At 43.0% G+C, this 136,508-nt stretch overlaps 2 protein-coding genes and 1 pseudogene across 4 annotated transcripts; 2 read left to right on the top strand and 1 right to left on the bottom strand.

Annotated features, from left to right (window-relative positions):
* The first annotated feature begins 20,075 nt into the window (after window positions 1-20,075).
* Window positions 20,076-54,359, top strand: LOC147451227 (RNA polymerase II transcription mediator). Of its 2 annotated transcripts, XM_086520189.1 has the most exons (9): window positions 20,076-20,241; window positions 49,419-49,614; window positions 49,699-49,812; window positions 50,279-50,364; window positions 50,442-50,883; window positions 50,981-51,562; window positions 53,161-53,469; window positions 53,549-53,635; window positions 53,978-54,115. In XM_086520189.1, the coding sequence occupies exons 1-8, from the start codon at window positions 20,156-20,158 to the stop codon at window positions 53,597-53,599; spliced, it is 1,866 nt and encodes a 621-aa protein (XP_086376315.1). In that variant the 5' UTR covers window positions 20,076-20,155; the 3' UTR covers window positions 53,600-53,635; window positions 53,978-54,115. The 2 variants fall into 2 exon arrangements, with proteins under 2 accessions (XP_086376315.1, XP_086376314.1); XM_086520188.1 differs by lacking the exon at window positions 53,549-53,635 and having other exon boundaries at window positions 20,078-20,241; window positions 53,978-54,359.
* Window positions 40,161-49,412, top strand: LOC147451228 (NAD(P)H-quinone oxidoreductase subunit M, chloroplastic pseudogene; annotated as a pseudogene).
* Window positions 54,360-62,124: 7,765 nt separating the features above from the next.
* LOC147451229 (IAA-amino acid hydrolase ILR1-like 3) lies at window positions 62,125-101,850 on the bottom strand. Of its 2 annotated transcripts, XM_086520190.1 has the most exons (5): window positions 101,352-101,850; window positions 66,528-66,653; window positions 64,293-64,607; window positions 63,053-63,181; window positions 62,125-62,749 (listed from the first exon to the last, which is right to left on the bottom strand). In XM_086520190.1, the coding sequence occupies exons 1-5, from the start codon at window positions 101,718-101,720 to the stop codon at window positions 62,360-62,362; spliced, it is 1,329 nt and encodes a 442-aa protein (XP_086376316.1). In that variant the 5' UTR covers window positions 101,721-101,850; the 3' UTR covers window positions 62,125-62,359. The 2 variants fall into 2 exon arrangements, with proteins under 2 accessions (XP_086376316.1, XP_086376317.1); XM_086520191.1 differs by lacking the exon at window positions 66,528-66,653 and having other exon boundaries at window positions 101,352-101,841.
* Between the last annotated feature and the right edge of the window lie 34,658 nt (window positions 101,851-136,508).

A 136,508-nucleotide genomic window follows, 5' to 3' on the forward strand; every position in this document is an offset into this window, starting at 1 on the left:
TGAGATAAGATAGCCTGAGAGTGATGAGCATATATGTAAAGTGTGAGCTTTGTCCTAAGGTGTGAGTCAAGGAGAGGAGAGTGGATTTATCCCACATACTGTGGAGCAAGGCTGTAGAGCTACTTAAAGCTCATCTCTTGAATCAATAAACAACAACTCATTTTGCACTACATGCGTGTCTATGGTGAGCTTGTGCTAAGCTAAATCAATACTCAAGATTGTGTTTATGAGTCCAAGCTAATCCTATCTTGGAACCTAATTCACTTGATTGATAACCTTGCTTACACACACTCACACACTTGCACCATGTTTCTCTTTCATCCACCATAGCTAGCACGATCCATTCCTAACATTTGGTATCAAAGCCATGGTGTGCTAGCTAGGATTGTTGTTATGCATTTGTGTGTTAGTACAATTAGCATTCATTGATCATCATTAGATAGATTCATTAGGTTTACTCTTTTATTGCATAATGCATGCCTAATTAGTATTCCATTGGCTAGCATGAGCATGTTCTTGAGCTAAAGACTCTTGAGCCACTACTCACTAGCCAATTGGAAGCCTAACTAGCATTAGATTGCATTTAATTTCCATCAAGAACTTGCATTTTTCATTCAACGGCTGCTCCTCATTTTGGCAAAATTGGCATTCACCATTGGTATGTGTGCGTAGCCCCATTCATATGCTTTCCGTCAAGCCCACCCATGCCAAAATCGCATTTAATTTGCCTATCCTAAAGCTTGCTTGATTTTGGTCTCATACACATCCTCAATCTCTGGAATTTTCTGCAGACTAAAGCCACCGGGGCATTGTGTGTGTGTGTGTGTGTGTGTGTGCCTAAGAGAGCATTCAATGCTCATCAACTTTTTCCCACACCATCACCCTCCTTGTGAGCCCACGTGGTGGGAACAGCCTACTTTTGGCAAAGTCAAACCCACAAGGGGCCACACACACTAAGGCGCCCAAGGCGGACTTCAACTAGGCGCTCAATCGCATTGCAATCTTTTTTCGGGTCCGAACAGAGCCCGACCGACAGCCCGCGCCTGCCCAATTGTCCGATCGGCCAACGGACGTCCGCTTGCCCGACTGCTCGGAGCCCGCCCGGGCTGATTCCCACCGTCCGGTCATGTGCCTACACACTCAAGCCTTTTGTATAAAGACTTTGGGTCCGCCCCTGTTGGGCCCCCCTTCCCACGATGCTGCCTCAAAGGCCTTAGCTTAACTTGCCCACTGGCTTTAGCCCCATATCCCGCGGCCCCAAAAGCTCAAAGCCTTAAGCCCACTTAAAAACCCCATCCCCGCGCTGCTCCCAACCTCAAATACTCCAAGGCAAAGCACACAAAAGCCTTCAAAGCCTCTAAGCACCCCAAGAGGCCCAAAGCTCCCAAGCTCAAGTCACTTTAACCCCTCAAGCCTCAAAGTTTTTTGCAAAGCTTCTACACCGGCATTCAAAGGCGGCCTCAAGCAGCTTTTAAAAGGGAGTTTCAAAGACATCCAAAGCCAACTTCGAAGGTTCATTTCAGCCATCAAAGAAGAACTCAAAGGTGTATGTGAAGGGTGACTTCACCTCGAGTGACGAGGTACTTCACATTGAGAGAATTTTTTATTAAAGTGACATTAAAATTGCAATCTTGCAACCAAGCACAAAATTTTGCAAATAGATTTTTCTATCATCAATTGTGCACCGTGTAAAGAGGCAGACACTGGCTAGAAGAGTCTCCTAAGCTAAGACCCCTCTGTTGGCACAAATGGGGGACAAGGGAATAGAGAAATTCAATGGGGAGGGATTTCACACTTGGCAAACGAAGTCAAGAGGCTATCTTATGAAAAAATCTTTGTGGTCTGTCATTAGCACTGCCTTAGAGCAACAAGTCAAACCCGATGGAGTGCACACTAGGGCATCTACACTCATAGCAAGTGCACATAATTTGGCCAAAGACGAACAAGCATTGGGAATTATCATCACTTCCTTGCATTATAATTATGTGCATTTCATACATGAATGTAAGCATGCACATGAAGCCTGGCATGTCCTAGAAAGTGATTTTGGAGCTAGAGCCAAAAGAAGCAAAGTTAGTCTTAAAAGACAGCTTTACAAAGTGACTATGATTGAAGGGGAGGATATTGCTAGCCTAGTGAACAGGCTTAAGAGCATTGTCACACAACTCACTTACATCCAAGTTGAAGTACCAGAAGATGACAAAGTGGCTATACTTTTAAGTGCACTTCCACCTTCTTATGACCACTTAGTCACAATTCTTGAAGAAAAAGAACCAGCACCACCATTCCAAGATGTCATCAACTCAGTCCAAGCAAAAGAAAGAAAGCAAAGAGGTTCACTCACCTCATTAGGAGGAGTTTTTATTGCAACATCTTCAAGAGGAAGATATTCACCATCAACATCAACAAACGGAAGAAAGTGTTATGAATGTGGAAGAATGGGACACGTAGCGAAAGATTGCTACACAAACAAACCTTGCAACAAATGTGGTCGGAAGGGACACCCTCCTTCTTGGTGCTACTCAAGTAGAGGTAGTAGCAGTGGAGAAAGCAGCAGCAGTAGAAGCAACAGCAGAAGCAACGAAGGCAAGAGACCTGACAGAGGATCGGCTCACATAGTAGAAGACAAAAAGGACGAAGACGAAGGCAGCGTTTGGGAAGACCCATTTTGAAGATGCAGACTCTCTACTTGTAGGGGAGGACTTTTTCCTGTGTGGATACCCGCTTATCATCCTGTGTGGACATCACCATCCTTTGTGGATTTTTCTTGTGTGGATTTTACCATCATGTGTGGATATCACCATCCTTTGTGGACTTTATTTTCCTGTGTGGATATCACCATCCTATGTGGGTTTTGTTAGCCTATGTGGATCGTGCATCTTCAGTATCTTGTCTTAGTCCAAACCTCAAGGGGAGGATTGTAAAGTGTGAGCTTTGTCCTAAGGTGTGAGTCAAGGAGAGGAGAGTGGATTTATCCCACATACTGTGGAGCAAGGCTGTAGAGCTACTTAAAGCTCATCTCTTGAATCAATAAACAACAACTCATTTTGCACTACATGCTTGTCTATGGTGAGCTTGTGATAAGCTAAGTCAATACTCAAGATTGTGTTTATGAGTCCAAGCTAATCCTATCTTGGAACCTAATTCACTTGAGTGATAGCCTTGCTTACACACACTCACAAACTTGCACCATGTTTCTCTTTCATCCACCATAGCTAGCACGATCCATTCCTAACAATATACACAAAGCACAGGGGAAAAAGGGCTATTGAGGGGGGAAAGTGCCTCAATTGTCCTAAGTGTGTTCACACACATCACTACCATATATAGCTAGTTCATAGAGTACAAGGAAGTGTCATGACCTATGGACATGATTAGTCCACAAAGGGAAGCAAGCCTAACGATTTGCAAAAAGCTCTGAAACTACGAGGCAATGCCTTTGTGAACATATGCACAAGGTTTTCATGTGTCGACGCATAAGCCAAGATGATCTCTCCAACTCAGATTCTCTCCCTGACTTAGTGATAATGCACCTCAATGTGATTTTGCGTGAGCATGAAAGATTGGGTTCCTCTCATAACTGCCAATGCGCTCTAATTGTTGGTGTAGACGAGAGTGTCAGACAATCAGCCATAAGGTGGCTGAGCTACACGCATTAGACTATAGCTATGAAAGCTACCATGTACTCAACCTCACAATTAGAGGTGGCCACAGTAGGTGGCTTCTTGCTCAACCATGATCTGCATAAACTTTCAAGCATGAAACAAAAACCACTCAGGGACACTCATGTGTCATAACAACCATCCCAATTAAAGTCAAATAAATCATGTAGACCTAGTGCTCCTTGGGATAAAACAACTCAAGATGTATAATGCCACTCAAGTAGCAAAAGATCCTCTTAACTGCATGTAAATGATTAGACCGTGGACTATGCATAAATATGCTTACTTGTGAGATTGCAAATTGAATATTTGACCTTGTAATGCATACATAAATGAGGCAACCAGCAAGTGTCTCTAGTAAAGGGTAACATATCAAAATTTCCAGCATCATGCAAACTTAACTTCAAACCTATTTCCATAGGAGCGGCAATAGGTTTGCAACCATCAAGTTCTGGCATTCAAATCAACCTTACAAGGTGTGTATGCATTCTCACAACCCTAACTCCAATATTGTGGTTCCATACTTTTGTAGTGGAGAATGTGCTTTAGGTATATTAGTAGTAGCATTTGATGTTGTTACAACAATAAGGTTATTGATTTTTTTATAGACACATATCCATGTGGGGGGGGGACGACGTGTTGAGTTACACAACAACATAGATTGTCCTGACTTTAATGTAATACTAATTTTTCATTGTACATAGATTGTTCTGACTTTAATCTAATAATAATTTTTCATTGTACATGTGATATAATACATTATATTTGTGTATCCTTTTCATATGTTGTTACTCCATTCTTTGCTCCAGATTCTTCTTGTTTGTTGAATTTTTATTCTTTATTGGAGTTCGGATTGGTTTTTTAGTGATTAAAGGAAGCATCGAATGTTATCGGCATAATGACACCATTCTAGGAAAATGGAAAGAGTTAAAGGAAAACTATATAGGTGTGAAGCTATAAAGAGTACAATGTGGTCAATTTGAATAGAAACTCAAACCTAAGATTGATTTGAGAGGGGATATCTCCATCATTAAGTAGAAGTAGATCACGATACATCATGAATATATCAAACCAAAGAAGATCAACGAAGGTTGTTACAATGTTTTTTTTTTTCACTCATGTACCAAGATGGAGGTTTGACATCATAGTTTTTTGTTGTGATAGCCTTGATAAGGTCAATTGTATTCAAATCATTTGTCCCTTCATGAGATCACTTTTAGCGGTTATTTTTATGCGAAGAAGAATCCCATAAAGTATATCCCATCTCACATCTTCTCCATAGCCAAGGAAGAGATAGTTTTGCAACCTTGGTTTCGATACTTGAAGCTCCTTCGGCACACACACAAAGGCTTCACAATCAAAAAGTCTAAAGTGATCATATGAAGGTTTTAGGTCCATTCTAGAATACCACCATCTAGTACCTCTATTGGTAACATACTACAATTTTCATAGCAACCCAAAAACCATATGAGAACTTACCATGAGATAACATACTACAAGTGGTGTAATTCATTTTCTCAACAACTCTATTTGGGAAGGTGCGTCAAGAGAAACAAGCTCCTTCTCAATGGAATTGGTATCACAAAAACGTTGAAAGTTGTTGGACAAACCCCCCACCATTATCGGTCCCTTTAGCACATTAGGATTAATAAGAAACTCTATCTGGGAAAGGTTTGCAAGGAGCACTAAGCTCTCTCTTAATGGCATCACAAAAAAATTGGAAGTTGGTGGAGACAAATTATCCACCATTATTAGTCCTTAAGCACTTAAGCTTCTTAGTTCATTGATTTTGAATGTACAAAATCCATGCATGACAAATGCAAAATGCATCACCATTATGCTTTAATGGATGTGTTTAAACCTTATGAACTACATCATCGATGAGGAAAATAAAGTCAACAACACAACCTAGTGATTTAGTAAGCATTGGCCCACTCACATTTGAATGCACTAGGTATAATTTCTCAAGATTCTTCTTCCTCGACAAACTTGTACAAGTTGACATAGTGCGTTCACCACACAATGCTTCACAAACTTCCTCACACAGGGCACATAACCCAAATGAGATAGAGTTTTCATTTCATTTTGACTCAAAAGAAGTAGAAAAACTATGCCCAAAAACATGACTTCAAACTATAAAAAGTTCTTTTGGAAAAAGAGTTCCTTACTTATCTCTTATAGTGAAGACCAAAGGTCCCTGTAAGGACATGGGTCCTATGGGCAAGGCCACCGGCACGGTCAGACAATGTGTACGCTAGGGGGAGGCTATAAGATAGCATGGTTGGGTGGAGACTAGCACATGCATTACCACCGCCCTTTCACTGGTATCCGAGCTATTTTTGGGAGGAGGCTAAAAGCGGCTTGCATGTGCGTGCGACGCCCTGCTTCTCTCCCACGTTCCGCAGACAGCGACGCCCCCGCTGTGCAACAAAAAGAAGATAGACACAGTTTTCTGTCCACAACGCACGACAGCTCCATCTACGTCCTCCATAGCGCACGACTAAGGTATCAAGGCAAACTCGACAAGCAACTCGACGGCATCGAGGCTCCAAGGCATCCATTGGCACCATTGGTTGCGCGCGTAGAAAGGCCCGCTTAACCCTTGCATGAAGGAGGATTGAACCCACCCCATGAGGGTAAGAGGCAAACACTTTACCATCAAGCTATTGGCCCTGGTTGTGAATAACAAGGAAAGATAACCTACTTGTGTTGAAAGGAAAACTAGAAGGAAAGGGAAAGCTTCAAACTTCAAGGAAGTAGCTTTACCCTTCCTTTTTACTTCTTTGAGGAAGGCAAGTTTTCCTCCAAAAAATCTTTTTTCCTCAAGGAGGTAGCTTCAAAGTGAAGAAAAGACGAGTTTTTGTGAAGAATCATCAAAGGTGTTCTTACAAGGAACGACAAGTAAAGCGCTCAAATTCTTGCAAGGCGAGGTTCGCATGCAACGCAAATCGTGGAGCATACAAAACACAAAAACTTCAAATTCTCAAGGTACAAGTTGTCATTTCTTTTTCTCTTTTTGCATTAGTGTGTGTTTACCATGGCCAGTGAGGATATCCCACCTACACACACGTTTGATTTTGAGCACGTAGATCTAAATCAGGGCACCACGGGTGCTGTCAACACTAATATGCATGATGATGATGATCTATCAGATCATGGGCTTGTAGGTATGGCCCGGGGCGGTCACTTATCAAAAGCTTCCTATATCACGTGCGTTCAAGAGGTTATTAATAATACCTCAATATACATACTATATTTACACTACGTGCCTATTTAAAAAACCTCCATCCCCCTCTGTATGTATACATTTTGATACATTTTGATCTTTTAATAATCATCTCCGGTTAACTCACGTGATAGCATACACATTCTAAAAAGTGACCGCCCCGGGAGGTATGGCTTCTTTCAAGACTTTGGAACATCGCCAAAGCATACTTGAAAGCAACCTCTCTGCACTCAATGCAAATGTTACCAATCTTATAGAGTTACTTGTGAAATTTATGAATTCACAGACAACTCCAGGAGCCACAAGTGGCACGGTTCAAGGGAACCAAGCTCGTATGTCTCAAGGAGTTCAAGAGACAAGTGCTGCCGAAGATGCAGAAGGTAGCAATGCATTACTTAAGACTATCACCATTCCTGAGTTTCACGGGGAAGAGCGTGATCGCAACAAGGATGCGGTCAATACGTTCTTACACAAATGGAATGATATTCATAGATTCAGACACACTCCGGATATAATGACGGCTGTGGAAACAAGTCTATCTCTTAAAGGCAAGGCCTATAAGTGGTGGATGACATTTCCAATAGATGCTCGTCCTCCGTCTTGGACTACGTTTCAAGCTTCTTTATCCAAAGAGTTTTTGGACTCCAATGAAGGAAATAAGAATTGGTTAGCATGGGATGCATGCCGCATGTATGGCCTCTCTCTCACACAGTACCTTTCAAAGTATCGGGAAATCATTGGAAGAAGCCATTAGTCATGCACAAAGATATGATGATGACCAAGAGAGAAAAGGAAATGTTCCCTACTCTAAGAATACTTTTGCTAAGAGCAATGTGGCTAAGAACCAATGGCGAGGTAGATCTCCCACACGTTCCAAGAGGAATAAGAGACAATCTATCTCTCCACGCCCACAAGAGGCTAAGAAGCCTAAGCAATCACGAGATACTCCGCGTGGGTCTCTCAGCATTGCTGATTTTGAGCGTGCAAAGAAACACAATTTGTGTTTTAGATGTCTTTCAGACCAACATAACAAGAAAGATTGTCCTCTTTTTCAAGGCAAAGAAAAGGCCATGCACACGGTGCAACGCCTCACATTAGATTCATCTCCTAAATAGTGTGTTGTAGAGGTTCTTCATATGGAAGAAAAACACAAGTGTTGTGTGCTTGCTTCAATGTGGCAGCCCACCTTTGGCCCCAATGATTTGATTCGCATACATGGCACTATTAATGACAATGTGTTTTTATTTTAGTGGATGATGGTGCAACTCATAACTTCTTGAACTATAAGCTAGTCAAGAAATTGAAGCTTACACTGACTCCCTGCTCTCACAAGTATGTGGTGGAGCAAATGTCTGTGGTGGTAGGCTACTGTGCATACCCACGCTAGAGCCTGCATGTAAATCTCGCAGACAACTCTGTATGGTCTAGAAAGCTCCACGAAGCGTCATGCTGGTGTTAGTCATTGTACGACTGACTATCCCTGCTGCAAATGCTCCCACTGTAGCTGCTAGATCAGGCCTCAATAGTAGTAAGTCGGACATGAGACACCCGAAGGCTAACAAAATCTGCACAAACGTGGATGTACTCGCCTCCCCTATGCTATTTGCAATCACTACATCATCAAGACTACCCATCACGTATGGATGTGTCGCTGCCGACACTGGGAAACCTACGTCCCTATCACCCATAGGCAAAACTGTGTGTCTTGGCACCAACTCATAGCCTCTAGCATGAGCATATCAAAGAAATCCATATTTGTCAGCTCTGTTCGTGCTCTAGGAAGCACACATGCTCTACCTCTGCCTGCACAAAGTCTGAAAACACCTACTGTGTCTCACTAGAGCACTGACACTCTATCTGTGTCTCTACAAAGTCTATTAGCATGTCCTACACAGCTAAATGCTTTGTCTCCTCAGCATGATGGTGATCACTGGTGAAAGAGACACGTCTCATCTCTTGCTCAAAGCATGCCAATAACAAAACCAAGACTATGCCGTCTCGAACCTCAAACACATGCATAGGATATACCAGGACGATGTGGGCTCCTATGGCAATCACTAGTGAATCGCAATGCATCTAGAAAGACTGCTCTCTAAGCAGTATCTGAAAACCAAAAGCTTCCAACTGTCCCACTGAGATCAAGCTCTACCTCAATTGAGGAACATAACGCACATGCCGTAGCGTGTATGATGCACCACCGGGCAAAGGCAAACAAACGTCTCTTGCACCCTCTATGTTAAACACCAAACCATCGACCAAGTGCACACAACCAAGTCTCCCACTAGAAAATGTGATAAACCTCTGACGACATGGTGTGACATGGAAAGCATCATTGCTATCTACTAGTAACCACTGTGGAGAAAGTGTGCTAACCATAGACAACCTGCAAGAGGTACACTCGAGGCAGGCATGACATCATCATCACTAGCATATACTGCCACTAGAACTGTCTCTCTAACTTGTGTCAAAGCCGTATCTGCACTACGCATACATCTTTGTTGTTGTCTCATACGTCTGAAAAAATGGCGTCTAATGTGCCCTGTGTGACCACAATGCCAACAACGCAAGTATCGGCAAGAACAAGACCGCCGTCTCTCAAAGTCATCATAATGAACTATACACTATCACACATATCTGCAACCGTAAGTGAATGGCTAAGGACCAAATTATGGCACATAATCTGGGAAAAATCTAGCAAAATCTCCCCTATAAACTGAGGCAAAACCTCAAGTACAATTTCAACCATAAACCATGCCAAACTGGCAACAAAGTGGGAGGTAACTCAACCACTATGTAGTCATGAAAACCATGATCAATCGCATCAAAACTGATGCTCACATATGCATAAAACCAACTCCACAATCTGCAAACTCTGCAAGCATAAACTAGGACAAAGTGCTCAACCGAACGTAAAGCGCATAACCATGTATGCAAGTAGAGAGCAAACTATCCCAGAGAAACTGCCTGCAAACATCTGTAAAAATCTGTGTGAGTGCCTGACCGTAGCCACATAAGCATACGCTAATCCTCACTCCTGTGCAAGTGGGTACAAGAACACCAAACTGTGTCCAAACTGACAAAAACTTGTGAAAGTCTGTCAAAGTGAGAGTAAACACTCGATCACTACCAAAGTGGGAGTCTATCTTGACCACTAAAACATTAGAGAGCAAACTGCGAATACGTGCAAACCATGGCAAGAAATCTTGGGAAAAATATGGCAGAGTTTCCCTTGGAAACTGAGCAAAAACTCAAAATAGTCTCACCAAATACACATAAAGATAGACACTCAGTGTCTCAGTAGAAAAATGGCATACATAGCAACTGCCAAAACCCTGGCAAAACAGCTCACTCCTGATCGAGTGGCTCTATGGACGTATACCTGTCCAAAAGCACCTATAAACCTATGAACCATAAGCATACATAGCATGAAACTGCACAAGACCGTGCAAAAACTGCTCTCTAGTGCTCCACACAAGCTGCATTGCAACCTGTGAGCAAAATCACTGAAAATTGGCAACTACTACCTCATTGATTGGTAAACACGTCAACCGGAAAACCTGCCAAGAGCTGTCGTGCTTGAGGGAGAAATGCGTTATGGAATGGTCTGTCAAAGTTGTATCTATCGGTATGTGCCGTCGAAGCCAAAACTGGAGATGACCATGGAAGTTGAAAAGCTGGGGATGGCCGTCGAAGCCGTCTTTCACCGCTGGGTGAAAGTTCCAATGCAATGGCCGCCTGCGCTCGAAGTCGAGAATACGCTCGATGTCGGCTTCCGTCTCTAGGCGAAAGCACGCTAGTAGTCGAATAGCCGCAAATTGGTGTCAAAAGCGACGCATTAAGCTGAACTGTCAATGCTCCAGGCCGTAGAGGAGGAACGCCGAGCCGTTAAGAAAAAATGTCAAAATCGGTGCCAAAATCCGAAGTCGAGAAGAGGGAGAAAAATTAAAAAAAAAACGAGGAAGTCGGGTGGTGTTCGGGCTAACTCGCCGAAACCGCGATCGTGTCGCTTTATCTCCACTTGCTCGCTCTCTCTCTCTCTCTCTCACACACACACACACACACACACACACACACACAGCTGGCTAGATCTCTAGCTCACTCTCTCGCTTGCAATCTCTCTCTCATAGCTCTTGATCTCTTTCACCCGCTCTCACTCTCTCTCTCAGCTAGCTCTCAAAGCCGTAGTGAAGAGTCTATCTCTCACAATTCAGCGAAGACGCGGGGGTTCTGGGGAGTTAGGGTGTGGTAGGAGAGGGGTGTCAAGGGCTCCCATGGGACGAGCCCTTGCACACACAATGGTGTGTAGTAAAGAGTTTTTATTTTAAAAAAAGCTTTCACTTTGAAAAATTGAAGCCTGTTTGTTGAATCTGTCGACTGCACCCTCTGCCAAAGGCTGACGAGCGCTTGACTGGGGTGTGTGTGTGCTCCTTGCAAGCTCCCGGTGTTGCCCGACCACAGGTCTACTTGATCTTCCCCCAAACGGTAGCGCGCGTGTGTGCACGCGTGTGTGTGTGTGTGTGTTTGTTTAAGAATGATGATCTAACAATAGTTTGAATTCTCAAACTATTGAACCACACAATGGGACTAGAAACCAAACAAAATGTGTATAATAGCCAAGAACCATGTCTACATTAGATAAGAAGTAGTCTTTAAACTTGACAGAGATAAGACAACATTTGATATACAGACTAGCTATTGATATATAAAGTGTTATTCGTCAATATATGAAATTATCAAAGAAGCATATACAAGGGCTATCAATCAGTTATCCAAATAGCTGGACACTGGGTGATCATATGTTATTGTTGCAGTTGTCGTTGTAATCCCAAGGAGGAAACCTCTTACCTGTCACCATCCAAGAAACACACAAGTTCATCAGTCCTTGGCATTAATTAGGAAGATAGGTGTCAACGACCTCCTTCCCTTGTTATCGGTGTCAAAAATTACAACAAAAACTAACAACATAGCATAGATCGAGTATCGTATGAATCATTGTGTCCATATTTTCTACTATGTTTCCATCATTGTTTTTTTTAGAAAAAATTGGACATCATCTCCTTTGTAATTTGGATCAATTTTCAAAAAAACCACTCCATTTCCATCTCATCTGAGACCCTCACATGAGGATTAAGGCTCTTAAATTACCAATAAAAAATGATTGCAAAAGCCAAATATTCAAGCTTTTCATTCCCATCGATGTATACTTACCTTCATAATGAAGTAGTTCCTGCACAAGCTCAAATGTTGAGAGTAGTTTGATCTTACATCTATTAGATAAGGATGATTTCAAAAATACAAAATTTCAAAGTGATTTCCCATAACGGACTCACTTATCTTCATAATGAGCGAGTTCCCGTACAAGCTCATGATGTAGAGAATAGTTTAACCTTGTAAATATCAGATAACTTCACAACCCACTTTTCAATTTTGAGTCCCACCAGCGTATACTTACCTTTATAATAAGTTAGAATAAGAAGGAGAATAATGCCATCAAAGCAAGAGACAAGCTAGTATTTTTAAGCTATGATTTTTCCAGACAATATTGAAGATCCCAGATCCAAGTTTCAAATTCTGCCAAGATCTTCTTAACTCTATGTTACGAAGTGTCCATGTACTCTAAAGTCCCTATAAGGTAGATTTGATCGAACTGTAAACAACTATCTTTGAGAGTAAAAGCCAGTATAACATCATTTATCTCAATATGTAGGCCAAGAGAAAGCTACACCACAAATCATCTATTATCAACTAAAGTCAACAAAGAGTCATTCTATATGAACTCCAGGACATCCTGGCAATACCAACGACACCCAACAGGGGACCAATGAACAAGATATGTCTGAGATGCAGGGGATCAGTGAACAAGATATGCTCGAGATGCAGGGGTCCAGTGAACAAGGTATGTCCGAGATCAGATCCCTCTATACATCACCCATATTAAGATAACCAAAAGAGCATTGAGTAGGTGTTGATGCACCTACCTGTATGCATATTCGTCTTCCAAATTTATGAGAGGCATGGTGCCATATATAGCTGGAGCCATCAATTCTCCTTTGCTGTTGCAAATCATTTGCGTCGATTCCAAGAAGATATGTTCATCATAGATAGGGTCGTGAGCAGTTTGCATGTACTTGTGTGTGTGTGTGTGTGTGTGTGTGTGTGTGTGTGTGTGTGTGAGAGAGAGAGAGAGAGAGAGAGAGAGAGAGAGGTAACTATCTATGAGCTACCTCCTGCTCATGACCAATCATGAGGGTGGAGGCTACTGCAACAGTAGGAGGATGAGGCAAGTCCATGCAAGCATGCATGTGTGTGTGATAGAGAAAGAGAGAGACTGCCTCATGTATAATCAAGGCTTGGTGTAGGTCACCCCCATGTGTGTGCGTATGTGTTTTTGCTGGTGAGTCAAAAGCAAGATTCAAAACCCTACGCGATTAGATAAAGCAATAAGGTCCCAACATGCAAGACAAGACAGATAACAAGTGTGCACGATATTCATGAGACTGTGATGCCGTGATCAGCTAAGCTAAAAGGGAGGGGAATAATCGGTAGTAGGACGGGTGGGTGAGCAAAAAAAACTTTGCCACTTCATGAGAGCTTGGAACATGTAAGCAGTTATGATCACTAGCAGGAGGCTTTTTAATGAGTGTGAAAGCACAAAATTGGCTATCATGTGCCCAATGAAGGCTTGATTTTATCACAACCACCAACATTAATGTTGTGAATTGAGTAATTAAAAACATGATGATACTTCGATTCGAAAGCTACCAAACCACCAAAAATGGGTCCCTTAAATGTGTGGTCAGGATAACCATGGGAACATATGTATACGAGACACCATGCCCTTGCTCTTGGTACTGGAAGAATCACAAAGGTACAACAATATCTAGGTGAGATCGGGGTATGAAGTTGCGAAAGAGAGTAAAACAATTCACTATGTCTGAGATAATGGGCCACCAGTACATATCCCTGTATATGTGTGTGTGTGTGTGTGTGGAAACACCACCACCAATTATCTACTTGCTGCCCAAACATGTTGCTTGCCCGAATTCCCCCCAATTCAAGCTCGAAATTGCCGATCTCTGCCGCTCCTCCGAGCACTTGCCCAATTTTGCCCTTCACAGTCAAGCTTTGCGCGGTTCCCTTTGCTTGGCCTCGCTTGCCCGCACACTGCCCAACTTCCTTTTTTGCAATTGAAATTTACCCCGTCCTTGATGGATTCAATTCCTTCTCGAATCAAGCCAAAAATGCCTGGCTAGATTGCTTGCTTGCACTGCTCACGGCTCTCCCTTAATGCCTCCAAGCTTGACTTCCTTGCCTTGCTTTCCAGTGTGCTACTGGCTTCCACTCGATTCTGAGTGTGTGTGTGTGTAACCACACACAATTCCCAAGATTTGTTTCCCGTAGAACTTCCAGCTCCAAAATCCCCTTCACGCACGAGAGGGGCTGCGTACACCGAGAAACCGGGAAACAGTCCGATCTCCGTTGAGTGCTCCGATCTTTGTCGGATATGCTGCCACAGCCAAGCTTAAGTGCGATCTCAGAGCTCCGATCTCCGCCAAGGCCGGCAAGATCCGATGCTTCCGAGTCTGTCATCGGGAAGCGATCGCGCGTGCGTCGTTCACCGTCGTAGATCTAATACCACTTGTGAGTGCACGGATGCATGCGTGCGTGCGCGGTGTGATGCATGCGGGGAAGGGGAGAAGCACAAGCCGATGTGGGAGGAGAAACCTTTGGAAGTGATGAGGAGGAGATCCTTATTCTCATATGTAATGAAGAATAAGGGTATGTACACACGTGGGCGGGCGGGGCCGGACAGTGGACGTCCGGGCGGGCAAAAGGCGAAGCGCCTTTACCCCAATAGTTGTTGGCATAGCCTGCAGGAATTGATATAGGCGTGCTGCGTATGAAATGTTGTACACATTTTTTAGGCTTTTTAAAGCTATTTTAAGATTCTCTTTGTAATAAAAATAGCGTAATAAAAATAGGGCTTGCGTAAAAAAGGCTTTATCAAAGGCAACAATGCAAAGAGATTTGTGCAGAGACGATAATGAGTAGCAGTGCAAGCCTCAAGGTTTATTGCTGCACTTCAATACAATTGAGAGAGAGAGAGAGAGAGAGAGAGAGAGAGAGAGAGAGAGAGAGAGAGAGAGAGAGAGAGAGAGAGAGAGAGAGAGAGAGAGCGCTAGATTTTATGATCGTCCTTGCATGTCAAATATGACCTATGGGACCAAAGTTACATGTGATGTAATATGTGTATGGCCGATGAGTGACTCTCGATGCTCCAAAATTGTGGTGATGAGAGTCGAAATGGAGAGCCCACACTGTGGGGCTGGGAGAGGAAAGTGTGTAGGTCTAAGAAATGGCTGAAAATGTGAGAGAAGCAAGTTCGAATGTGACCAAAAGCTGATCACTCTAGTAGTGTGTGGTACTCAGACTCTCGAACTTGCATAGAGCATAATGTGCACAGTCGATTGGAATCTTCTCCATTGCCCCAACGCCCTGTCTCGCATCGAAGGAAATGGGAGCTAAGCCCAACGCCTGCAATAGTACATATCGCCGATAAGGGGATAGGCTCAAGCATGTAAGTGTGAGTATGGTTTCCTCTTTCAGCGAAGAACATGGTTTTGTAGTTGGGGCAATATGGGTGGTGTAATGTATGAAGCATGACCCACCGGATTTCTCCCAAGCCGTAATACATTGGCGTTGTAGAAAAGCTTCATTCACTTGGGAGTCAATTGAAGCATCATGTAGCAAGTGTAATGCATCCCATCTTCCAAACCACTTCTTTATGTCTTGCATCCATCCCGTGCTCAAGATCTTGCTTTTATGCGTTTGATTTTTTTTGCTTGCTTCCCATGCAATTGTAGGAAGTCGATGTGAGGGGTTTTGACGGATCTTTATCATGTACTCCACAACCCTTTCCATGCCCATAACCTCAATTGGAAGAGATCCCGACTCAAGAAGTAGGAACATATATGGTGTTTGTGTCTTAACTTGGAGAAAGTTTTGTAAGAAAACGCTTTTGGACATTCTCAAACTCTTTCCGAGTAGACTTTCAGATGCTCCAGCCCCACACTTCAACTCCATAAAGAAGAACCGGTGTCACCAATACATCAAAAAGATACTTCTTGAGAACCCAACACTTGATGTTTCCCGTATTACACATGTTCTCAAATGCATAATATGCTCTCTTTCCCGCTTCCAAAAGACGCATAGCACATTCATGCCACTTGCGATTGGACGGAACCTCAAGGCCAAGGTACTTAAAGCTCTCAACTTTAAGTGTCTCATTGTTGTACACAATGCATGGCTTCTCCTTATGGTTGGTTTTCACAAGCATAACCTTTGTTTTGGATTCATTCACAATCAGCCCACTATGCAAGCAAAAGTTCTCAAGGACAACCATAAGCTTTTGTGCATCTTCTAAAGTGTGTGCTGGAAGCACTACATCATCCGCATACAACAAAAGCATGATTACTGCATTGCAAATAGGGATCTCTTCAATGCCTTCTTCTTGCATAAAGTCAAGTACCACTTGTTTAATTGATCGATGCATAGACCAAAGAGAGTTGGTGACAACGGACATCCTTGTTTAACCCCAATAGTGCTTACAATTTTTTTTGAAATTTCTCTATCCATGCACAATTGACAAATCACCTTCTCATAGATTCGAGAAACCGCAAGCATAAACTCACTTGGCACTTGTAGTTCTTTCATCCTTCTCCACAAATTGTTACGTGGAATCATATCAAAGGCTTTCTTAAAGTCCACAAAACAACAATTCAATCTCTTGCCTTTCAACCGACTTTCCTCCATGAGAACACGAAGAGTGACAAGATGACCAATGGTTCTATGGCATCGACAAAAACCCGCTTGTACTTTTGCACGCTTTTCACTTTCTTCAGCCCAATCACTCAATTTCATCTCCATTATGCACCCAAACAACTTTGCCATAAGAGACCCAATCATTAACGTCCGGTAGTTGTTTACATTCTTTACATTCCCTCGTTTATGCAAAGGCTTAACCCAATAGTACTCCAAGCTTAAGGCATACCATGTTGAAGTGCAAGGTTGAACATATCACACATCCACTCATGGATAAAATATCATGTCCATTTGGTCATCTCCGGCTTGACACCTTGAAGATCTCTAGCTTTGCGCGAGTGGCCAACTTTTCAAGCCCACCACATACATCCTCAATAGTAAAAAAAGAAGGCATACATGGGAGTGAACCATAAAATGGCATTTTTCAGCATTTGCTTGCTCATATAATTGCCTACAATGTGTGTACATATCCACAAGACTCAAGTTACCAAAATTCTCAACCCGCTAGCCCCTCAAGTTTCTCCAAAATCTTCCACATGCATGTGCCTTTTCTTGGACTTGAAAAACTTGTTGCTTTACTTCCCATCTTCTTCTCTTCTTTTGAATCAGTTCATTGTACGTATGCAAATGACTTTGATAGTTGTCTTTTTCCATAGTTGCATCAAGCTTTATCAAGGACTTCCGAGCATTTTGACATTCTTTATCAAACCACCTTTTGCGTGATCTATCTTTCTTGATACCATGGAGATGCTTTATGGCAAATCATTCTTCGGTACAAGAACAAACAACTTTCTTGAAAGCTTCCCATTTAGTTTCCAATGGTGCGTCATATTGAAGCTTTGTCATCCATAACTTTTTCTCAACTATTTCAATGTACATTGGTGCCCGTTTGAAATCCATACATAGTGATAATTTCTCTTTCCTTTGGCTGAGATTATCATGCTTAGTTGCTTCTCCACTTGAAAGGTCAATACATAGGGTCCAATGGTCAGATTCCGAGGTCCATTGGCCAAACATAAAACTCTTTATGCGATACATGATGGCTTTGGAGAGTAGCATATAGTCAATCACACTCTCCCCATTATGTTTCCTACATGTAAATCCATTTGTTCCACTCCACAAAGATACAACATTGGCAATGAGCATACCCGTGCTATTACACATGTGTAAAAGTAACTTTCCATAGTGATCCGGCTCTTTCTCATCCATTGACGTACGATCATACAAGTGAACTTCCTCCAACTCCCTTGAAATGTATGGCATATCAAATTGTTGAGTATCATGTTGCAAGGTTTTTGTGTGAGCATTTATATCCCCAAATACAATAACATCACCTTCACCTTTGAAATAATTAATGTCCTCTTCTAAATAAAAAAATGGTTGATTTCTATCCATGCAAGCGTAAAATGGGGAATCATGATGAGGAATGTAGCAATCGGCTACAAAAATGGGTGCTCTTTTTAGTGTCATAATTTTTAGCCATACATAACATTTGTACTTGTCGTCTTTCACAATTGATACAAAATCTTCCAATCCTTTTTTAACCATACATGCTACCCCTCCTTGCCCTCTTCGTTGCTTGAGATTCTTTGACCACATCAATGAATGTACATTGTAATCCTCCAAGCCGTTAATCCTTTGTGTATCATGCTCCCAAGTTTCAACAAGAAGTACAACATCGACTGTGCTTGTTAGTTCATCAATGCCAACCCCCGCATTCCATGTGTATCCATTACAATCCCAAAAGCATATTTTTAATTTTAACTTAGTCTCATAGGTCACACATCCGTATTTGCTCAAGGGACTTGCCTCCTCCTTGGGCACATTTTCTTCATAAGAGATCTCCTTGTTTTTCCATTCTTTTCCTCATATGCCTTGCGACGCGTATTTTGTTGCTTAATAGTGCGATCTTCACATATAAAACATTTTGTATCTCTCAAATAGATCCAACTATTATCAAGGATAATCTTTCGTTTGGTCTCATCCGGCATGGTGCATACAATTGGCTGTTCTCCGGAGCGAGGAGCTCCTTGCTTCCCCACTCTATGTGCTCCATAGACCATAACTCCGGACATGCGAGAGAGAGAGAGAGAGAGAGAGAGAGAGAGAGAGAGAGAGAGAGAGAGAGAGAGAGGTGTCATGTCATTCTTATCTTTAAGCATCGAGAAATTCATCATGGCTCTGTAAGTGTGTACTGTGAATTAGGGCCATTGAGAGGAAGTGACACCATCTCGTTATTGCTCTCAAGAACCATGGAATTCAGCCGACTCTCAGGAGTACCCACATCATTTGCAATAAATTCAACAAATTTAATATGAAAGCTTGTAAAATTGGCTATGTATTTCACATTCTCTGATAGGTTATGTACATTTCTGATTGCATGATCTAGTCGCACCAGCTTGTAGGAAACAAGAGGGGAGTTTCCCTTCTCGTACTTGGGTAAGAAAGGACAATCAAACTCATTGAAGAAGCTCACATACGTGAGTACTACATCACCACATAGCTTGACACAATAGCCCAAGACTTGCATCAAAGAGGATGCATCCTCAACCAATGCAATCCCCAAGACTTGCATCAGAGGATGCATCCTCAACACATGTAGGTATTGCTCCATTTTTGACATTGATTCTAAAGGTTTCTTGAGCGTCCTCAGCAACCACACCTACATTGCGCACACTTGGAAGGAGCAATAGGCATCCTCATTGTTCTAACCAACGTAGGAGGTAGATAATGTTTGAGGTTGGAGCACTCGGACACACCTTGTTGATCTTCCACTCATGTAGATTGCATAACTCTCGTTGTGGATGCTTGGGGTCGCGCAACGTTTTGGATGCAAAGCATGAACTTGTAAAGGAGGGAGGATTGCTCTTGTATGTGTGATCTTGAATGTTTTCCATTGATGGTTGCGATTAGAGGTTGTCAATCCTATTCTTGCATTCTTTGTTCCATAATGGTCGTGCGTGGGTCATCTCGCATGGTTGTGACAAATGGAGTTTGAAGAACATGTACAGTGTTTGGTAGAATTTGTCAATCCTACTCTTGTATACTTTGTTAGCAGTGCGTGTTTGCAGGCAATGATATAGATGTGGTGCCAATGAATTCTTGTACACATTTTTTAGGCTTTCTTATAGACTTTTTAAGGCTATTTTTTAGGCTTCGTAATATAAATAACTTATCTTTCTCTCTCTCTCTCTCTCTCTCATCTATGCTACCATTCAAAGCCGTCTCTCTCTCTCTCTCTCTCTCTCTCACTCACACACACACACACACACACACACACACACACACATTGACGGCCTACTACACTCACTATATGTGACTATTGCCTAGTAGGCCGACACTGTCATAAGATTTCGTATGCTTGTTATGAACGCATAGTCCGGCCGGCCCAAAACAAAATTGAGCACTTTCGTCTGTTGCAGTTTTGCAGCAGAGTCAGTCGAGGATGGTGGCCGCTTCTCTCAGCTTGGACCTTCTTCCCTTAAAGCGCGTCTTGGCCATAGAAGAAGCTGGTCTCGAGCACTTGCCTCCGTACGCTGTCTTCAACTCTTGTCTGTTAAAACGCGCGCGCGCACGCACACACACACAGACAGACAGACAGAGAGAGAGAGAGAGAGAGAGAGAGAGAGAGAGAGAGAGAGATTTTAGTTAAATTGGAAGTTCATGTAGAGGAATTGAGATTCCGCGTAATGACCATGATTCGATGCCAAGTTAGTTATTGAATGTCAGATAAAAACATGGAACATGGACAAGACACCTTGAGTCTTTAGAAGCCTAAAATTAACCCACTTTAGCCTCACATGCGTGTTGGATTTGGACCTCATCTCATCAAGTCCAATTGTTGGGATTGGGCTTCTACTGGTCGGATGAGGATAATTGGCCATGCTAATTTTAATCAGATTGTAGGATATATTAGAGCTAGAGAGAGTACACTAATATGAGGAGAGATGACTTGGATTGTAGAATATTAGGATGCCGTCCGATATGTAGCTCTCTTGCCCTCTTTGCAGCCTGTATGACTCTCATCATGCACAAAGTGCTCTAGAGAGAGTATAATGATATCAAGAGAGTTGAGTTAGATAGTAGAGTATTAGGATGCCGTTGCGGTTTGTAGCTCTCGCCCTCTTTGCAGCCTGTACAACTCTCAGCATGCACAACAGTTTGTGCTCTATTTGCATCCGTGTGAGTCATCATATAGGAAAATAAACTCTTCAAGTAGAGTACGTAGTATCACTCTCTTCCCTGTAAATGTAGTCCTTTCTATCTCACTAGCAAACGGCAATATGAGTGCTCTCTTCTTGGTCATATCCTTCATGGCTCTCCAAGCTTTGCAAATGGGGGTCCTCTTCCCAACAGGAGAGGGATCTTGCAAAAACGAGAGAGAGAGAGAGAGAGAGAGAGAGAGAGAGAGAGGAAAAACGTTAAGAGAGAGAGAGAGGACCAAAAACTGGTTGCCGACCTCTCCAAAGACCCCACAATCTGGAAAGAAATACAAACCTAGTCCATAAGGGGAACCAGTGGCACAGGTTATCCAAGAAAATTACCCTAGACTTGGGGCCACCAAGAGGCACACTAAGTGACATCATTAGCAAAACAATGGTGGAAACAGGCCGAAAATGTGAAAAATACCTTACATAGGCTGGGACAACCACAAAACCGCCCTTACTCCCTATGATTAGCCCCTTGGAGATACTGGGGCACTAGCTGCTTTGCCAGGGCCAGCCAAAGAGGTGACAAACTCTAACAACAATATTGTGAGAGTGTGCGTGTGCGGAAGCGTGAGAGGGGAGAGAAGAAGAAGAGAGTTTTAACGCCGTAGGAAACTATCCCAAGAGACCCGAGAGAGAGAGAGAGAGAGAGAGAGAGAGAGAGAGAGAGAGAGAGAGACCACCAAAACGCTGATGTGTTGAAGAGGGTGCGATCAACCCCCCATGACTACCATGAGTAGAAGACTCAGAAGTGGGTACCCCCCTCGCCCCATAAATAGGGGCCCAAGGGGAGGTAGGGCAATGCCAGATAAAATCCCCCACGACCCAACAAGGAAAAGAAATATATATGAGGGTGCTCAGACAAGGTGGGCGGCTGGCCCCAAACTCAGGCGGGCGGACCAGGTACAACCTAGACTGTAAGTGGCCAGCCCGGAGACATACTAGCCGTACAAGTATGCCCTAGATCTATGTGAAGCAGCAGAGTGGTGTAAGTCAACACCCCCTCTCAGCACCCGATGCTGAACAAACTGCGTGAAGCCGAAGATGTGAGGCAAATGATGAAGATGTTTGCTGCGATGTCCACTGAAGGACAATACTCCGGTGAACTCCGCGAGTGTAGCAGCAGTCTGGGGTGTCCTGACCGCCAAGAGATCTCCATGGTAAAGTGCAGTCACGAGCAGTGTAGCAAACTGCAGTACTCCGTCGATACAGGGTGAATATATTGCGTGAAGGTCCCGAATTGAGTGTGGAAACAACTCCTTGTCGTAAAACAAGTGCTGCAAGTGTCCTGTCCAATAGCATCTGTGGTGTCTGTAGTCAAACCGTATGGAGAAAATGGGGAAGCCAAGGAACCGTCATGAGAATGATCGGAAGCCTGTCAATGCATGAACCTGTAACCCAGTGTGGCCAGATGGTTTGGATTATCGCCGTCTTACTAGAACAAGGTATTGCAGAATTCCGTCACTTTGCTAGAGGACACCTACAAGTTCGCCAAGAACTATGACAACACCTTGGCGGCTTCTAGAGGTAGCCCGACAGATGGTAGACTCCTCACCGTGGTCCCTCCACGTCAAAATACAATGTAACAAACTGCTGACGTGTCAAAGCCTAAAGAATGGAGCCAACTTACAGATGTGGCCGAGGGACCTAAACCCTAAGAAGAACAAGTAACAGAAGAAGTCCTACCAACTTATGGGGACCCCGCACGATGGGGCCCCAAGTGACATAATGGAAGAAAATAAAGCAGGATTCGGACACACACAAAAACTGATGACGTGGCAGATTTCCGAAAATTGCGCTGGCATGATGACGTGGCAGGCTGTACAGATTTCGAAAAATTGCGCTGGCTGATGACGTGGCAGGCTGCACAGATTTCGAAAAATTGCGCTATCAGCTTTTGGCATTGCTTTTTGGACCAGAAGCTTTTGAGTTTTAAAGGCTTTTTACTGTAATTGCTTTTCAGGCCAAGGGCCTTTAAATATGAGTCTAGGGCTCCTTCTCTGGCATGCTTCTTGGAGAAGGTGCAGAGTCTGGAGTATCGGCTTGACTGTGTTGATGCAATATAAAGAAATACCGAAAGGGGCGCCAAGGTTTGGGGCCAATACTCTTTGGGGTGGAATTCCGCCACTCCGTGTCGCGTGTCGTCTCTCTTTCAGTTCAGTTATTATTGAAGTGCTAAAAGTATGTTATTTTCTATTGGCACGTGGTGCCCGTCTTGTGACAGTGGTAACAAAGCATCAGGGGTGTGCTTTTTTGAAAGCATATCCGTCCTACATAAGAGCAGACAGAGCTATTGGAATTTTATTTGAGGTATCTTCGCCCTCCAACCCGGACTTATCAGCCACTCCCACCCTTACTTCATCGCGCATCGGGCGCGCCCCCGTCTTACCGCAATGTCTTACAGGGCATAAGCCAATTAAGAACCCAATACTTGGAATTCATGGATTCAACAGAATATTTGCAGTTCGTGCTCAACGAACTCCACGACATTCTTTCGTGGCATCCTCAGCAAAATCTTCCGATGCTGCAAAGTTTTCAACAATTTTTGAACTACATGTTACCCCCTCTGATGCCTCAGGTGGTACCTCCTCCTCCGGCACTAGAAAGTACAAGAGCTTCCAACCAGCAACCTTCTCAGCCGTCTGTTCCAATCGGGGGAGTCTTCAGGAATATGGTGCAGCCATCTGACCCTGATCCAGTGCAACCGCCTTTGCCACCCCAGTGCCCCCACCTCCACCACCACCGCCACCAGGCTACAATGGCTGGAGCCCATATGGATACCCTTATTATCCATACCCGGGATATGCGCCTAACCAACCCAAAGATTTCAAAGATGGTGGCACGACAGTCAAATTTTTCACTTTTTCCGGGGTGAAAGATCGCAAGAAAGCATTGCAGTTCCTACAGCAATTCGACAACATCTATGCTTTGGGGAACTATACGGAAGAATCCAAGATTTCTCGAGCAACGAGATTTCTCAAAGATAATGCTATGCAATGGTGGAGTTCAATCGCGACACAACAACATGCTCCAAGGACTTGGCAAGCTTTTAAGATAGTTTTTGAACGTAGTTACATGACTTCGATGTTTGAAGTCCGGATTTTGGCAGAGTGGGGCAACTTGAAAATGCTTGCCACCGAAACCATGGACGAATATAACCAAAGGTTTCTCGACGTGTACCTTCCGGTGTCCTTTTTTAGATCTGTTCCCTTGGAGGCCCAGTGCGAGCGATACACCATTGGACTACCATCACCATTGCAGGAATATTGTCTATCCAAGCAAGTCTCTACCATGCAAGAACTTATGGACCATGCCGCGGTCGGCTACAAACTGATGAAGGGAAAGCTAGAGTTTACCACAGAAGAATCTCCGGCCACTAACCACAACTCTCGGCAACAACGAACAAATTCTCGAGTCTCGTGAAAGTAAACCACAAAGGCCTCGTTTGACACCTCAACAATGAGACACCTTACTACAAGAAGGCCGATGTTTTGGATGCTTTCAAACAGGACATAACTATTTTGGTTGTCCCCAACGCACTATTAGACCTGCGGAGCCGACTCCCGCGTCGACGGTCGACAGAAACCTAGAACCATCTCCAGCCAAACGAGCTAAACCGGCCATTGGATTAGTACCTGACATCTATGGCATATGCCTTGAAAGTACAAATGAATTGTGTCGAGCATATGGCAAAGTCAACAGTTTGAAAGACCTAATTTTCTTTGACCCAGGAGCTACAGAGAACTTCATCCATCCACAATTCTTGAAGCAGATGGACTTTTATTATGATACAGAGGGTGGAGAAATTGAAGCTAAGCTAGCCACAGGGCAAACTCAAAAAGTGGTACCACTCATTGGTGCTCTTCCAGTGACTATCCAAGATATCATGGAAACGCCGATTTCCACATTATGAAGTTGGGGCAATTGTGACGTTCTATTAGGCATGCCTTGGCATGACAAGAACGATGCGACTCTCCAAGTTCGGAACTGAACCATCACCGTGATGCAGAAGGGCAAGCCAGTCGTCCTCAAATTTCGGTTGTCCGAACAAAACCCTGAATGAACTCTCTAGTTGTTCTATAGTTAGATACTTTTGAACTTTGTTTGAGAAAGTATTGTTTGAAGCTTTGTTTGAAATGGATGATATCTGTTTTGAACCTGTCTTGGTGCCGATTTGAATTGTTTGACTTTGGTTTTAATACTGGTTTCAATGATTGGTGATTTTACTCCCGGGTGGAGTAGTGAGAAAAGATGTTTGAGAATGCTTGTTCATACTCATGGCCCGGACCCTTGTGGTTATTTGCGGGGGGAGTATTGAATGATTGAAAAGTGTTGTTTTTACTCATGGCCCGGACCCTTGTGGTTATTTACAAGGGAGTATTAAGAAGTCTGAGCAGTGGTTACTCTCAGCACCTCCAAACGACGCAAGCTGCGGTTTGGGGGGCGTTTGGTTGTAAAAGGCCTCTATATCTCATGGCCTAGACCTTTGAAGGTTATTTGCAGGAGGAATGCTGAGGGAGTCGTTGAACAGCTCATGGCCCGGACCTGGATGGTTATTTGCGGGGGGTGTTCATCGGAGGCTTTATGTTTCTATGTCTTGTAACCTGCATATGTGAGCATTTGTGTTGCATTGTGATGTGCCAATTACTGAATATTCCTAATTGGATGAGATTGCCTGGGTGTGTAATTTTTTAGTGCATCAAGACACCCGTGGAAGATCAGTACGGTCTGGGTGTGATGGCTAATTTTACTACGCCGTAATATTAAGAGTTTTGATCTGGACGAAAGGAGAAGCTAACTCCTTGATCAAAACAGCCGAAAGGAGAAGCTAACTCCCTTGATCAAAACAGCCGAAAGGAGAAGCTAACACCCTGATCAAAAGAGCAGAAAGGAGAAGCTAACTCCTTAATAAAAAGAGCAAATTGATTGTCCCTCGGAATGTTCCTCGGATATTTTTGAGCTAACTCGAGTTGTTTTGCAGATATTCTGTAATCGCGGACGATTACTCTCTTTCAAGAGGGGAGATGTAACAAACTGTTGACGTGTTAAAGCCTAAAGAATGGAGCCAACTTACAGATGTGGCCGAGGGGCTAAACCCTAAGAAGAACAAGTACAGAAGAAGTTCTACCAACTTATGGGGACCCCGTTCGATGGGGCCCCAAGTGACATAAAGGAAGAGCAGGATCCGGACACACGCAAAAACTGATGATGTGGCAGATTTCCGAAAATTGCGCTGGCATGATGACGTGGTAGGCTGTACGGATTTCCGCGTTTTGCGTTGGCTGATGACGTGGCAGGCTGTACGGATTTCCGTAAATTACACTGGCAGATTTTGGCATTGCTTTTTGGACCAGAAGCTTTTGAGTTTTAAAGGCTTTTTATTGTAACTGCTTTTCGGGCCAAGGGCCTTTAAATATGAGGCTAGGGCTCATTCTCTGGCATGCTTCCTGGAGAAGGTGCAGAGTGTGGAGTATCGGCTTGTACTGTGTTGATGCAATATAAAGAAATACCGAAAGGGAGTATCGGCTTGTACTGTGTTGATGCAATATAAAGAAATACCGAAAGGGGCGCCAAGGTTTGGGGCCAATACTCTTTGGGGTGGAATTCCGCCACTCCGTGTCGCGTGTCGTCTCTCTCTTTCAGTTCAATTGTTATTGAAGTGCTAAAAGTCTGTTCAGTTTGTTCTTTTCTATTGGCACGTGGTGCCCGTCTTGTGACATACAAGCGTTCAAACGCTTCTGCAACGCGAGTCAGTCATCGAACCTTCCGTAGAAGAAACCGAAGCATGACGGCAAATCCAAGGCAACTCGCATGGAGGATCAAAAGAAGAACCGATGTTTCCACTGCCACCAGGCACTTCCGCGGCGACAAGGCGTGTCCAAAGCAAAAGAGGAAGCCGTCTACCTACTCATCGGCGACTACTCGGTAAACGTCGTCGATAATCCAGGTACTTTGTCTTTTATTGATCTAGAGATTTTTCATGTTAATGCACGTAGCTGCCCCGGTTGTCGCCTTAATAAGGCTGTATTTGGCCGGCACGATCTTCTCTGCGTTAAAGGAGAGATCAATGGCCATGCGGTTATGGTCTTATTGATAACGACTCTACTCATAATTTTATTTCTTCTCGTGTGGTACAAGCACTTAAGCTCGACAAGTCATCCGCAGACCATCCGTATGTGGTCCGTCGTGTGAAACGTCGGAGCGATCAATGGACTGAGGTTTTGCCGCGACTCAACCTCCGAATCCAGCGTTACCACGAAGTCTTGGACTTCCGTATCATGGGCCTTGAGCATGTAAATTATGCATCGCATACAGTTTTGTTTGAACTTGATAGTGTGTACCATGTGGTCAAGGGAGCTCTTTCTTCCTCGGCCGTCGATTATGATGTAAATCTGCTTTCAACCCGGCAAGGGACTAACACGAAGCCATGAGTGATCCAAGGGTTTGATCAAAATCATTATAGCATCAAAACCAGAATTTAGTAATCTCAATCGTCACCAAGACAAGTTCAAAACAGAGGAGTTTTATTTTAAACAAATTTCAAAGAATATTGTCAAATAAAATTACAAAGCAAAATTATAATCATCCTGGGTTCATCTGAGTCAGTCGAACTTTAAGGAAGACTGGCTTGTCCTTCTGAAGTAAAGTGATGGTACGGTTCTGGATCTCGATTGTAGCATCGTTCTTGTCGTGCCAAGCCATGCCCAAAAGAGTGTCGTAGTTGTCTAATTTCATGATGTTAAAGTCTGTCTTGCCATGGTACCCTTGGATGGTGACTGAAAGAGCATCAATGAGTGGTACGACCTTTTGAGTTTGCCCTGTGGTTAGCTCAGCTTGAAGTTCTCCAACAAACTGACCATACTCAAAAGTCCATCCATTTCAGGAATTTTGGATGGATGAATTTTGGCTCCTGGGTCGAGGTCTTGCCGGTTGAGTCGACTTGTCGTGAGAATCCTAAGAATTTGTGTGTTGTGGTCGGGGATTCTGGGTATTCTTCTTTTGATCTTCAAATTCCAATCTTCCTTTCATAAGCTTGTAACTGGCCGCAACATGGTCCATAAGCTCTTGCATAGTGGCAACTTGTTTAGACAAATAGTACCATGGGTCTGTACCTTGCACTTTCCTTTTAAGGGTGAATCTGGGCCTATCCTGGATTCATCTAGGTATATATATAAATAGTACTTTTGTAATAGTGATGGCAGTCCAATGGTAGAGCGTTCGAACTGGTTGTCACGTGCGCACTGCACTTGCGCCACGTGGACAAGCTTCTACTACCGTCTAGCGTAGGACCTAGCCTAACACCTTTGTGAGCCTCTAGCATGACGTGCATGCCCAAGCCGGTCATAGGTGCATACCCTCTCTTGCATAGTACATTCAGTTCAGCATGTAGGCATGTGAGCGTGTGAACCACCTCTAGCATGGCACTTAATTAATAAGGGATTGTTCGGCTTCTAAAGCAAATCGTGGGGCTGAATTAATACCTGCTTGCCCCAGCTTGTAGCGCATACCTAAGGAGCCCCTTGGCGCTAGAGAAGAGGCAGAGGAAGCTGGAGAAGAAGTCAAATACCCGCAGGACGGCAGCATCTCCAGCGTTCTCTCTCAAGCATCCCCAACGTGTTTGGGACGCAGCCATCAACGTATTTGGGACTCAGTCATCAGCGTTTTTGGACTCAGCCATCAGCGTTTTCAGTCCCTAGGACCAGCGTTTTTAGAACTCAGCCCTAGCCTCGTCGTGGGCACAATTCAATCTCAGTATTTTCAGATTTTAGCCATCGTCTACTTCAGCGTTTTCAGTTTTCAGCCATCGTCTTTCCTGGCGATAGCAGATCAGCCCATAGCCTCGTCACAGTCGCAGTATCAAGCATCTACGCAGTACCCCTTAGCACCTCAGGAGTACCCAACATCAGTAGCATCAAGTACCTAGTAGCATCTCAACATTTAACATCATTGTAACAACATTTGTGCAAGTAACAAAGAAAGTACTTGCTTTGGCAACAGAGCAAGCGGGCCCTTGAGGGTGGTTGGGACCCGACATGCCATGTCGTCTCTCTTCTCTCTCCTTCATTGTGTCCAGTTCAGTTTCGCTTTTCTACTGAAGTAAAGTAACCTTGTGTTTGTGGGGAGTACTAGATCCGAGCTAAATCCTTAAACACTTCTGTTGCACCTGGCATTGGTATCAGAGCTCTGCGCGTGCTTCGGCTTCACGAACTGTCACCAGCGTGTGACTACTATCTATCCTTTTTGTTGATTTCTTTCTTATTATCTATTTACTTTCACTTTTTGGAAACACCCCTCGGGAAATCTAACTGCCCTGCATTGCATAGCTAGTGTGGAACTGTCCAGAGGGAGTCCAGGCCTGAGGGCAAGAGAGCACTAAGGTTGGACAAAGACTATGGTTAGCCAAAGTGGGGTCATTGACTAGCCAAAGTGGAATCCTTTGCTACAGAGGCTACATTTCAGTTCTGGATGTGGCCGCAGTGTACAAAGAGGGTCAGATGACCTAGAAAGATACAATGGCAGCATCTCCTAAAATTTAGGGAATTGCTATTTTGGGACCTGAAAATGTGTTGACGTCATTACCTCCGGAATGACAAAGGGAACATGTTCTTACTTTGCCGTGAAGTCAACTGGGCAGCCGGGTGGGAGATTTTTAGGCGGCAACCCTGAAACGGGAAAATGCTTGTAAATGTGCCAAGTGGCACCTTCTGGTGCACTTGCCTCATGCAACAAGAGTTGGCGCTGAATTTAGGAGGGGGAGGGCCTCATTTTCAGTTTTGTCACAGGTTAAGAGCTATGGAGTGCTTGCTTTCCCTCTTATGCACAGTGCGGTGCCAGGAGTGATGCACTGCACGCTACGCACTGCCCTCTCTCCCCCCTATGGCAGTATGTTATGCCCCACTAGTGGGCTTTTCATTTGACCAATGTACAGTTGTGTGGGTTCATGCGCGATTGCCGAGGCAAGAGCCTCTTGCACAGGTACTGGATTAGCTAGCGGCTAATCCCCCGCAGGTACAGGTGAATTCGGAGAGGTTTCACGCCAGAAATCTCGTCCGATTCAAAGGGCAAGCAGCCCTACAGGTGCGGGAGCTCGAGGACTTGCTAAGGATACGACCGGCACGCGAAACGGAGCCCGAAACAGTAAATTACAGCCTGCTGTGTATTTTTGCAGGTTTAGGGTTTTGGCCCTAAACGGACCCTAATACCCCCAGGAGATTCGGGGACGCAAGGGGACCGCTATACAGGTGATCTGGCGCATTTTCAGGGCTGAAAACAGAGAATTCAGCGTGCTGCAGATTCTCGCCAGGTTTTGCAAAGTGCCCGTATGCGTCGGGAAAGTCATTTAATGCGTGGGAATACTGACCGTGAAGGGTTCTAGTACAGTTATGTTGCCGAAATCAGGCCAGAACAGTCAAAATTCAGCCAAGGTTGTGCGGGGCAGCTTGGAAAGAACCACAGCGTTTATTCCCTCTTTTAAACAATAAAGAAATACCGAAAGGGGCGCCTAAGTTAGGGGTCAATTTGGTGTCGGTCTTCTCATACAGGTGCATTCTAGCATCTGTATCCCATTCCCCTCTCTTGTGTCACTATAGCGTAGGTATAATAGACGACTAATAATGGGTGAAAGCTAAATCAAGGTTTCAAGTAAAGTCTACCGCCCTTTTTGGATTGAATAGGCCGGTTTCATGGTTCCATCGACAGGACTAAATCACTTTTTCCCATAGAAGTGAGCCTTGGTCAGTTTAGGCTTGAAGACACAGGGGATCATAGACCAGACACAGGAAATTGCAATTATGGCTGACAGACCAGATGATGTGACTGAAGAGGTTTCCTCTTCACAAGGTCAACAGACACATGAAGTGGGTGAGTCCTCAAGACCACCACAGACAGATGATGATATATTCAGGACCCAGTTGGCTATTGCTGTGGCTATGTTCACACAAGTAATGCAGAACCCGAGGTTTTTAGCCTTTCTGCAACCTCCTGTTCCATCTCAGTAAGTTGGGTCGCTGGATCATATTCAAAAGCCTGTTAAGGCTCGAGCACAGGTGATTCATACTGCACAGTCAATGGAAACACCTGTACACTTGACGGAGAACATGCAGTCTCCACAACCTGTGCCTAAGGTGCAAGAACAGGTGGCTGAAATGTCAGTATTTCAAGCTGTACCAGTTCATCCCGCCACCTTTCAACAGCCTATAGCTGGTTCTAATGGGCAGGGAAGCAACCTACAGGCTATGCAACAGGTCTTCCCACCACCTTCAGTACACCCTGGCTATTTTGGAGGTGGATCGGTATTCCAGAGCATGGCTGGTCATGCACCTGGAAATCAGTTTTACACGCCAGGAACAGTGTTTGGGGGTGCTCAAACGATGATGCCTAACCCCATGTATGGTGTCACGGGCATGCTACCAGGGTTTCAGAGCACTCAGGGTCAATTTAGGATGCCACATGCAAATTTTGGTATGGCTGGAATTACAAATCAGCAGCCAAATATGGCGTTTCTAGGTCAACTTAATAGCGGCCAAGGAACACAGATGAACCCTAATAGTGTTCCCATGTTTGAGTCACTTCCATATGACAATTTAACGCCGCTGGAGAGGCCAACTCCGTACAAAGAAGGTGGCAAAGGCGTGTCATTCACGACCTTTACAGGGTTTGATGACAGGAAGAAGGCTCTCTCATTCCTCCGGCAGTTTGACAAGGCCTATGCAGGGGGAAACTTTACAGAGGCTTCAAAGGTCCGCAAGGCAACCACTTTCTTGACAGGGAATGCGGGACAATGGTGGACAACTTTATTGCTTCAAGGGCAAGCTCCGTCCACATGGATTTACTTCAAGCAGATTTTTGCAGCAGCATGGTTATCTGATGACTTTGAAGCAGATGTCATGACAGAATGGCACCAGCTTAATGCTGCTACTTGCAAGAATCTGGATGACTACAATCGGAAGTTTTGGAAAGCTCTACTTCCAGTAACTTCCTATAGGTTTGTGCCATTGACAGAACAGATTGAAAAATACTGTTGTGGCCTACCCAAAGGATTGAGAAAGTATTGCACGAAGACCAAAGTCACTACTTTGACGCAGCTCATCGAGGTAGCAAACACTGGCAATGGTTTGCTCAAGGGAGAAGATTGTGAATTCAATACTGGCGTCAAGGAAGGATCAGCCAAGAAAAATTCAGCGAAGAAGTATGTTTCCAAGGAGGTTCCTGTGGGGGAGCAGGAGAGAGAGCCCACTTGCTACTCTATGCAATGAGAGTGAAGCAGAAGAGGAGAGTGGCGCAGAAGAAGCACACGCAGAGGAAAAACGTGAGAGAGAGAGAGCTCGTTGAAATTTGGGAAAAGTCACGATTGTCACATTTTGGGCTTGACCTTTGAGTATATGAGTAAGTGACTAGGGGGCCATTCACACTTGGGCCCCCTCACTTATAAGTCTTTTAACTTATAAGTTAATAAGTACAAGGCATTTAGGCCTTTATTCCCTAACAACCTCCCACCTAAAGGCAATGTACCTTGGGAGATCAAAGAATCAGCTAACTATGATACATCAGCTGATCAGGCACTTACTCATCCAACACCCATCATCTGACGGCAATATGCAAACCGCTCTGCTAGAAGACTCTTGGTCAAAAGATCTGCAGGATTGTCATCTGTGTGCACCTTGACAAGTGTAATGCTCTTGTCATCAAGCACACTCCTGATAAAATGATACTTCACCTCTATGTGCTTTGTCTTGGCATGAAAAACAGGATTCCTTGCAAGCATAATAGCACTCTGACTATCACAGTGTAGCACAGGAACCGGTGACTTAATGCCAAGCTCTTCTACCAAACGCATGAGCCACAAAGCTTCTTTGCATGCCTCAGTGGCAGCCACATACTCAGCCTCAGTGGTAGACAAAGCAACACATTTTTGCAGTCTAGAAATCCAAGAAACTGCACCTCCTGTGAATGTAAACACATATCCAGAGGTAGACTTTCTGCAATCTGGATGTCCAGCAAAATCTGCATCTGTAAAGCCATGCACAGATGTCTCACTCTTCCCAAAACAAATGCACAAGTCTTTAGTGCCTTTCAAGTATCTCAAGATACACTTCACTGCTTCCCAATGCTTTTTGCCAGGGTTGCTCATGTACCTGCTTACCACTCCCACCGCAAATGCAATGTCCGGACGTGTAGCAACCATAGCATACATTAAACTGCCAACGGCTGATGCATAAGGAACCTTGGCCATTTCAGCCCGCATATCATCTGTGTTTGGGCAGTCATGTGCAGTCAGTTTTACATATGGAGGCAGCGGAGTACCAAGTGCCTTTCCCCCATCCATATGAAAACGATGTAGCACCTTATTAACATAATCTCGTTGAGATAGATACAGACGCCTGTTGGGTCTATCTCGAGAGATACGCATGCCCAAAATATGATTAGCATCACCAAGATCCTTCATGTCAAAGCGATTCTTTAAGCTTTGCTGTAATGCATCCAACTCCGTGACATTTTTACCCGCAATAAGCATGTCATCAACATACAAAATCAGCAATAGAAGAGATCCATCACTTGCCGTTTTGATATACAAACAGTGATCAGAATTACTTCTTTTGTATCCTTGAGACCTCATGAATGTATCAAACTTGTGATACCATGCACGGGGAGACTGTTTCAAACCATACAAGCTCTTCAAGAGTCTACATACTTTCTTCTCTTGCCCCTTTGACACAAAACCTTCTGGCTGCATCATATAGATTATCTCAAGCAAATCGCCATGCAAAAACGCTGTTTTGACATCCATTTGCTTTAACTCCATATCTTCAGAAGCAACCAGGCCTAAAACAAGACGTAATGTGGCAAGCTTTACAACAGGAGAAAAAATCTCATCAAAATCAACACCATGCTTTTGCTTGTATCCTTTAGCAACCAAACGTGCCTTGTACTTAGAAGAAGCATCAGATGTGACCTTGGTCTTGTAAACCCATTTACATGGCAGAGCCTTATGCCCTTTAGGCAAATCAACCAAGTCCCATGTATGGTTTTTCTCCAAAGACTGCATTTCCGAAACCATTGCTTTGAACCATTTCTTACTGTCTTCCCGTTGCATAGCCTCTTTATAGCAAGACGGCTCACCACAATCAGTAAGCATGACATAGTCCAAAGACGGTTCATATCTATCGGGGGGCCTTGTCACCCGAGTAGACCTACGCACCCAATGATCCATAACAGGTGGATTTTCAGCCTGTAAACCATCAAAAACAGCAGGCTGTTCAGCCGGTTGCATCGCAACAACGGGCGGTCTAGGAGCATCAACCTGTTCCCCTACCTGTGGTGCATCAATGGCAACTTGTTGGGGTTGATTTTCAGCAGCTAATGGCTGATTTTCAGCACCATTTTCAGCATGTAAAGGCTGCTGAACATTGGGCCTTCTTGGCTGTCCATATGTAACATCTTCACGAAAAACAACCCGGCGCACTTCCTCGACCTTTGTGGGCTGTTTGTGCATGCAATTCTCATTGAAGATGACATCATTGCTGCGTATGATTTTCCGTAATGCGGGATCCCATAATCTATACCCCATTTCACCATCCTCACCATATCCTAGGAAAATGCATTTATGAGACTTTGGTTCTAGTTTGGTGCGCAGTTCACTCCGGATGTGAACATAGGCCTCACAACCAAACACTCTTAAATGTGCATATGAGGGTGGCTTGCCAGACCACACCTCCTCAGGCACCTTTCCACCCAAAGCCTTGCTAGGTGAGCGATTAATAAAGTGAATAGCTGTTTGCACAGCTTCTGCCCAAAAACCATGAGGTAATGCAGCATGTGACAGCATACTCCGAACTTTCTCTTGGATAGTCCGGTTCAATCTCTCAGCAACTCCATTCTGAGAGGGATTAAAAGGAGCCGTGAGCTCTCTTTTAATACCTTTAGTAGCACAAAAGTCAATAAATGCTTTTGATACATACTCCCCCCCATTGTCTGAGCGCAAAGACCTAAGCTTCTTGTCAGTTTGATTCTCAACAAACGCAAGAAACTTCTTGAAAGTATCCAAAACATCGCTTTTAGCACGTATTGGATACACCCACACCTTACGTGTAGCATCATCGATAAACGAGACAAAATATTTCTTTCCCCCTAAGGACAACTGTGGCATTTCACATACATCGGAATGCACTAAGTCTAACCTGTCAGACTTCAAAGAAAGAGACCTTTTGTGCGGTGTTTGACTGTGCTTACCATAAATACAGTGCTCACAATGAGAAAAATCAGCATATCTCAAACACGGCAAATAACCACAACGAGACAGAGTTTCCATTCCTCTTTTACTCATGTGTCCCAACCGGCCATGCCACAAAGAAACATTTGGCTGCTCGGTTACGGCGACAACATGGTCACGCACACTAGATACATGCAAAGGATACAAAGTGTCCGATTTACAACCCTTGGCTACAATCCGGGCCCCTTTACAAATTTTCCACTTGCTATCACCAAAAGTGGTGTGATAGCCTGCATCATCTAGCTGCCCTGTACTAATCAAACTCTTCTTGAGTTGTGGCACATGGCGCACTTTGTGCAAAACAAAAGTCATACCATCAGCAAAGGAAAACTGGACACTGCCAATACCTGCAATGTCACATGCATAGTTGTCTCCCAAATAAACAGTGCCCTGCACCTCACCTGAGTACTGTGTAAACCAATCCCTATGAGGTGTTACATGAAAGGAGGCACCTGAATCAAGAATCCAAGTATGCATGTCCACATCAGAACCCATAGCAAGGGTATGTGCATCCAAAGAAGAGGCATTGAGTACATCAGTGCTGCTGTCACTGTCACAACTACTAGCAACATTGATTTCCTCAATCAACACAGTGCTCTTCTTGGCATTTCCCTTGTCCTTTGCATCAGTTTCAGCACCCTTGTTCTTCTCTTTCTTCCACTCATAGCATTCCCGTTTATAATGCCCTTTCTTTCCACAATGATGACACACAACATCTTTCCTACGAGATTTGCTACGTGCCCTGTCCTTACTGTCAGATTTCTCCCTCTGTTGAGACCTGCCTCTCAAGTGCAATGCATTAGAAGACCCACCTGTGGTGTTCTTCCTGTTCATCTCTTCCATCAAGAGAGAACTCTCTACATCTGCATACTTAAGTGACGCACTTGAGTTACTAAGAGCTGTCCGGAATACATCCCAACTCTCGGGCAATGTGCATAGCAGAAAAGTAGCTTTGAACTCCTCATCAATCGTGAATTTCAGCTCTGTCAGTTGGCTGAAAATAGAATTGAATTCATTGAGGTGCACTGACATGTGCGTGCCCTCCTTCATGCGGAGATCCATAAGCTTCTTAAGCCAATACACTTTACTGGCAGCACTCTGCTGTGCATACAACTCGTCTAAACGCTTCCACATGCTCCATGCTGTCTGCTCATTCTCTACATTGAAGAGTAAATTGTCAGACACCGAAAGCATGATCGTGGAGCGAGCCAACTCGTCCACTTCTTCCCATTCTTCAACCTCCATATCAACCGGTTTCACACCCTGTAACTTAATAGGTTTCGCCTGTTTCTTCTGCAACATCACATTATAACATTGCTTCTTCCATATAGCAAAGTTATGGGCCCCTTCAAGCTTGCGAATGTGCAACAAATTGCCACTTTCACTGCTAGAAGCCATTCTGAGTGATTGCAAACACTGAAACCCTGTTTTGCCGACCTAAACACGCCCAAATGTGTGCAATCGGGCAAAAAACAGCTTGCTGTTACAGAAAAACAGCGAGCAAATTTCACGCGAAATCACCCCAAAACGGCGTACATTCACTGCCAAACCCTACCAAAGGTTTCCACAAGGTGTATACATCATTTGCTTGCTGAAATTCCTTGTTTTGGGGCAAAAATCAGACCTGTAAACACATGTTTTGCTGAATTTTCAGAACCTCGTTGGTGGAAACACCAGTAAGATTGACCTGTGAAACTTGCCCTAATGAAATTGCATCAAATTGACCCCGAAATTGGTCAATTTCAGCAGAAATAGGCCGCTGTTCGCCAGTTTTTGAAACCCTAATTTTGGGGAAACTGTCACCGGAGGTCGATTCTACACGGTGAGAGGATCCCTTCGCGACAGAGTTGATCGAAAACGGTTGAATATCCTTCCTGCAGCGAGCAAGAACAGAATTCTGATCTGTGTTGCGAAAATGGCTCTCTTGGAAACCCTAAAGCTCTGATACCATGTGTGGGGGAGCAGGAGAGAGCCCACTTGCTACTCTATGCAATGAGAGTGAAGGAGAAGAGGAGAGTGGCGCAGAAGAAGCACACGCAGAGGAAAAACGTGAGAGAGAGAGAGCTCGTTGAAATTTGGGAAAAGTCACGATTGTCACATTTTGGGCTTGACCTTTGAGTATATGAGTAAGTGACTAGGGGGCCATTCACACTTGGGCCCCCTCACTTATAAGTCTTTTAACTTATAAGTTAATAAGTACAAGGCACTTAGGCCTTTATTCCCTAACAGTTCCTAAAGTGACCCAGGAGCCAGCCAACGCAGGGAAAGGCAAAGCTTCGGCTGAATCAGAAAAGGGACCGGCGAAGAAATGGAAAAGACGTTTTCCTCGCAAGTCTGAAGAGCAAAAGAAGGTCCTGAGGACAGAGAACAAATGCTTTATTTGTGAGCAGCCTGGCCACATTGCTTACAATTGTCCTACAAAGAAAAGGCCAGCTGATTCTGAAGACAAGGAGGACAGGAAAGGAAAGAAGCCCATGGCTGGTCTAGTGCCAGATATGGTGGGCGACAAGACAAATTCAGATGCAAGTGAGCTTTGCAGAGCATGGGGAAAGGTCAGGGATCAAACAATGCTTATCTTCTTTGATCCAGGTGCCAAAGCCAACTTCATTTCCCCAGAATTGGCTTCAAAGTTGGGAATCAGACCTGAAGAGATGGGGTATACAGCAGAGGCAGGTTTGGCATGTCCTGGCCATACAGAGGCTGTGACACCCATCATTGGAAAGTTGCGTCTACATATCCAGTCCTATGTAGATGCTGAAGAATTTTACATCATGCCACTGGACGGATGTGATGTGTTGTTAGGTATTCCTTGGCTGTTTCGTGTACAGGGAATCATGGATGCCTACAACAAAAAGATCACTGTACAGAGCAGGGGAAAGACTCACATTCTGGATGTAAAGCTTAAAGGGGAGTCTATTCCCACTGTATAAGCTTTTGCTATTACTTGTGTAATGAAAAAGCATCTTTCTGCGTACTTGGTTTTTGCACGTGAAGTGTCAGATTGTGATGAATCAAATTTATTTGTGTTAGATAAAGAAAGGTCAATGTTTTTACAACAGTATAGTGATTGTTTCTCCGATTCATTACCGTCTCAATTACCGCCAGAGAGACCCGAGGACTATGCGATAGATTTGGTGCCAGGCAGTAGCCCACCAAATAAGCCTCCGTACCGGGTTAGTGCGGCTCAGCAGAAAGAGATAATGGGCCAAGTACAGGAGCTGTTAGAAAAGGGGCTGATTCAGCCCAGTTCATCTCCATTCTGTTCTCCAGTGTTGTTGGTGCAGAAAAAGGATGGCTCATGGCGTATGTGCATCGACTACCGTGCACTGAACAAGAATACCATCAAGAATAGGTTCCCTATACCTAGAATTGATGATATTATGGACAAATTAGAAGCAGCAGCTATGTTTAGCAGGATAGATCTAAAGAGTGGGTACCATCAGATCCGCATTAGATCAGAGGATGTGCACAAGACTGATTTTAGAACGACGTTTGGCCTTTACGAATTTTTAGTGATGCCCTTTGGTCTCACAAATGCTCCTGCTACGTTCAATAGGATGATGGACATAATTTTCCGTCCACACCAGCAGTTTGTTGGCACATTCTTTGATGACATGATAGTCTACTCAAAGAATGAAGAGGAGCATAGGCATCACTTGGCCATTGTGTTCAAAGAGCTACGCAGTCATAGGTTGCTCATCAATGCAAAGAAAAGTGAATTTTTTCTGGAAGAGATTCATTTTTTGGGACACATTGTCTCAAAGGATGATGTCAGAATGGATCCTGCAAAAGTTGAAGGGATCAAGTCATGGCCAAATTAGAAGACGGTGCATGATGTCCGAAGCTTCTTGGGACTATGCTCCTATTACAGAAGGTTTATCCGAAATTTCGCTGAGATTGCTTCACCTTTACATGCCCTTCAAAAGAAGGCAGTCACCTTTAGATGGACACAGATGGAGATTTCAGCTTTTAATCTCTTAAAGGAAAAGATGACTTCAGATCCAGTCATTGTGTTGCCAGATCTTAGGAAGTCATTTGTGGTCCAGTGTGATGCCTGCGGTAGTAGCATTGGTGCAGTGCTAATGCAAGATGGCAGGGTAGTAGCCTATGAGAGCAGAATTTTGCAAGGGCTAGAGATGACCATGCAGGTCTATGAGAAAGAGTTACTGGCTGTGATTCATGCGCTCTTAAGTTGGAAACACTACCTGCTAGGTGCAGATTTCGTTGTCCAAACGGACCATCAGACCTTGCGATACTTCTTGACACAGACAAAGTTAATTGAGAAGCATATGCGATGGGCAAATATCTTGTCCATGTTTCATTTTCAGATTGTGCATGTGGAAGGCAAGAAGAACGTTGTGGCTGATGCCTTGTCAAGGAAGCCACAAATTTCAGCTGTGTCAATTCCTTATCATCATGAACTTGATGATATGAGAGAATAGTATGCAAATGATGAAGATTTTGCAAGGGTCTTCGAGCAGCTAATGGATGGACAACGTCATGAACACTATCTTCTTAAAGACGGGTTCATGATGATGCATGGCAGATTGTGTGTCACAAAGCCATTGCGACGCAAAGTTATGGAAGAGAGTCATGTCCCACCGTATGCAGGGCATTGTGGTATCGATGCTACAATTAAAGCGGTTGAGACATTCTTCTACTGACCTACATTGAGAAGAGATGTGGATGCCTTTGTGCGAGAATGCCTAATTTGCCAGAAGGTCAAGTTTGACAGGCAAAAGGCACCAGGCACCAGGGTTATTGCAACCACTACCTATTTTAGATAAACCATGGGAAAGTATTGCTATGGATTTTATCTTTGATCTTCCGAGAACGTAGACAGGAAACGATGGTATTTGGACCATTATTTGCAGATTTAGCAAACAGGCTCATTTTATTTCTGTCAGGAAGAAGATAAAGCCAAATCAGATGGCACGCTTGTTTATGAGCAATATTTTCAAGTATCATGGCATGCCACAGTCGATTGTTAGCGACCATGATCCACGCATGACAAGTTTGTTCTGGAGAGGCTTGTTTGAGAATATGGGCACAACGCTCAAATTCTCTTCGTCGTTTCATCCTCAAGCAGATGGGCAATCAGAAGAGGCAAATTCTACTGTCCTAGATCTGCTGAAGTGCTATGTGTCAGAGCATAAAGGAAAGTGGGAGCAGTATTTGCCATTGGTGGAGTATGCATACAATAATACAATGCATTCATCAACTGGCAAGGCACCTTTTGAGATAGTTGAAGGTGGCAAGAAAGTTCCTCCCATACTGCATACAAAGGACAAGATATTTGAAGCAGATAAGTATGTTCAGGACATGGATGAAATGTACAAGAAGGTCAAAGTGGCCTTAGAAAGGACTTAGGCAAAGCAAAAGAAAGCAGCTGATCGTCCCCGTAGTGAAGTGGTATATTCACTTGGTGATTGGGTGCTTTTACGCTTTGAAAAGGCAAGGTTAAAGAAGATGAAGGGCAAGGAAAGACTATTTCCAAAGCTCAGCATGCCTTACTATGGGCCTTTTCAAGTGTGCGACATATTCAGTGATGTTGCATATAGGCTGAAATTGCCTGATAGTTGGAAGATTCACAATGCGTTTCATGTGAGTCTTCTCAGACCCTATGTGGGTGATGTGCCAGAAGATATGCCAGCTGAAGATCAGCCGGAAGTCGAGGAACTTGACGAGATCTTGGTCCCCGAACAGATTTTGGCACACAAAGAAAGGAAAGTGAAAGGCAAGGTTGCTAGGCGTTACTTGGTAAAGTTCAAAAACTATCCACCAATCGATGCTAAGTGGATGGAAGAAGGTGAACTTGTAGAGTCACCAACTGTGTTATCACTTTACCTTGAAGCCTTCGATTTGCAACCTACCTTGACCCCTTGAGTTTCAAAGCTACATGGATTGTTAGTGTGACAATGGCTTTTGAAACAAATGATGTACATGGTATTTAAAGTGAGCTCAAATGAAATACCTGTTACATGAATGTTAGAGCTGTACAGATTGTCTGTTTGGCAATTGCTCTTATGGAATGTCCAAAAGTTTGGTTAGTGCTATAGAAGTGAGTATTTCTTGTCAGTTTGTCAAGGATACAGTAATTACTTCTATTAAAGAGTACATGTGTAACTGCATTCTTAAACTGTCGGTTTGGGTATGCTTGAAAGTGTTACGGGATCCAACGTGTACTATAAGACAGTGGCAAAATGTGCAGCTACCATTTTGTCATTGGAAAGTTAGTGACTCAAAGCAATGGCACAGTGCGAAGCTACCACTATGTCATTGAGACAGGGTTCACACGCAGGCAATACATGAGTCGACGAGGTGTTGAATACACCAGGGTTGACAATGAGCACGTATGTGTCGTACATGTGTCGACAAGTGTTGAATAGATCAGTGTTGACTGTAAGCATGAACGACATAGATGCAAACGAGGACGTTTGAGATTTCAAGAGGGGGGTATGTCACCAGCGTGTGACTACTATCTATCCTTTTTGTTGATTTCTTTCTTATTATCTATTTACTTTCACTTTTTGGAAACACCTCTCGGGAAATCTAACTGCCCTGCATTGCATAGCTAGTGTGGAACTGTCCAGAGGGAGTTCAGGCCTGAGGGCAAGAGAGCACTAAGGTTGGACAAAGACTATGGTTAGCCAAAGTGGGGTCATTGACTAGCCAAAGTGGAATCCTTTGCTACAGAGGCTACATTTCAGTTCTGGATGTGGCCGCAGTGTACAAAGAGGGTCGGATGACCTAGAAAGATACAATGGCAGCATCTCCTAAAATTTAGGGAACTGCTATTTTGGGACCTGAAAATGTGTTGACGTCATTACCTCCGGAATGACAAAGGGAACATGTTCTTACTTTGCCGTGAAGTCAACTGGGCAGCCGGTTGGGAGATTTTTAGGCGGCAACCCTGAAACGGAAAAATGCTTGTAAATGTGCCAAGTGGCACCTTCTGGTGCACTTGCCTCATGCAACAAGAGTTGGCGCTGAATTTAGGAGGGGGAGAGCCTCATTTTCAGTTTTGTCACAGGTTAAGAGCTATGGAGTGCTTGCTTTCCCTCCTATGCACAGTGCGGTGCCAGGAGTGATGCCCTGCACGCTACGCACCGCCCTCTCTCTCCCCTATGGCAGTATGTTATGCCCCACTAGTGGGCTTTTCATTTGACCAATGTACAGTTGTGTGGGTTCATGCGCGATTGCCGAGGCAAGAGCCTCTTGCACAGGTACTGGATTAGCTAGCGGCTAATCCCCCGCAGGTACAGGTGAATTCGGAGAGGTTTCACGCCAGAAATCTCGTCCGATTCAAAGGGCAAGCAGCCCTACAGGTGCGGGAGCTCGAGGACTTGCTAAGGATGCGACCGGCACGCGAAACGGAGCCCGAAACAGTAAATTACAGCCTGCTATGTATTTTTGCAGGTTTAGGGTTTTGGCCCTAAACGGACCCTAATACCCCCAGGAGATTCGGGGACGCAAGGGGACCGCTATACAGGTGATCTGGCGCATTTTCAGGGCTGAAAACAGAGAATTCAGCGTGCTGCAGATTCTCGCCAGGTTTTGCAAAGTGCCTGTATGCGTCGGGAAAGTCATTTAATGCGTGGGAATACTGACCGTGAAGGGTTCTAGTACAGTTATGTTGCCGAAATCAGGCCAGAACAGTCAAAATTCAGCCAAGGTTGTGCGGGGCAGCTTGGAAAGAACCACATCGTTTATTCCCTCTTTTAAACAATAAAGAAATACCAAAAGGGGCACCTAAGTTAGGGGCCAATCTGGTGTCGGTCTTCTCATACAGGTGCATTCTAGCATCTGTATCCCATTCCCCTCTCTTGTGTCACTATAGCGCAGATATAATAGACGACTAATAATGGGTGAAAGCTAAATCAAGGTTTGAAGTAAAGTCTACCGCCCTTTTTGGATTGAACATGCCGGTTTCACGAACTCTAAGGGAAAAACCACCAAGAACCCAAGCTATCACGATTGTGACGTATTCTTTGTCTTGGTATTCCCTTCTCGCCTCGTTCTCTTGCAGATACGAAGACGTACTAGATCTGAGACCTCGATTCTCCAAAGGATGCGTCTCTTCGCCCAAGAGTCGCACCTGTTCGGCGAATAGCCATGCCTCTTCAGCGAATGGCTGCACCTTTATGCCGAAGGGTCGCAACTCTACTCCAGAAGGACACGACTATTGGCCTAGAGTCATGTCACTTCACCTATGATCATGTCTTTTTATCGTGTCTCTTTAGTTTCTATATAAGACATGCTCATCACCTTCAAGCGAAGTATCCATTCCGCTTCGAGTGATGACCATTCTGAAGCGTGGGTTCTTGTGGGTTCTTAAGTTCACGAGGAACTTGTGTTCTTGAGGGTCTTGGGTTCTTAAGTTCACGGGGAACTTGGGTTCTTGCGGGTCTTGAGGTTCTTGAGGTTTTCTTTCGCTTGCAATCTGTGTTTGAGAAGGGTCTTCTCTTCATTCGAGTTCTACTCCTTTCCGCGGGCGCACCCCTTGGCGGCTTTGCGCTCACACCAAGGTTTCTTTTTCCCACCTCACGTCGATTGGCCGGCCGCTAAGTGCATGGTCCGCTCTCAATGAGTGAAAAGAGACACAAGGGGAGGCTGGACAAGCCCTTCTTTCTTGGGATTCCTGTCACTCTTCAAAAACACGATTAGGAATCGACACACCCAAGCGAGCTTGGGTTCGTGCGACCGCAACAAGCAAAAAAAATTCTTGTGATTTTTGTGGTTCTTTCCTTGAGTGATACAGAACACTGCCAAAGCTCTGATACCAATGTTAGGTGGAGCCGAATGATTGTTTGCGCTTTGCTCAAGATGAGTGCTCCGAACTGTGCTCAAGGTTCCTTTTGTTCTTATGGAAGGTAGAGCCTTCCGTTCTTAATGAGAGAATGCTATGATCACAAACAAAGTGAATGGACACTATGCGTGCAAGTGTATGAGACTGAGAGATAGAGAGAGAAGAGAGATACGACACCAGAGAGGTTGTAAAACCCTCCTCCGAAGGCCCGACTCTCGTCGGCGAGAGTGGTCTACTTATGATTGCACAATCTGGTACAAATGGAATGCTTGGACTGATGCAAGTTTAGGCTATGTCGGCGATGATGACGGGGATGACGACAACGACATAAGGGCTGAAATCGGCAATCTGGTATCTGCTGTCCATAAACGCTATGGGCTGAAATCTGTTGCGGATCCAAAAACGCTGATTTTTGGGGCTGTTTTTGTACGTCTTTGTCGCTGAAAATCTGCAGGTTTAGGGCTGAAAACTGATGATCTTCAAGGCTGAAAACTGAAGTCTTTCTGGGGCTGAATCTGCTACACTTAGGTGAAAATTGCCGGTCTTTATCTACTGCTGAAAACCAAAAACGCCAGGGGATCTGATGATAAAAAACGCTAGCAGTTGTGGTCCTTGCAAAAACGCTAGCTGCTTGGTACTGTTGGCGATGCAGGTCTGATGCAAAAACACCAGGCTGGGGATGCTCTGCAAAAGCGCTAGGTGAGGGAATCTGCTAATTGGAGGGGAAAGTCCACCAAGGTTCTTGTGAGAAGTTGCCTGTTGAGCTTGGCTCCTGTTGCCTCTTCTGCCAAATAGTGCTAGCTCTAGTTTGCTTATATACAAACTTAGCAAAATTGCCCTACCTACTTTTGTTGGAAAGTCACTTAAATTAATAAGTGAAAAATGTCAAAAATAGGTAAAATAGGCTAAAATCACTGGAAAATTCCCTTGACTAATTCTGATGGGAATGCTTATGATCATGCTGTGTGCAACCAGAGGATATGCATCTACACTAAGTGACTGGGCATGCACGGCCTACGAATAGACTCACAAAAGTGCCAGATCACTTCTAATCTAGACTGACTGAACCCTGATCATGCTGTAGCTTGTCCACGGACACATAGGGTTGGATGTCACGTGATAGTCGTGTATGCAGCTGTGTCGCTTACTCCGAGCTCTTTCTTGTACATAGGTCATCCAAAGCTAGGGTGAGAACCTTCACTCGCACGTCTAGTCTCTTTTCACTACAGCAGATCCGTGTCGCATGCACTTGGAGGTAGCTGTAGAGCAACCAGCTCGTACACAACATCCCACCAGCTCGTATAGATTATATTGGTGAAAATTGCAAAAAACAAAGGCTACATGGAAGTGCCGCCAACTAGCTGGAAAATGAGCTCGAGTCGGCAGTGAAAAAAGGGGCGCTTGTGATCTGTGATAACGGAACGGAGCAGAGCCGAGAGGTGCCAAATCGATGAACGAGTTCACAGGGTGTCCAGATATGATCATATACCCAGCTATAAATTTCATAGATTTCGTATGCTGGGCTCTAAGCTTGCTGCTAACAATGACCTCACAACCCTTTGCACCGCTCTCCATAACAAACCTCAGCACACCATAGCAAGCCCTTCTGACAGAAAGTCCTCCTAGGAGATTGTAGCGAAGAGACTTGTCTTGCGATTGCGCCTGAGGGCCAATCAGGCAAAGAGTTTTCTCAGCTAACCCACAGACCCGCATGAGAGAGAGAGAGAGAGAGAGAGAGAGAGAGAGAGAGAGAGTCTCGACATGGTCCAAAAGCCTCCATAAATGAAAAAAAACCTCTTGAAATAGTCCGCATTGGTGCGGACTGTTTCACGAGTTTTTTTTTTTTTTGGTTGAGAGAGAGAGAGAATGTGGATGAGACTTTTATGGAGGACGCGAGTTGGCCATTCACTAATTCCCCTAACTCACTCACCCTTGAAACTAGGTGGTGGTGGCTATGGCGGAAAGGGCAGCTATTACATGTTTGAGCAGTACAACCTCAGAACTGTGGACAAGATCTCTTTTCTCAGGAAAGAGAGTACCACCCACAAATACACAGATGGTACATATGCCAATTCAAAGGGTTAGCAAGGTGATGGGGGTGAGGGCTATGGGCGAGACTATCAGCAAAGACATGACGTATTAAGATGGAGGACGCTGGCTTAGCAACATTACCCGCCATATTCGTATCTACGCAACCTACATAGATCCTGAGAGTGCCAAAATGGATTAGACTCAAACAGCCTTATTCTTGACCCTAATGATGAATTTGGCTGGCTTGAGGAAAAAGCGTAGAAGGTTTTCAAGGAGTTAAATCACTTGTCGATCATCATTTTGGTGTAGAGACCTACTAACAGAATATACGTTTCGATTGATTGGCTCTGATCTGGAGCATTTCACTCGGCAAATGCTATTGAAAAACAAAATCAAGTATAATATGGAATATTGCAGAGTATTGAATTTCAGTATGGGAAAGCCCCATCTAAACATCTAAGGATGAAGAGGATGAGTAACCGAGGGTCTTAAAAGGTTTCTTCGATACTTGGACACGATAATGTCTATTTTGGGAAATCACACTTTAAGGTGGCCAAGAAATCCATACACACAACTGTCCTTTGTACATGTTTTTTTTCATGAATATGGGGTGTATATCTGATGTCTCTTCCAAGCTTTGCTTTAAATTGTATATTTACCTGGACTCATCCTTAGCCCATTCATAGGACACACTCGATGTGGCTGAAGCACTTATGTATAGTGTTATGTTCCCTTGTATCATGATTGAGATAGCAATTTATCTGCTCTTGTTGTAATTGGTGCAGGGCATTGATTTATTAGTTTTTGCTCTATGAAATTTTTTGATCTTTTAACGAGAGAGAGAGAGAGAGAGAGAGAGAGAGAGAGAGAGAGAGGAAATGAAATGAAATGTTATATTAACGTCTTCAAAAGGCCAAAGTGACCTATGAGACCAGAAAGTTACAATGTGGTGGATCTGATACAAAGTCAGAGTAACAAGATGACAAAATGACAAAGTCAGAGTAACAAGATGACAAAACTGCTAGTTGTGGACTAAACAGCTAAACAACTAGCTGGGATAGCTAGATCACATGAGATCTAGCATCGGTTGCTGGCGGATCTCGTCAATCTCCTCCATGGTCAGTAGTCTGACCGGGCGTCGTGCATGTCGAGCCAAAGTGACCCAAATCCTCTGATGCAGCCTCTGTCGATGCTATGTAGTCCTCCGCAGTCGTGGACGTCTGGATCTCCCCAGCTCAGTCGCTCGTTCGATCAGTATGCCTCTGGTGTAAAGCGACGAGCTCTGCTATGGTAGTAACTCCTCCAGGTGTCCAGTGGCAGCTCTAAAGAAGTCTCTGATCTGTCTCTGAGACTGGCTAGCTTCTCCTCCCATCAGGCTCTCTCTGTGTCTGCGTAGCTCGAGCAAGAACAAACCCAGGCATCTCTGATCCTCGTACCGCATGACTCTAGAGAATGGTCCAAAGCTCTCTCTGAACAAGCAATGGAAGCGGCCTCGTATCTCGTAGTAGACGGGGCAGTGGCATGTGTAGTGCAACTCTGTCTCAGGCTCATGTCACACAGGGGGCATGTCCTGGCCTCTGCTGGTACTCCGCTGTATCTTCCAGTCTTGATCCGCAGTTGGTGTGAAGATGTGCGTATCTGGCCAATAGCACATCGTATCCCATGAGACAAGTGGGTGTCCATGTATCTGGGCCTCGTCACAAAACCATCCTCCGCAAGCTGGAGGAGATGCTCTTTGTAGAAAGCCATCTTCGTGCCCAGCTCCTGTGTTGGCTGTATCCATGTCCTCTTGGTGTCTAGCTGAGTCAAGTCCTGGCGAATCCTCACCATCTCAGCGGTGAAAAAAGCACATATGAGAGAGAGAGAGAGAGAGAGAGAGAGAGAGAGAGAGAGAGAGAGAGAGAGAGCGCAATGGGGATATTGAGAGAAAGATGTGAGAACTCCACATGGTAGCGGCAGTGGGGAATCTCAGGACTAACAAATCAATATTGATGACGTAGGGATACCTTAGAGTAGAGTTGGGTATTCCAATTTTCAAATAAGTTCTTGGTTGGGCGGAGAGAGAAGGGTGGGCAGAGGTGTTTAGGGATAGCTAGTCTATTGTATCCTTTTTGTTATGCAAATTCCTTTTATAATTTCCTTTTATATCAATCATGTTTGGCTCCGCTCGGCTTAATGATTGCTCGGAAAGTTTTGCTTGGAGTTTGAAATTCCCTGCACAAAATCCGGGATGTCTGTACAACTTGCCACATCAGCAAGTGTTTTTAGGGTTTTAGACCCCTTGGCCACTGATCTGCAAGTTGTGAGAGTTACGATTTTTAAACCTAACCCCCAAGTCTTCAATTAGAGGTTTTAGTCCCCTCCACCTGCTTCAGTAAGTTGGAAAGTCTTCTGCTTCTTCTTTTGCTAGGGTTTAGGCCGGTTTAGGGCTCCCTGATCCTAACCCTAGCCAAAGTGCAGATCCCGGCCAAGGCCCTTCGTCTGTAGTGGTTGACACGTCAACAATTTGTGACACACACGCACACACGGCGGCCTCCAAAGATGCCAAGGGACCCGTAAAACTGGGGCTAAACTCTCAGAAAATACGAAGTAGCCTTCAATGGACATTGTTACAGGCACTGCCAACCGTGCAGGCTCGGCTAGATTGGCATACAAGGTCGAGAGGAGAGAAATCTCCGCACATAGGTCAGGCACAACAAAAAATTAGCCCTCTCTCCATGATCTGTCCCTTGGAGATACCAAACCAAGAAGTGCTAAAGTCTAATTTAAATGACAGTAAAATATTTGGTGTCAAAGAATTTAAGAAGGCCGTTACAATTTTTGCAGCTATTTGACACTGTTTATTGTTCTAAAATCAATACTTAGGAGTTTAATATAAGTTTCCATTTTCTAAAGACATGCTATGCTCTGATGGGATGCTCCGTTTGCTTACCCAACTAGTTTGCCAAAATTTGAGGTTGCTTTTTTCTAAAAATTACCTAACTCAAAATTTTGAGTCAGATTTCCTTGGGATTCAAAATGATTCCATCTGAATTCGTTAGAGGTCAGATTCTTGCTGAAGTGTCTATGGTTAGGTTCTAGAAGTGTCTAGGGTTAGGGTTTGCCATAAGGCTGGACATCCTAGAGGCTCCGCAAAGTACGTCAGTTTTGTCTTGTTTGGATCATTCTTGGGTATTTTTGAGTGGGAACGGGTGTCGTTTTTTATTTGGGTCGTGAGGAACTGGTGTCATTAGGTGCTCATGTGGCATACCGTCAAGCAACAACCAACGGCAACGAACAATACATGTTCTGTACCTGTGCCTAACACGCCGTACCCAACATAATCCCACCTTGGTTGAAACTACTTGTTCATTTATTTATCCTTAGTAACATTTTTTGGTCTCAATTGCAGTGAACGTACTCCAGAAGAGAAGGCTTGGTTTCTGCTGCAACGAATTGATTTTGAGGTGTCCGAGGAGAAGGATGCAAAACGTGCAAAGAACAGCAAGGAGTCCGTTGCTCAGTCAAAATGGCCCTGGCAAGGACTTGTAGAAAATTTGCAGCTTGCACAACAAGAGTTATCATACATACTGGATTTCCTTGGTCATGTATGTTACTATCTTCTTTTGGGGGTGTGAGTGCAAATTTTGATACATTCATGGTACTTAATGTGTTATGGATTTTTGTAACAGGTTGAGGCAAATGATGCGATTACGGTGACAAATATGATGAAACCAAAACAGCTGCTCCATGAGACCTGTTCGGAACTTGCTTTGCGAGCTTCTGCCAAACTGCATAATTTCAAAGTGAGGTGTACTGTTCACTTCTCTTTACCAGATTGTGTGGCTTTGTAGTTGTAATCCATTCAAGAAGTATCTGCAAATGCTCTTCATGCAGGACCTGAGTCTCATGAACTTTAGCTTCTCAACCTCTTTCTTTGCAAATTTGTCACCCTTCTTAATTGGCGCACATCTTTGAGCACCATGGTCTTAGCAAAATTTCCACATTTGAGTAGGTTTTCTCTGTTATTTGTTGTATAAGATGCCCATCTTGTGCTAAATAGGTTTCTCTTATACCGTCATACTAGTCATTTGCAAAGAGTTCAATAAAGTGAATGCATTTCATTTGCACCCTGCTGATTATGGGAGGAGACTGTCCTTTCTATTAGCTAAGTGGACGGCATACTGGCTGGCAGCCTGGCACGGATGCTGAGTCTTGTACCTTAAGTTAAAACCTGTATTTGCAATCGATTAAATACTTTCCCTCCTGTAGAAAGTTGGAAAATATTTGAGGCAGACTGCTAAGGCACTTGAGCAGCAAGTTGACAGAGAGGCAGTTTTTTATGGAGCGCTGATGAGGTACGATTATATACTGTATTTTTTCTATGCCTAGCTCTGTTGCAATGCAAGCAAGCTCCTTGAATTCTGGATATCAGGCTTCAGCAGCATTGGAAGGTCAAGAGGCTTCGGGGTATTTCTGCAGGGCCAGGGGGAAATGCAGGCTTCACTATTGACTTGTCATATCCACAAATGTCAGCTGAGATGATGTGGGGATTGTCAGTCCGGTCAGCCGGCCTTTATTCTATGAATATTGAGCAAGACTCAAATGGCTTGCTGATTGCCGACTTGCCTAGTCAGTGCATCAACACACTGCACCTGCGGCTTAATGGCCCTTATATCCCTCATTGTGCGTTAAAAGATGAGGACTCAAGGGAAGGTTCTTTCATTTTGTCATCTCATGAGAAAGAACCTGATCAAAATATCAAAAAGGAAGCAGAGCTTATCATTGAGAAGGGTGTTGGAAAAGCAGGGAAGACAGGGGCAAATTTAGCACACTCAATTCTTCGCCGCATCCAGATGGCAATCATCCATGAACAGGTTTGTATTCATCAAGATGCTGTTGTTGAGCTCTTTCGTATATTTAGGAATGAGTCTTATGTTGTAATGTAAGGGTTCGTTGTGGTGTTACTTGCAGATTTTTGAGTGGACTGTAAGGGAAGCATTACAATCCTCATCAGAATTAGTTGTTACGGGTGTGGAAGATCGCTGTCTTCAGCTCAGCCTAGGGCATTCTTGTGTGCTTGTGCTAGAGCTTTTCAAATCTACAGATGCTGGGCCTGATAGTCAAGTGGATTCTAGATCAACAGAAGGCAATAGGTCCGAAAACCAAAGTGGTCAATTTGAAACTCAGACTGTAGAACCTAACCTTGAGAAATTTTCTGCAACAGAGGGCAATTTTAATGAAGGAGGACAGGGATTTCTCCATTCAGACAAGTCATCTATCAATTGTTGGAAAGATTTGAGCTCCTTCATATGCTTGGAGCATGCATTTTGTCAGAGAGCATTTGTACGTCCACAGGATGGGGAACCAACAGCAAGTAAGGCTGGACAGACGAAGGGCGATGGAATGTCAATTATGAATAAGCCTAGAGATTTTGGCAGTGGGATCTGGCAGGATGCTATTGTTGTTGAAGCTGTAGGTCCCCTCAAGCACTTCTCTTTAACCATGCGTCACAGAATCTTTTGCTCAAAAGTGCTACTAGAGTTGGAAAAGCTGGTATATTCCTATCTTTACACCAAGCTTTCATCTTTCAAGTTCTCATGTTTGACTTTAGTAACAAAGTCCATTTGTGGTGTATAGCTTGTGACATGCGTAGCTATAAGCTAATTAATGAGAGAGTCCATTCTCCTGATCTATATGTAAACTGGTTGGTCCCACGTGAGACAGGCGGTAACCCTGCAAACGACTCAAGGTAGAAACAAAATACCAACTCAAGAAATCTGACACTTGCTCGATCCAAGTGGCAAGACCACCACTCTTGAGGTGTTTCTTTTATTAAACTTGGGCACACTTACACTGTCACAGATCTCATTCTGGAGTGGTTTTACGCGTTCTCCCTGCACAAGACTTGGTAGAGCACTTGGAGAGAGTTTGCTCTCTTTCGGTTAAAACTGGCCCTCAAAGGGTTCTCAATTAAGATGCAAAATCTGACTCCAGAAAGCTGGGATTCTCCAAAAGTGGACACACTGGGCTGCTTTTTCCCTATGCACATGTTTGTGTTTTGCTTATGCGCACATCAGCCTGCTGATTTTCAGCTGCGCAAACTGCCTTTCCCACTTTGCTGGCCTGTGGGCTGCTTTTGCTGCTATGCACAGGGTTGGGCTGATCTACCAGCTGCCACATCAGCACTCACACGTGAGCACCTTTCTACACCAGCATCCATGTCAGCATTGCCACTTCAGCACTGATATGTCAGGACAGCGTGATCACATCAGCAAAACTGCCACATTACTTACTGCCAGATCGGCATTTTTTATGACAACTGATGATTTTACAGCTCATGGTTATTTGAGTGTGGTTAGGTATTATTCAATTGAGTTTTCCTACTTTGTTAAACAAACACCTTAGATATTCTACCTAATCTTACTAGGTAGTGTAGGCAGCAATCAGGTCGTCTGTTTGTAAGAGGTACGCTTTGAAGGCCATTATTGTACCTGGCAAACATAGGGGGGCAGGTGTACTGAATGTCATCTGGATCCTTGGATGGAGGGCCTATGCATGCTTCCTGTTGTTTTTGATAGCTCACAAGGATTTGAAAATGACTTTGATTCTATTTTGCCCTTTTGTTAGCGCTAGGCTTCATTATGGCTGAGTCTGCCCTACATCTTCAGTAACATGACAGAAACTCAGTATTCATGTTGTGTTAACGTATGCTCGCGCGCACGTTTGTGTGTGTGGTTTATGGTGTGTTTGGGAGCATATATTGGAGCATAGTTTTGCACCCACTATCCACTATTGGGCAGTGATGACATTAGTGGGGATGGCCTACTATTTAGTCAAGACTATGCATGATGGGGCTGACGATTATATTGTCTGGTGGATGACTACCGTGAGTCTATAACTTGCATTTCCCTTTCTAGACGAATCTTGGATTTTCCCGGATGTGTCTCGGCATATATATTTGTTGATGCTATCTCTTGGGGAAACTCCATCCAACGTCATACTGCAGGGCATTAACTAGGTGTCAGGCAAATGGTTTTTTTTGGGTATAGGCTTTACCTAAGCAAGAGAAGTGTTCATGAGAAACAATTAACTGTAAAGGTAGGTGATTGTTTTTCTGTTTTCACTGATTTGAGTTGTTAAACATTTTTCAGGCCCAAGGAGTACCTTATCTTTTCCTTTCTTGCCACCCAACTTGGAATTCGAGGGTCACTGTATGGGAGCTAGCATTGCGAATTCCAAAGTCAGTGGAGGAAGGATGGAGGATGAGCATGGTGAGCTGGCGAGAGGCTCAGAAAAGCAGCAGCTCAAATTTTCATTTGAGAGTGGTTCTCTGTGATGCTTCACTTTTCGTTGAAGGCCTTGAAGTGATGGACATGGAGGGTGGTGCAGACTCTGTAGAATGGAAGAGGTCAAAGCACAGATGCAATTTGCCAGAGCTTTCAGGGTTCCTGCTTTCTCAGGTTCGTAGGTTTTTTCTCTCCTACAAAGTTTGATGTGTTATTGACAAACTGGAATTTGTATTGATGTATTGGAATGAAGGAAGGATTTGAGATTTGCACCATGAATGATGGAAGAAGCACCCGACTATAATTGTAGGCAAGCATTAGAAAAGATGCAACCCATTTGGTGAGAATTCTTTCTGAGTAGTTTGGTTTCTTTTTGTGATTATCATGAAGTTATTTCGCCAGCGAAGGTATATCACCAGTGTAGGCAGAGAGAAAGGGTTTAGCCATTGAGACGGAACAAATGGCCAATTCATTATTCAAAGTATTGTTTGACAGCTAAGCCTGAGGGTAATTGCCATGGAGATGTTAACTGTGAGGCTTTCTGCTTTTTCGGTCTGCTTCTACGATCCATGTTGTGGGCAGCAGTCTAGACACCGGTCAAGATAGAGAATAAAGCATTTAGAGATTTATTTTTTTCTGTTTTTGGACTAAGCTCAACTCTGATCAATGTGGTTGTATACAGTTTGCAGGCCAACTGGTAAAATGGCTTTACGAGCAGGCGTTAGAGATGGGCTTGAATGTTAGGAGAAACTTTCTGAGCTTATATTTTCATATCAATAGCAAAGATGATTTCATTGTCCTTGCCAGCATTGATTCTCAAGCATATTGTATCAATTGGTGGCTTCATGTGCGGAGCCCTGAGGTTGATGAGGAATCCAGAGAAGAACTTTTTTTGAGCAAGAGCCAAGCCCGGAGATTCTTAGGAACTCTAAGCCCAGAAACATTGAGAAGTGTTCTTGTGGATCTTCTAAGTTACCGTGGGGATGAATCTTGATATTTTTCTTTGTTCTGGTCGAAGCTCTTTTTGATGTCAAAATTGTGGCTAAAAAACCATTTTTAGCTGTCGTTTGGTGCATTCGGTTTAAGCAACATTAGGGGCAACTCATTTTGCAGGTTCATTCGGAAGATCTAGTATTGTGGGAGCCAAAGACAAGGCTTTCTTTTTCTGACCAATCAACCCCTTCCACTTTTTAAAGGGTTCTTGTGCCACAGGCAGCTGATGGTTCCGGTGTAGCTCTAGATTGGTGGTGTTATCATACGAGGTTCTTGTTTTGACAATATCTACTAATGTATTGCTCTGCATGATCCAGATGTGTAGGACGGGGGGGTCAATCTCAAAATATGTGAGTGTAGCGTGTGAGTTCATCTGAGGAGTTTTTATAGGAACAGAATTGCATGTACAAGAGGTTAAAAAATAAAAGGTTCAAAAAAATTACAGGTTTGTAAAGAAAATTGGTTTTCAAATTCATGGTAAAGTGTGTGTAGAGAGGTCTTATAATTACTTCTTGAAAGCACGTGCCATATGTATTTTTGAAAGGTGGACCTTGAGGTGATATGCCTACCTAGGTGTCCCAAAAAAGCCAGACACCATGGCAGAGGGTAGAAGTACTAGACTTTAGAAAAAGAGGTGGCTAAAGGGTCCTACCAAGTTTGGAAGACAATGATTTTGACAAAGTGAGACCTTATGGAGGGTATTAAGAGTAAGAAGGTGGTCAAGAAGTTTCTTAAAAGGAAGCCGTCTAGCGAGCCTCAGTCGACATATGAACACAAAGTGTTTTGATTTCTCACTGTCAAGGCTTCTTGCAAAGCCCTCAGGCTTTAGGTAATTCTGCTATATCTTACCAAAATTATAATGCAAGTTTTAGCAACAAATGGGATAGTACAAGTGGGCAAACCAATGATGGCTTACTCTTTGGTGGCTTCTCAAGATTTAGATGGAGTCTACATTACGTCCAACTTCAACTCTACTAGTTCTACCGAGTCAAACCTTTTGTGGGGTTATGGTTTTGGGGCAACGAGATCCTTAAGACCAGGAAAATAGCACCTTTTATCAAGTATTATGAGGTGCACAAGAACACTAACGAATGAAAATTTAGCGCATTCTCTCTTTTTGTTTATTTTTATTGGCGGGTCATAATGAATGAGAAGGTCAAGATCTATTTGATGAGCCTTGACTTGAACACACACACACACACACACACCCACACACACACACACACATATATATATATATATATATACATATATATATATATATATACATATATATATATATATATAGAGAGAGAGAGAGAGAGAGAAATGAAATGAAATGTTATATTAACGTTTTCAAGAGGCCAAAGTAGCCTATGTGACCAAAAGTTACAATTGGTGAATTTGATAGTGTCCGAGTACAAAAAGTCCAAAGAATTGAAAAATAGAAACTGAAATGAAATAGGTGGGGAGCAATGATGGGATAAGGGTTGATAAATTGGGTTAGCTGATACAAAGTTGAAAAAAAGATGGACCAAATGACATACATCATTAGATGAGATCCCTCATTGGTCGCTGTCGAATCTCATCAACATCCTCCATGGTCAATACTCTGACTGGTCGTTTCGCATGTCGAGCTAGGATGGTGTGGATCCTCTGTTGCCACCTCTGTCGATGCCGTGGTCATGGGCGCTTCGATTTGCCTAGCTCAATGGCTCGATCGATCCACATATGATGGGTGGGTGGGATCTAAGATCTGTTGTGATGATTGCTCCTCTGACTGTCCCCTTGTTGGTGTAAAGTCTGAGACTGGCTCTCGTGGTGTCCTCAACAAGATCTCTCTATGTTTGTGCAGCTCTAGTAGAAACAATCCAAGAAATCTCTGATCTTCGTATCTCATGACTCTAGAGAATGGTCCAAAACCCTCTCTGATTAGACAATGGAATCTGCCTCGTATCTCATAGTATACCGGATAGTGACGTGTAGTGCAAGCTCTGGCTTTGGCTCTAGGCGACATAATGACATATCCTAGCCTTTGCTGGTACCCCTCGAAATCGGCCAGTCTCAATCTGAAGCTGATGTGAGGATGTGTGTGTCTGTCCAATAGCACATCGTATCCCACGAGATAAGTGTGCATCCATGTATGCAGGCCTAGTCAGAAAACCGTCCTCTGTGAGTTGGAGAAGATGCTCTTTATAGAAAGCCATCTTCGTGTCCCAACTCCTATGCCGGCTATATCCATGTGCTAAATCTTAGCGTGTGAGTCTAGTGATCTGTGTCCGTGTGAGAGATAGGGAGGGTTTATCCAAGGAGTACTGGATTAGAGAGAGAGAGAGAGAGAGAGAGAGAGAGAGAGAGAGAGACCATCATGACAAATCAAGCTCCAAGGATTCAAAGAAATTAATCCACCCAAATAAGCCAACTTTCTTAGCATAGAGACAACTTATGTAAACCAATTCTTATAACTACCTTTGTCTAGATGGAAATATATGCAGAGCATGCTAATGCAAAGCAAGCATGTGTGTGTGTGTGACACACACACACACACACACACACACACACACACACACACACACACACACGCACGCACACGTACGCATGCATGCTAGTTTTTTTTATTAAGAACCTCCTCAAGGAATGAAAAAAAAGCGCAAGCGAGGGGCTTACCTCCAACTGTGCCTATCCCAAGGATAGAGCCTTTCCCCTGGCCAATATGTGTGTATGAATATAACAAATGAGATAGATCATCAAGCTAATGGTGGTGAAGGAAAAGGAGAGACAAGCTTATTAGGGTTGATACTCCATACAAAGGATGAAAAAGAGAGTCTATGCAAGCAAATGGAGCTCTTAAATATATTGAGAGACGTAGACAAAGCCATTGTGGCTATGATGAGGGTGGATGGAGGCTATGAGGAAAGAGTGAGGATAGCTTTCACCTTAGCGTTGGAACATGAGGGTGACCAATTGTGCGTGGTGTAGTAATCTCACTAGACAAGACCTACAAGTTCAAATTCTTAAATTTGAGATTATAGCATTGTCAAAAGTGTCATTTAGAATGGGTTTTGAGTTGCATGTAAATTTTAACTTGGAGTGGGGCTTCTGCATGCTAACTCTCAACCATGAGAAGGCTAGCATCTTTTTGTACCTCTTTTATTCTAGTATCTCACGTCCTTTGCATTGTTGAGATAAGGCCTCCAAAATATAGTGTGTTTCTTGAAGATTTATGTCATAAGCTCCATTCGAAAAGTTCAAAAGATATAAACTTAATGGCCTTTTAAATTTTCCTCATATCCCCCTCATTATCTAATCTTACAATGTAAACCAGCTCCAACAACGTCCTTGAGTACGTCAACAGTACTCAAGTTTTCATTGCAGAGTTTGGACGAGTCCTCGCCTTCTAGAATCATTGTTGTGTCCTAGTCATTGAGATGATAGTGTTCAGATGCTCGGCTTATAGAAGAAAATGGATAAAAGGAACATCTTGCAAACAAGGATCATAATCACAAAATAGGGACCTCAAACCACTTTTGCTCAACTTCTACTATATGTGCTCTTAAATAATTCTTACTGGTTTATGATATACTAGAGGAGGCCAACAGATATTGAAGGAGGTCATGGAGCACCCATAAGGGAAATGTGGTAGGTGGCAATGCTAGTGGTTAAGTTAATTATCTATAATGAGATTCATCTATGCCAACATAAGGAGTTCTAGAAGCCACATCTTTGTCCTATTATCACACACACACACAGAAAGAGAGAGAGAGAGAGAGAGAGAGAGAGAGAGAGAGAGAGAGAGAGAGAGAGAGAGAGAGAGAGAGATGAAAGAATATATTAACGTCTTGAGAAGGCCAAAATGCCTATGAGATCAATCTATTACAAATTGGTGAATCCGATACCATGTCTGGGTTCAAAAAAAGAGATTCGAGATGAGAGAGAGAGAGAGAGAGAGAGAGAGAGAGAGAGAGAGAGAGAGAGAGAGAGAGAGAGAGAGAGAATATCACACGTGCACACACACACACACACAGACACACACACACACACACACACACGCACATAGGCCAAAGAGAATTGGCCTATGAGACAAATGAAAGGATTATGGAGGATAAATAGCATTTGTAGTGGCTTAAACATCATTAGTAAAGTTAATAAAAACCAATGAAAAATGTACATACACTCCAACCCATGAGTGAGGATATTTTTTACTACAATCGGCTCAAAGCATCTAGGAGTATGGTTCCATAGACATGACATAGGACATGAGCAAAAGAGGGCACATTTCGTGATAACCCTCCTCTCGCACTCATTGGGAACAATTGACAAAAACAAGGCTCTAGACACAACATGCCTCCCCTCAATCGAAAGGCTACCAAACAATAGATCAACCTACAACAACACAAGGCTATCAAAGACTATAAATATTGCCCTGACAATAATAAGAGGCTTACTTCAAAATTCAAGAGCTCTAAATTTTACAAGACATCATCATCACTCCCATATACATAGTTGAAATTGGACTCTTCAACACCATGGAGCTTGCCTTTAGCCATGACTTCTTTCTTGTCTTTGAAACAATCCTTGGGTGGAGGATAGTTTTCTTGTCACAAGGAGGCCAAGGATTCTTGGTGAAGCAATGCTTAGTAAGATGATCAATCTTGCCACATTCATAGCAATTCTTTACCTTTGAAGAAGCATCATAAGCTTCTTCATTTGGCCTTCTTGATGGTTGGGTTTGTTGATGGTTGCCTTCTTGTTTCACTTCTTTTTCTTCTCTTGCAATGCATTAATGGTGCTTTCCAAGCTTGATACATTGTCCTTCTCCTTAAGCACAATGAATTTTTAAAAAAATGTTCATTCTCTATGAGGGACTTTTACTTTGTTTCTATGGTTGCCTTCCTTTTGTACTTTTCTTCCTCTTGCAAGGAGTTGAGGGTGCCTTCCAAGCTTGGTACAGGGTCCCTCTACTTGCACATTGTAAAAAAGTTGTTGGAAAAGCTTCATTTTCTACAAGGGCCTTCAAGAAAACATCAACTTTGTTATCCTCTGGTACAATGCACTCAATGTAGATCAATTGTGTGCATAAAGACTTGATACTATTGACAAGGCTAGCTGTATCTTCTCATTTTGCAACATTAAGCCAAAAAAGACATATAGAATGGTATTTTAAAAGTTCTTTTCTCGAGCTCCAAAGAGCCTTTCAAGCCTCTGCCGTGTTACCACTCGTGTGGCAACATCATCCACATTATGCACAAAGTTATCCAAGGTTGTCCCAAAGCTTGCTCATCATTTTGTTGGACTTAGGGAATTGGGATGATTCCCAAAGCTTTCTCAGCATTGTGTTGGAATTGGGCAAGTGTAGCTCTTGTTTTAATGGTCTCTCCTTGAGCCATTAGCCTCACAACACTCCAAAGGTTTTTCCTCATAAGGAAACCCATTGTCTTTACCCTTCACGTCTATCATGGGAACAAATAAAGTTATACCATCACTTCGTGAGTCCCTTACGTGTCTTGTGTAGATCCATCTCTTGTCACCATATTTAAATGTCATTTTGTCAAATTTTAAAATTATGATGCTAACTTTCTTTGAATCATCAATAAGATGCATTACTATCATCTCTAAGGCTTTTGTAACCTCCGCTCTTGCATGTCTTTTACAACCTTTTGATTCAATTGTGTGCATGCACATATGTGTATGTGTGTGTGTGTGTGTGTGTGTGTGTGTGTGTGTGTGTGTGTGTGTGTGTGGAAAGTGGTAGCATGGACCTCGTTTGCCCACCCTTTTATAGATATACCATGCACATCCACAACCACATTTGTACATGGGTTTTGTTATTAGGGAAAGGGGCTTCTTTTGCTCATCTGAAACCTTCATCTATGATGTATGTAGGTCATGTCTATGGGGAGAAGTGTTTGAGAAAAGTCATTTTCTTAAACATACACTATTCCCTTTCAAGCCTTTTCTTTGAGGAAATTTTGCATTTTTCTTAAGATTACACTATTCCCTTTTCAGGTGTTTTCTATTAGGAATTTTTGTCAAATTGACCTAATTTTTCAGGGTTTCACACTATTTTCATGAAATTTAAAGTGGTTTTCTCCCTTTCCTCTTGCTTTGAACCGGGATTTTTGAATCTCTGTATGGACGAAGTTTAAGCTAACACTCTTTTCCCGAGCATTGAAGGAGAGCCACTCCTTTTTCCATGTTATTAGTCAAGCTGCTTCTAGCCGAGTGTAGAAGAGACAAGTATCCAATGCTGTGCACTTGTATTCGAATGAGTAGTCCCTCCAAAGATAGATGGTCCCAAGCTCCCAAGCTTCCTACCAAGGCCTATATAAAGGCACAAGCTATGTATACTTATATAATGCATGCATCTTGTGATTATGGAGTTGTAAATCTTCTACTACGCTATCTATCATGTACATTTTGCATTGAATCTCTATAATGTTAATTAGTGATGAGAGTCAACATGTTTATGCCACTATTATTACTACCCTAGTTATCCTCTGCATAGTTTCTTCAAAGGGTATCAAACAAGTCGAGATTAATACTTTCCTAGTCTCACTAAACGTTAGGATTATCTATTCTACTTCATTAGGCACTCTCTTGGTCCTGATGGTTGCTCAATTGCTATTAAGTGTAGCATTAGCTCTTAATAAGGGAGTATATATACTCATTACCAAGAAAAGTCAACTTCTCCTTTATTATCTAGGAAAAGTGCATAAAGTCAACTTGCTTTTACTATGAGATTCACCATTGACATTATCGAGGAAGCCGGCATACAAAGAACAAGTCTACACTTCCTTCTACTTCATTGATTGCTTAAAATAAGATATCATTAGCCCAAGTTTGTCTAGTTGAGAAGCTTCTCTGCAGATAAACTAGTAAATTTCTTCTTTGAGCACAGAACCAATTGGGCCATACCTTTTCACCTTGACTCATCACTAGTGTCTTACAGCCAATTGTCCATCAGATGCTTGCACAAAGGTCTTCATTTTCTGTTAAACTGAAAAACAACATATTGCCTATGCTAAATCCTTGCAAATTGCAATGTGCGTTCTCACATTGATCTTAGAAGATGTTATTCTGCTTCTCCTCATGTAATTTTGGACTAGACATGTCTTGTTAAGGTAAGACCCTTGTCAACATGGGAAAGGAAGGGCTTTTAGAATATTGGGTAGAAAGCCTGAATTATACCTTCAATTACACTAAGTTACAGTTCCCAAAATTATGCACTTTTTTATATTGGGTTTCTTTTTTTTTATACACTTCGATTATGCATTGGCCATTGATCTGAACATTTCTCATTAGTGTTTGACACACTCTAAACATGGCAACTTTCAATACAAGCAGGTAGCAAAAGAGATACACTCCACAACATGCTAGACAACACAAGAATATTTTTTAAAAACGATTGCTTCAGGTTTTATTATATACATATCAATCAAGACTCATCTCTTGCCATCAAAGCATGCAAGCCAATGCACCCACATCTGCCAATTTTCCTACTCCATGAGCCATTTCTGAAATGAACAATGAACATCAAGCCATCTCTCATACCAAAGTTCTAGCTATTACGATTCCTGAGGCCATCCCTTAACCTTGAAAAGTAATGCCATGTAGACAGCCTTGCAACTAACTTGGTTTTCACCTCTCATCCTTAGATGTCACTCACAAGTGGGCGCACACTCATGTGCACGTAAGCGACTTCGTACATTTCGTAAGCTTTCATGTACAATACTCACCAATCTTGTTCATACCCCTAGGCACATGAGACAATTATACCATGCTATGTTCCAAGCCAGATTGTTTGGAACTTCATTAGCATGGAATAAAATCTCTTAAAACTCGAGTAATAGAGGCTACTTAGACATAACAATCTGACCAAATAATGGTCCTTTAATATAAGTTGTCAGTATAAATTTTGTTTAGAAATCAAGATATGGCACATATCGCAAGCTATTTGTATAGGAATTGTAATTCTATGGTACCAAAAAGTGCCCCATTCATCACATCCACCTGTCCTAATAATCAATCGATCGATAGTAGATACACTAATGTAAAATACACCAATAATTTGGTAGCTACCGCCACTCATTGGTTATTGTGTGCTCGACAGCTTTGTTGACACCCCAAGATAAGCTGATTGAATGTACATTTCTGCAAGGGCGGCATTCAACGCAGCACCCAAAGGCAGAACATCTTCATTCGGATTAAAATGCGGGGAATGAAGCATAAAGTTTTTGCTAGCATCCTCATGAGCCACTCCAATGTTGAGCATTGCACCGGGGATTTTCCCCGTGTAAAAAGAGAAGTCCTCCCCTCCCATGCTTGGGTCAGTGTCCAATACATGGTCTTGTCCGAGCATCAAACTTCCTACAGTTTTTATGTGTTCGTACATTTTATCATCATTATACAAAGCCGGATAGGCCACAGTCCCGAACTCCACAGCTGCCTTACAACCAAGAACAGAGGCTTGATTCTCAATAACCTACAAAACCGATTATAGTGATTAATAAACCGTAAATCTTTGATGCAAGCATTACACACACACAAACATACTTTTGTTTTATAGTAATGTCACACACACACACACACACACGTCTATACAAATATTATATATATATATATATATATATATGTTATATCTTTGCATGCCATGCATGTCTATAAGTTTGTGCACATGCTTTGCCTTTGTCTACATGCAAATGGCTGACAGAAGGATGGCTTTTTAAGCATGAACAAAAGGTGGTGGAAGACAATGACGAAACAGAGAAAAGGTTGCGATGAGGACCTCTTTTACTCGTCGCTTTAGCTTCTCCCCATTATCCTGTGCTAATGTGCGATAGGTGCCCTGCATTGTTACATCTTGTGGAATGATGTTGAAAACCTTCCCACCGTGGACAGAAGTCACTGAAACCACCTGCACACATTTCAAATAGGAACACAAATCAATGAATTGCAGGAACCCTAGAGCCTCTCAGTTCACATGCTAGAACATTACAACCAAAACTTTTGTGCAGGGCTTGCCAAAAATACTTTTCCTAATCAAAGAAAATAAGGACACACTTAAAACTGTTCCAATTTTTAGGTCTAAATTTGAATCATTTGAAGGTAATTACATTAAACTTGTTAAATTTAGCCCCAGGAATTTTGCAATTTTAGCCAGTTCAAAATACATACTAAACCCCGGTTTCTTGCAAGCACTCCTGTGTTTCAGCCAATGGCTGCGCTTGCTGGTTTATTGTTACAATAGGTGTTTCTCGATATAGTTCGTGCATGCAGTTAGTTCAAGCTTGTAGAGGTGCATACCACATTGTGTCCATGGAAATTAAAAAAAATCTGTGAGGGTGATATTTACAGCCCAAACGAAATGTTCAGGATGCATCTTGACAGCACCCTCATTTTCTTAACCAAACAATCCATGAATTTATCCACCTTGTCCTGCACATCAGACAAGACAACCTATGCATATAGAATGCACATATGCCTGGTTTACATGTCTCACAAGAGGTGGCATGACCACTGACATTCAGATGTATTTACATTTATTGCCACATAACATGTAGGGATCTATGGTGGCATTCTCAGCACCAGTGTTACATTGGACACAATGATCAGTGTCCGGGAAAGTCATTTTTCCTAAACGGCCTGACTTTCTGCTTGTAAAGATACAGACAAGAAATACTATTGAAAATTTGCAAAATTGCAGGAATTTTGAACATTTAAGGCATTTTTAACCTCCTTTTATCCTGATTTGAAACAACCTTTCCTCAACACTGAAGATAATATCTTCACCTGTGCCACTTTTTTGAGATGAGCACATCACGCAATACACTAAGATATCAATGCCCTTCAGTTTGCATCGATGACCCTGGAAAACATTCATGTACCCTTTTGTCCAGCAATGCAAGCATCGCTAGCATGTGGCTTGCTGGGACTTTTTAAGTAATACAGAGGAAATATGTATAGCCCAAAAGTAAAACAAAATCAGGACTACACATACTTGAGGACAGAAGAAAAGAGGCACAAACCTGGCTCTCAAGAGGGTCGGTTTCGCGTGATATGAGCTGCTGCAAGCTCACAATAATCATGGAAGTTGCCACAACTGGATCTGCCGTGAGATGAGGAACCGCAGCGTGCCCACCTTTACCTTTGATCACTGCCTTGAAACTTCCTGCCGCAGCACAAAATGCTCCAGACCTCGAAGAGATACTCCCTGTCGGGACCAATGGATAGACATGCAAACCAAAAATCGCTTCAACGTCCTCAAGTGCTCCATCTTCCATTGCTCGTAGTGCACCCCCACCCCCTTCTTCTGCTGGTTGAAATAGTAGCTTCACTGTCCCCTGCAAGACCAGTGACACCAATGTCAATGAAATGGTTAGAAAGCTAGTAAAAGCCTGCAAACTGAGAGAGAGAGAGAGAGAGAGAGAGAGAGAGAGAGAGAGAGAGAGAGAAATGAAATGAAATGTTATATTAATGTCTTCAAAAGGCCATAGTGACCTATGAGACAAGAAAGTTACAAGGTGGTGGATCTGATACAAAGTCGGAGTAACAAAATAACCTAATCAACAGTACAAAACAAAGATATATATTATGGGATTCTAGATTGGTCGATGTGAGCTAAGCCGAAAACTAGGCAAAAATGGGCGGCTAGTTGGGATAGCTGAATCACAAAAGATCTAGCATCGGTCGTTGGCGAATCTCATCATGTCCTCCATGGTTATAAGTCTGACCGGGCGTCGTGCATGCCTCGCCAGCGTGCTCTGAATCTTTTGACGTAGCCTCCGTCAATGCTATGTAGTCCTGCGCAGTCATGGGCGCCTAGATTTCCCCAGTTCAATCGCTCGGTCAATCAATGTGCCTCTAGTGTGAGACGGGGGGGAGCTTTGCTGTGGGAGTGGCTCTTGCGGCTGTCCCGTGTCTGCTATGAAGAAGTCTGTAATCCGTCTTTGAGACTGGTTAGCCTCGCCATTCATCAGGCTCTCTCTGTGTCTGCGCAGCTCGAGCAAGAACAAACCCAGGCATCTTTGATCTTCGTATCCCATTACTCTTGAGAGTGGTCCAAAACCCTCTCTGAACAAGCAATGGAAGCGGCCTCGTATCTCGTAGTAGACGGGGCAGCGGCATGTATAATGCAGCTCTGTCTCAGGTTCCATGTCACACAAGGGGCATGTCCTGGCCTCTGCTGGTACTCCGCTGTATCTCCTGGTTTCAATCCGCAGCTGGTGAGACGATGTGCGTAACTGGCCAATAGCACACCGTATCCCATGAGACAGGTGGGTATCCATGTATCTGGGTCTCATCACAAAACCATCTTTCGTAAGCTGGAGAAGGTGGTCTCTGTAGAAAGCCATCTTCGTGCCCAGTTCTTGTGCTGGTTGTATCCATGTCCTCCTGGTGTCTAGCTGGGTCAGGTCTTGGCGGATGAGCTTTTAAAGTCATAGGAACAATCCCAAGAGACCTCAAAGATCTATCTGATAGGGCTTGAACTCAACCTTCTACTCAAGAAATATTGAGAGAAACAGGGAGAGAGAGCTGTATGTATGCATGTTTGTATGTATATACATTTACGTATATTTAGAGATTGTTGTGCCCTGCTGGGCTGAAATCAAAAAGTGCAGCCCTGTAAGGCCCATAACTACATGCACAAACACCATAATGGGAAAAAACGATACGTCCACGCACCTGTACATGAGTCATCACGTCTTCCTATAATGAGTAAGAAGTTAGTGAACTCAAAACAAGTGCCCACTATCTAACTAAACAGTGTTGCCTCTCAAGCAGACAAGGGCCACCAAAGACCAGGTGCATTTGCCGGCTTTCCAATATTATGAAAACATCCTCCCAGCAGAACAAATAATACCAAAAGGAAAGGAAATTGCCAATTGGCTGGATAGGAGATTCATTGAAGGCAGTGTCACAGGAATCTATGATAGTGCACAATAAACCCTGAGAAGAAGGAAGGGGGGAGGATAAGAGGGACTAGATTCAAGATTGGAAGTGTTACAAAAGCAAAACTGTTGTGAACATTGGCATTCCAACTACCCAAGAGGCAAGCAAACATAATATACTAGACTAGAAGATCATAAGCTCACAACAACCCCACACTCCTTTTGATCAATGGTTTCACTTATTTGTTACCTCCAATAAGCTATGCTAAAACCTCTCAAATGGAGTAGCCAGGCATGTTGGACATTACCCCACATTTTGTCATGCCACAACCCACAATACTCCCTGATCACCTCTTATGTAGAAGAACTGACCTGTAGCTTTTCCTCCCTTTCTTTGAGTAGTTTTGCCGCTCCTAAAAGCATTGAGACATGCATATCATGCCCACATGCATGCATTTTTCCTGGGTGCTTGCTTTTGTATTCAAAATCAACGAGCTCCTGAGACAAGTAACAAAATCAATCCCAATCTCTCTCTCTCTCTCTCTCTCTCTCTCTCTCTCTCTCTCTCTCTCTCTCTCTCTCTCTCTCTCTAGAGATAGAGCTCCATCCCTCCTCAGATACTCCACTATCTACTTTCAGCTCAGTTTTGTATCAATTTTGTTTCATTTGTCTTTCCGATAGACGGATGACATACACACAATGTACATTTGATTTGTCTCATAGGCCGATTTCGGCCTGACATAGACGTTAAAAATCTTTCTTTCTTTCTTTCTTCTTTCTTTCTCTCTCTCTGTGTGTGTGTGTGTGTGTGTGTGTGTGTGTGTGTGTGTGTGTGTGCGCGCGCGCGCACAAGAAAACATCTTATTATTACAATAAACATCTCAAGGGCACAACCTCAAGATAAGATGTCTATAAATTAGACAATGAGTGGCCAAGACTATCTCTTGATTTTCAAAAAGATTCTGTCAAATCTTCTAATATTAATCCAAGAGGGGGTAAGCTCTCCTGTGCCCAATTTTTATACATACATACCTTCATAAAGTCAAATAGTATTATGAATTATAAGAGAGGATAAAACACGCACAAAAAATACAAAAGCAAGGGACACAAGAACAGAGAAAGAGGAAATACTAAATCACCTTTTCTGTTACTAAACAAAACTAGATGAAAACAAACGATTATTTTTCACAAGACGGGCACCACGTGCCAATAGAAAAGAACTAATTGAACAGACTTTTAGCACTTCAACAACAACTGAACTGAAAGAGAGAGAGATAGCACATGCGACACGGAGTGGCGAAATTTCCACCCCAAAGAGTATTGGCCCCAAACCTTGGTGCCCCTTTTGGTATTTTTTTATTATTGTTGATTCGCAAAGTACAACAGCCAGGGAGAATTTCCTCTGCAATCTGTGCGCTGAAGAGTGCCAAAGGGGGTCCCCAAGGCTCATATTTAAAGGCCCTTAGCCTAAAAGCATCACATATAAAAAGCTGAACCCAAAAAAAACCTTTCCTAAAATTTCGGGATTTCCCTAAAAATCCGTCGTGAATTGCAGAACGTCCATACAGGTGCCACCTCATCATATTTTGTTGTGCAAAGTCTTTTGGAGTGTGTTCTGCTTTATTTTTTAAGCCCTTATGTCACTTAGGCCCCATCGGATAGCGTCCCGTAAGTTGGTGGGAACTCTTCTTTAAAAATAGGCCACTCGTCCCGACTTTGTAAGTCTGTAAAACTTCTTCTTCTTCTACTGCTTCTTCTTCTTAGGGTTTCGGTCCCTTGGCCGGGATCTGAAGGTTGGCTCCGTTCTTTAGTGGTATGACACGTAAGTAGTTTGTGACATCCCCCCTTCTTAAAAGAAAGTAATTGTCCGCGATTACAACATATCTGCAAAACAACTCAAGTTAGCTCAAAAATTTCCAAGGGACAATCAATTTGCTATTTTTTTTGTTGAGAAGTTGGCTTCTCCAAAACTCCTTTCAGCTCTTTTGATCAAGGAGTTGGCTTCTTCTTTCGTCCAAAGCGTAACTGTTGATATGCTGGCATAGTAAAATTAGCCATCACACCCAAACCGCACTAATCTTCCACGGGTGTCTTGATACACTAAAATTACATACCCAGGCAATCTCATCCAGTTAGGAATATTCAATAGTGGGCACATCACAATGCAACACAAATGCTTACATATGCATGTTACAAGACACAACAAACAGCGCCGCTGAGCACTCCCCCAAGACAAATGGTCTGCCGTATGAAGCTACTCAACGACTACCTCATCCCCCCACAAATAACCTAAAAAGGTCCGGGCCATGAGCTCAGAGGACTGTACAACCAATCGCTTCCCAGACCGCAATCTGCGTCGCTTGGAGGTTCAAGCATACAACCAAATGCTCCCCAGGCATCGATCTGCGTCGTTCGGAGGTTTTCTAGCATACAACGTAACGCTATCCAGACATCGGCTTGCGTCGTTCCGAGGTTTTTAAACATACAACGAAACGCTCCCCAGACATCGGCCTGCGTCGTTTCGATGTTCAAACAAGTTCAAACAGGACTCAAACTTAAAAAGCAATCTCGACATCGGTCGAGCTCGAAAAGTCGACTGACTTTCCATCCTGAAACGTACACCAAAAATTAGGGTTAGGTTCTTTCCATAAGGTCGTAGCCGAACACAACATGGTCCATCAGCTCTTGAACAGACACTGTTCCTTTGGTAGCGATGGTAGTCTCAAGACATAGCAATCACACTGGACCTCCAAGGTTATCAGCTCGGGAAGAGACATCTACTGAGAGATGTCGAGAAATTTCAAGATATAATCTGCTAGGGTTTCCATGGCAAGCATTTCACGATACCCTACTCTGCCAGAAGTTGCACTCCGAAGGAAGATGTCAGAAACTATATAACTTCTTGAAAGCTTGCCTAGTCCTTCGAGTGTGCGGCTTGGTAGCTATAGACATCAACATCTGCATGGCACTGCTTTTGAGAAAAACAATGACTCGAAACAAATCTTGGATCCTTCTCTTGCAAGTAATCTTTTTGGCTTATGCCCTGTAAGACATGAGCGGTGAAGACGGAAGCGCGCTTGATGCGTGATGAAGGGTGGGAGTGGCTAATGAGTCCGGAGACTGGACCCGAAGATACTTCAAATAAAATTCCAATAGTCTCTAATTTGCTATGGCTGCTCTTTTGTAGGACTGATATGCTTTCAGAAAAGCACACGCCTGATGATGTGATACCACTTTCACGAGACGGGCACCACGTGCCACTAGAAAAGAACTGACTGAACAGACTTTAAGCACTTCAACAACAACTGAAACTGAAAGAGAGAGAGAGAGAGCACACGCGACACGGAGTGGCGGAATTCCACCCCAAAGAGTATTAGCCCCAAACCTTGGCCCCCCTTTCAGTATTTCTTTATTATTGCTGATTCGCGAAGTACAACAGCCGGGGAGCACGTCCTCTGCAATCTGTTCCCTGAAGAGTGCTAGAGAGGGACCCCCAAGGCTCATATTTAAAGGCCCAAAGCCTAAAAGCATCAAATATGAAAAGCTGTCCCCAAAAAAATACTTTCCTAAAATTTCGCGATTTCCCTAAAAATCTGTCGTGAATTGCGGAACGTCTGTACAGATGCCACGTCATTATATTTTGTTGTGCAAAGTCTTCTAAGTGTGTTCTACTTTATTTTTAATGCCTTTATTTCACTTAGGCCCCATCGAACGAGGTCCCGTAAGTTGGTGGGAACTCTTCTTTAAAAATAGGCCACTCGTTGAGACTTTGTAAGTCTGTAAAACTTCTCCTTCTTCTGTTGCTCCTTCTTAAGCCCTTGGCCGGGATCTGAAGGTTGGTTCCGTTCTTTAGTGGCTTGGCACGTCAACAGTTTGTGACATTATTCACTTAAAAATGCTATTTAGAAAAGGCATTAGCAAAATAAGATAAAGAAGCCTACTTGACTAAATATGAAACAAGCACTCAACTTTAAACTACCAAGGATAAAACATCAGAAAGACTTAAATCCTAGTGAGCAAAAGAACAAATTCTTAAAGCCTAATGTAAGCTAAATACTAGAATTGAATACTACTACAAACCTCCCTAGAAGAGCAAAACATAACCAAAGTAGTACAAAGTCAAAACATGACAATATGCGACCTTAACTTTGTTGCTTGTCTAAACAAGAAGAATAAGATTATCACCTTTATCATGCATAGCGTGGACAACACTTATAACATCCCTACTCAGGTCATCAATGCCCAAGAGTAGGCGCAGGTTTGTATAAAGTTAATTCTTTATATACTCAATAAACCAACAACCTGAGTTTCTATCACCTTCCGGAGGTCATGGGCAAACTCAATCATAATAAAAGCTAACATTTGTCAAGTAAGAGAAAAAATACTAAAAGCACTAAAGATCTAAACAACAAATTAGCGTATTACTAAGTTAAACAATAAGTGAACTTTAAGCTCCCCACTTTTATTGGATTTACTACTGATTGTCTTGAACATTTCAAAAAAAGAAACATTGAAACTAAACTTACAACTGATGCACAAATGAACGACGTTTTCCATGATTCTTTTATCCTTTCTCAACAAGCAAAGAAATAAGATGGCACGACTGAATAACAAAGGAAGATTTCCTTTTACAGAGACAAGAAAGTCTAAATACTTATGACACCATATTTAGCAAAAAGAGAGATGTTCGAAGAAATTTGAGGGATATTTAGATTGGAATACTCCAGTTCAAGGCGTCCATCATAGATATCTACTTCCAAACCCGAAGGAGTTTCAAATATCTTAAAGTCTAAAAAGGAACAACAATCACTATTTGTGGTTTAATTAAGTTCACAAGACTCCTTGTGATAAATTCCTCCACCTACAAAACTTGAAAAAATACATACAATCTTGAAAAGAAGGAATGTCATGAACAAAAAGATCATCTACAAAGCGTTTTACATTGCATAACTTATGCAATGTAAGTTACTTATGCAATGTCATGAACAAAAAGATCATCTACAAAGCGTCTTACATTGCATAACTTATGCAAAAATATCGGGCGAGAGTTAACAAGGACAAGACACCCCATAAAATCAAACTCATATGTAAAAAGATAGATATTGGCAAGAAAAAAAGCACCATTGATGCCCATAGGGATGCCAATTGTTTGCTTGAAAAGAGTCACTTACAATTAAGTTTTTTCCAAAGGAAATCCAACCAAGATATGATTTCAATGTCATCTACAATCTTGGTAATCTTTTTCTCCCATTGCCTATGTCGACATTCTTATTTTTAACCATAAAATGTCAATGCAAGGCTGACTTTTCTACTAGCAACACCTTATACCTTTCCTTCTTAAACTTGTAAGCAAAAACTTTTAAGATAAGACAGTTGACTTTGAATTTAAGGTCCTCCAAATTGAGCTTCATATATAGCGTTGTAAAGTCCAAAGTTTGGAGACATAAAGGAGATTATTTCTTATTTATGCTTCTTGAAGAATTCAAAAACTTTATAAAGAGATTACACCTACTGAAGCATTTAAAATCCAACTTAAGCCAATAGGTACGTATGCTTCCTTTGTAATATTTTTCCAAAGTTCATTTACACTAGGAAAAATGGCTTTGAAACAACATTGGCAATGGCTTGGAAAGGTAGCCCTAGAGAAAGACCAAGTCCTATTTCGCAAGCACAAACGGGAAAAAATCTAAAAGACCTAAAACTCTTTCGGCCCTATAACCTCTACAAATGCGCTAAGGAATCTCTTCCAACGCTTTTTTCCCTCTACTTGAGTGAGGGCACAACCGTTGGTAGACTCTTCTTCCACTGAATAAGTTTACTAAACGTTTGGAAACCTCTATTAGAGAGGTGTTACAGGAAGCAACTATAAATCTTTTTGTGAAACTTCCAATCGGTACACAAAAATGGTAATTAGAATGGCAATTGAAACCAAAAGACTTACAAAAGTCTTGACGTTTCAAATCATCACCACTGTGAGTTATGGAGTTTACTTCACCTAGCAAGCAATAACTTTTTGCACATAACAACGAAGTTATAAGAGCACTTATTTAAAAGAGATTACAAAATCACGATGAAATTTTCTAAGAGCAGGACAACAAAAGAAGATAAGCTATTCCTTCTTGAAAAAACGTTCTTGGTGCAAGATACTAGTTTCAAAGAAGCTTGCTTGAGGACTATAGACTTCCATTTGTCAAAGTTAATTGGAGCAATCTCAAGCTTAATCTCTCTCTCTCTCTCTCTCTCTCTCTCTCTCTCTCTCTCTCATCGCCACGAGTGTGTTTCGCATCTATGCTTCTGCATTGTACTATTTTGGCATGGTATCAGATGCCATTGGCACTTGATCGTGCACAACAATAACGACGGGGGCGGCGGAGAACGGGAGGAGCTTGCCAGGAAGGCAACAATGAAAGAGGTCAATCATGTCACAGAGTGATGATGTGGCATGCCCAACTAGAAGAGAAATATAAGGTGCAGCGGAAGTGAAATGTTGAACTTTGCTCAAGATGAGTGCTCCGAATTGTGCTCATGGTTCCTTTTACTTACGGAAGGGAGAGCCTTCCGTTCCTTTAGTGAGAGAGTGCAATGGACACAAACAAAGAGGATGAACACTGTGAATGAAGGTGTTGAGACTGAGAGATAAAGAGAGAAGAATACAACACCAGAATGTTGTCAAACCCTCCTCCGAAGGCCCCACTCTCTATGGCGAGAGCAGTCTACTATTGATTGCACAATCTGGTACAAGATGCTGATGCAAATCTAAGTGATGCTATGTTGAGGTCGATGGTGGTGCCGACGATGACGAGACTAGGGCTGAAAACTGAATGCTTCGAAATGCTTTGTGAATCTGCCATTGTCGATGATGACGAGGCTGATCTGCTACCGTAAACGCTGTCCTTGCTATCTTCAAAACGCTGATCTTGCTATCTTCAAAACGCTGAATTGGTTGACTATCCTTGCTGGTCTTGCTTGCTGAAAAACACTGCCCTTCCAAGTTGTAAACGCTGGCTAATGGTTGCTGAATTTGCTGCTGCAAAAACGCTCTTTCTGCTACTGCAAAACGCTGGTTCATGCTGGTGTAAAACGCTGGTTCATGCTGATGTAAAACGCTGGTTCATTGGGCTGAAATCGCCAGCTTTAAGGGGGTGGAAACGCTGGTGGTTCCTTGCTGAAAACGCTGATGCTTAATGCTGAAAATTGCTGATGCTCAACCTTGAGGGGAAAAACGCCAGGGGTCTTAATGAGCTTGCTTGAGAAGTTGCTTGTTGCGCAATGCTCCTGCTACCTCTTCTGCCAGAACTCCTAGCACTAGGTTTTCTTATATATTTCACTACTAAATTTGCCCTACCCAGTTTCCCAACAAAAGTCACTTAATAAATAAGTGAAAAATGTCAAAAATAGGAAGAATGAGTTTAATGCGCTGGAAAATGATCCTGATGGAATCCGATGGATTCTAATGGTAATGTTAATGATCATGTTGTGTGCAACCAGAGGATATGCATCTAATCTAAGTGTCTGGACATGAACGGTCTGCGAACAGACTCACAAAAGTGCCAGATCACTTCCCATTCTAGACTGACTTGACTGAACTGAACCCTGGTCATGTTGTAGCTTGTCCACGGACACATAGGGTTGGATGTGTCACGTGACATCCCCTCCTTTTCAAAGTGAGGTACTGGTACCGAACTGTATGGCGTCAAGGGAGATCGCCAACAGAGTCTGGAATCCTAAAAAGAACTCTTCGCCAGTCTACTCTGATGTGTGGGTCATGCGATACTTGAACTTCATAAAGGTCTGCAACGCTTGCTTCTTTGGGCCGTGCCGAAAGCAACACAGAGTCATCTTCAATGCTTCCACTTCGTCTATAGTCATGCATCTACCTTCTTTAAGAATCTTCGAGGCTGAAAATTCCTGAAACCACTTCCAACACAAACAAATGAACATACCCATTTCATGTAAAGTGACTAGAAAAATTCTAGTCTTTCTTAAAGACTGTGCATGCAATGTAGATGAACAAATAGACGGAGTTCCAACCCGTTCACCACACACACGCAAACAATGGGGTCGAATCTTGACTTTCTGATCTAAATCAATCAACTGTGGCAAAACACAATGGAAATGCCGATGCTTGATGCTCAATCCTTCTTGTGCTCTTTCTCTATGACGGTGTCATGCCAAGGAAGAGACATGGAATGTGACTTTCTTGAATGCATACTTTTCAACTTTTCATGAATCATCCACATACATCCGTGCTCATTCATGAGTGAATCGTGTTCAACGTGCAATAGGTCATGCCTAGCAAAAGGGATACTTAAAGACACTTACTAAAATACAGGAAATGATCACGAATGAAACACTCATACAATGCGTGCTGACTAATCATTCGTACACATAATACTTCCTGTGAGGGTTCTCTGAACCTAGGCTCGAGAGCCAAGATCGGTTCTTCATGAGGGGGTTCTGTAGACCTAGACTCGAGAGCCAAGATCGGTTCTTCGTGATTGATCGCGTCTGCAATGAGGCTAGTTTCACTAGACAAAGTATCAACAAAACCATCATTCTTGTGAACAATCACATCTTTTTCCTGCAAATCATCATGCTTGTGAGAAATCACATCTTGATCATGCAAATCATCATGCTTGTCGGTAATCACATCTTGATCATGCAAATCATCATGCTTGTCATTGTCATCCAAATCATCATGCTCATCATTATCAATCAAATCATCATGCTTATCATAATCATGCAATTCACGTGTGTCTTGCTTTGGAGAAGAAGAGATTGAGAGAGTCTCCTTTTCCCGAATCTCTTGCATCTGTGCCTGCACTTGAGAAAAGAGTCGCAATATCTCCTTCATGTATCGGTCGTTCATTGCTTGTCTCGCTTTGTTCTCGCGATCAAATGCTGCTTGCCTTTCTTTGTTCTTGCGATCAAATTTTGCTTCTCTTTCTTTGTTCTCGCGATCCAACTTTGCTTCTCGTGCTTTGGCTTCCAAGCGTGCTTGCTCATGCTCACGCTCTATGGTTGCCATTCTTTCTTCCTATTCACGATCTATGGCTGCCCTTCTTTCTGCGGATTCACGATCTATGGCTGCCATTCTTTCTGTTTCTCTTGCTTTGCGTTCTAACTCTCTATCCATAATCATCTCATCGAAAGCCTCCATAGGAGTAAGTGCAATCCTTGGCGTAGATGGGGAAGGGGAAGGTCGGAAAAACCTCCTGGTGGAGAAAACTCTTCTTTGCCACTCTCATGCTTGCGAAGTATCCATTCCACTTCGGGTGATGACCATCCACTAAAGTCGCGGGTTCTCGTGGGTTCTTGTGGTCTTGGGTTCTTAAGTTCACGAGGAACTTGGTTCTTGGGGGTCTTGGTTCTTGGGGTTCTTAAGGGTCTTGAGGTTCTTGAGGTTCTTGCGGTTCTTCTTTCTCTTGCAATCTGTGTTAGAGAAGGACCTTCTCTTCATCCGAGTTCTCCTCTTTCCCGCGGGCGCACCCCTTGGCAGCCTTGCGCTCACACCAAGGTTGCATTTTCCCACCTCACGTCGATTGGCCGGCCGCTAAGTGCATGGTCCGCTCTCAATGAGTGAAAAGAGAAACAAGGGAGACTGGAAAAGCCCTTCTTTCTTGGGTTTCCTGTCACTCTTTAAAAACATGATTAGAAATCGACACACCAAAGAGGTCTTGGGTTACGTGCGACCGCAACAAGCAAAAAAAATTCTTGTGGTTCTTTCCTTGAGTGATATAGAACACTGTCAAAGCTCTAATACCAATGTAAGGTGCAGCGGGAGTGAATGTTGAACTTTGCTCAAGATGAGTGCTCCGAACTGTGCTCAAGGTTCTTTTTACTCACGAAAGGGAGAGCCTTCCGTTCCTTTAGTGAGAGAGTGCAATGGCCACAAACAAAGAGGACGAACATTGTGAATGAAGGTGTTGAGACTAAGAGATAGAGAGAGAAGAATACGACACCAGAATGTTGTCAAACCCTCCTCTGAAGGCCCCACTCTCTATGGCGAGAGAGGTCTACTATTGATTGCACAATCTGGTACAAGATGCTGATGCAAATCTAAGTGATGCTATGTCGAGGTCGACGGTGGTACCGATGCTGACGAGACTAGGGCTGAAAACTGAATGCTTGGAAATGCTTTGCGAATCTGCAACTGTCGATGATGACGAGGCTGATCTGCTACCGTAAATGCTGTCCTTGCTATCTTCAAAACGCTGATCTTGCTGTCCTTAAACGCTGAATTGGTTGACTGTCCTTGCTGGTCTTGCTCGCTGAAAAACGCTGCCCTTCCAAGCTGTAAACACTGGCTAATGGTTGCTGAATTTGCTGCTGCAAAACGCTGGTTCATGCTGATGTAAAACGCTGGTTCATTGGGTTGAAATCGCCAGCTTTAAGGGGATGGAAACTCTGGTGGTTCCTTGCTGAAAACGCTGAAGCTTAATGCTGAAAATCGCTGATGCTTAACCTTGAGGGGAAAAACGCCAGGGGTCTTAGTGATCTTGCTTGAGAAGTTGCCTGTTGAGCAATGCTCCTGCTGCCTCTTTTGCCATAACTGCTAGCACTAGGTTTTCTTATATATTTCACTTTTCAATTTGCCCTACCCACTTTCCCAACAAAAGTCACTTAATAAATAAGTGAAAAATGTCAAAAATAGGGAAAATGGATTTTGATGGTAATGCTAATGATCATGCTGTGTGCAACCAGAGGATATGCATCTAATCTAAGTGTCTGGACATGCACGGTCTGCGAACAGACTCACAAAAGTGCCAGATCACTTCCTATTCTAGATTGACTTGACTAAACTGAACCCTGGTCATGCTGTAGCTTGTCCACGGACACATAGAATTGGATGTGTCATGTGACAAGAAATGGCAGAGTGGTCAAGAGTGATTAAACCGATCACCAGAAAGAAGTTATGAAGCACTAGCCGTGGGGCCCAGAATCCTAAAAGAGAGAAGCTTGAACTTTGAAAAAGATTTTTGAAAATCGCGTTGACATCTTGACGTGGCAATCCATACGATGACGTCGCAAGACAGTACGGATCTGTCTTTTGCATTGCTAGTGCCACGTGGCAGGCTGTACGGATTTCCACAAATTGTGTTTGCTCTTTTGAATGCTAGCAGATGCTTTTGGGGGGAAGTGCATTTTGTCACAGTCCACGATGCGGAAGCGTAGAGACCAAGGAGAGTGAGCACGAGAGCGAGAGAGAGAGAGAGAGAGAGAGAGAGAGAGAGAGAGAGAGAGAGAGAGAGAGAGAGAGTCTCTTGAGCCAATCAACCTTGGCAATGAATAATTGAATGTGTAATACAAGGGAGGCCAGGAATTTCATAAGCAACCTCAGTAAATTGTCCTACCTAGACTTTGACAAATAAGTAAAATAAATACCTAAAAGCCAAAATAAATAATGGGACCACATTGGGCAATTCACTTGAGATGCCAAAACCCTCTCTGCAGCTCATAGTGGACATCAATAGTCAAACCAAGTCGATGAAGAAGCTACCATGGACACCCCAAAAGTGGTAATCAACTGAATATACCTCGGTTTTGCTACCCTCAACTGTGTACCTGAGAATAATGCCATCTTGAACATCGGTCACCATTTTAGGAAATTTGAATTGTAGCCCACATCCAAGAATCCCCATTCATTAACTGTGAACACATCACATCCAAAATATAATACTCCAAGGTAATGAACCGCGGAACACATCTTGTCCATGATCCGACCTACAACAATGGATTCGTGCACTCATCCATAGTGTTTAAGATACGTCTGATTGATTCCCTGCCAAATGCATGTGCCTTGAACTCCGACCTACGGATTCAAACACCGATAACTTGAACTCCAACACCAGGGTCCAAATTAATTATATGGAGCACTTTTTGCCCCTCTCTGCCACTCACAAGCCTCTCTCTGGTTGAAGTTGGTGGTGGCATTGGTCTCCATGTGACTAGAAGGCGAGAGTCCGTGCCAATGTAGACTCCACTACACCAGCAACCGCTTTGCTGTCCTTCCCAAAGTCACTATCATTGCTTTCCTCCCGATGCTTGCTTTTACCTTTGTCCTTTGTAGACTCTGTCATTGCTCTTAGATATGCAATCCTTAGCCAAATCACCACGCTTTCCACAATTGTAACAACGGTTCTTGGTCCTCTTTTTGCAATCCGAAGCACCAAGTGCTTCGCCACCTGTCTCAGAAATCTGAATTTTGCCTTCAGTTATCATTCATAGGCTATGGCGTGCCCTTCTTGGAGTAAAACAACTCCAAGGCAATCACCACAAGCGTCACATTGGACCTCAAATGGCTTTGAGAGATCCGGCAGTGTAAGCACAAGTTGAGAGATAAGCTTTTCGAAAGCATTTTCTCCTTTGCAGACCATGTATACCTAACGTTTTTCTTTGTTAGGTCATGTAATGGTTGTAATGGTCCCGCGATGTGTGAGAACTTCTCTATGAAGCGTCTATAGTATGCACACATACCTATAAAGCTTCTTAGTTCATGTAGATTCCTTGGATTAGGCCATCCTTTTATTACCTCTACCTTTCATGGATCCATTTGGATGCCATCTTGAGAGATAATGTGACCTATATACTGAATCTCTTGTAAGAAAAACTCACTTTTCCTTTGATTAATATAAAGTTTATTCTCTCGTAAGACTTAAAATATTACCTGGAGATGTTGCTTGTGTTCGTCTAGTGAATTAAAGTAGATGATAATATCATCAAAGAACACTCCAGTAAAGGTTCGGTGAGGCCTGAATAGCTTCTCCATCAAGCGGTTAAAATGTGGCTGGTGCATTGGTCACGGCTTCCTCCTCAATGAGAAAAGAGTTGAGACCATCAAATTCCAGCTTTTCCTTCGTGACTTGTAGCCGAAGTGTCCTAGACCCTAATCATACGCCTCAGGTAACTTCGTGAGACCAAAGCAGCTAGCTAAGTACTCTCTCTCTCTCTCTCTCTCTCTCTCTCTCTCTCTCTCTCTCTCTCTCTCTCTCTCTCTCTCTCTCTCACGCACTCTCACATGGTATCAATCGCCAGTTGAGTCCAAGGCGCATCATCCGCATCAAGTTTTCCTCCCAAGCGCTGGATCAGCCAGCATTTCTGCAAAATCTGCCATAGTTTTTTTGCATTAGCCAGGCAAGCGAAGTAAAATGGAGCTTTTCATCGTGGTGAAACCTTCTCAACCTGCGTTTTTGCAAGAACCTACATATCTGCTGGTCTCTCACCTAGCATTGGCCTTCTCAGGCTCTTTCCTCGCCGGAAAACCCCTTCCTTCCTCCCATGTGTTTTCCCTTGGGAGCATCTGCGTTTTTTGGGAGCTGCTGCGTTTTCAGCAAAGGGGGACAGCGCTAGCGTTTTTTCTCTGTTTTCAGCCCTCCGACAGCTGTGCACACAGAGATAAACCCTCCCTACACTCCCTGCACCGCTCCGGATCTTGCCGGGAGCGTATGAGCATGCTGAAACTCGCTGGACATAAGCGTTTTCATCACCTTGCAGTTGCGTTTTTGGGTGGACAGCAGCCACATGGTTTGTGTTTTTAACACAGGATGAAGTTACCTCCTGCCAGGACACCATCCGATGGTGGTCCCTGCGGTCTTTCAGTGACTACTGCAGTACACGATATCTTCGACATCGGCTTGATCATCTACGGGCATACGATCCTTGGGAGATTCATTCATTCCAGCCATCATTCAGCAGTTGCGCACTCCATAGGGGGTTGTGACTTGTGGTTTGCTTTGGACACACCTATGCATTCATCAGAGGATCCAAAGAAGACACCACCATCTTGAGAGGACAGACACTTACTACTTGACCTCGACACGTTAGATCACTTGCTTACACGGAAGCATCTACATAGACTTAGGGAGAGGATTTTGGATCTCTTCTTGGACAAGTTCATTGCTTGGATATACATACTGGAGTGGGACTTCAGTGCTTTGAACTCTCTTGGAGAGTTTACCTGCGAGATGCGGAAGATCAGGCATCATCACGCGACTACATCCGGAGTCACTCGGAGCTTGGCTTGGATGGTAGTGCGGTTGCTCTTCTACACTCTTGATCATTTGGATTGCTACCTTCAGAGTTGCTTACACTCACCCTTGGTAACCTTACAGCAGACTTATCCCCCGACCTGGGCAGTAGGCCACTCCCAGCTCATTCACATTGAGAGCCACACCGAGCTGCGGTTTGGTGGCGTTGTTGGCGCGGATTCTGTTTTGGTTGACACCGGAGGAGTGGAGGTAGGAGATATAGGCAAGACGGCGCAGAAAGATTGGTCTGTCCTTTCTTCTTCTCAGAGATTATTCACAGCGCATATTGCTCAGTCTGGCTTCCCTTCTACATACAAGATGATTACGGTGCAGACACCTTGGTATTACCACACCACTTCTCAGAGGCCCTTCACGGCACAGATTGTTGATTGAGTCTGGCTTTCCCCTCATCTTGGATTACCCTACCTACTAACAGGACACCATCCGGTGGTGGTCCGTGACTCCATGCGGTCTATCCGTGACAACTGCGCTTATGGTAGCTTCTACAGTGCGGACTGTTTAGTTTGGCTTTCCTTGATACGGAGGAGTTTATGGCGCAGATTGCTATATCTGGCCTTCCTGGAGTTTTACACAGCTTAGCCACCTGGCCACCCTGGGTTACAGGTTCATGCATTGACAGGCGTCCGTCCATTCTCATGACGGTTCCTGGGCTTCCCCATTTTCTCCAGACGGTTTGACTATGGACACCACAGATCCTATTGGACATGACACTTACAAGTCTATTGGCACTTCTCTCACGACAAGGAGTTGTTTTCACACTCAGTTCAGGACCTTCATGCAGTATCTTCACCCTGTATTAGCGAAGTACAATAGTTTGCTACACTGCTCGTGACGGCACTTTACCATGGAGATCTCTCGGAGGTCGTGACACCTCAGACTACTACTACACTCATGGAGTATCCTTCAGTGGACATCGCAGCAGACATCTTCATCATTTGCTTCACAACTTCGGCTTCATGCGGTTTGTTTAGCATCCGATGCTCAGAGGGGGTGTTAGATTTACACCTCTCCTGCATCACTCAGGTCTAGGGCATACATGTACAGCAAGTATGTCTGGCCGCCTGTCTTTTGTTCGAGCGCCCTACATATATTTTTTCATGTTGGTCGTGGCACGTTGGTCGTGGGATTTTTTATCTGCATTACCCTACCTCCCCTTGGGCACCTATATATGGGGCCAGGGAGTACCCACTTCCATAGATCACAGACATTGTACTCGTCTCATGCTCTGGTAGTCAGTGGGGGGCTGATCGCCCCCTCTTCCCTACACCAACAGTGTCTACTCTCTCTCTCTCTCTCTCTCTCTCTCTCTCTCTCTCTCTCTCTCTCTCTCTCTCTCTCTCTCTCTCTCTCTCTCTCTCTCTCTCTCTCTCTCTCTCTCTCTCATGCTTCTGCACACACGCACTCTCACAACTGCTCGCATCGTAGAATCCCGATCAAACATTCTGACGAGCTTATCATTGGCAGTCTTCAAAGTCTAAATGGCTGGAGAAATGTCCATTGTAAGAGATTCCGCAATGGCGACATTGCCTTCGCATTAGCCGCATCCCAATCGACACACGATTTGAGATATTTGTCATCTTGAAGGTGAGTGTACCTATTGTTGGAATCGCTCCTAGGACGAGGCTACGAGCCGTCGACAAGATCCATAAGCCTCTCCGTGAGAACCAGAGTCGCATGATCAAATTCCAATAAGTGTAGTTATTGTCGTTCAATTTATCGTTGGCGCTCGAGCAAGGGGAGGCCATGTTGAAGTTGCAAGATCTAGTAATTTGAGAAGCCTTCTCGCACTCCAAGGGTGGCCGCACTAATCCCAAGCTGCAAAATAAACCACCAAGTCTTTCCAATTCCAAAGCCAATCCACTCCGCAGCTATTCCCAAGTGGCTCTGCAAAATCTGCTATCCCTCTCTTAAGCTCTTAACTCCACCTCTTCGTCTCCCAAGCCGCACGTCAACGCACCTTGGAGAACCTGGTCAAACCTTCCAAAGGCGATGAAAAGAATGCCTTTGGTGACCCCTGACAATTGCCAAGCCTTCCAACACGGTAGTGTCGTAATGTGCAAAAGAAAGCAAGGTCGGGGCGAGGGGACGGGGAGTGGGTGACAACGTTTTAAAACGCTGGTCGCTCAAGAGAGAGAAGTGTCGTTACCGCTGCCAGCCAATGAAGGAGGGGCCGCCCACGCGGTGGACAGTGAGCGTTTCAAAACGCTAGCCAAAACGCAGGGGGGTATTAAAATTGCCGTCGCTGCCTAGGTGCCCATGAAGGAGGAGCCGCCGGCGCCATGGAAAAGGAGCGTCTCAAAACGCTAGCACGTAGGAATCCCGATGCCGCACAGCGGTAGCGTTTTAGAACGCTGGAGGTAAAGTGAGGTAAAGTGGTGGTGGGGTTGGACGCCGACTGCCTGCAGTGTTTTAGAATGATAGGGGCAGAGGGTTGCTGACGGGGGGCAATCTTTACGAGCCTTCTCCTCTCTACGGTGCAGCTCCATCTCACCAAGGTTCTTCACCAACATGGCTCTGATACCATGTCAAAGTCGACAATGCGGAAGCGTAGAGACCAAGGAGAGTGAGCACGAGAGAGAGAGAGAGAGAGAGAGAGAGAGAGAGAGAGAGAGAGAGAGAGAGAGAGTCTCTCTTGAACCAATCAACCTTGGCAATGAGTAATTGAATGTGTAATACAATGGAGGCAAGGGGTTGCATATATAGCAACCTCCGTAAATTGCCGTACCAAGATTTAGACAAATAAGTAAAATAAATACCTAAAAGCCAAAATAAATAATGGGACCACATTCGGCAGTTCACTTTGAGATGCCAAAAATCTAACACTTTTGAACCTGATGTTTTTGGGGCTCTGCTTTTGGGTATCCCTTGTAAGTTTATAAGAGCCCCCGGGGCCTCACTCTGCAGAGCATCTGGACGCGAAGTCTGAGAGCAGAGGACCCTCGAGACTTGTACTTTCTTGTGAGCACTAATAAAGAAATACCAAAAGGGGTGCAAGTCTTTGGGGCCAGTGCTTCTGAGCACGGAACTCCGTTGTGCTCTCTCTCTCTCTCTCTCTCTCTCTCTCTCTCTCTCTCTCAAAGTTCAATGATTTTGAAGTTTTTGTTCGTGTGTTGCTATTGATTTTTCGCTTGGAGTGTCCAAGCCTGTAAAACATCAGCCCTATCCTCGCCACAAAAGGCCCGTCAGTTGCTCTTCGAGATCCTGGTGTTCATGAGAAGACCCATCATTGCCTCTAGCTATCGTTCTCAATTAGCATTTCTATTTAACGCCCGATACTTTCTAATGATCTCTCTCCCTTTAGTCTCTCCCTCTAGCTATCTGTCACAAGTCTGTGGCAACTAACTTTACTTGTTGATTTCTTTTTGGGGGAATTTTATTTGACTTGTTTTAAGGCACCCCTTTGGAAATGCCAATGCCCGAGTTGCATGGTGTGAGGCGGACAGTGAGAGTCTAAGCCGGACCGCCAGTGAGAACTAAAGTTGGACAACGGATTAAGGTTAGCCACGGTGGGGCTACGAGTGTAAATCACCTGATAGCTGGCCGACATTGCATTTTTCGATGTGGTTCCAATGGTGATTGATGGTCAGACGACTCGTGTGAGTGCCACGGAAGCATCTCCTAAAATTTAGGGAACTGTTGTTTTGGACCTGAAAATGTGTTCGCGTCATTAGCTCTAGAATGACAAAGGGAACATTTTATTGCTCTGCTGTCAAGTCAACTGACACACCAGTTGAGATATTTTTAGCCAAGTTGGCCAAAGTCGGAAACTGGGCGAGGTGTCACTATGTGAGCAATTCTGCCACTCTGGGAGAGATGGGGCGAGCCTACAAGAGAAAGGGGGCGCAATTTTCAGCAGCAAGGCGGATTGCAATTCAGCGTGCTGCAGATTCTCGCCAGGTTTTGTAAAGTGTCCGTATGCATCGGGGAAGTCATCTATTGCGTGGGGATATTGACTGTAAAGCGTCCTAGTACAGTTATGCTGCCGAGATCGGGCCAGAACAGATGGAATTCAGCCCGGATTATGCGGGACAGCTTGTAGGAAATCATAGGTTTTATTCCCTCTGTTAAAGAATAAAGAATAAAGAAAGGGGCGCCAACCTTTGGGGCCTACAGGTGTCACTGTCTGCTTGGGAGCATTCTAGCTTCCTGGCCGTGCTTTTGTTGAAGTATAATTCCAGTCTCAGTTACAGGTTCCTTTTAAGTCATTGCTTTGTGTCGTAAAGTCAAGTGTTAAAGAATCGGGTGAAAGAAGTGTTAAAGAATCAGGTGAAAGCCTACATCCACCGCCCCACAAACCGGTTTCATGGTTCCGTCGCCGGGACAAGATCACTTTTTCCTTAAGAAGTGACCTTGGTTGGTTTGCGGCGAAGACACAAAGCACATGAAGTTGGAATTACACTATGGCTGACTGGACAGACAATGCTAGAGAAGAGGGTTCCTCTTCCCAGGGTAGACAGGCTATTCCTTTACAGCAGGAAAATGGCGAGAGTTCACGACCACCACTGTCTACGCCTTTTGTTCGTGTGAATGCACAGCGAGAACAGGTTCAAGGGTTCATGACTGGACACTTTGAAGAGGATGCGTTCCCGACACAGTTAGTTGTTGCTGTGAATGTCTTCACTCAATTGGTGCAGAATCCCAGGTTTATGGACTATCTGCAAGCACCATCAAAGTCACAGCATGCAAGGGAATGCCCTCAGCGTACAAAGCTCGTTAAGGCTCAATCCCAGGTCCCCCATGCGACTCAGCAGGATAGGGAGCACTCGCATGTTGCGGAGTCAAGGGCTCCAAAACAGGTTCCTCCCGTACGTGAACAGGTGGCTAGAACACCTATTCCACAGGTTATGCCAATTCAGCCCACCACCTTTCAGAGCCCGCATGCTGTCTTGAATGGACAGAGAACTGGTTACCAGGCAATGCACCCAATTTTTCCACCACCCACAGTACATCCTGGGTATTTCGGGGGTGGATCGGTGTTCCAAAGTATGGCTGGTTATGCGCCTGCAATTCAACCGTACATGCCAGGAACAATGTTTGGGGGTATTATGCAAGGCATCATACCAAACCCCATGTATGGTAGTATTGGCATGCAGCAGGGTTTTCGGTGCAACCAGTGCCAGTTTGGGGTGCCACTGTTACAAGACGGGCACCACGTGCCAATAGAAAAGAACAGAATGAACAGACTTTTAACGCTTCAATAACAACTGAACTGAAAGAGAGAGACGACACCCGACACGGAGTGGCGGAATTCCACCCCAGAGAGTATTGGCCCCAAACCTTGGCGCCCCTTTCGGTATTTCTTTATATTGCATCAACACAGTTCAAGCCGGTAGTCCAGACTCTGCACCTTCTCCAAGAAGCATGCCAGAGAATGAGCCCTAAACTCATATTTAAAGGCCCTTGGCCTAAAAAGCAATTACAATGAAAAGCCTTCAAACTCAAAAGCATCTGGTCCAAAAGCAAAGCCAAAAAGCTGCCAACATAAATCACGCAAATCCGTACAATTGCCACGTCATCAGCCAACGCAAAACGCGGAAATCCGTACAACCTACCACGTCATCATGCCATCGCAATTTTCGAAAATCTGCCACGTCATCAATTTTTTTTGCGTGTGTACGGGTTGAAACCGGCCTGTACTTTCAAAAAGGGCAGTAGACTTTAAACTTAAACCTTATTTGCTTTCACCCATTTAATTTGTCGCCCACTTTACCTGTACTTTCAAGACACAACAAAGGGGAGAGGGATACAGGCTGCTAGATGGCACCTGTATGAGTAGACCGACACCAGATTGGCCCCTAACTTAGGGGCCCCTTTCGGTATTTCTTTATTGTTTAAAAGAGGGAATAAACGCTATGGTTCCCTACAAGCTGCCCCACATAAACTTGGCTGAATTTCAACTATTCCGACCCGATTTTGGTAACATAACTGTACTAGGACCCTTCACAGTCAGTATTCCCACGCATTGAATGACTTTCCCGACGCATACGGGCACTTTGCAAAACCTGGCAAGAATCTGCAGCACGCTGAATTCTCTGTTTTCAGCCCCGAAAATGCGCCAGATCACCTATACAACGGTCCCCTCGCATCCCCGAACCTCCTGGGGGTATTAGGGACCGTTTAGGGCCAAAACCCTAAACCTGCAAAAATACACAGCAGGCTGTAATTTACTGTTTCGGGCTCCGTTTCGCGTGCCGGTCGCATCCCTAGCAAGTCCCCGCACCTGTAGGGCTACTTGCCCTTTGAATCAGACGAGATTTCTGGCGTGAAACCTCTCTGAATTCACCTGTACCTGCGGGGGATTCGCCGCTAGCTAATCCAGTACCTGTGCAAGAGGCTCTTGCCTCGGCAATCGCGCATGAACCCACACAACTGTACATTGGTCAATTGAAAAGCCCACTAGAGGGGCATAACATACTGCCATAGAGGAGAGAGAGGACAGTGCGTAGCGTGCAGGGCATCACTCCTGGCACCGCACTGTACATAGGAGGGAAAGGAAGCACTCCATAGCTCTTAACCTGTGACAAAACTGAAAAATGAGCCTTCCTCCTCCTAAATTCAGCGCCACTTCTTGTTGCATGAGGAAAGTGCACCAGAAGGTGCCACTTGGCACATTTACAAGCATTTTCCCGTTTCGGGGTTGCCGCCTAAAAATCTCCCAACCGGTTGCCCATTTGACTTCACGACAGAGTAAGAAAATGTTCCCCTTGTCATTCCAGAGGTAATGACGCAAACACATTTTTAGGTCCCAAAATAGCAGTTCCCTAAAATTTTAGGAGATGCTGCCATTGTATCTTTCTAGGTCATCTGACCCCCTTTGTACACTGCAGCCACACCAAGAACTGAAATGTAGCCTCTGTAGCAAAGGATTCCACTTTGGCTAGTCAATGACCCCACTTTGGCTAACCATAGTCTTTGTCCAACCTTAGTGCTCTCTTGCCCTCAGGCTTGGACTCCCTCTGGACAGTTCCACACTAGCTATGCAATGCAGGGCAGTTAGATTTCCCGAGGGGTGTTTCCAAAAAGTGAAAGTAAATAAATAATAAGAAAGATGTCACAAGGCGGGCACCACGTGCCAATAGAAAAGAACAGACTGAACAACTTTAAGCACTTCAAATAACAACTGAACTAAAATGGAGAGAGACGACACGCGACACGGAGTGGCGGAATTCCACCCCAGAGAGTATTGGCCCCAAACCTTGGCGCCCCTTTCAGTATTTCTTTATATTGCATCAACACAGTACAAGCCGGTACTCCAGACTCTGCACCTTCGTACTGAAGCATGCCAAAGAATGAGCCCTAGCCTCATATTTAAAGGCCCTTGGCCTGAAAAGCAGTTATAGTAAAAAGCCTTTAAAACTCAAAAGCTTCTGGTTCAACAGCAAAGCCAAAAAGCTGCCAGTACAATTTACGGAAATCCGTATAGCCTGCCACGTCATCAGCCAGCGCAAAACGCGGAAATCCGTACAGCCTGCCACATCATCATATCAACGCAATTTTCAGAATTTGTCTATTGCCTTAGGGTTAGGGTTAGGGTTTTCAAAATTAGGGTTTGCAACAATTAGGGTTTTTGGCAAAAATTAGGGTTAGGGTTTTTTTGCACTCGGGCAACCACGTCATCACTCTGTGACACTTCTTCTGTTGCTTGTTCTTCTTAGGGTTTAGGCCCCTCGGCCGGTAGCTCCGTTCTTCAATAGGTCGACACGTCAACAATTTGTTACATCTCCCCTTCTTGAAAGAGAGTAATCGTCCGCGATTACAGCATATCTGCACAACTCAAGTTGGTTCAAAAATTTCCGAGGGTCATTCCGAGGGACAATCAATTTGCTCTTTTTATTAAGGAGTTAGCTTCTCCTTTCTACCCTTTTGATCAAGGAGTTAGCTGCTCCTATCGACTGTTTTGATCAAGGAGTTAGCTTCTCCTTTTGTCCAGATCGGAACTCTTGATATTCCGGCGTAGTAAAATTAGCGATCACACCCAAACCGTACTGATCTTCCACGGGTGTCTTGATGCACTGAAATTACATACCCAGGCAATCTCATCCAATTAGGAATATTCAGTGGTTGGCATATCACAATGCAACACAAATGCTCACATATGCATGTTACAAGACATAGAAACATAAAGCCGCCGATGAACACTCCTCCCGCATAACCTAACAAGGTCCGGGCCGGGAGATATTCAACGACTCCCTCATCACTCCTCCCGCATAACCTAAAAAGGTCCGGGCCGGGAGATATAGAGGCCTTTTACAACCAAACGCCCCCCAGACCGCAGCCTGCGTCGTTTGGAGGTGCTGAGAGTAACCACTGCTCAGACTTCTTAATACTCCTCCCGCATAACCATCAAGGTCCGGGCCGGGAGTCACAACAACAATTATTTTACAAGCATACAACCAAACGCTCCCCAGGCATCGGCTTGCGTCGTTCGGAGGTTTTCAAACATACAACGAAACGCTCCCCAGGCATCAGCCTGCGTCGTTCCGAGGTTCAAACAATACCAAAACAGTATTTCTCACTTCTCCACCCGAGAGTAAAATCACCAATCATTGAAACCAGTATCAAACCAGAGTCAAACAATTCAAATCGACACCAAAACAGGTTCAAAACAGATACCATCGATTTCAAACAAATTCCAAACAGGATCACCAAACGAGATCAAACAGAACTCAAACTTAAAAAGCAATCTCGACATCAGCCGAGCTCGAAAAGTTGACTGACTTTCCATCTTGAAACCTGCACCAAAAATTAGGGTTAGGTTTCTTCCATAAGGTCGTAGCCGAGGACAATATGGTCTATCAGCTCTTGGACAAACAGTGTTTCTTTGGCGGCGATGGTAGTCCCAAGATAGCAATCGCCTGAATCTCCAAGGTTATCTGATCGTGAAGAGACATCTACTGAGGGATTTCAAGGAATTTCAAGATATAATCTGCTAGGGTTTCCATGGCAAGCATTTCAGGATACCCCACTCTGCCAGAAGTTGCACTCCGAAGGAAGATGTCAGAAACCATATAACTTCGGGCAAAAAATTTCTTGAAAGCTTGCCAAGTACTTGGAGTATGTTGCTTGGTAGCTGTAGACATCAACATCTACATGGCACTGCTTCTGAAAAACAGTGACTTGAAACGAATCTGGATCCTTCTCTTGCAAGTGATCTTAATTGGCTTATGCCCTGTAAAACACTGCGGTGAAGACGGGAGCGCGCCCGATGCGCGATGAAGTAAGGGTGGGAGTGGCTAATAAGTCCGGGTTGGAGGGCGAAGATACCCCGAATCAAATTCCAATAGCTCTGTCTGCTCTTTTGTAGGACCGGTATGCTTTCAGAAAAGCACACGCCTAATGCTCCAATACCACTATCACAAGGCGGGCACCACGTGCCAATAGAAAAGAACAAATTGAACAACTTTAAGCACTTCAAATAACAACTGAACTGAAATGGAGAGAGAGACGACACGCAACACGGAGTGGCGGAATTCCACCCCAGAGTGTATTGGCCCCAAACCTTGGCACCCCTTTCGGTATTTCTTTATATTGCATCAACACAGTACAAGCCGGTACTCCAGACTCTGCACCTTCGTACTGAAGCATGCCGAAGAATGAGCCCTAGCCTCATATTTAAAGGCCCTTGGCCTGAAAAGCAGTTATAGTAAAAAGCCTTTAAAACTCAAAAGCTTCTGGTTCAAAAGCAAAGCCAAAAAGCTGCCAGCACAATTTAAGGAAATTCGTATAGCCTGCCACATCATCAACCAACGCAAAACGCGGAAATCCGTACATCCTCCCACGTCATCATGTCAGCGCAATTTTCAGAATTTGTCTATTGCCTTAGGGTTAGGGTTAGGGTTTCTGGCAGAAATTAGGGTTTGCTGGTTTTAGGGTTAGGGTTTTCAGAATTAGGGTTTGCAGCAATTAGGGTTTCTGGCAGAAATTAGGGTTAGGGTCTTTTTGCACTCGGGCAACCACATCATCACTTTGTGACACTTCTTCTGTTGCTTGTTCTTCTTAGGGTTTAGGCCCCCCAGCCGGTAGCTCCGTTCTTCAATAGGTCGACACGTCAGCAGTTTGTTACAAAAGAAATCAACAAAAAGGATAGATAGTAGTCACACGTTGGTGACACGGGTCCTGCTTTATTTTAATCCTTTATGTCACTTGGGGCCCCATCAGACGGGGTCTCCATAAGTTGGTAGGACTTCTTCTTCTATTACTTGTTCTTCTTAGGGTTTAGGCCCCTCGGCCGGCATCTGTAAGTTGGCTCCATTCTTGAGGCTTTGACACGTCAGCAGTTTGTTACATCTCCCCTTCTTGAAAGAGAGTAATTGTCCATGATTACAGCATATCTGCAAAACAACTCAAGTTAGCTCAAAAATTTCCAAGGGACATTCCGAGGGACAATCAATTTGCTCTTTTTATTAAGAGTTAGCTTCTCCTTTCTGCTCTTTTGTTCAAAAAGTTAGCTTCTCCTTTCGGCTCTTTTGATCAAGAGTTAGCTTCTCCTTTCAGCTCTTTTGATGAAGGAGTCTCCTTTCGTCCAGATCGGAACTCTTGATATGCCAGCGTAGTAAAATTAGCCATCACACCCAGATCGTACTTATCTTCCACGGGTGTCTTGATGCACTAAAAAATTACATACCCAGGCAATCTCATCCAATCAGGAATATTCAGTAGCTTGCACATCACAATGCAACACAAATGCTTATATATGCATGTTACAAGACATAGAAACATAAAGCCGCCGATGAACACTCCTCCCGCATAACCTACCAAGGTCCGGGTCGGGAGATACTCAACGACTCCCTCATCACTCCTCCCGCATAACCTAAAAAGGTCCGGGCCGGGAGATATAGAGGCCTTTTACAACCAAACGCGGCCCAGACCGCAGCCTGCGTCGTTTGGAGGTGCTGAGAGTAACCACTGCTCAAGACTTCTTAATACTCCTCCCGCATAACCATCCATGTCCGGGCCGAGAGTCACAACAACAATTACTTTACAAGCATACAACCAAATGCTCCCCAGGCATCAGCCTGCGTCGTTCCGAGGTTCAAACAATACCAAAACAGTATTTCTCACTTCTCCACCCGGGAGTAAAATCACCAATCAATGAAACCAGTATTAAAACCAGAGTCAAGCATTTCAAATCGGCACCAAAACAGGTTCAAAACAGATACCATCCATTTCAAACAAATTTCAAACAGCATCACCAAACAAGTTCTTAAACATATTTCAAACTTAAAAAGCAATCTTGACATCAGTCGAGCTCGAAAAGTCGGCTGACTTTCCATCCTAGAACCTGCACCAAAAATTAGGGTTAGGTTCATCCCGTAAGGTCGTAGCCGAGCACAACATGGTCCATCAGCTCTTGGACAGACAGTGTTTCTTTGGCGGCGATGGTAGTCCCAAGATAGCAATCGCATTGAACCTCCAAGGTTATCAACTCGAGAAGAGACATCTATTTAGAGATGTCGAGAAATTTCAAGATATAATCTGCTAGGTTTTCCATGGCAAGCATTTCAGGATACCCCACTCTGCCACAAGTTGCACTCGGAAGGAAGTTGTCAGAAACCATATAACTTCGGGTAAATTTTTTTTCTTGAAAGCTTGCCAAGTACTTGGAGTATGTTGCTTGGTAGCTGTAGACATCAACATCTGCATGGCACTGCTTCTGAGAAAAAACAGTGACTTGAAACAAATCTGGATCCTTCTCTTGTAAGTGATCTTAATTGGCTTATGCCCTGTAAGACATGAGTGGTGAAGACGGGAGCGCGCCCGATGCACGATGAAGTAAGGGTGGGAGTGGCTGATAGGTCCGGGTTGGACGCCGAAGATACCTCAGATACCTCAAACAAAATTCCAAAAGCTCTCTCTGCTCTTTTGTGGGACCGGTATGCTTTCAGAAAAGCACACGCCTGATGCTCTGATACCACTGTCACAAGACGGGCACCACGTGCCAATAGAAAAGAACAGAATGAACAGACTTTTAACGCTTCAATAACAACTGAATTGAAAGAGAGAAACGACACGCGACATGGAGTGGCGGAATTCCACCCCAGAGAGTATTGGCCCCAAACCTTGGCACCCCTTTCGGTATTTCTTTATATTGCATCAACACAGTACAAGCCGGTACTCCAGACTCTGCACTTTCTCTAGGAAGCATGCCAGAGAATGAGCCCTAACCTCATATTTAAAGACCCTTGGCCTAAAAAGCAATTACAGTGAAAAGCCTTCAAACTCAAAAGCATCTAGTCCAAAAGCAAAGCCAAAAAGCTACCAGCGTAAATCACAGAAATCCCTACAGCTGCCACGTCATCAGCCCGCGCAAAACACGAAAATCCGTACAGCTTGCCATGTCATCATGCCATCGCAATTTTCGAAAATCTGCCACATCATCTTTTTTTTTTGCGCGTGTGCAGGTCCTGCTTTATTTTAATCCTTTATGTCACTTAAGGCCCCATCGGACGGGGTCCCCGTAAGTTGGTAGGACTTCTTCTTCAGTTACTTGTTCTTCTTAGGGTTTAGGCCCCTCGGCCGACATTTGTAAGTTGGCTCCATTATTTAGGCTTTGACACGTCAGCAGTTTGTTACAGCCACAAGGTCATTTTGGCATGGCTGGTTATCGCACTCTGACGCAAAATGTGAATGGACAAGATGTGCCGATCATGCCTACTACAGTGCCCATGTTGCAGACTATTCCTTATGACAACTTGGGGACACTGGAAAAGCCGAAAGCTTACAAAGAAGGTGGTGCAACTGTGAAGTTCAGCACCTTTAGTGGCTTCGAGGATAAAGCAAAGGCTCTCACTTTCCTCCAACAATTTGATACAGCTTATGCAGGAGGAAGTTTTACAGAGGCCTCTAAAGTAAGAAAAGCTCACTTTCTTTAAGGACAATGCGCTTACATGGTGGACGACATTGTTAATGCAAGGACAGGCACCCGCCACTTGGGTTTACTTCAAGAAAATGTTTGCATCTGCTTGGCTGTCAAATGAATTTGAAGCCGACGTCGTGACAGATTGGCACCAGCTTACTTTGGCTACATCCAAGAGCTTGCTGGAGTACAATAGGAGGTTTTGTAAAGCGTTACTCTCAGTGACCTCCTACAAATTTGTGCCATTGACAGAGCAGATAGAGAAGTACTGTTGTGGGCTGCCTAAAGGGCTTCGCGATTACTATACCAAGAATAGAGTGGCTACCCTCACTCAACTTAAGGAAGTTGCTAACACTGGTCTTGCCTTGTTGAAAGGAAAAGACAGTGGGCTCCCGAGCAACGAGAAAGGAGGGCAGCAAAAGAAAACTTCAGCAAAGCAGCACTTTACGAAAGCGGCTTCTGAAGCGTCCCAGGGGCCAGCGAAGTTTGATAAAGGCAAGGGTTCAGCCGAGACTTCTAGAGCGCAGGCAAAGAAGCAGAAAAGGAAGCCTTTAATGCGTAAGACGCCCGAGGAAAAGAAGGTCTTGATGGCTGAAAACAAGTGCTTTATATGCCAGTAGACTGATCATTTTGCAACCAACTGTCCACAAAAGAAAAGGCCAGCTGACTCAGATGACAAAGAGGGCAGGAAAGGAAAGAAGCCTACGCCCTCGAAAGGGTTAGTGCCAGACATGTTGACCGACAAGCCTAGTACATATGCCAGTGAGTTATGCAGAGCGTGGGGTAAAGTTAGAGACCAGATGGCACTAATCTTCTTTGATCCAAGTGCCAAAGAAAACTTTATCACGCCAGAATTAGCTATGAAACTGGGCATCAGAGCTGAAGAGATGGGGTACACCACAGAGGCAGGATTGGCATGTCCTGGCCACTCAGTGCGTCACTCCCATTATTGGAAATTTGCGTCTACATATTCAATCGTATGTGGACACAAAAGAGTTTTACATTATGCCGCTGGAACGATGTGATGCCTTGTTGGGGATCCCGTGGATGTTCCGAGTGCATGGAGTCTTCAATGCCTACAACAAAAAGATCACTGTACAGCATAGGGACAAAAACTCACATCTTGGATGTAAAGCTAAAAGGAGAGTCAATCCCTATTGTATCTGCTTCTGCTATCACTTCTGTAATAAAGAATCATCTTTCTGCGTACTTGGTTTTTGCACGTGATGTTTCAGATAGTTGTCAGTCAAATCGATCTGTGTTAAATAAAGACAGGTTAGCATTTTTGCAAAAGTTTAATGGCTGTTTTTCTGATTCATTACCGTCTGAACTACCGCCGGAGAGGCCCGAGGATCATGCGATTGATTTGGTGCCAGGTTGTAGCCCACCAAATAGGCCACCGTATAGGGTTAGTGAGGCGCAGCGGAAAGAGATTATGAACCAAGTGGAGGAGCTCTTAGAGAAAGGGCTGATTCAGCCTAGCTCGTCACCCTATTGCTCTCCAGTGCTCTTAGTACAGAAAAAGGATGGCTCGTGGCGCATGTGTATTGACTACCATGCACTGAATAAGAATACCATCAAGAATAGGTTTCCTATTCCAAGGATTGATGATATTCTTGACCGCCCAGAGGGTCCAGCGATTTTCAGCAGGATCGACCTTAAAAGTGGGTACCATCAAATTCGAATTAGGCCTAATGATGTGCACAAGACTGCGGTTAGAACAACATTTGGTCTCTACGAGTTCTTAGTGATGCCATTTGGTCTTATGAATTCTCCTACTACGTTCAATAGGATGATGGATAGGATCTTCCGTCCATATCAGAACTTTGTTGGCACATTCTTTGATGACATGATAGTCTACTCGAAGAATGAAGAGGAGCATAGGCATCACTTGACCATTGTGTTCAAAGAGTTGCGCAGGAACAGATTGCTCATCAATGGCAAGAAAAGCGAGTTCTTCTAGGAAGAGATCCACTTTCTCGGACACATTGTGTCGAAGGATGGTGTCGAATGGATCCTGCGAAGGTGGAAGCAATCAAGACATGGCCAGCTTTAAGGACTGTGCACGATGTCCATAGCTTCTTAGGGCTATGTTCTTACTACAGAAGATTCATTCGCAACTTTGCAGAGATTGCTTCACCTTTACATGCTTTGCAAAAGAAAGAGGTCACTCTCAAATGGACCCAAAAAGAGATTTCAACTTTTAACCTCTTAAAGGAAAAGATGACTTCAAATCCAGTCATTGTTTTGCCAGATCTCAGGAAGTCATTTGTGGTCCTATTGAACGCCCAGTGTGATGCTTGTGGCAGTAGCATTGGTGCAGTGCTAATGCAAGATGGCAGGGTAGTAGCCTATGAGAGCAGAATCTTGCAAGGGCCAGAGATGACCATGTAGGTCTATGAAAAAGAGTTACTGGCTGTGATTCATGCGCTCTTAAGTTGGAAACACTACCTGCTAGGTGCTGATTTTGTTGTCCAAACGGATCATCAGACCTTGCGATACTTTCTGACACAGTCAAAGCTATCGGAAAAGCATATGTGATGGGCAAACATTCTTTCCATGTTTCACTTCCAGATTGTGCATGTGGAAGGCAAGAAGAATGTTGTGGCTGATGCGTTATCAAGAAAGCCACAAATTTCAGCTATGTCAATTCCTTATCATCATGAGCTTGATGACATGAAGGAACAGTATGCGAATGACGAAGATTTGGCACGAATCTTCGAACAATTACACGAAGGACGTCATGAGCACTACCTCCTCAGAGATGGTTTTAAGATGATGCATGGCCAACTCTGTGTCACTAGGCCATTGCGACATAAGGTTGTGGTAGGGAGTCATTTCCGACCGTATGCGGGGCATCGTGGTATAGATGCTACAGTGAAAGCAGTTCAGACATTCTTTTATTGGCCTACCTTGAGGAGAGATGTGGATGCCTTTGTGCGAGCATGCATGATTTGCCAAAAGGTCAAGTTTGACAGGCAAAAGGCACCAGGGCTGTTACAGTCATTACCGATTCCAGATAAACCATGGGAAAGCATAGCTATGGATTTTATCTATGATCTTCCAAAAACACAGATAGGGAATGATGGAATCTGGATCATTATTTGCAGATTCAGCAAGCAAGCTCATTTCATTCCTGTTAGAAAGAAGATAAAACCAGATCAGATGACACGTCTCTTTATGTGCAATGTCTTTAAGTACCATGGTATGCCACAGTCAATTGTCAGTGATCGTGACCCACAATGACAAGTCTATTCTGGAGAGGCATATTTGAGAATATCTACGCTTAAGTTCTCATCGTCGTTTCACCCACAGACAGATGAGCAGTAAGAAGAGGCAAATTCTACTGTCTTGGATCTGCTTAAGTGGTATGTGTCAGAGCACAAGGCGAAGTGGGAGTAGTATTTGCCGTTGGTTATGCCTACAATAATACAGTGCATTCTTCAACAGGCAAAGCACCTTTTGAAATTGTCGAAGGTCATGTGAAAGTTCCTCCCATTTTGCATACCAAGGAAAAGATCTTTCAGGCAGATCGATATGTACAAAATATAGATGAAATGTACCAGAAGATAAAGCATGCCCTTGAAAGGACACAAGCAAAGCAAAAGAAAGTTGTTGATCTCCACCGTCGTGAATTGCTGTTTTCACTTGGTGATTGGATATTTATGCGGTTTGTAAAGGCACGCTTAAAGAAGCGAAAAGGTAAAGAAAGTCTCTTTACAAAGCTTAGTATGCGTTACTATGGGCCTTTTCAAGTAACAGAGAAGATCCGTGACGTCAATTATAGGCTGAAATTGCCTGAGAATTGGAAGATTCACAATGCTTTTCACGTGAGTCTTCTAAGACCATTTATTGGTGGTGTGCCAGAGGATATGCCAGTTGAAGAGCATCCAGAAGTTAAAGAGCTTGATGAAATTTTGGTCCCAAAACAGATCATGGAACACAAGGAAAGAAAAGTCAAAGGCAAGGTTACAAGGCGATATTTGGTGAAATTTAAGAACTATCCACCTATGGATGCAAAGTGGATGGAAGAGAGTGAACTATTAGAATCACCAAATGTATTGCAGCTCTACCTTGAAGCCTTTGGTTTACCACCTACATATTCTCCAACTCAAGTAGAGCAAAGGTCAAAAGGAAAGAGACCTGCGCTAGAGGGGGGTGATCCAGGAGCTAGCACTTCTCATGTATCTATGGATTTAGTGCAATAGAAGTGTACCCTGCTTGGCAATTGTCCTTGGGGAATAAAAGTTTTCTCCAAAAGTTTGTTCAGTGCTATAGAAGTAAGTATGTATTGTCAAATGTCAAGAGTACAATAATTGCTTCTAATGAATACATGTTGACGCATTTTTAAACTGCTGTTTATTATACTTGAAAGGATTCGAAGTGTACTAAAGGTTATGGACTCTATTAAAGCCAGTGGCACAATGTGAAAGCTATCCACTATGTCAATGGAATAGTCTCACAGGTAGATCATACATGAGTTAACAAGTGTTGAATACACAAGAGTGTTAACTATGAGCATGTATGTCTCGTACCATGTCGACCAGGTGTGTACACATGAAAAGGTTGACAGCCGTGATACGGTGTCCAGGAAGTGTTGTACACACTAATGGATTGATATTCATGCAAACAAGGACGTTCGCGATTTCAAAAGGGGGGTATGTCACGAGTTTGTGGCAACTAACTTTACTTGTTGATTTCTTTTTGGGGGAATTTTATTTGACTTGTTTTAAGGCACCCCTCTGGAAATGCCAATGCCCGAGTTGCATGGTGTGAAGCGGACAGTGAGAGTCTAGGCCAGACGGCCAATGAGCACTAAAGTTGGACAAATAGATTAAGGTTAGCCACGGTGGGGCTACGAGTGTAAATCACCTGATAGCTGGCCAACATTGCATTTTTCGATGTGGTTCTAGTGGTGATTAATGGTCAGACGACCCGTGTGAGTGCCCTAGAAGCATCTCCTAAAATTTAGGGAACTGCTATTTTGGACTTGAAAATGTGTTCGCGTCATTAGCTCTAGAATGACAATAGGAACATTTTATTGCTTTGCTGTCAAGTCAACTAACACACCAGTTGAGATATTTTAGCCAAGTTGGCCAAAGTCGGAAACTGGACGAGGTGTCACTCTGTGAGCAATTTTGCGACTCTGGGAGAGATGGGGCGAGCCTACAAGAGAAAGGGGGCGCATTTTTCAGCAGCAAGGCGGATTGCAACAGGTACAAGAGCTATGGAGTGCTTGCTTACCCTCTTATGTAGAGTGCGGTGCCACGAGTGCTTGCTTACCCTCTTATGTACAGTGCAGTGCCAGGAGTGATGCCTTGCACGCTACACACTGCTCTCTCTCTCCCCTACGAGCAATTATGTTATGCCCCTTAAGTGGGCTTCTCATTTGACCAACGTACAGTTGTGTGGGTTCATGCGGGACTACCGAGGCAGGAGCCTCTTGCACATGTACTGAATTAGCTAGTGGCTAATCCCCTGCAGGTACAAGTGAATTCAGAGAGGTTTCACGTGAGAAATCTCGTCAGATTCAAAGGGCAAGTAGCCCTACAAGTGCAAGAGCTCGAGGACTTGCTACAGATGCGACCGGCACGCGAAACGGAGCCCGAAACAGGGAATTACAGCCTGCTGTGTATTTTTGCAGGTTTAGGGTTTCGGCCCTAAACGGTCCCTAATACCCCCAGGAGGTTTGGGGACGCGAGGGGACCACTGTAGAGGTGATCTGTCGCATTTTCGGGGCAGAAAACAGAGAATTCAGCGTGTTGCAGATTCTCGCCAGGTTTTGCAAAGTGTCCATATGCGACGGGGAAGTCATTTATTGCGTGGAGATACTGATTGTGAAGCGTCCTAGTACAATTATGCTGCCGAAATCGGCCAGAATAGATGGAATTCAACGCAGATTATGCGGGACAGCTTGTAGGAAATCACAAGTTTTATTCCCTCGGTTAAAGAATAAAGAAATACCGAAAGGGGCGCCAACCTTTGGGGCCTACAGGTGTCACTGTCTGCTTGGGAGCATTCTAGCTTCCTAGCCGTGCTTTTGTTTTGAAGTGTAATTCCAGTCTCAGTTACAAGTTCCTTTTAAGTCATTGCTTTGTGTCGTAAAGTCAAGTGTTAAAGAATCGGGTGAAAGCCAACGTCCACCGCCCCACGGGCCGGTTTCAATATCCGAAGGTGGTCCCTTGCTAGACTTCAGACTGGCTCATGTGACATTCGAACCAACGTCGACATTTGAGTATTTACTGGCTAGTCCATTCTGGATACGGAGTCTAGGACCTGCTTGGGATGGCCCATTCTCATGTCATGCTAGCTTTTCATATTTGATGCTTTTTGGCCTTGGGCCCTTAAGTATGAGCCTTGGGGGGCCTCTCTAACACTATAGCGTGCAAACTGCGGAGGAGATGCTCCCCGACTGTTGTACTTTGTAAATCATCAATAAAGAAAGAAATATCGAAAGAGGTACCAGTCTTTGGGGCCAATGTATCTGGAAGTGGAGCTCCAACGCTTCATGTCGACTCTCCTTTTCTCTCCCTCTCTATTTTCAAGTTCAGTTATTGTAGTTTCTGTTCGTATGTTGCTATTGATTTCTCACTGGGTGTGCAAGCTTGTTACAGTGGTATTAGAGCTCAAACAATTCAGCTCTTCTCTTTCCCGTAGGCGCACCCCTTGGCGGCCTTGCGCTCACACCAATGTTGCTTTTTTTCACCTCACGTCGATTGGCCGGCCGCTAAGTACACGGTCTGCTCTCAATGAGTGAAAAGAGAAACAAGGAAGGCTGGACAAGCTCTTCTTTCTTGGGTTTCCTGTCATTCTTCAAAAACACGATTAGGAATCGACACGCCCAAGTGGACTTGGGTTACGTGCGACTGCAACAAGCAAAAAAAATTATGTGGTTCTTTTCTTGAGTGATACAGAACACTGTCAAAGCTCTGATATCAATGTAAGGTGCAACGGAAGTGAATGTTGAACTTTGCTCAAGATGAGTGCTCCGAACTGTGCTCAAGGATTCCTTTTACTTACAGAAGGGAGAGCCTTCCATTCCTTTAATGAGAGAGTGCAAATGATCACAAACAAAGTGATAAACACTATGAATGAAGGTGCTGAGATTGAGAGATAGAGAGAGAAGAATACGACACCAAAATGTTGTGAAAACCTCCTCAAAAGGCCCCACTCTCTATGGTGAGAGCGGTCTACGATTGATTACACAAATCTCTACAATAAATGGACTTGCCGACGATGAGGACGGAGACAAGACGGACTGAAAACTGAAAACGCTAAGAGTTGAAATCTTCAAATTTTGTGATTTACTCTTGTCCATTTAAGGATGGAAGTTCCAATTCCCGCTTCGTGTGACTCTTGTTCATCCTGTATGCAGCAGTTCAGGTGCATGTTCCAGTGCATGTGTTGAAGTTTTCTTTGACAAGCACAAGGGGATATTTTAATCTTCAGAACCTCTTCTTGTTTGATCATCCAACTTTCCTCGATGCGGTTTACAGGTTAACTGCCTGTAGTAAGAGCATAATCCCAAAAAGCTACAAACATCATGTCCATTTTTCAATGTAGGCCAATCTCAAATAGCCACCACTTTAGTTAAATCCATGCTAACATTCTTGGATAAAACAATGTGCCCCAAAAAGTGTATCTCTGACAGAAAGAACTTACTCTCTTCTTTCCATTCATCAATAATCTGTATTCACGCACTGCCTTGAACACTTGTAACAAATGCTCTCAACGTTCTGCTTCGGATTTGGAGAAAACAAAAATGTGCCCACAAACTGTCTATGTTCATATCCATCATGCTACTGAACATTGCAACGGCATTTGTGAGACCAAAAGGAATCACCAAATACTCGTACAATCTTAGTGCATCAAAAGTTCTAAAAGGATGGATAGTGATCCTAGTGCATCAATCTTTCTATATTAGATGAGATGACTAAACTGATTGCTCACATCTCAGAGTGCAATGTAAACCATGTGGTGTGTGCACGTGCATCCTTTGTGAATGTACTTTCTTGTGGGGGATGGTCATTGGCGTGTCCGCATGGAATTGCTATCTTCTGAAAATTTGGTGCAGGTGTAATCAAGAATGATTAGTCTGAGGAGTGGTATGTAATAAGATGATGAAATGGCATGACTGGACTGGACTATTGAGGAGAGCTTGGAAGGATGAACTAGATGTGTTCTTATGAATGAGAGAGTGAGTATGTGTACTTGTACACAAGTAAGGCAATTCGCTCCATCTACTTCTTCGAGAATCTTCCAAAAGTTTTAAATAAGGCACGGTTTACTTACATCCAGAGGCAGAGCGTCCATATCAGCACGAAGAGCAACAACAGGGCCTTTGCCAGAGCCAATGGTGGCGACGATGCCAGTGGTAGCGAAGGGCCATTTGTAAGGGATGCCCAACTTCTGCAATTCGTCCCTTATGAGCTGGCTGGTCTCAAACTCTTCGAAACAGAGCTCTGGATGTTCATGGATTCTGCGTCGGACAGACTTGAGCCAGGCCACAGTTTCTGGCTCGTGGATCGATGAAAGAAGCTCCTTAGCAAAGGAGGCTTCAGAGTTGTCGACTAAAGCTGAGCAGGTCTCTGATGCATGCGACGATGGCAGAAGAAGGAGAAGGGCGTGCAAGCCCAACAGCGTTATTGCGCGATTGTCCATGTCTCAAAGTGAGGGGAGTGTCGAGCTCCGATCGGTAGGGTAGAACCCCGAACTTAAGGCCACCTAAGAGAGGGAGCCTAGATCTCCGATCTCCAAGCTCGATTATAACCAGTCAGTAGTTCATTTGATTCACTTCGTCGAGAGCTTTACGAAAAAATTGATCTCAACTTTTTTGATGATCAGAGCCAAAAGTTATAAATCCATATATGCATTCCTGTGTAACAAAAATGGGTGTGAAAAAGAAGACACACCAACCCCAAAAGAAAGACATGGGTGCCAACAAGGGTTAAAGTCATCCATTGCCCAATGAAAAGGTTGCATTTCAAAAAAGATGAACGTTGAGCATTCTTTTGAATTGCACAAAGTTGGTTCAGCTTTGTTTTATTATTGGGGGTGTCATTGTCCCTTCTTTGGGGGGTGGTTTTTTATTGGCCCTTTTACCCTAGGGGTTTCGTATGAGCCAACGTTGCGCTTTCTTAAGAGCCGAGTCGCGCCTTGGAGGAGTGGGATATCTATACTTCTATACTATCTATACTATTTCTTTATGGAGCTTAAAATTTTGTCGAGTTGTGAGCATTGTCACGTGTCGTTAACTTGGGAGTCTAATCGAACGTGTGGGCAGACCTCTGGGTGGAATATATTCGCAAATAGCAGGCCGCAGCCACCTTCCCTTCGCGTGAAGAGCTGTGGGTTTTGCCAGATATATCACAGTCGTGTGTGTGTGTGTGTGTGTGTGAGAGAGAGAGAGTCGTGTGTGTGTGTGAGTGAGAGAGAGAGAGAGAGAGAGAGAGAGAGAGAGATTTTTGTCTCAGCAAGAACACTTCAGCTAATGTTCAAGCCCATCTTGCGAGCGAGGATATTCGCATGATGCAAGGGGGGCACAATTTTTGGATCCATGGAGGGGCCATCGTGCGACTCTCTCTCTCTCTCTCTCTCCCCGTTGTGCTCTCAAAATGGAGAGCAAGCATGCTCCAAAACGTATAGAGTGTTGGTCGCCCCCGCCCCAGTCAGCATCCAAGGCTACAAAAATTATGTCCTATGTCGTTGGCAACAATCGGTGTGTGTGTGTGTGTGTGTGTGTGTGTGTGTGTGTGTGTGTGTGTGTGTGTGTGTGTGTGAGAGAGAGAGAGAGAATGGAACTCCATATGAGCATCATGATCGACGACCTATCATACATTTTAGCTCTCTCAAAAATTGCCAGAAGTACATATATTTCATGCGCCTGTGTGTGTGTGTGTGTGTGTGTGTGTGTGTGTGTGTGTGTGTGTGTGTGTGTGTGTGTGAGAGAGAGAGAGAGAGAGAGAGAGAGAGGACATTGCACTTTCATAATATACTAGGCTCAAGGTGTTGTGCAATTGACACAGAGCACAAATGCCTAAGGTTAGATATCACGCAAATGCCTAATGTAGATGCCCAATGTTCTATAATTGAGATTTGAGTCATGTAGAACAACATACTAACTCATAGATATTGACATGTATGGCTATGATAGTATAAGAAGAGCATGCAGACCTCTAAAAAATTCCCTTTTCTCATGCACACTTCTTTCATTATCTTTGTCTCTATTAGATGGCATAGTTAGCAAGTTTTAGAGCGAGATAGCCAAGTTATTAATTTATTGCACCAATTTAAAACGTGGGCAAAAGGAAACTGCATGCATTGACATGGCTTGGAAGGAGGTGCCACTTTGCATTGGTAATCACACATCCCAATCAAGCCCACCATCAAAAGCTTACTCGGATGCCAGGTTATGGCCCCTTTATCCTGAATGTGGCGACACCCCAAGCCAAGCAAGGTGCAGCCATGGAAGCAATCATCACAATGGTTGGTGGTGGAGACTAATAAGCCACCAATGCTGCACTTTTGGCTTGAGAGAAAGAGATCAAACTCTACCCAATCTTTTCACCTTCTTGGGTGGAAGTGCAAAAGATTATTCGCTCATTGGGAACCATGTCAGACATGGCCATGGACCATGGGCGAAGAGCCTTCATTTAAATTTCAACATGTTTCTTCATTATGAATTGGTTCGCATCTCCATTCTAGCAAGGTGGGATTTTAAACATATAGAGTGATTAGGTCGATGGACATGCTATGTCAGGTTTGTGAGAATTGTATTCTATCAGGATTCATTTCTTTATTGGGAAGAAAAAGGGTGGTTTGTATATTTGGATTGCTTTGTTTGCACCTATGGATATTGATTTAAATAGAGGTTCTTCATGTATGTATGTGAAATGGTGTGCCATGATATAATGACGTAAATACACAATTCATTGCTTTATTGGGAAGAAAAAGGGTGGTTTGTATATTTGGATTGCTTTGTTTGCACCTATGGATATTGATTTAAATAGAGGTTCTTCGTGTATATATGTGAAATGGTGTGCCATAATATAATGAAGTAAATACACAGTCTCTCCAAAAACTTCCAATACCAACATTTTCCATCACTCTAGAAACTTGATAATTAGCCTAGGATCCTCCTTAAAAAACTAAATATGGTTTTGTCTCAAGGAGTCTTTACTTGAAGCCATGGTAGAGCGCTTTCTGAGAGTAATGACTGCGTTTCACACAAAAGGATTAACAAGTTTTAAAACAGAATAACAAATTATGACAGTTTAAATCTCTCTCTCTCTCTCTCTCTCTCTCTCTCTCTCTCTCTCTCACACACACACACACACACACACACACACACAGAGTACACACACACACACACACAAATGTGGTTAACATCAACAACACTCCTTGAGTGTCCCATGCACATTGTACATGATAGAAAATAAAACAAGCCACACATTTGAAATCGGCTTTCCAAAGTTGTTGCCAATATAAGATGCTAGGGAATCTAGGCCATATGACCATCTTACTATGCTTTGAGATTCACGTACCACAAAGCTCTTGGAGAACTGAGAAAGTGTTGCTACATGGTATTGCTACTTCTTTTATAACTATAAGACCGTAGCAACGTGTGGGTCACATACTAGTTCCTACTTATACTGGATCTAATATTCCCACTACTGAAGCAAGGGGTTAAGCAAAGAATTTGTGGTTTTCACCTAGTAGAGCTCATAGATTCACATGCAACTGGAAATACACATGCACTTTCCGTCTCCTAGTGCAACCTCGTCCCCCATTGCCTACACCATCTCAGGCTTGCCATCAGTGCCAGGAAACTCGCCATAACTGCTACAACACATTCAATGCTAGTTTTTCCCTCATCACAAGTGCGCGCACAAGAGCTTGAGACTCTTTGGGTCGTATCAATAATAGGCTCGCTCTGGCTCTCCATAAGCATGCATGCTCATCACTAAAAATAAGTTGCAGAAGTTGAAGGCAGGGAATTTGTTGGGAGAAGAGGGAGAGATCGACCGCTTAAACTATTCAACACAAGCTTCCAAGCAATCACCATCAACCTGTCCACCTCTTCTTCCAATTTCCAAGCACACACACTCACCTAAACTATGACACACACACACACACACAGTAAACATAGAATTGACATAGACATGCTTGTAAGGAGGTGTAAGAGATGTGTAAGAGATGGAGACTAGATTAGAGAGTACACAGCAAAATAACCATAGCTTAAGAGAGTAGAGAAGAGAATCTGCAAGAGAAAGGCCTAAATCTAGCCCCAAACTCCATGGCACCTCTCTTGTGGAGTTGGTATTTAATATATTATTTTTGAGTTTGAGGTGCCAAAAATTGAGGCCCCTCTTTTACAACCACTTCACTTTTGTAAATGAGTGAAGCTCATTAGTTCTTGCATGACCCATAAGGGGAGTTCCCACTACAAATATTTACAGAGCCATAGTGGCTTATTGAAATGAATTTCTAAGATACTGTGCAACTATAAAATGGCCAAGAATAATTGCCGTCGCCTCTTCATCAACTCCCCGCATTCCACTCTACAAAATCATCATCAACTCAATTAGTAAAATAAATAGACAGCACATAATTAACCATTACGCCCAGCTATCCCAATTACAGTTAACCACTACAACAGGAGGGTGCCCAGTCTCGTAACATCCCTCCCACCAGGGATAGCAATTGTCCTCAGTTGCTCAATAGAGAAATCAACTGGACCGTGAGTGATGGAAAGTGTGGAGAAGGTTGGGAAAGTTGCGAAAAAACTTTTCAGGCATCCATTTGGCATCCTCTCTAGGGTGGCCCTTGAAAGTCAAAAGGTAACGGTTATAAACCATTCCAGTGCGTGTAGTGGTGGTCTCATGGTCAACTATTTTGTCAGGGATGAGTTGCTCTTCTTGGTCTACAAGTGAAGGTGGGTCTTCGTAAATGTGGTGTGTAGGTAGGGGTCCTCTGAATGGTCGTAAAAGACTAATGTGAAATGCATTGTGAATGTGCCAATGTGCAGGTAATTCTAAACAAAAAGAAACATCATTAATGACAGTTGAAATTTTGAAAGGTCCATAAAAACTAGGAGCAAGCTTAACAAAGACATTAGTATCAACACTTTTGATCCTTCGTTTTTCGATGCGAAGTAAAACATGATCACCTTCTTTGAATTGGTGTGCCTTGCGATGCTTGTTAGCATGCTTGGTGTAAAGTTTTTGTGAGTGTTTAATGGCAGAATGCACACTTGCATAAATATCATGAAAGTCAGTAGTGAAATCATCAGCGGCAGGCACAACATTAGAAAGACGTGAAGCAGGAGTAGGAAGTGAGTGACCATAGACAATTTTAAATGGAGACTTACCCGTGGCAGTGTGAGTGGTGTTGTTGTATGCAAATTGCAAAATATGTATGTAATCATCCCATTTCTTAGGTTGAGAAGAAACATAAGCCTTTAGCAAATCAATGATTGTGCGATTTGTGACTTCAGTTTGACCATTGGATTCAGGATGAAATGCAGAAGTGAAGTCAAGTGTAGTGCCAAGATTTTCAAGCACAGTAGTCCAAAAAGCACTACAAAATTTTGAATCTCGATTAGAAAATAATCACTTTAGGCAAACCATGATGTGGGAAAACAGTCTTAAGAAACAAAAGTGTAGCTTGATGTGCTGTGAGTGTTTTCTTACATGGAACGAAGTACGCTTGTTTAGAGAAACGATCAATAATGGTCCATATCATGTCATGTTTGTGCGTTGTGAGTGGGAAACTAGTAACAAAATCCATTGAAATATGTTCCCAAGGTCTTTCAGGAATGGGGAGAGAGTGTAAAAGTCCCAATTTCTTACCTGTAGCTGCTTTGATTTTTTGACAAATCAAACAAGTTGACACATACTATTTAACATCCATTCTCATAGTAGGCCAATAGAAATCACGACATAAATTTTGAAAAGTTGCAGCAAATCCTCTATGTCCAGCATAAGGGGGTTTGTGCAATTCTTCAATAATTAATGTATGGAAAGGTTTAGTCACACACAATTTTTGTTTGAAATAAAGGAAGTTTTCTTGAATAGTGTATTCGAGAAATGTGTGTACAGAATTATCAAGCATGTGCAACCATGTCGTTTTGAAGTCATCATCATGTGCATAAGTGTCAGGCATAGTGTCAAATGAAGTTCCCGTAATGGTTGATAGATGATTAAGTGAGGGTCTTCTACTCAAGGCATCAGCTACAACCGTTTCTTTACCAGACTGGTATTGAATGTTGGGCTGAAAACTTTGAATAAAAGCGGCCCACTTAATATGTCTATCATCTATTAAAGGCTGAGAAAGTAAATATTTGATACTTTGTTGATCAGTTTTAATGATCAAGTCAGTACCCATTACATAGTGTTTCCAAATTTTCAATGCATGTACCACAGCAGTCAATTCTTTATCATAAGTACTGAACTTTGTTTCAGACGGTTTGAATTTACGACTTTCGAAAGCAATTGGATGGTTATCTTGCATGAGGACTGCACCGATACCTTTTCCACTAGCATCAGTGACTACCACAAAGAATGGTCTTTCAAAATCAGGCAATTGCAATACATGTGCATTAGTCAAAGCATGTTTAAGTGCATTAAATGAGCTTTCTTGCAAATCAGTCCATTCATAAGGCGTGTTTTTCTTCAACAAGAGAGTCAAATAATGTGCTTTGTAAGCAAAATTACGAACAAATTTCCTGTATTAGCTACAAAGACCAATAAAAGATCGTAGCTCATGCAAGTTTTTGGGTCTAGGCCAGGATTGAATGGCTTCAATTTTCTTTGGATCGACATGTATTCCCTTACCCGATACAATATGTCCCAAATATTCAATTTCAGATTGAAAAAATGAACTCTTTTCAGGATTTAAATACAAGTGATTTTGTGCAAGCAGATCAAATACACGTGTTAAATGTTGTTTATGCTCTTCTTCAGATTTACTGAATACCAAAATGTCATCAAAAAATACAATCACAAAATCTTGATGGTCAATGAAAATGCGATTCATTATGCGTGCGAATGTAGCTGGTGCATTTGTCAAACCAAATGGCATGACAAGAAATTCATAGTGTCCAGTTTGTGTTCTGAAAGCAGTTTTGTAGACATCATGTTCAAACATTTTGACCTGGTGATACCCTGATTTAAGGTCAATTTTGCTAAAGATGTGTGCCCCTTTTAGTTTGTCTAGTAGATCATCCACTCTAGGAATAGGAAACCTATTCTTAATGGTGATCTTGTTTAAAGTCCTGTAGTCAATACACATACGAAATGTTCCATTTTTCTTCTTGACAAGAAGTACTGGAGCTCCGTATGGTGAACTACTAGGTCGGATTAGGCCTCGGTCAAGTAAATCAGTGATTTGAGTTTGTATTTCCCTGTGTGCGGTAGGATTTACACGATAAGGTGCTCTACAAGGAGGTTCACTACCCGGTATGATGTCAATTTTGTGGTCTTCTGGGCGTGATGGTGGAATTCCAGGTGGGAGATCATGCATGAAACAATCTTTAAATTGTGAGAGAAATTCATCGTGTGTGGAGTTACGTGAAGTTTCAGTTTCAACAGAAATTTGATTTACCAATACTAGATATGTTTTCCCCTGTTTTCGAATTGCTCGTTTGGCTTGAGTGTGAGAGAGGAGTGGAAATTTTTGATGTGCCAGTGTTGCTTGGATGGAGAATTTTTTATTATTATGAGTGAGAGACATTGTACGTGTTTTATAATTAATCAACGGGTCAAATTCATGACGAAATGGCATTCCCAAAATCATATCGAGTCCATGCAACGGTGCTACCAAAAATGTACGTGCTTGTGTGAATTCACCAATGCAAACTTCAACAGTGACTTGAGTTTTACAATTAAAATGTTGATTATTAAAAACAGTTTTGACCTTGTGGGGTGATGAAATTTTAGAGAGTGATAGTTGTTGTGCCAATCGTGTGGAAATGAAATCATGGCTACTACCATCATCTAGCAGAATGGTGACATTTTCACCCTTAACAGTGCCTTGCACTTTAAACAAAGTGTGAGGAGATATAGGAGTACCTGAGGATGGGTTGTCATCGTTATCATAATCAGGATCATATCCCTCACCGTAGTTAACTTCCACTTCATTGTCGTCGGGTGTAGCATCTTCGATGAGGTTAAGAGTAGCTCCGTTGGGGCGGTTGTTGTTGAAGGGTTTTTGACTTGAATTCCTGTTGACTCCATTTGAATGGCCATTGGATTGACCATTGCCCTTAGCATGACCATTTGGGCACTTATCTACATAGTGACCATACTGAAAGCATTTAAAACACTTCACCTTTTTGTTACCATTAGAATTTGGAGGAAAACGCTGGTTGAAAGGCTGTTGGTCGCCTCGTTGCTGAGTGTTGTTGTGGTTGTTGCTCGTATGAGGTTGAGCAGTGGCAGGAGGATTGTCAAATCTTCGTCTATTGAAAAAGGTACGGCTTTGGTGTTTGCTTCTGTCAGAGTTAGAAGAGAAAGGAGGTCTCTTGTTGCGGTTAGTGTTAGCAGGTTGATCAGTGTGAGAGGAATGTCCACCTTTCTTCTTTTCTGCGTTGAGAGCCAAATTAATGGTCTTTGACAGAGAATCAGGTTCGAACATATCTACTTCAGCACTAATTTGTAGTGCCAAGCCTGATATGTACTTTCGCTTCAATTTCCTGCGACTAACATGTTCAATAGCTTGCAATTGAATTAGACAATTCCAAAAATGGTCAGTGTAACCCTGTACATCTTCATTTCTACCCTGTCGAATTAAATCCCATTGACGTCGTGCTTTAGCTTTGTACTGTGTGGGCAAAAATTGGGGTAAAAACACTTTTTTGAATGCATGCTAGGTGCGTGGTCTTCTACCGTGTTGTTTGGTTGCGTTCCACCACAATGCAGCGCTGCTAGTGAGATGATTTGATGCACACTTTACCATTTCACGCTCGGGAAAGTCTTCATCATGAAAATAGTCATCTAACTGACTAACCCATGCTAGAACCGTGCTAGCATCTTTAGTGCCATCAAAATCCTTGAAAGTGAAGGCTTTTCTGCTAATTTTGTTTTTCTTGGATGCTGGTGCAGATTCGGTGCGTGCAGAATGCAATAATTTATCTTCAAGTTCTTGCCTTCGCATGCGTTCATATGTGAGTGACTGCTGCAAATTTTAAAGTTTCTCTGCAATCGTAGGTGCATGAGGAAGATGTGCCATGATTGCGTGCTTTTTATGTTTTTCTCTTTTTTTTTAAAATTTAAATAAATATTTAAATGGTAATGCTTAAAAAGGCTATTTGGTGATATTCACAGATGCAATATGTGGAATAAAATTAAATAAATAACAGAAATGTAATGTACTTAGCTGAGAAAGAGCAGTGGCGTCCAGTCCGGAATGGCGATGCGCTAGGAAATTGCCAGAGAAGTAGACGGTTCGACGGTGTGTCACCAAGCCAGTTAAATTTGTAGCATCCAGTCTCCCTTACCCCCAAAATAATAATACACGGACAATTTTACGGTATGGTCACTGCCTGATCCGTGCCCTGTGTCATAGCGAATAATTGCTATAATGATGCGCTGCCTTTGATGGCTTCCAATTTATCATCGCCTGCTTCAATCTCTTGATGTGAGTCCTGGGAGACGATGGAATAAAAGCGACCAAAAATAAATGGCATAATTTATGGCGACGGGACGATATCGAGTGCTGAATGTTGTTGGTAGATCAATCGAAGAATAAATTATTTATTTATTCTCGACCTTTGGATTTGCGGCGCCCGACCTTTGGGGGGGGGGGGGACATGACCACCCTCTTCAAATATAAGTGAAGGTTAAGTTGAAAGTGGAAGGTAAACTTCAATGGACGTTTTTCACCCTCTTAAAGTATAACTTAAAGCTATGTTATAAGTGAAAGTTAAGCTTTCAAAAGGTGGCGGCGTTATTGGGCAAGAACAAGGCTCCTTTTAGTTGAGGCCCTTACTTTTGTAAGCCAAAGTATGAAAGGAATTGCATGGCAGCGAGCTGACAGAGGAATGTTGCACCAAGGAAAGGGAGGGTGATGGTGACCTGCAAACAGCCGTTTCAGCCCCCGAGGAAGAAGAGAAAAAGCATGCAGTTCCCTAGGCGCGTGTATTGACACCACCCTTGTGAGGTTTGAGCAGGGTCGATGGCGACGCTTCCTTGCTTGCAAGGGATGGTTCCCGCACAGAATTTCCTCTTGAAAGGGTAAATCAATTGTTTCGCATGCGATAATGAACGGAATCGATGCCCGTCTCCTCCACTACACTCTTTCTTGTTATAAGAATTTCTTCATGCATCGGCTTCAAGTGCTCGCCTAATGCTTGAAATTCTCATAAGGTTTTTCAAAGCCGTCCATCACCATCTTCGTTCTTTTAATTTCGTTCTTGAGCACCGCTTCTTCAATCCCTTCAAAATTCCTTGCTCGTTCGACTCTTACTCTGTCGTATTCACAATTCCACAATTTCTATGCATTAATTTGAGATTGAAACTCGGCATACCATATTTTGATCATCATGAAGCCGAAACTGGAAGCCGCTTGCCGATTAGTTGCCGATTCGCCGCCGATTAACGACCAAGCAAAATTTTCTTTTCAAATTCGATCGATTAAATTCTTGAATTGCCACGAATTCTTGAATCTTTGAATTGCAAATCGATGAATTGCAAATTGGAGTTTGTCGATTCGAGGAATTCCTTCTTGAAGGTAAATTTGATGCCGATTAAATCGAACCTTGATGCTCTGATACCACTGTTGGGAGAAGAGGGGAAGATCGACCGCTTAAACTATTCAACACAAGCTTCCAAGCAATCACCATCAACCTGTCCACCTCTTCTTCCAATTTCCAAGCACACACACTCACCTAGACTATGACACACACACACACACACACAGTAAACATAGAATTGACATAGACATGCTTGTAAGGAGGTGTAAGAGATGTGTAAGAGATGGAGACTAGATTAGAGAGTACACAGCAAAATAACCATAGCTTAAGAGAGTAGAGAAGAGAATCTGTAAGAGAAAGGCCTAAATCTAGCCCCAAACTCCACAGCACCTCTCTTGTGGAGTTGGTATTTAATATATTATTTTTGAGTTTGAGGTGCCAAAAATTGAGGCCCCTCTTTTACAACCACTTCACTTTTGTAAATGAGTGAAGCTCATTAGTTCTTGCATGACCCATAAGGGGAGTTCCCACTACAAATATTTACAGAGCCATAGTGGCTTATTGAAATGAGATTCTAAGATACTGTGCAACTATAAAATGGCCAAGAATAATTTCCGTCGCCTCTTCATCAACTCCCCGCATTCCACTCTACAAAATCATCATCAACTCAATTAGTAAAATAAATAGACAGCACATAATTAACCATTACGCCTAGCTATCCCAATTGCAGTTAACCACTACAACAGGAGGGTGCCCAGTCTCGTAACAGAATTCAAGGGCACGCCAAGGTAGGCAAGTGCAAAAAATTTAGGGAAAGAGAGAGAGAGAGAGAGAGAGAGAGAGAGAGAGAGAGAGAGAGAGAGAGAGAGAGAGAGAGAGAGAGAGAGAGAGAGAGAGAGAGAGAGAGAGAGAGAAACGTAGAGATCATATGATGTGGTATCGACTATGGTACATGTACTACTCATATGGGGAATCCAGTGGCAACACGGTAAGATAGGAAGCTCCTCCTACAAGAGGACTTTGTCCATTGCACAATATTACTCTTTCGGGTCTTTGATTTTGCATCCGGGAAACTTCTCTACTACATTCACCCCTGTTTCTTGAGATAGAGGTGCCATGTTGCAGTTCCACATCAAACACCGACGTTTATTTTCTCCGTGGGTGCGAGTATCAAGGACCTTCTCCTCGTGACATTGGACAGCTCTTAGGAAGACAAGAAAGGCTTCAATGACATCAACCGAGAAGGACATTTAAGGGAGGTGAGTGCATAGTAGTAGGCAAGTGTTGCTACAACTGTTTTTCTCAATGGAAATTTTTTATACCTCATCCTTTTTTTGCACGTTGGTGATTGGGTGGATGTCGCCAAGTGCTACTGTTGGTTGCTTTGGAGAGGCCATTTTCCCAATTTCTATATGATTGTGCAATCGCACATGAGTCTTTGTGGGTAGCTAGCTGCCTTTGTCCTTGCTGCTATCTTTCTCTCCCTAAAATTCTTTATCTCTTCATCAAGTTTTATCATCAAACAGAGCTATGGATTCCAAAACTTTGAGCTCATGTAGCATGTATTCCTTTCTTACCCCCTCTGGTATGTCTTCTAGTCACTGTCGAAGCTCGTCTCGAGCATCCACTGCTTGCCTTTCATATTCTAGATCTTGTACGCCTCCCATGGTTGAAGTGCCACGTAGGTCTATGAAGGGGGTTGATCAGCACTTTCGAACTCAATGTACTGTGTTTGGGTGATTGGTACATGTGCCGATGTTTGTGAAGCGTTGCTCAAATCCACAGCATTAGCCTTTAGCTCTTTAGCATGCACATCAACTTGGGCAATCGGATCTGCTTTGGCTTTGGCCAGCTATTCTTGCAACTCCTTGACCTGTTGCTCTTTCTGTGCATTTGTTGTGAGCATGCCCGCCCCATCAAGAGTTGTCTCTGCAACTTCTCTTGCTCAAACTTTGCTTTTAGTGCTTTAACTTCATCGAAAGTTGTTGTTGAGGGTTGAGAATTTGAGGCTGGAGGCTAAAAATGGTGTGCTTTACAATGTTTTGAATACCTTTTCTTTTCCCTTTCCAAAGCCACTTCCAATGCCTGTTACTCCACTTGTAAGTTGCTGTTTGTCTTGATTTCCCTTTTCTAGATCTTGGTAAATTCTCTCTGCATATGTTTTCTCCTTCTCCAGAGTTGTTTGCAGTTTTCTTTGTCCTTATGTCGACAATGCACTTGCTGTTTAAGCCGTTCCATCTCTTGGTTTTCTCTTTCCATGCAACAACTTTAGCGTCTTTCGTTTCTTCAATTTGAGTTCTAGTCACCATCTTGTGACAATTGATGAACTGCAACTCTATCATTTCCAGTGTTTCTTTGAGATCAAATTTTCTATAATCTGCATCACCACTATCTCATTTTCTAATTGTAGCAAGTGAAAATTTATTCTTATCTAGTACTCTTGTCTTTTGATGTCTTTGCAATCTTTTCAATCTGTGGAGGAGTTCTTTGAGTGTTGGCAGCTTCTTCTTGTGTCTGGTGTTGCTCTTGTAGATGTAGATGTTCTACATCAAGGCGATCTGAAGCTTCTTATCACCTTGAGCTTCTCGATTTTGTTGTTTAGAGAGGATTTCAATCTGAGAGAGAGGCAATGTGGATCCTTGTCCTTCTTCAGGCACATTGACAAAAGTTAGAGAAGGTGGCTTCGGAGAGGTTGTCTCCCCGGTTCTCTCCACTACATTGGTTGCAATAGCCATTTTTGGCAAGGTCTCTTCATGTTGTGTTTGCGGACTGTGAGGACCTGGTTTCAGGGCATTGCATGCAGAAGGACTGAATATGGTAGAAGAAATTGGAGAGGATGCAGAAGAAGAATTTCTTAGAACTAATTCATTAGTTGTACCTATTTTTGAAGTAGATGTGCAAAAGATAGCAACCAAATATGTGCTACAGCCAGAAGATGATGGAATACAGCCAATAACTCAAAAATCTGTAATTACTTAGGGGAGTAAACAATCAAATAAGAAGATGGGCAATGAGCTATTGAAGAACCTAAAGATTGAAAATAGAGAAGAGGAGGAAGCCATTGAAGCAATGAAGCAGCAAAGAGAGCCTTTGAACATAAAATGGCAAGAACTGCTAGAGTGACTCAGGATGAAGTGCAGGAACTAAACCTGAACACTCAGGAGGAACCATAGACAATGAAGGTATCAGCAGATATGGATGAGGAATTTATACTAAAATGAAGGAATTGTTGTTAGAATTCAAAGATGTTTTTGCATGGAAATACACATATATGAAAGGAGTAGATGCTAGCTTCTGTCAACACAAAATTAATTTGAAAGCAGATGCAGTTCCAGTTGTACAACAAAGGTACATTATGAATCCTAATTATGCTAAACGGGTTAAAGAAGAGATTGACAAACTGTTGGTTGCTGGTTTCATTTATCCTTTGCAGGAAGTTACTTGGTTGTCACTAATTGTTGTAGTTCCAAAGAAGAATGGAAAGATCAGGGTGTGTGTGGATTACAAGAAACTGAATGCTGCTACAGTAACTGATCCATTTTCCTTACCTTTTTGTGATACACTACTGGATGCAATAGCTGAACTGGAGCTGGACATGCGATTTATAGTTTTTTGGATGGTTTTAGTGGTTACAACCAGATTTCAATGGCATTTGAAGACAAGGGAAAAACAACTTTTGTGACTGAATGGGGAGTTTATGCTAGCAATGTGATGACATTTGGCTTGAAAAATGCTCCACCAAGATTTCACAAAGTAGTACACCATGTGTTTTTTGAATTCCTTACAACTAGTATGAGGGTTTTCTTGGATGATTTTAGTGTTTTTGTAAAGAAACGGGAGCATCTTGAACACTTGAGGTTGTGTTTTCAAAAATATCAGAGGAGGAGCTAGATGTAGAGGGATGGTATCTGGCCTCAGGTGATGTGGAAAAGATGAAGGCCGAAATGAGAGACTATATGAAAGGTGTTTGGGAGAAAATCAAAGCCAGAATGTATGATGTGGTCAGTAAACCATATCAGATCTTTGCAAAAGAAGAAGTAAAGGAGGAGAACTTGTTTGTGCAGAAACAGAATGATGAACTAAAGCAGTAGTATGATGAATTGAAACAACAGCATGAGGAATTGTAGAAGCAATTGGAGCAGCAGAAACATCAAACCTGAACAACTGTATACTCAAAGTGATACTGTAATGTTGGATACAACTGAAACTAAAGTTCAGATGCAGTCAATTGAAGATGCAGTTACAGTTAAAGCTGCAGGTGCAGAGGCAAATGGTGCAAGTGGACAACAGAAATGTAAAGATCTAGTACTGATTATTGTTGAAGATATACTTAGTAAGGAGACTACTAAGGTTACAAAGGAAACAATTGAAGCTGAAGTGGATGTAGGACTTGGTGAAGATGATAAGGCAACTGCAATTGAAGGAGAAAGTGTAAAGCAAACTGAAGTTAAAGATCATGTTGATGTTGGCATTTCTGATTAAGGGATGGGTTTTTACAATGTTTGATAAACACTGCCCACCATGTGTGCCAGGTGTTAGGGCTTGATGTGTCAGGGTGCTTATCTCTTTGGACTTTAACTAAGGTCTTAGCTTTAAATCGTAAGGGCACGTTTACACAAGTGCCTAATGCTTAAGCAGTTTGAAATACCCGAATTGTCTTATGGCGTGTAGAAGTTTTTGGATGTAACCAACGGGCAGTTTGCAGTCTTCCTATAGTCGTACTGCTGTTTTGAACCTGTAGTAACTTTGATGATGATGATGAATATACAGTGAAGCAGTACGTTCTTTATTTCAATCATGGTGTTCTTATTCATATGCTTTGTAGTTCTGTGATTTATTGAGCAGTTTCCTGTAGTCGTTTTCCTTTATACTACATGTTTTTGATACTTAATACCTGTTAGGGCTGTGAACCCCTAACAAACATGTCCAAGTTCAGCACTTAAGGAATTCTCCCAAAAACCCTAACTTTTGCGGTAGTTTAAGACCTTGAAGTTGCAAAATCTTGGACTTTAACCAATCTTATAGAGTTTCCTCCCTTACTTGATGCCTTTGACACTCTAAAACACCTAGGGATCTAAAAACTGACAGTCTTTTGCACTTGGGGATCATGGATCGCGATCCATGCTTGGAACCCAAATCACACAAAATTTGCAGGGAAGCATTTGAGCATGTTCCTAAGGTGGTTGGTCACCAACTTTTGAGGTTTGCAAAATGACGATTTGGAGACTGATTTCCCAAGAATTTGGGGTTTTGTGGTCAAAATGTGTTCAAATTTACCCAAATTTCAAGGTTGACCTTTCCAAGCCCTGATCTAACTAATGGCAACACACCTGGTCCATGATTTGAGCTATTGGGGGCATGGATCGTGATCCTTGTTGGAGCACACTTTCCAATTGTTCTTATAGAAGTATTTAGGCATGGGTTTGGGCACTCTAGTGGTGAACTTCTCTTTGATTGTGTGTTGGGGAACTTGGATCGCGATCCATGTTCCACAACCAAATTGTTTGCCCTTGATTCTGCGAATTTGATCCGTCGTAAGTTGACCAAAAATTTGATTTGTAGCAACCCTTTCAAAAGTTGAGATGCTTGAAGCTCTTGCTTTTCTGATTCTACGTTTGCTTTCAAAACCCGATTTTGGGTAGTTTTATCAAATTTTTATCTTTATTAACTAAATATTTAAAAAAATGAATGAAATTTATTATTATTCGACAAAAAATTAGTCAAAATTATTTCTCACACTCATATATACATACTCTCTCTCTAGACATCATGACTGTCAAAATTTTGTCAAGATGGCTCATTATTCTACCTGATAAGAGGTAAAAACTAGATAAAAAGCAAATAAAAGGCAAAAATTAAGCAAATAGACACTTTATACACTATAAACTCATCATCTTGCAGCCCATCATCTTGCAATAGGCTGCTACTTCCCTCTTCCCATTCGGAGTTGTCCCGAATGAAAGATTGTGCAATGTACATGGTGTAAGGCCAAGGGAAAACCCAGGGGGATCACGGACCCATGCCAAGGGCCGACTGCTAGATGTAGACAAGGGATTCTAAATATAGACAGCCACGGGCTTATATAATAGGGTGGTAGAGCGGAGAATCCTCAAGGCAGTTCCCTTGGGTCTTTCAATGGCATCAGAGCTCAGGGGAAAGGGGACCTATGGAGGAGGGGGAAAGCAGACATGGAGTAGCCTTGCATGTGATTTTCATGGTGATGCATGTTCTCTCTCTCTCTCTCTCTCTCTCTAAATGCAAATGAGGCCTATTTTTATTTGGATATATGTATCCAACTTACCCGGAACCCCAAGTACACTCTTACCTTCTTTGCCTTGATCGTCTTGCCATATCATTTGCAGCTCAAATGGTTCGTTGTTTGGACATCCTGTCGTTGTTTGCCCTTGATTCTGCGAATTTGATCCGTTGTAAGTTGCCAAAAATTTGATTTGTAGCAACCCTTTCAAAAGTTGAGATGCTTGAAGCTCTTGCTTTGTTAATTCGGTGTTTGCTTTCAAAACTTGATTTTGACTCTTTTGGGTAGTTTTATTAAATTTTTATCTTTATTAGCTAAAAATCAAAGAAAATGATTGAAATTTATTATTATTCCACCAAAAATTAGTCAAAAGTATTTCTCACACTCATATATACATACTCTCTCTCTAGACATCATGACTGTCAAAAATTTGTCAGATGGCTCATTATTCTACCTGATAAGAGGTAAAAACTAGATAAAAAGCAAATACAAGGAAACAATTAAGCAAATAGACACTTTGCATACTATAAACATGAATTCTCATCATCTTGCATCCCCTCATCTTGCAATAGGTTGCTACTTCTCTCTTCCCATTCGGAGTCATCCCGGATGAAAGGTTGTGCAATGTCCATGGTGTAAGGCCAAGGGCAACCCTAGGGGGTTCAAGGACCCAAGCCAAGGGGCAACTGCTAGATGTGGACAAGGGATTCTAGATATAGAAGGCCAAGGGATTATATAATAGGGTGGTAGGGTGGAGAATCCCTTGGGTCTTTCAATAGCATCATAGCTGAGGGGAAAGGGGAGCTATGGAAAAGGGGGAAAGCAGACATGGAGTAGCCTTGCATGTGATTTTCATGTGATGCATGTTCTCTCTCTCTCTCTCTCTCTCTCTCTCTCTCTCTCTCTCTCTCTCTCTCTCTCTCTCTCTCTCTCTCTAATTCAAGCAAAATTTTCATGGCATTGATAGGACCCCTTGCGAAGAGATCTTCATCTTGGTGCAAGGCTGAAAAAAGCGGTGGAAATGACCACTTGGGATTGCACCAAAACAAGCAAGGGTGGGCTTGAAGACTCGCGTTGGGCAGACAAGCAAGGTCCGTTTTTGGTCAAATGCGAGTTGCATGATGCAGGCTTCACTATGAAGCGAGGAAGCCTTGCGCGCTATGCCGCCATCGCTACAATTGGCTTTGGGTTCACATTTTTTGGGTTATGGGTGCCCTAAGGCCCAACCTAGGGGGATTTTCCCACTGTGGAAATTGGTCATGGCTACATGGGTTATAAAATGCATATTCAGGAGTATTAAATCATAGGCAAGGATACAACATGCAAGTCATGCGGAAAACTACGAGAGCACATATGCAATTATAGAACTCTCATGCATATGATGCATGCCTCAATTATCAATTGTTACACAGAGAAACGCTCAATTCGGCTCCAAGAAACTCAAATCAAGAGATTCATTACCAGAAAGGCAAGGCCTGTTAAGAATAGGTTTGCAAATGAAGGGAGTATAGTTTTGACAACATCAATTTTGACACAATTTAGCAAATTTGGCATGTAAAGAACAACGAAACACCGTCTCAATAAAGAATCTCAATGAGGACACGGTCCTCTGAAGGGAAATTTCTCGAGTTTCCAGTTGCTATCCAGAGAGAGTTGACATTGGCATTGAATTTGTTTTTGGTAAGGCTACGAGCCAATATGGTAGAACCATAGGTTATGCTATGACATACAAGACTCACCGCTTTAAGGAACAAGGCTCCGCATCTCATTGCTAGAAGAAAATTTCCCCTTGAATCGGGCTATATGGGCTCCAAGATTGGGATGATTGATAGGATCAAAGCAAGTTTCTCTGACGTTTTTCAACATGTCTCACAAAAACAAGGTAACTTCTTCCCAATCTTTTATCGGTTGATTGCAATCACAACTGATCGAGGTAGGCAAGGTTGCCTAGCAGCAAAAGCACGTGACTTGTACTACAAAGATACTCGATAAGGCCGATCATTAATTACAATTCTAAGAAGCCGGCATACATATTTTTCTTCTAGTTCAGAGTTTTAGGGCATGGCTCCTAGACCATTTTACTGGACCCGATGCAATCAAGAATCGTCATGCTCAACCCATTGTTGGGAAGAAACATCCAACATGATTTCAAGGGTAAATGCCAACAATATTGGGCAACCTTGGTATGCTTTGTTTCTGTAATTACTGTAGCTGTCTTTAAGTTTTTAGTCATGTATATTACTCGACAAGGTTGAATATTGATAAGATTAATTTTCTTTTACCTGTCTCGAGTACGACAATGCCATAAGATGCATCACGGGAGCAAGGATCCATATAAAGATATTGAAGAAATTGGCTTGTGCATTACATCGGCTAATTTCTCTCTAATGTATCCTCTTTGTACAGTCAAGCGGAGGGAAAAAGCAAGGCTTTTAGGAGCACGTCTCCCTACATATATTTATGCATTAGGGGCATGATTACTCCAAAGCGATTATAGCTTGCCAGAGTGCAAGCAAAATAAAAAATAAAGTACACGAAGTACAATGAAATCACAATCATGCCACAAGATGCTCCAACTTCTGATGCTAGGAGCGATGGTTACAAAAAATAGTAAGTACCTTAAATATAAGTTTGAATTTTGAACTTATTCCATTTTGCAAGATATTATACAATGCCAACTTGACAAGAAAATGTTGCTTTAGTCAAGTAGATTTTGAAAGTTTGCTGATATTTGATAGCTAAGCTTTAGGAGTTATCTCTTGTACTATTGGGTAATCTCATGATTCTCAAAAAGCTGCAAGATTTGGCAAGGTCGTTTTTGTATGAAAGATTGACAATATGGATTCTCTTTTGCTTTGACATTTATGTGTCAACCCAAGCACATGTTAGCTAAGAGCAATCAGACTCCGTTCTGCCTCATCTCCTCGATGAACTTATGCAAAACAAGGCTTCAATTTAAAACATATTGCCTAGAAGCTTCCAAATTTTGGAATATGCTAGTAGCATACGAATTTTGGCTCATGTCTATCTACTTGTTGTTGGATGCCGTATGAACCAAACCATGAGGGCATACAGGGTACAACTGACAACTCTAAATTTTTTCAATATACATAGCTATGAGCTAGATTCATCAATATAGATGGCTATGAGCCTGCTTCAAGTACAAAGACGACAAACATAGACTGAAATTCACTCTCAAATGAGTAACTCCCTCTGAATTTCAGGATCACGGGCCATGGAGGGGTGACAAGGTTAGCCAATATCAAGTTCTTGTTTTTTGTATTTCACCTTTAAATTGGACATGATTTTTGGGCTATACAAAGCAAGTGCTTTAACAGTTTAAATGGGAAGCAAGGCTTCCATTTTGTGCCCATTGATTTAGGATCAAAAATCATAGCACACAGATTTGGCAAATTGGCAATAACAGGATATAAGCTCACAGTTATCTTGGGCAACAACAAATTGTGATGTATCCATGCCATTATAAATTGTGCAAGGCACATATGCCACGAGCTCAAACTGTTGACCATCAATGACGCCAAGGGCTTATCACACTATTTTTTTGATATGCATGCATGGTATGACAGTATTGTGGACTCTTTCCACTAAAGCATGGTTTACGCTTCTGCTCTAACATCAACTACTCTATTTAGGAAGAATTGAGGCTGGTATATTTGCTTGTGACCTTTGTATATGTCTACAATGGTGGACACTTTACATCATTGGTTCCATGCACAAGGTGCAACCAATAGAGATGACACTTTTTGTGGTAAAAAGTAGGCATGACCTACCTATCAAAAGCAACTAATTCCTGAGACGATATGAATAGACTAAGAGAGCCTCAAGGTAGGTTATCTCTTGTTTGAACACCTAAGAAAATTTAGTATGACTACCTTGTTTGGGGTGTTGACTATTTTTCTCTTCTGTTCATGGAGAGATATGATTCCTTTTAGATCCAATTGTGAAAGATTCCAACTTTGAGACAATCTATACTTAATTGCAACAATAATTGTGTCTCTAGGAGTTGTAATATGATTCCTTGTTTAAGGTGTTGACTATTTTTCTCTTCTATTCATGGAGAGATATGATTCCTTTCAGATCCAATTGTGAATAAGATTCCAACTTTGAGATGATCTATGCTTAATTGCAACAATGATTATGTCTTTAGGAGTTGTAATTTTAGGGGTATGATCCAGCTATATACAACACTCCATAGGTGTTGAGGGTCCAATTGTGAATAAGATTCCAACTTTGAGACGATCTATGCTTAATTGAAACAATGATTATGTCTTTAGGAGTTGTAATTTTAGGGGTATGATCCAGCTATATACAACACTCAATAGGTGTTGAGGGTCACAGTTTGATCGCATCACAGTTGTACTGTCAAGGAAAGAAGCTCGCAATCTACTAAGGGGTAGTAAAAACATTCAACTTTCCAAGTTGATTCCAATCACTATTAGACACAATAGATTGTGTTGGTCACAGTTGGCTGCTAGTTTGAGCAATTTTTATACAAAGTCTAACCAAGGGGATTGACATTATAGATTTTAACTAAGGGATTTGGATTGCAAGGGCAACACCTAGGGTTATCAGCGCAGAAGTACTTGTTTTTCACTAATCTTTCAATTAGTGTTACTAGGCCTTTTCAAGTAGGAAATTTGGTCATGTGCACGTGACTACGGGTAAGTGAACGCTATGTTCAGCCTTTAGGTACACATGGAATTTGGTTTTATTCCATTTTTGAATATGTTTTGCTTGAATTCCCTAAGTAGGATGTGTCAACTTGAATGCTTTCATCCACTTTTCTCTTTAGAGACATGACAAGGTCATGTAGGAGAAAAGTATTTGGGATGTAGTGTCTGAAATACGTTTATGCATTATGCAGTTATGAAGTTTGTGAGGGTCCCTCTTACTCATGTCGTTGAGTGTTTACAAATACTTCCACACACAAGTACCTCTCGTACTTGATGGATGTCTTTTTTTTTTGGACATTCTTATATGAGATATATTCCACATGTGGAGACTATGAGTCTCTAGGACTGACACTAGAATCGGTTATTTCAATTATGTGTTGCAACAGAGTCCCTAGGTGCTGGTCACATCCTTTGTTAGTTTATTCTAAGCACATCGTATCAGGAACAATTTTAGCGCCAGAAATTGTTGGATACCTAGTAAGCCTTGTTAAGGTTACAAGCACAATTAAACAACTTTAACGGATGGTTGTTTGAACATGCAACAAAGTTATAGTCTGTTAATGAGCTAATTCATTTGATACCTAGGTGTGATGCATTTTCACATTCTATCATGGTCCAAATATTCTAGCACAATTTTCACGAGGAAAGTATTTAGTTATTTCCTAGTGAGCTGTGAGCATAACATTAGCCATAAGAATTGGCAAGTATGGTAATGGATATGCATGTTAGGATCTCTTTTTGCTAAATGCATGCACACTAGGTGTTAGGGTCCCTAGTGTTTAACAAAGGTTGTTTGGAGCGGCATGCACATTCATGACATTAGTAACTGTTAGAGCATTTTACACTATATGTGCACTATTTCTAATTGGAGATCTACCAATCACCAATAGAGGTCATGGCTTGGTTTGGGTGGTTGTAGGTCAGCTCACTAAAGTTAACCAAGACGTTGTTCCTAACATTGTTGATTAATCAGCACTGTTGTAAGAAATTGTAATCCCTATTTACCAAAACGGCGGGGATACACATATCATTACTGCCAGTCATCCAAAGAGGATAGGTAAATGCTAAGCACGTATGTTAGCACCAAGCAATCCAATTGGAAATTTTGTCTCTCTAGTTGGAGTTTGCTAAAGTAAATGCTAAGCGCGTATGTTAGCACCCAACAATCCAATTGGAAAGTTTGTCTCTCTAGTTGGAGTTTGCTTACCATTAAGCAAAGCATGTTGCAAGACTAAGTTTAGTCTCTTCATGTCTACATCAGGTTCTCAACCTCGATCAGTAGTAGTTAGAGTGAGGTTCTTTATTGATAAAAAATGATATTAAGTCAAGGATTTATCCTTTGCTGATGAGTTACGTCAGCTAGTTACTTTCATGGAAAGTGAAAAGAGCTAATCTTTTAGATACATTTTACTTGTGATAACTCATTTAGCATACTCAAGTGAGATCTAAATGGAGTCTATACGCTATGTTGGCAAATATGGGCCGGTTACACAAGATGGTTGCAAAGGGAGAACAATATGCAAAATCTAGATGCTCTTCTTGATTTCATTGAACCTCCTACTATACCGTGTTTTGATCAAATGGACAGTTAGATCCATGAATGATGCCACTACAAAAAACATTAGTGTTATTATGAAGATATCACCACTTTTTTTTTTGAGGACCAAAACACTTTTCCAAGGGGGGAGTAATGTAAGGCCAAGGGAAAACCCAGGGGGGCCACGGACCTAGGCCTAGGGCCAACTGCTAGATGTGGACATGGAATTCTAGATATAGACGTGTTGGGGTTAAGGCCTATGTGCCTTGACCGGTCACCCAGGTCATGGGCGCCCGCCCACTGTTACCCTATACATATAGTGAGTATACTGTATAGGGGGAGCTGCCACTTCACAGTCTCCTCACCCATATCTGTGTGTGTCTCCTTCTCTCTCTCTCACTCTCCGTCTGTGGTGCTCCCTGATCCCCTTCAATTGGTATCAGAGCTATGGTGACCGCGGAGAGCACGACAGCTTTGAGAGCTTCAAGGCGATAGCTCGCTCGCTCTCGACTGTAGAGAGATTAAGAAATCTTGGAAGCTTTGTGAGAATGCAATGGGAGCTTGTGAGCTCAGTTGAGAGTGATGTATGCTCTTGTGGAAGCTCAAAAAGGAGTGTGGAAGATTGTGTGTAAGTGAAGGTGCTGCCCTAAAACTGTGTGCGCAGCAGCACAGTTTTCAGATTCATTTTTCTCCTTGTAGAATGCAGATCTGAGAATTCTTTGCATATTCCCATCCGTTTCGACGTGGTCTACAACTTTGCAGAAGAAAATTTTTGCAAATTCCTCACCGTTTTGCTGATATTCAGCTCAGACTGACTGTATACAGAAATTCTAGATTTTCTAATGTCGCATTGTGTGCGAGTTTGATGCACTTTTGGAAGCACGGGAGATGCTTGATGTTGAGTTCATAAATTCTGAGCTGAAGATGCAATTGCAGCTTGTGTTAAGCTTGTGGTTTGAGGGTTTTTTGGTAGACTTGGGCAACGAAGTACGGAGGCGTTTACACACCATCGAGGCGGTCTCTTGAGAGACGCAGTTTTTTGGAGCACATAGGTGGAGCTTCTTTCACTGGTTTTCACAGGATACTTTGGCAGTGATTTTGTGCTTGGATTCATGGTCTTTGCGGATGGTTTGCATATGGTTATGGCGCATGGTTGATGCCCATTATACATGCATTTTGACGAGCACTTTCAAGTGTCGGTGAGCTCTCTTGAGAGCATTGTTTTCGCATTGATCAAGTTTCCGGATTGCAAATATTTTGGCGCTTGCTTATGCGCGGTCACTCCGTTGATGTACGTTGAGTGCGGGTTGCCATTGTATGTGAAAATGTGGAGCCATTTTAGCATTTCTACTCATTGGCATTGAGTAGTGTTATGGTTTATGGTAGAGATTGTACTTGAGTTTTTTGCTCAGTTTTTAGGGGAAATTCTGTCGGATTTTTCCCAGATTCTCGCCATAGTTTGTGATCGAGTGTTTACTCTCACTTTGACAGGTTTTGTCAGTTTGGACACAGTTTTGTGTTTTTGTATCCACTCTCGCAAGAGTGAGGAGTTGTGTATCTTTCTTTGCTTGAGACAGTGGTTTGCTCTCAGGTGGGAGAGTCTTGTGATCTCGAGCATTGTTTGCCATAGTTTTGCAGAGCTTATGCATGTATATTGAGTGTAGTTTGATGCGCATTGATTGCTCATTGTATTGAGCTTGTAGGACAATGGTTATTTTGTGTTGATAGCCATTGTGCGTCAAAACTCTGGCAAAATTTTCCCAGGAGTTTTATGCATATCATTTATGCGATCTAGGTGGAGATTGCGGGTTGCACTCAACATTTGCGTGCGGTGTTCTTTGTAGGTGGGAGATTTGTGCGTGTGTATGCATCGATACCGCACAGTGTGGGCTTGGTGATTAGCTCACAGATTGCAGTGTGATACTAGAGCAGGCGAGGCTTGTATTGACATTGCGGGAGCTCTATTTTGGAGTGTGTCTCACAGGTTTTACATTGTGTTTCTGGCCATATTGGTAGACAGTTTCCAGGTGTTGTTGGTGAGGTTGTTTTGCTTTCTAGTTTGCTACATTGTGCTCATGGCAGAGACATGTGATCGATCAGATTGTGACCTCTCATAGATGCGCGTGTTTGATGGGTCAGACTTTGCGGCATGGAGAGAGTGTATGCTTGACGCATTGACACAGCGAGGGTTGCATGGACCATTGAGTGGTGATGCAGGTAGACCTTCAAACATGTCTGACGATCAGTGGCAGGAGCTAGAGGAGATGGCACTATCTACACTCTCTTTGCACCTTGCGGAATCTGTATATGCTCTTGTTATGTATGAGACTACTTCGAGAGCACTTTGGTGCAGATTACATGATATGTATGATAGATCTGAGTCATCACAGACTCGTGTGAGACATGTACATTCACGAGCACGCCGACATGTGACATGTTGGTATTGTGGTCATTCTAGACACGTTAGACGACGCTGTTTTCGTCGTATGCGACATCGTAGGAGACATGGCAGTCTCAGAGATGTATGTAGTGTTGCCATGGACTCAGTTGCTTTGACAGTTGAGGCAGATGTAGTGTCGGAGTATACTAGTGACGGGGATGTCACTTTTACCTCGAGCTATGCACGAGATGCTATACATGTGGATAGTGCACTCCCTTCGCAGTGGTTGCTAGACGCAGATGCTATGTTTCATGTCACGCAGCATCGTGCATGGTTTTGTAGCTATTCTAGCGGGATGCTTGGAAGTGTACGTTTGACCGATGGATCGGTGCATGTGATAGCACGTGCAGGAGATGTGAGACTGTCATTACCGAGTGGTGCATCTTACTTGTTACGACATGTGCGCTATGTACCAGATTTGACAGTGAGTTTGATCTCGATTGGTCAGCTTAGAGATTGTGGATGTTAGATTTCGCTACGAGAGCGAGATTTTGTGATGAATTTGGGTTCGCTAGTGATTACGAGAGGTGCCAGGAGTGGTACAGGTTACCCATTGCATGTGGATCATGCGAGAGACGGTGCTATCTCTGTGATCATGCAGCCAGGTAGAGAGCGAGAGAGCAGGCGAGTCTCTTTTGCTTGTGGGTTGCAGGATGCTTTGCATGGAGTGCAGAGCAGTGACCTTGTTGTGCAGGTTGCGTCTACAGATGCACAGGTAGAGCAGGACAACTCTAGTGAGTCACAACAGGATGAGTCATCAGAGGTGATGACAGAGATGACTCACATGGATGTTGAGATGTCGACTATTGTGGAGTCATTTCTTGATATGCTTATGCAAGAGCTTGATGCAGATTCAGGATAGATGGATACTCTTGGTACACATGTGATATGTGGTGGGCACGAGGAGTCACTCCAGAGCTCGGAGTCAGAGTGCCATGGTCTCTATGATAGGGGACAGGATTTCCATGAGTTGAGTTCTGAGTTGGAGGTGGCAGAGGTTACCAAGGTTGCATCAACATTCGGTGTCCTCATGTATGAGATGCTGATCTCGAGGCCCGACATGGCAGCTGTAGTGGGAGCATTTGCAGTAGGGTTGATTAGTTGTTCGATGACTGATCTCGGCATAGAGCATAGGGGAGGTTTGCAGGTATTGGACCGATACTTGCAGGAGTGCATGAGCTCTTGTAGACTCTTTACAGAGCTTGGAGCTAGCTCTGTGTGGCTTCCGCAGCAGGATGTTTGTCTATCAGTAGAGCCGGATGCACTAGCTCATCGAGAGTCAGTGGGCATAGGTTGAGAGAATATCTCACCTTCTATTACTTGTACACAAGATCTTGCTTAAAGACACATTGGCCTTTAAGTGGAAGGTTGTTGGGGTTAAGGCCTATGTGCCTTGACCGGTCGCCCAGGACATGGGCGCCCGCCCACTGTTACCCTATACATATAGTGAGTATACTGTATAAGGGGAGCTGCCACTTCATAGTCTCCCCCCCCATATCTGTGTGTGTCTCCTTCTCTCTCTCTCACTCTCCGTCTGTGGTGCTCCCCGATCCCCTTCAAGACGGCCAAGGGCTTATAAAATCGGGTGGTAGGGCGGAGAATACTCAAGGTAGTTCCCCTAGGTCTTTCAGATGGGTGATAACACTATGTCTATGGCCCTATGATGCCAATGGAAGAAATGCATGGGATAACACTATGTTGTGTAAGATGTGGGTAGTGAACTATATGTTCAATGGTCTTTGTTGTCAAGGCTCCATCTATACTACGTGATCTGAGAAAAATTATTTGAAGATGGCATGCTCTTTCTTTGATTGTGGGTTGTGGGAGTACCGTTGTCATGATTTTTGTTATCTGTGGTTTCTTTGGTACTCACTTGTTCTTGGTAGTCGTGGTTGGTGGAGACTGATGAGCTGGTGTTCGAGTCGGCTATTTTGATCTCCATTGCCAATTTGCCTTGGTTGGTTGGATTTGGTGGGGTCATGTTTTCTTTGGAATCCATTGATACTTGGGTGGGCTTGCTTTAGTTTTTTGTTGTTGTTTTAGTTGCCACTGCCAAGTATAACTATGTCGAGGTTGTCAAGATTTTGGTGGAGGATGCTGTTGCTTTGATTTGGTTTCCACTTTTGGATTGGTTGGCTTGGGTATCCATATGTGCTTAGGCTCGTTTTCCATGATTGACTTCATCACCCATATCTACCTTGTGGTTTGTCAAATGAAGTGTCTCACATGTGTAGGCATCATCATTGGCTACGGATCTGCAACAATGGGCTGTACTTTCCACACACGATCATGACAGTCTGATTATGGTTCCTCCCCTAGCTTTGTCAGTATGCCTTGTAAGCCCAAAAAGATCAAACATGCAATCAAGATGATCCTTATCTGACGATACAATGTCGAACTCTGGCCTTATGCTATCAAAAATCATTTAGCTATCATCCACTAGACTTGAAAATGACTACATGCACTGAGCACATTGGCAAAAGTGATTGCATTTGAGGAGGTGCCCTCTTGTTGCATACAACAAGAACACTTTGCAATGGCATCCTAAATTCTCCCACCCATGTCAGCATGTTGGGTAATGCCACATGCCCTTAAGGTGTGTGCATAGGTGACTGCATTTGCGAAAAGGTCTTCAATTTACATCTCCTCAGAAAACGCAAAGATTACTTGCCACATGCACGTTGGAATTATATTGCAATCTAGCACTCCAAGAGACGACATCCCATACAAGAATGTCGTAGTCAACAACAACAACAAATAGGCTTTCTCTTGCCCTCCTTAATACTCTTGTCCAATGAATACATATGTAATCTTTGAGACGATTGTTTTTCAAAATGCATATCATATCATGTGAGTTAACCAAAGAGAATTATTAATACTCCTAAATGTATACTTTTATGTATACAATAGAGGGGGGTGGGTTTTTTTTAATAAGCCCACAATGTAAATCTATGTTTTGAAGTGGAAAAGCACACAAAAAAGAAGGCATTAGAGGTTAGCTCATGCATCCATATTTGGATGTGTGGAAAGTATCAAGCTCATCTTTCTCGCCTAGTATTTGGGATAACATGGGTGGATTTCATTTTTTTTCTGAGGGTAGTTGAACTTTGAAATTGAATAGGAAAGATGCCATTGTGGGAGGGGGGGGTTCGAGCTTGCGTCCTTACTGATCCACAACGTCCTTACTCACCCACATACCCACCTTGACCACTAGGCTACGAGTCCATTGGCTGGATTTCAACATTTGCTAAGTTTTGCTTTAAAAGTCAATTGGAGCCCCACACTATCAATTGCTAGCCACTCGCTATTGTCGAGACTCGATAGTGTATTTTTGTAGGTCTGTGGAGATGCTACAGTCTACCAATGCTCAACATTTGTTGTATTACCACTCATCAGATACTCTTGCTCAAGGACAAGTGTTGTGCCACATCATATTGTTGCCCTGCGTTGCTTTGTGAGTCATTACCACGTTAGCCTGCTTAGCACCACATTGACCCATGTGTGTATGCACCTAGCCACCCCACTTGAGACCATCTGCTGCAACCTCACTACATCTCGTCGACTACCGTTAGCTTATTTTTTGTCTCTCATAATATTCCCCTTGATTGAAAGTAGTCATTGAAGCCCCGGTTCTAGCGACCATTTGAACTCATTTTTTTGGGCTATACTTTAGAGGCATTCACATGCCACCGAAATATTTGATCCCCAAGGAAGCATCAATTTACATTACAGTCAAGGGGATGAATTGAAATAAGCGCAATGGTCGAGTGTAACTACATGAAGCCCACAAAGCCCAAGGATTTTTGCTCAAGCCCATTCATGCCAAGCTTGTTCCCTAGCCTTCTATCATCACGAAGCACTAACTACATTGATATGTATGCCAGATTTGATTTCAATTTTAATCATATGATGAGATATGTCTTTGTATAAGAGACATACACTGCCATTGGTAGTCCCTTTGGTAAGACCTCTCTTCACACACATTTTGTTGACACAATCATGTCATGTCTGCCATATCCGTTTGTTGAGAACTACACTAAGCTCTTGTGCTTCATGCATGGAGAGAAGCACAAAACTCTCCTCATTTTGCAGTCACATTTTGCATGGACACAAGGCACAATTACTTGGCTTCACAAAGATGACAAAATTTGTACGAGGATCAAACATTGCCTGACAACAACAAGTAAGACCATCCTCACTAGCACATATTTGCACAAAATTTGGCACACATGCCATGCCAACATCAGCATTTGCTTTGAAAATTTTGACAACACATTTGGAGGGGAGGACAAGCATCAACAAACATGATGACACGTTGCAACCAACAACAACATCACTACAAAATGACAAAAGCATTTAAATATTTGAAGTAGGCTTCACACTTTTGGGCCTTCCAACATTGGGGGCATACAAAGCTTTGTTAGGGTTCAAGCCAAGTAGCCGGCCGCCCATCCCTAACCATATACCCCTTAAACAAGCAATTTTTCATGAAAGATTTGGGCGATGAAAATCACTTTCTTGGTATGCATATCAAGAGAGATCATAAGCATGTAATACTTGAACTATCACTGAAATACTATATTCACAAGGTCTTGCAATGCTTTAACACTAGACTGGTAACCTAACGGGACATAAAAGTGTCCTTTCAGGTTTTGGGAAAATTTTCCAAAACCATAGTAGATCCACTCATTTTGAAAAATCCTTTCATGAGCTTATAGCTCAAGGACTACTACATATGGGAAAAATGAGAAACTTGTAAGATTTCTCATCCCTTGGTCACTACAAGCCTCCAAAGTTGCTGGACCAGTGCATTTTTCCCAAAACAACAAAATCTTACAGTTGATTGCATATAAATAAGAGTGGGGATTTTTGTAGGACATGAGATAAAATGCCCTATTAACTTCAATGGGTTGGTGATAAAAAAAGATGGTTGCTTTTACCTCACCAATTTTTTTTTGGGCAAAAAAATAGGTACAAAAAAGTTGCATTTTTGCCATTCTGCAGACCTATCATCAAAGTTTCTATAGTCACGCTCAATACAGATACTATATACATGTTTTCTTAGTTCCCTTTGGGCCTTTGGATCCAAAAGGAGCCATGGAGCATGTCAAAAGGATAATGGATCTCTTACTAAGTGGAACCTTGGGGGCAATGATAAAGTGATAAATACAGCAAACATGAAAAAACTGGGTTTAGTATTATGACCTTTAGAAACCCATAGAAACTACTCAATATCTAGCCAAGTTTGTAGTTTATTATTAGATATGGTTACTACCTACAAAATACACACAATTAACCTAAGAAACTAGCAATATTGAGAAAGTTATACTTGCTACTCTAAAATGTTTCGTATTCTTCAGCAATCAAAAAACTCAACCATCATCATATACTATGCTATATAGAATATTAGGTCCCCCAAAACTCAAGGAAGATTAGCTTTATGTTATACATTACACTTACACGATCAGAATTGAATTTGGATGTCAAGAAAGCCACCAAAAATTTGATAAAAGTGCTAATTTTGGCCAAAAAACAGGATTATGCAATTCTTGTAAGTTGGTCATAACTTTCAATTTTAACACTTAGCTCTCCCTAAAAGCATCAAAACATGTTGAGAACTATGAAGGCTTATCCTCTAGCAATCTAAACCTCACAAATATGAAGTTTAGAGTGGTATAGTTGCAAAAAACTTTAAAAAAGCCAAAAACAGGACCCGTTTTTTCACACATTTTAGGTTCAAAAATGTTGTGCAAGAGTAAAGTTAGTGGTGAAATCGATACTCCAAAAAAAATTTCAAGTTTTTTTCAGCTCATAAGGAAACTTTGTGGATATATAGCACCTAGAAATTCATTGTCATACTCTTCAAATAATTCAAGCAAAATGGTCACTTAACAGGACATAAAAGTGTCCAAGGACATAAAAGTGTCCTGTTACCATTCTAGTGTTAACATGCAAAGGGAGAAAGCATTGAGTACCCCAATGGTTGCATATGTTAAACTTAGCAAGAATCGTTGCCCCAAATCGGATGTTGAAAAGACAGAGATGGAAAAGGTGCCATATTCTTTGGCAGTTGGCAATCTCATGTTTGACATGGCTAGCATGCAACCAGACATTACATTTGTAGTGGGAGTGGTCAAGAGCTATATGTAAAGTCTAGGTAGAAAGCATTGGGAAGCAGTAAAGCATAACTTGAGATACATCAAGGGTTCAACCAACAAGTGCTTACAATTTGGGAACAATGATATATCCATAGTTTGATACACTGATTTTGATTATGCGGGTCGTGTGAACACTAGGAGATCCACATGTGGCTACGGTTTCTTATTTGTTGGAGCAACAGTCTCTTGGAGATCGTGTATCCAAAATTTCACTTTGTCTTCCACCACTAAGTCTAAGTATGTTGCAGCTTCTAGTGTCAGCAAGAAAGCTGTGTGGTTATCTTGTCTAGTGGGAGACCTTGGTATACACCAAACTCCAAAACATTGTGACAACCAGAGTGTGATTGCGATAGCAAAGAACCCCGTGTTTCATTCCAAATCAAAACACATCAAGGTCGATGTTGGATTTCAAGTCAAGTGCCGGCCGGTCGCCCATCTACTAACACTTATCTTATTCTTTCTTATACAAAATATTAAGGAGTAGTGAGAAGTTACTTACTCAGAGCTCCACCACACCTCATGTACTACTGCACTGCATTGCACTCCCACTTGCATGCTCCCGCACATGCTCACAAGTGGTATCAGAGCCACGATGCCTCAACACGTGCATGAGCTTCAGCTTGTGCTAATGATAAGTTGAGCATCAGTCTGCAAAGATTTTTTGGATCTCGAGATACTTAACAAAGTGGATTTGTTGAAGTTCACATAATTACAAAGCAGATAGCATTGGCCTTTTTTCTAAGTATCTAGCGGTGGTGATCTTAATCCAATAGTGTTGATATTTTGGAAGCACAACACTGGAAATTTGTGTGTGTTGTCCCCCCCCCCCCCCCCCACCTCACCCTACACACACACACCTTTGGCATTGGAAAGCGAAAGGGAGACGATAGGCATCAACAAGCATGAAGAGAAGCGAAACTGAGAGAGAAATCTCTCGATCAATTTTTCTCTTAGCCTATCAGCATTGAAAAGAGAGAAGAGGGGCTGATTTTGGTACAAATACAAATCAGCCCGGCGTTTTCTCTTCTCACACATACATATGCTCTTGACATCGGTTTTCTCGACTTCGGTGTCCTTGGCATCAGATCTCTCATTTTTTGGCATCAACTTCGGCTGTTTCAGCATTGGGTTCCTCGACTTCAGCGTTCTGGACATCGACATCGGCATCTTTTGACATCGACAAGTGATGAATGATTCTTGTGCTTCAAAGTTTGACTTTCTTTGAGTATTTTACCATAGCTGTGTCGGATTATAGATACATATTCACAGGTTCACAGGAGTTTGTTTGCTACAGATCTCCTTTCTTCTATGTCGTTTTTAGAGAGTTTTGTTTCTACCATACTAGTTATGTTGCATGTATGGCATCTGTGGTAGCATGTAATGCTGTAGAATGAGTTTGAGATTTTGATCGAGAGCTATACATGGTACAATGAAGTTGGCTAATCAAGAAAGGAAACTTGGTCATGCTTAAAGGCCAGAAGTCTGGCTCATTATATTCACTCTATGTCTCTTCAGTGAAAGAGAATTCTACTTGAGTAGGCAAACTGCCATCTACGGAGTTGTGGCATAGCTGGCTAGGACATATAAGTCAGAAAAGAATGAAGGTACTGTAGACTTATAATTATATCCGTGTGCTAGATTACTCTAATTTTTCTTTATGTGAGTATTGCATTTATAGAAAACAGACTAGGTTGACATCTTAGACAGAGAGTTAGGAAGTCCTCTAGATCTTGTTCATAAGGACTTATGCGGACCTATGCCTGTTAAGTCTCTTTTGGGGGGGGGCACTATACTTCCTAAAATTCATAGATGAATCTACTAGGAAGGTGTGGGCTTATCTCTTGAAGCAAAAGAGTGAAGTATTTAGTGTCTTTGAGATGTTCTTAGCCATGGTAGAAAACCAAGTGTAGGAAGCTTAAAGCTTTGCAAACTGACAATGGAGGCGAGTATATCTCCTTTGAGTTCAAGAATCTTTGCAGTAAACAAGGCATTAGAAGACAATTCACCACATCTTTCACACCTGCTTAAAATGGTGTAGCAGAATCATCTATTACACCATTAAAGTATAAGATTCCATAGGAGATGTGGATGGGCAAACAACCTAATCATGATTGATTACGTGTATTTGGGTGTGAGGCATTCTTGCATGTGCCCAAAGAGCTTAGATAAATGCTGAATCCCAAATCACACAAGTGCATCTTCATTGGATATGGTGTAGACAGAGAGATGGGATATCACCTTTAGCACTCAGAACCTAAGAAGGTTATAGGCAGCTCACACATGATATTCAACGGTGAAAGAGATTGAATATCACAAAGTAAGGTTTGAGGATGTTGCCTCACCACCACCTACGCAGAATGCTCAACATGCTAATCATGCACCTTCTACTAGTACACAAACAAATGCTGCTCCAGAGAGAGCGGAATCTAGCAATCAGACACTTAGAAGATCTACTCGTGTATCTTGTGCACCTGAGCATTTTGAGCCAGGATTGGACTATTTGTTAGTCACTGACTGCAGTGAGCCCACTTTTTATAAAGAAGCTATTCATATGGAAGATAGCATGAAGTGGGAGAAGGTTATGAAATTTGAGTATAACTCAATTTTAGCCAATGATACTTGATAAATTTACCATAGGGTAAACATGCATTGCCTTGCAAATGGGTGTAAAAGAAGAAGCACACGACAAAAGATTCTGAGCCTAAGTATAAGGCTAGATTGGTTGCTAAAGGATTCAAGTAGAAGAAATGTGTAGATTTTGATGAGATCTTTTCTTGAGTGGTCAAAATGACTACACTAAGTCTTGTGCTTGGTTTAGTAGCTATAGAGGACGTGGAGTTGGTCCAAATGGATGTGAAGACAACGTTCCTTCATGCGGATCTTGAAGAGGATGTCCACATGAAACAACCAAAAGGTTTCGAGATAAAGTGTGAGAAGTCAACAAGAATAGAACTGGTGTGTAGACTCATAAAAGCTTTGTATGGACTAAAGCAATGATCAAGGTAGTGGTACATCAAATCTCAAGATTATGTACAGAGCCAAGAGGATCACTGCTTGTACACAAGGAGGTTGAGTGATGGTTCCCTCATCATTCTCATATTGTAGTGAATGATATGCTTATAGCCGGGAAGTTCAAAGATGAGATCACACTTCTCAAGGATGCCTTAAGAAATTTGCCATGAAATTTTTTGGTGATGCACATCATTTTCTTGGTATGCGTAGCAAGAGAGATCGTAAGCGTGGAATACCTGAACTATCACAGGAAGAGTATATTCACAAGGTCTTGCAACATTTTAACATGCAAGGGGGGAAGGCATTGAGTACCCCAATGGATGCATATGTAAAACTTAGCAAGAATGATTGTCCCAAACTGGATGCTAAAAATGCAGATATGGAAAAGGTGCCATATTCCTCGAAAGTTGGCAATCTCATGTTTGCCATAGTTAGCACGAGACCAAACATTGCATTTTGAAGTGGGAGCGGTCACTAGGTATATGGAAAATCTGGGCAAAAGGCATTGGGAAGCAGTGAAGCAAATCTTGAGATACACATCAAGGGTTCAGTCAGCAAGTGCTTACGCTTTGGGAACAATGATGCATCCATAGTTGGATACACTAATTTTGACTATGCAGGTTGTGCGGACACTAGGAGATCGACACTGGCTATGTTTTCT

This window comes from Adiantum capillus-veneris, chromosome 9 (genome assembly GCF_014529385.1).
Source record: "Adiantum capillus-veneris isolate H3 chromosome 9, ASM1452938v2, whole genome shotgun sequence".
Taxonomy (NCBI): domain Eukaryota; kingdom Viridiplantae; phylum Streptophyta; class Polypodiopsida; order Polypodiales; family Pteridaceae; genus Adiantum; species Adiantum capillus-veneris.

What these genes read in the sequence shown, in the direction of transcription:
- LOC147451227 (XM_086520188.1), top strand. Translation starts at nt 20,156, where the DNA reads ATGGTGGCCGCTTCTCTCAGCTTGGACCTTCTTCCCTTAAAGCGCGTC. An exon ending in TACTGGATTTCCTTGGTCAT is followed by an intron (nt 49,615 to 49,698) that starts GTATGTTACTAT and finishes TTTTTGTAACAG; the next exon opens with GTTGAGGCAAATGATGCGAT. An exon ending in CCAAACTGCATAATTTCAAA is followed by an intron (nt 49,813 to 50,278) that starts GTGAGGTGTACT and finishes TCCCTCCTGTAG; the next exon opens with AAAGTTGGAAAATATTTGAG.
- LOC147451229 (XM_086520190.1), bottom strand. Translation starts at nt 101,720, where the DNA reads ATGGACAATCGCGCAATAACGCTGTTGGGCTTGCACGCCCTTCTCCTT. An exon ending in TGGACGCTCTGCCTCTGGAT is followed by an intron (nt 66,654 to 101,351) that starts GTAAGTAAACCG and finishes TACTTGTCTCAG; the next exon opens with GAGCTCGTTGATTTTGAATA. An exon ending in CCGACCCTCTTGAGAGCCAG is followed by an intron (nt 63,182 to 64,292) that starts GTTTGTGCCTCT and finishes AAATGTGTGCAG; the next exon opens with GTGGTTTCAGTGACTTCTGT.